We start from the raw sequence: 127,303 nt of genomic DNA, 5'->3' as shown, positions 1-127,303 counted from the left end.
AGATGCATGTATGGGTGCCAGGTGGTAGTGCAGCGGGTTAAGCGCACGTGGCACAAAGCACAAGGACCAGTGTAAGGATCCCAGCTCGAGCCCCCAACTCCTCACTAGGGGAGTCTCTTCACAAGTGGTGAAGCAGGTCTCTAAGTGTCTACCTTTTTCTTCCTCTCTGTCTTCCCTTCCTTCCCCTCCTCTCTCCATTTCTCTCTGTCCTATCCAACAATGACATCAACAACAATAATTACAACAACAATAAAAAGGGCAACAAAAAGGAAATCGTTTTTAAAATATAAAAAAAAATTAAATTAAAATAATATTAATAGGGAGTCGGGAGGTTGTGCAGTGGGTTAAGTGCATGTGGCAAAAAGCGCAAGGACCAGAATAAGGATCCGGTTCAAGTCCCTGGCTCCCCACCCATAGGGAAGTTACTTCACAGGTGGTAAAGCAGGTCTACAGGTGTCTCTCCCCATCTCTGTCTTCCCCTCCTCTCTCCATTTCTCTGTCCTATCTAACGACGACATCAATAACAACAATAATAAATACAACAATAAACAAGGGCAACAAGGAAAATATTTTAAAAAATTTTAAAAGAATGAGAAGATAGTTTGGAACAGCTCTAGCACATGGTGATTAAAGGAATTGGTAAGCGCATGTGGCACAAAGCACAAGGACCAGCAGAAGGATCCCGGTTCGAGCCCCTGGCTCCCCACCTATAGGAGAGTCGCTTCATAAGCAGTGGAGCAGGTCTGCAGGTGTTTTATCTTTCTCTCCTCTGTCTTCCCTCCTCTCCATTTCTGTCCTATCCAACAATGACATTAATAACTACAACAACAATGAAAAACAAAAGGGAAAATTAAAATATTTTAAAAATTACAAAAAAAATTTTAAAAAGGAATTGAAACCTAGGGCCTCAGGCAGACAAGTCCTGTGATTTAATGCTGAACTATTCCTTATTACAAAACTCCTTTGCTTTAAAGGGCTCTAGAATTAAAGGCAAAATCCCTCCTGGTGAGAAATGCTTTCCATTAAGTCCTTCCCTCCAGGGCTGGAGAGGAGGCTCTATTTAACAGTGTAGCAAACTCTCATGAGTGAGGCCTCAGTGATCACAAGTAAAACCCCTACTATCACTAGAAGCCAGTCAAGCAATGTTCTGGATATAAATGAATAAATAAATCTCACCCATCATCTCTCAGTGCTTATCTGACCACCTGTTTCCTCTCTTCCTCCTCTTTCTCCTCTTCCCCATTTCCCCTCCTCCCCCCTCCTCCTCCAAGTATGGAACACTTCACAAGTTTGCATGTTGTAGTTATTACTGTTGTTATTGATGTCGTTGTTGGATAGGACAGAAAGAAATCGAGAGAGATGGGGAAGACGGGGAGAGAAAGACACCTGCAGACCTGCTTCACCGCCTGTGAAGCGATTCCCTTGCAGGTGGGGAGCGGGGGTGGGGGGGGTGGGGGGGGCTCAAACTGGGATCCTTATTCTGGTCCTTGCACTTTGCGACACCTGCACTTAACCTGCTGTGCTACTGCCCAACTCCCAATAAATAAAAATTAAAAGAGAGAGAGAGAGAGAAAGAACCAGGGCATCACTATAGCACATGCAATGTTATCAAACTCAGGACCTCTTGTTAGAAAATTGAGGGTCCAGGGAGTCGGGCGGTGGCGCAGTGGGTTAAGCGCAAGTGGCGCAAAGCGCAGGGACCGGCGTAAGGATCCCGGTTCGAGCCCCCGGCTCGCCACCTGCAGGGGAGTCGCTTCACGGGCGGTGAAGCAGGTCTGCAGGTGTCTGTCTATCTTTCTCTCCCCTCTCTCTCTGTCTTCCCCTCCTCTCCCCATTTCTCTCTGTCCTATCCAACAACAAAGCAACGTCAACAATGGCAATAATAACCGCATCGAGGCTGCAACAACTAGGGCAACAAAAAGGGGGAAAAAATGGCCTCCAGGAGCGGTGGATTCATGGTGCAGGCACCGAGCCCAGCAATAACCCTGGAGGAAAAAAAAAAAAAAGAAAAAGAAAATTGAGGGTCCAACACTTTACCTATTGTGCCAAATCTTGGGCTGCATATTTTATTTACTGTTCCTTATGTCAGCATGTTCTCTCCATCTTCTCCAAGTTTGCTCGATTACCTGTTTTCAACTTTCAGATGGCCACTTCCTTTCAGAAGCCTTTAAAATGCCCAATTACCATGTCCATTCTTACTCAGCATCATATACACAATATCCTCTCTCTCTCTGAGCTTCACATCTCTTCATAGACTTTATTATTACCAGATAATACATTTATGGAGCAGGGCAGGGAAGGTAGCATAATGATTATGCAAAAAGACTCATGCCTGAGTCTCAGAGATCTCAGGTTCAATCCTCTGCATCATCATAAGCCAAAGTTGAATAGTGCTCTAGTTAAAACAAAAACCCAACAACAATAAAAACTATAGGGAAGAGGGCACAGTGGTGGCCCCACTTGCAGAGGGAACACTTCATGAGTGGCGAAGCAGGCAGGGCTGCAGGTGTCTATCTTTCTCTCCCCCACTCTATCTCCCCTTCCCTCTCAATTTCTCTCTGTCCTGCCAAGTAAAAAAAGAAAAAAGAAAAAAAAAAAGGCTGTGTGCCAGGCAGTAGTGCAGCAGGTTAAGCACACATGGTACAAAGCACTAGGACCCACATAAGGCTCCCGGTTGGAGCCCCTGGCTCCCCACCTGCAGAGGGGTCGCTTCACAAGTGGTGAAGCAGATCTGCAGGTGTCTATATTTCTATCTTTCCCCCTCTCCGTCTTCCCCTCCTCGTTTGATTTTTCTCTGTCCTATCCAACAGCAATAACAACAACAAGGGCAACAAAAGGGAAAAAAAAAAAAGCCTCCAGGAGCAGTGGATTCATAGTGCAGGCACTGAACCCCAGCGATAACCCTGGTGGCAATAAATTAATAAATAGACAAATAAGCTATTTTAATTTTTTTTTCTTTTAGGGGCTGGGTGATGGTGTACCTGGTTGAGCGCACATGTTAGAATGCACAGTGACTCAGGTATGAGCCCCAGGACCCCACCTGCAGGGGGAAAGCTTTGTGAGTGGTAAAGCAATGTTGCAGGTGTCTCTCTGTTTCTCTTCCTCTATTACCTCTTCCCTCTTGATTTCTGGCTGTCTGTGTCCAATATATAGTGATAATAAAGAAATTTTTAAAAATGTTTTCTTTTAACTGAAAGCCCCCACCTATCACGTGTCTTAAACTTACTAAACTGAAATATGGGTAGAACTTAAAACTAAGCCAAGGCTTTTAAATCTAAAGATGTAGGTCAGGGGGTCTGGCGGCAGCGCAGCAGGTTAAGCACACATGGCACAAAGCTCAAGGACCACGGAAGGATCCCGGTTTGAGCCCCCGGCTCCCCACCTGCAGGGGAGTCGCTTCACAGGTGGTGAAGCAGGTCTACAGGTGTCTCTCTTTCTCTCCCCCCCTCTCTGTTTGCCCTCCTCTCTCAATTTCTCTCTGTTCTATCCAACAACAACAACAGCAATGACAACAACAATAATAATGACAACAACAAGGGCAACAAAGCAGGAAAAAAATGGCCTCCAGGAGCAGTGGATTCGTACTGCAGGCACCGAGCCTCAGCAATAACCCTGGAGGCAAAAATAAATAAATAAATAAATAAATAAATAAATAAAGATGTGGGTCAGGTTGAAGGCAATAAGAAGATGATAGGTCAGGGCTGGGGCTGGGTACTGGTGCACCTAGTGAAGTGCACACATCATAGTGCACAAGGCACTGGGCTCAAGCCCTCAGTCCCTACCTGCAGGGGGAAAGTTTCACAAGTGCTGAAGCAGGGCTGTAGTTGACTCTGCCTTTCTCCTTTCCTATCCCCTTCCTTCTAAATTTCTCTCTGACCTATCAAATAAAATAAAGTAAAAAAACTAAATTATTAGAAGGGGCCAGGTGGCTGCACACCTGGTTAAGCACATTACAGAGCACAAGGACCCAAGTTCAAGCCCCTGGGCCCCACTTACAGGGGTAAAGCTTCATGAGTGGTTCAACTATCTCTCCCACTTTATCTCCTCCTCTCAATTTCTGTCTCTATCCAATAATTTTTTTTTTTTTTGCCTTTAGGGTTCTTGCTGGAGCTTAACCTGGGATGCTTGCATGGGTCCTTGCACTTTGTACTATGTGCACTTAACCCAATGTGCCCCCCACCCCGGCCCCCTATCCAATAACAATTTTTTAAAAGAAGATAATAGATATGTAAACTTTTCAAATATTTTAAAATTATAATGCTAGGGACAGACCTAGAGGTTACCAGACCAAATCTGAGATTGTCATAATGAGACTTGGGAGATAACAAGATGGTTATGCAAGTGAATTTCATTCCTGAGGCTTTGCAGTTCCAGGCTTAGTTCCAGCAATACCTTAGGTCACACCTGAGCAGTGCTCTAGTTTCCCTCTCTGTGTCTTTATCTCTACATGATTCTTTCATTAAGACCTAAGGCTGGGGCCAGTAGCGGCGCACCTGATTGAGTGAACACATTACAGTGCGCAAGGGCTTGTGTTCAAGTCCCTGGCCTCCACCTGCAGAGGGAAAGGTTTGCAAGTGGTGAAGCAGTGTTGCAGGTCTCTCTCTCTCTTTTTCTCCATTCCCTCTCAATTTCTGGCTGTCTCTATCTAATAAATAAATAAAAGGTTTTTTTAGGGAGTCGGGCAGTAGCGCAGCAGGGTAAGCGCATGTGGCACAAAGTGCAAGGGCCATCGTGAGGATCCTGGTTTGAGCCCCTGGCTCCCCACCTGCAGGGGAGTTACTTCACAGGCAATGAAGCAGGTCTGCAGGTGTCTTTCTCTCCCCCTCTCTGTCTTCCACTCCTCTCTCAATTTCTCTCTGTCCTATCCAGCAACGAGGACATCAATAACAACAATCATAATAACTACAACAATAAGACAACAATGGCTACAAAAAGGAAATAAATAAATTTTTAAAAAGTTTTTTTTTAAAAAAAAGACTTAAGGTTGTTTAAAAAATCAATTTGACTGAAATTTCTTATGTTATAAAATTGCTGTTAATATCCACATGTTGACATGTTCTATATAGGCTATCTGGTTTTCTTTGGTGTCTAACGCAAAGTGCTTTGTTTTCAAGACATGAGCAAAGGTTCTTGGTAAATTAGAACTGAGTTAGAATTTAGACATTAAACCTTAAATGTACATGTGTTTTTTTTGTTTGTTTGTTTTTGTACATGTGTTTTTGATGTGATAGAAGATTTAATATTTGTCACATTTTCATTAGGCAAATTAATTTTAAAGTGGTATAAAAGGAAGTCAGATGGTAGCACAGTGGGCTAAGCGGTGAAGTAGGTCTGCAGGTGTCTTTCTCCCTCTCTATCTTCCCCTCCTCTCTCCAATTCTCTCTGTCCTATCCAATGACAATAACATCAATAACAACAACAATAATAACTACAACAATAAAACAAGGACAACAAAAGGGAATAAATAAATATTAAAAAAAAAAGAATAAAGTAGTATAAAATTAAAGGGTTATTTTTATTATTATTATTTTTTTTACCTCCAGGGTTATTGCTGGGCTCGGTGCCTGCACCATGAATCCACTGCTCCAGGAGGCCATTTTTTTCCCCCTTTTGTTGCCCTTGTTGTTGTAGCCTTGTTGTGGTTATTATTGTTGTTGTTGGATAGGACAGAGAGAAATGGAGAGAGGAGGGGAAGACAGAGAGGAGGAGAGAAAGACAGACACCTGCAGACCTGCTTTCACCACCTGTGAAGCGACTCTCCTGCAGGTGGCGAGCCGGGGGCTCGAAAAGGGATCCTTACGCCTGTCCTTGCGCTTTGCGCCACGTGCTCTTAACCCGCTGCGCTACCCCCCGACCCCCAAATGGTTATTTTTTAACATTTAAACAATTATATAGATTTTTACTCTAAACCTTTTTGTGAGTTTAAACTATTATCTCTTAAGTTGCCAGATCAGAGATTTTAAAATGTATTTTTAAATACAATCTGACAGAGAATCTTCTCTGATTATAGAATGAAAAAGCTTTCACATAATTATTAACATGTCAAACCAACTTCTAGATTTCCTTTGGTAAAATAATGTGTTTTTCTAAATTGACTTGGTATAAAGTATAAATTATTTAGTCTAAATATTTGATGTATGCATAATAATTAAGTTTTAATATTGGGCTTAAACTGTTTAAGCATGTTAAAATTATAATACTTAAAAGCTTGTGTATATTGCACCAAAATGAAAGACTGTTGGGTGGGGAGGGCTCAGGTTCTGGAACATGATATAAAAGGAAGACCTAGTGAGGATTGAATTGTTATGTGGAAAACTGAGAAATATTACACATGTACAAACTACTGCATTTTACTGTCGATTGTAAACCACTAATCCCCCAATACAGAAATAAATAGATTGTAATCATTTTTCCTTTGTCTTAAATACTGACAAGCCAGTTTGTTAATAGGGATAGTCTAAAATAGTATAATTCTAGCCATTGGGTTATCAAATTCAAGTAAGCTCCTAACTTGGTTCAAGTTTTTTTTTTTTTTAAGATTTTATTTATTCATGAGAAAGATAGGAAGAGAAAGAGAAAGAACCAGACATCACTCTGGCACATGTGCTTCCAGGGATTGAACTCAGGACTTCTTGCTTGAGAGTCCGATGCTTTATCCACTGCGCCACCTCCCGGACCACTCAAGTTCTTATCTCTGAGAGTTGTAATTCTTGTTGGTCACGAGTGAATAGCTACTATCTCTGCTGTGATGCCAAGCCATACTGCTAAGGCCATCGCTGTTGACAATCTCCTGAAAAGCCAGTCTTCCACCCTACACCTGCTGAGATCTTTCTTAACATAAAGGGTTAAGGGATAGGACAGGGAAAAACTGATGGATGAGGGGGAGATAGAGATGGAGTGAAAAAGACCTGCTTTGCCTTTTGTGAAGCATCCCTCCCAGCAGGTGTGTGTGTGGGGGCTCAAATCTATATCCTTTCATGGGTCCTTGCAATTAGTACTATGTGTATGTACTTAACCAGGTGAACCAACACCGGACCAGCCCCTTCTCCCCCTACTATTAGAAAATTTGCATGTTGTATTGCAAAGTTTGGTCCTGGAACATGATTGCACAAGAGGACCTAGTAGGGGTTGAATTATGTGGAAAACTGGGAAATGTTACGCGTGTACGAACTATTGTATTTTACTGCCGACTGTAAACCATCAATCCTTCAATAAAGAAAAAAAAATTTTTTTGCACAAGAAGAGACCTTGCGCAAGGCAAAGTGTGTGCTCAATTAAGGAACGGCACTTCCATGCTCATGGGCTGGAAGAATTAACATCATCAAAATGAATATACTACCCAGAGTCATCTACAAATTTAATGCTATCCCCATCAAGATCCCAAGCACATTTTTTTAGGAGAATAGAACAAATGCTACAAATGTTTATCTGGAACCAGAAAAGACCTAGAATTGCCGAAACAATCTTGAGAAAAAAGAACAGAACCGGAGGCATCACACTCCCAGATCTCAAACTGTATTATAGGGCCATTGTCATCAAAACTGCTTGGTACTGGAACATGAATAGACACATGACCAGTGGAATAGAATTGAGAGCCCAGAAATGAGGCCCCACACGTATGGACATCTAGTCTTTGACAAAGGGGCCCAGACTATTACATGGGGAAAGCAGAGTCTCTTCAACAAATGGTGTTGGAAACAATGGGTTGAAACATGCAGAAGAATGAAACTGAATCACTGTATTTCACCAAATACAAAAGTAAATTCCAAGTGGATCAAGGACTTGGATGTTAGACCAGTAACTATCAGATACTTAGAGGAAAATATTGGCAGAACTTTTTTCCGCATAAATTTTAAAGACATTTTCAATGAAACGAATCCAATTACAAGGAAGACTAAGGCAAGTATAAACCTATGGGACTACATCAAATTAAAAAGCTTCTTCACAGCAAAAGAAACCACTACCCAAACCAAGAGACCCCTCACAGAATGGGAGAAGATCTTTACATGCCATACATCAGATAAGAGTCTAATAACCAACATATATAAAGAGCTTGCCAGACTCAACAACAAGACAACAAATAACCCCATCCAAAAATGGGGGGAGGACTTGGACAGAATATTCACCACAGAAGAGATCCAAAAGGCCGAGAAACACATGAAAAAATGCTCCAAGTCTCTGATTGTCAGAGAAATGCAAATCAAGACAACAATGAGATATCACTTCACTCCTGTGAGAATGTCATACATCAGAAAAGGTAATAGCAGCAAATGCTGGAGAGGGTGTGGGGTCAAAGGAACCCTCCTGCACTGCTGGTGGGAATGTCAGTTGGTCCAACCTCTGTGGAGAACAGTCTGGAGAACTCTCAGAAGGCTAGAAATGGACCTACCCTATGACCCTGCAATTCCTCTCCTGGGGATATATACTAAGGAACCCAACACATCCATCCAAAAAGATCTGTGTACACATATGTTCTTGGCAGCACAATTTGTGATAGCCAAAACCTGGAAGCAACCCAGGTGTCCAACAACAGATGAGTGGCTGAGCAAGTTGTGGTATATATACACAATGGAATACTACTCAGCTGTAAAAAATGGTGACTTCACCGTTTTCAGCCGATCTTGGATGGACCTTGAAAAAATCATGTTGAGTGAAATAAGTCAGAAACAGAAGGATGAATATGGGATGATCTCACTCTCAGGCCGAAGTTGAAAAACAAGATTAGAAAAGAAAACACAAGTCGAACCTGAAATGGAATTGGAGTATTACACCAAAGTAAAAGACTCTGGGGTGGGTGGGTGGGGAGAATACAGGTCCATGAAAGATGATGAATGACATAGTGGGGGTTATATTGTTAAATGGGAATCTGGGGAATGTTATGCATTGTTGGTATGCATGAGACCCCCTTCTGTTTCATTTGGTTTAAATCCCCCCTGCTTAACACTATTCTATTTACATAACCACTTCATTCTATTTACATAACCACTGTTAACAAGTTCCACCTTCCCTTCAGGGCATTTGTGGTTCAGTGATAGGATTCTCACCTAATCTGCCCCCTCTTTGTCACACTCTGATTTTCACCAGTCACTTTTCTCTCCACCCTCTCTATGTCACATCCTGTTTCCACCTTATTTGGCAAGTATATATAAAGACAGCATTGTGAGTTATACAGTACTGTACTTTGAGTTTAACTTAGCTCGTCTTAGATTGTGCTGCGTCCTGCATGAATAAAGAGATACTGCCTACAGCTCAACCATGAGTCCCTGGTCGTCTGTTACCCGCCCGTGAAGCCAGCCCGGCGAAAACAACCTAACCCGTCGAAAACAACAATGCATGTACAAACTATTGTATTTACTGTTGAATGTAAAGCATTAATTCCCCAATAAAGAAATAAATTATTTTTTTAAAAAAAGGAACGGCACTGCCCAGCTCCAAACCCTGAATTATATATATATATAAACCTTATTTATTTATTCCTTTTTGCTGCCCTTGTTTTATTGATGTAGTTATTGATGCCGTCGTCCTTTGATAGGATAGAGAGAAATGGAGAGAGGAGGGGAAGACAGAGGGGGAGAGAAAGATAGACACCTGCAGACCTGCTTCACTGCCTGTGAAGTGACACCTCTGCAGGTGGGGAGGCGGGGGCTCGAACCCGAACCCTTATGCAGGTCGTTGTGCTTTGCGCTTAACCCGCTGGGCTACTGCCGGACTCCCAGAACCTGAAATTTTTAAAGGACGGAGCCCAAGGATAACACATCCGGTAGAGCGCACACTTTGCTATGCACCATGAACCGGGTTCGTACCCGCCAGCACAGGTGTGCACCAAAGCACAAGAGAAGTTTCGCGAGGGGTAGAGCGCGGTTGTATTGTATCTGCCTCTCTCCGTTTCTCACTAACGGGGGTGGGGGTGGGGTGAAATATGTGTGTAGAAAAACAAACAAAAAAACCCAATATTGTCGGAGAGATATAGCCGCGCAGGTGCAAAAACACTTCCAGACCAAAAAGAAAAAGGAGAGGGGTTCAATTTTTCTTTACCATCATCTACTATCTTTTACTATATGGTAGAGTCCAAGGGGAAAGTGGAAAATTAGGCTGAGTCTGCGTAGTGACTGGTTCGCTGGCGCATGCGCGTCGCCGTAGGCGCCGCAAGATGGCTGCTAGCCACTGTGTTGCGCGTCGGTGCCCCGAAGACTTGGCAGCGGCGGCTGAATCCTGAGAGTAACGGTGGCTTCCGTGCGGCGGGAACTTCCAGGCCCTGTTGCGTGAGCTGCACAGCCCTAAGAAAGCGACCTGGTTAGGGAGCAGAAGGCGGGGCGGGGCAGAGCGGTAAAGCCCCTCCCCGGACCTAACATTAGTTAAACCAACTCCCTACCCCTCCCCTCCGTGTTTTCGCTCAGTCACTACCCGCTGACCCTGCTGCGCAGGCGCAGAAGTACTAGTAGCGTTTACTTGGTCCAGGTGGCTAGCGAGTTCCTGCGCGCGCTTCTTGTTCTCCTCTCTGATTGGCTCGGTTGCCGCGCCATCACGCCTCCCTCAGCTCTCTAGGTTGAGAAGGAAGCCGGGGGGCGGGGTCAGGAGGCGCGTGCGCGATACTGTTGCTGTCCCTTTACTATTGCGTTGCAAAAAAAAAAAAAAAAAAGAAAAAAAATTCTGACTAGATAGCCTTGGGCCTTTTCTGTGCTTAGAGGACCTAAGGGAGTGAAAGGTTGCTGCTACTGAGGGGCAGTCGGGTAGTATTCCACTGAAGATACTGACAGCCGTCCTCACAGGCGTTTGGGGCTTGGAAGTGGGTAAAGGCCTCGGCGTGTGGAGAGCCGACGAGTAAAAAAGCCATTTGTGTCGGGGCCTGGCGCTTTTCGAAAGGCTTCGCAGGACCTGTCTTTTCTGCGTAAATCCTCCCGTGGTTACTAACTGGTTTAAACACAACCACTTCGAGCAATTCTGATTAAACCTTGGAGCCCCGCGGCCCCTCCCCGCCGCGTGGAGGAGCCGCCGGCGTGGTCTCCTGAGGAGCCGAGCGCGTGCACCCTGCCCACCCCCGGCCGCCCTCCCCGCCTCCGGCTTCACGCACTCGCAGTGACCGCCTGCCCACGCCCGCGCCCGCTCCCGCCGCGCCGCCCCCGCCGCCGCCGCCGCCGGAGGAGCAGCAGCGCTTGTGCAAACCGGGAAGATGGCGGCCGGCGGCGGCGGAGGCAGCGGCAAGGCCTCCTCCTCGTCGGCCTCTTCGGCTGGGGCTCTCGAGTCCTCGTTGGATCGTAAATTCCAGTCGGTCACTAACACCATGGAATCTATTCAAGGCCTGTCGTCTTGGTGTATAGAGAACAAGAAGCACCACGGCACCATCGTCTACCACTGGATGAAGTGGCTCCGGAGATGTGAGTGTGTGGGGGTGGTGGTGTCGGGGGTCGGGGGGCGAGGGAAATGGAGGGGCGGCTGCCGGGAACGCCGGGGCCCCCACCGGCCGAGCCGCCGCGCTCGCTCGGCTTATCCCGTCCCGGCTCTGCCCCGAGCGTCCGCAGACCGGCTCCGCTCCCGGCCGGGGCTGAATGCCGCTGCCCGAGCCTCTGCGTTTCTCGTTTTTTTTTTTTTTTTTTTTTTTTGTTAAGCCCTGGTCGCGGTGTGACCTTGGGCCGTTGGGCCCTAGATCTGAGAGATTTACATAAGGTTTCTTTTTCGATGCTTTCCCTGGCCCGGGGGCGGGGTGGTAATTAATTTTGCTGAGACCTTCACGGGAATCATCGCGTCCGTTTTTTTTCTCCCCCTTGAGGGCCTCGCCGTGTTCCCGGTTTCTGGGTGTCCCGAGAGGGGGGCGAGCGCGGGTGGAAGCGGGACTAACCCCGCGGCCTGCTGGAGCGTGTGCGGCTGCTGTTCGCCGCCGAGCGCGAACTTGCGACGTGTGGCGAGGGGGCTTCTCTGCAGAGGTGCGCGGCGGGCGAGCAACTTGAGCTGCTCGGGGCGCCCGCGGGGACGGGGACGCCCCCTCACCTACCTGTGTGCGCCACAGGTAGTAAATACGGGCTGCTTGGTGCGCGCCAGAATGCCTTCGAATGCAAAACGTGCCGGGGCACTTTCTATCGCTTGCGATATCTTTTTTTTTTTTTTCCTTTAACAGCTATCAAACCAGGAAATTCCAAAATGGGTTTTCTGGGATAAATTGTAGTAACAACACCGCCCACGGACTCCACATCCCCACCCCCACGTATGCTCCTTTTCTGGTCTTTATTGGGAAGTTTCTTGAAATTTGCTACTTTGCTACGGGAAAGAAGAGGTCTGTGAAGTTGCAGGATACATGGATTGTTTGTGAAGGGTTTCAGATCCTCCATAAGGATGTGCAAAACTCACTGTTGGCTTTCTTGCTGAAGAGACAGGATGAATTTACACCCATATATACCTGTTTGCGTTTTGGGTCTTTTGTTGCTTCCTGTCCGTGGCTTGTCCCTAGTGAGACTCATCTAGTTTAATTCTTTTTTGGCTTCTGCCATGGCCACTTGTAGTGGCTTGGTTAATGTCTGCCCTTTAGGGGACAGATGAATAAATAAGACTGGGGATATCTTAGGCCTCAAATCTCCAAAAAAAAAAATAAAATAAAAAGTATATAAAGTTACTGTGGAGGAGAAATATTTTATGGTCTTGGAATAAAATATGCTGAAAAGGTTGCAGAACTAAGACAGGATCACCTGTGTTTATCACTAAATCATTACATTCTTTCCAAGGGGTAAAGTTAGAAAGTCAGCTGTGATGAGAATTATCTTTTAGTTTTATTTTTACAGCCCTGGTGGAAAAAAATAAAAACTTTGATTTACTTCATACTAGAGATATATTCACATTAAGAGAGAGAAGCCAAAGAACCATTCTGGTGCATTTAGTGTTGGATCTTGAATAAGGAGCCTCAACCGTTAAGAGTCCTAAATTCTACCAGTTGAGTTGTCTTCCTGGTCAGTACAGAAAGTGTGCTTAAATACCCAGCCCTCTATTGTTATTTACAGTACATTGCTTCTATATTCCTTAAGATAACCCATACAAGTAGCTTTTTAATGACTATTTCATTGATTTACAAATTGAGAAACCAAGGTTCAGAAATGCTAAGTTACTTAGGATTGTACAGTACGTAATGATTAGGATTTGACTCCGCTTTTTCTGACAATAAGGTTTTGCCTTTGTAAAATAATACTTTCAAGATTATTATTAGTATTATCATTATTTTTGTTACCAGAGCACTGCACAGCTCAGGCTTCTGGTGGTGTAGGGGATTGAATCTTGGATTTTGGAGCCTCAGGCATGAGTCTCTTTGCATAACCGTTAGGCTAATTACCCCCACTCAAGATTAGTATTTTTAAAAAATATTTTATTTAGGGAGTCGGGCTGTAGTGCAGCGGGCTAAGCGCAGGTGGTGCAAAGCACAAGGACTGGCATAAGGATCCCGGTTCGAACCCCGGCTCCCCACCTGCAGGGGAGTCGCTTCACAGGCAGTGAAGCAGGTCTGCAGGTGTCTATCTTTCTCTCCGCCTCTCTGTCTTCCCCTCCCTCTCTCCATTTCTCTCTGTCCTATCCAACAATGACAACAACAATAATAACTACAGCAATAAAACAAGGGCAACAAAAGGGAATAAATAAATAAAATAAATATAAAAAATATTTTATTTATTCTTAATGAAAGATACATAGATAACAGAGCATTGCTCAGCTCAGGGTTATGGTGGTGCTGGGGACTGAACCTGGGACCTTAGCCTCAGGTATGAAAGTCTTTTGCATTACCATTATGCTGTCTCCCCAGCCCCCAAGATTATTCTTTAATGCACTTGGTATGCTGGTGGAAGCAAATAGTTCTCATGTGAGCTAAGAGCATACTCTTCTTAAATGTATTATTCTTGGGAGCCAGGCGATAGCGCAGTGGGTTAAGTGCACGTGGTGCAAAGCACAAGGTCCGGCCTAAGGATCCTGGTTCGAGCCCCCAGCTCTCCACCTGCAGGAGAGTCGCTTTACAAGTTGTGAAGTAGGTCTGCAGGTGTCTTATCTTTCTCTCCCCCTCTTTGTCTTCCCCTCCTCTCTCCATTTCTCTCTGTCCTATCCAACAATGACGACGACATCAGTAACAACAACAAGGGCAACAAAAGGGAATACATAAATATTTCTTAAAAATCCTGAAAAAAAAAAGTATTATTCTTGGGACTGGGCAGTGGTGCACCTGGTTTGAGTACACACATTAACATGCACAAGGACCCAGGTTCAAGTCTCCTGACCCAGCCTGTAGGAGGGAAGGCTCACAATGCTGCAGGTGTCTTTCTGTATCTCTCTCTCCTTCTTTGTCTCAATTTCTTTCTGTCCTATCCAAAATAATAAACAAGCATTGTTTTAAAAACACTTGTACTACTATTACATACCAGTATGATATGTCCTCTGGTGCCTTAACTGTGTGGTCACATAATTTGCAAAAATAAGTTGATCCTTTTTTTTTTTTTTTTTTTTTTTTGCCTCCAAGGTTATCTTGGTGCCTGCATTATGAATCCACTGCTCCTGGAGGCCATTTTATTCCATTTTGTTGCCCTTGTCGTGTTATTGGATAGGACAGCGAGAAATCGACAGAGGAGGGGAAGACAGAGAGGGGGAGAGACAGATAGACACCTGCAGACCTGCTTCACCGCTTGTGAAGTGACCCCCCTCCTGCAGGTGGGGATCCAGGGGCTCTAACCTGAATCTTAACATGGGAACCTGCGCTTTGCGTTATGTGGGGTCAACCCTGTGTGCTACCGCCCTGCCCCCCTTAAGTTTATGCTTATCCCTGTCTTGTGCGATTGCAAATGACACCTTTTCCCCTACTGAAACAAGAACTTTTCTGTCTCTACTATTGATACTGGTGCCTTGTTGACATCTTAAGAGGAAAAAAAAAGTTATTCTAGGAAGATAATACATCATTTGAAGTGCATAATATTTAGCTTGTATAATTAAATACAACTGCCTTTCTGAAAACTCGATTTTTTTTGTTGTCCTTAGTATGATGGAATTTGAGTTTCTTAGATGCTTTAGGACTTTGTATTTATATTTGATGAACATTATCTCATTGAGGGGTCGGGAGGTAGCACAGTGGGTTAAGCACACACAGCGCGAAGCACGCAAGGACCTGCATAGGGATCCCTGTTCGAGCTCCTGGGTCCCCACTTGAGGTGGGTCGCTTCACAAGCGGTGAAGCAGGTCTGCAGGTGTCTGTCTTTCTCTCCCCTTTTTTGTCTTCCTCTCCTCTCTCGATTTTTCTCTGCCCTATCCAACAATAACGGCATTAATAACAACAACAATAATAAAAACAATAACCACAACGATAAAACAACCAGGGCAACAAAAAGGGGAAAAAAATGGTCTCCAGGAGCAGTGGATTAGACGCTGAGCCCCAGCAATAACCCTGAAGGCCAAAAAAAAAAAAGTTTGGGGGTTCCTGTGGTAGCAATGCAGGTTAAGCTCAGGTGTCGCGAAGCACAAGGACCAGCTTAAGTATCCTGGTTCAAGCCCCTGGCTCCCCACCTGCAGGGGGGTCATTTAACAAGCGGTGAAGCAGGTCTGCAAGTGTCTTTCTCTCCTCCATTTCTCTCTGACCTATTCAACAACCACAACATCAATAACAACAATAATAACTACAACAACAATAAAAAAGGGCAACAAAAGGGAATATATGTGTGTGTGTGTGTGTGTGTGTGTTTTGCCTCCAGGGTTATTGCTGGGGCTCAGTGCCTGCACCACGAATCCACATCTCCTGGAGGCCATTTTTTCCCCCTTTTGTTGCCATTGTTGTTGTAGCCTTGTTGTCGTTATTATTGTTGATGTCGTTCGTTGTTGCATAGGACAGAGAGAAATGGAGAGAGGAGGGGGAGACAGAGAGAGGGAGAGAAAGACAGACACCTGCAGACCTGCTTCACCGCCTGGGAAGCGACTCCCCTGCAGGTGAAGAGCTGGGACTCAAACCGGGATTCTTCCGCTGGTCCTTGAGCTTTGTGCCACGTAAAAAGCTTTGTGCTACCTCCATAAAAAAAGGTTTACTTACAATGAGGTAATATCTTTTAAAAGATTTTTTTATAATATTTATTACCTTTTGTTGCCCTTGTTTTTGTTGTAGCTATTATTGATGTCGTTGTTGTTGGATAGGACAGGAGAAATGGAGAAAGGAGGGGAAGAGGGGGGGGGGAAGACACCTACAGACCTGCTTCACTGCTGGTGAAGCGATGCTCCTGTAGGTAGGGAGCCGAGGGCTTGAGCCGGAATCCTTATACGCCCGTCCTTATGCCAGTGAGATAATGTTTTTAATCCACCGCTCCTGAAGGCTGTTGCTCCCCCCCCCTTTGTTGCCCTTGTTGTTTTATCGTTGTTGTGGTTACTATTCTTATTACTGATGTCATTGTTGTTGGATAGGACAGAGAGAAAGGAGAGAGGAGGGAAAGACGGGGAGAGAAAGACATCTGCACACCTGCTTCACCGCTTGTGAAACGACCCACCTGCAAGTAGGGGGCTGGAGTCTTGAACTAGGATTCTTAGGCTGGTCCTTGGGCTTTGCGCCATGTGCGCCTAACGCGCTGCGCTACCGCCCTACCCCCAGTAAAACCATATATATTTATTGTTGGATAGAAACAAATTGAGGGAGTTGGGCCGTAGCGCAGCGGGTTAAGCGCACGTGGTGCAAAGCACCAGGACCGGCATAAGGATACCAGTTCGAGTCCCCAGCTCCCCACCTGCAGGGGAGTAGCTTCACAATTGGTGAAGCAGGTCTGCAGGTGTCTCTCTTTCTCTCCCCCTCTCTGTCTTCCCCATCTCTCTCCATTTCTCTCTGTCCTATCCAACAGCGACGACATCAGTAACAACAACAATAACTACAACAATGAAACAACAAGGGCAACAAAAAGGAATAAATAAATATTTTTAAAAATTGGGGAGGGAGTTGGGCGTAGCTCAGCGGGTTAAAAGCAGGTGGCGCAAAGCACAACGATCGGCATAAGGATCCCGGTTCGAGCCCCCGGCTCCCCACCTGCAGGGGAGTCGCTTCACAGGCGGTGAAGCAGGTCCGCAGGTGTCTTTCTATCCCCCTCTCTGTCTTCCCCTCCTCTCTCAATAACAACAACAACGATAAACAACAAGGGCAAAAAAAGAAAAAAAATTGGGGAGTCTGGAGGTAGCCGGTTCAAGTCCCCAGCTCCCCACCTGCAGAGGAGTCGCTTCACAAGCTGTGACTCACGTCTGCAGGTATTTCCCCCCCCCCTTGCCTCCTCTGTTCATTTCTCTCTGTCCTATCCAACGACTACAACAATAAAACAAGGGCAACAAAAGGGAATAAGTAAATAAATATATATAAAAAACACTAATACAATGATTTGTGATTAAAAAAAAAAATTGAAAGGGGTTGGTGGATATAGAGAGGGAAAGAGACCGAGACACCTGGCGTGAAGCGCAAGGACCGGCATAAGAATCCCGGTTGGAGCCCCCGGCTCCCCACCTGCAGGGGTGTCGCTTCACAAGCGGTGAAGCAGGTCTGCAGGTGTCTCTCTTTCTCTTCCCCTCTCTGTCTTCCCCTCATCTCTCCATTTCTCTCTGTCCTAACAATGTCGACATCAATAACAACAATAAAACTACAACAATAAAAACGACAAGGGCAACAAAAGGGAAAATAAATAAATATTAAAAAAAGGGAGTTGGGCAGTAGCGCAGTGGGTTAAGTGCACGTGGTGCAAAGCACAGGGACTGGTATAAGGATCCCGGTTTGAGCCCTGGCTCCCCATCTGCAAGGGAGTCGTGTCACAGGTGGTGAAGCAGCTCTACAGGTGTCCATTTGTCTTCCCCTCCCCTCTCCATTTCTGTCTGTCCTATCTAACATTGACGACAACAGTAATAACTACAACAACAATAAAAACAAGGGCAATAAAAGGGAAAATAAAACTTAAAAATATTAATAAAGAGACAGGTTCAAGCCCCCACTTCCCACCTGTAGGGGGCTACTTCTCTCTTCTTTAATTTTAGTTTAATTTATTTATTATAGGATAGAGACAAAGAAATTGAGAGGGGAGGAGATAGAGAGCAAAAGAAATACCTGCAACACTGCTTCACTTACTCCTGAAGCTTCCTCCCTGCAGGTAGGACTTGAAATGTGCACTTGGGTGGAGGGTAGATAGCATAATGCTTATGCAAACAGACTCTCATGCCTGAGGCTCCAAAGTCCCAGGTTCAATCCCCCCGCACCGCACCGCCATAAGCCAAGCTGAACAGTGCTCTGGTTAAAAAAAAAAACAAATAGTGTTCCAGGAGGTGGCGCAGTGATAAGGCTTTGGACTCTGAAGCATGAGGTCCCGAGTTCGATCCCCGGCAGCACATGTGCCAGAGTGATGTCTGGTTCTTTCTCTCTCCTCCTATCTTTCTCATTAATAAATAAATAAAAATATTTTTAAAAAACCAAATAGATAAATAAAAGAAATGTGCACTCAACTACTGCCCAGCCCCTAAACCACTAATACCTTATAAACTAATGTTACAACAGTCACTTAGTTGGTATTCCAGTTCGTTCAGCAACCAGAAGAACCTTCTTTTAAAAATAATTTGGAGGGGGAGTCGGGCGGTGGTGCAGCAAGTTAAACGCAGGTGGCGCAAAGCACAAGGACCAGCATAAGGATCCCAATTTGAGCTCCCGGTTCCCCACCTGCAGGGGAGTCGCTTCACAGGCGGTGAAACAGGTCTGCAGGTGTCTAACTTTCTCTCTCCCTTTCTCTGTCTTCCTTTCCTCTCTGTCCTATCCAACAACAGCGAAATCAATAACCACAACAGTGTTAAACAACAAGGGCAACAAAAGGGAAAATAAATAAATAAATAAATATATAAAAATAATTTGGAGGGGCCAGGTGGTGGCACACCTGGTTAAGCACACATTACAGTGCGTAAGGACCTGGGTTCAAGCCCCTCCAAAAAAAAAGCTTCACAAGTGGTGAAGCAGGCCTGCAGATGTCTCTCTCCCTCTCTTATCACCCCCTTCCCTCTTGATTTCTGGCTGTTTCTATCCAATAAATAATAAAAAAAAATAATTCAGAGGGCTGGGAAGACAGAATAATGGTTACTCAAAATACCTTCATTCCTGAGGCTCTGAGATGCCAGGTCCAGTCAGCAGCACCACCACAGCTATGCAGTGCTCTGGTCTCGGACTCTCTCTCTCTCTCTGTATCTTTCCATATCTGTCTCATTAAAATAAATAAGATAATTTAAAAAATTAAGTGCAAGGAGTCGGGCAGTAGTGCACCAGGTTAAACACACATAGTTACAAGCGCAGGACTCATGCAAGGATCCCGGTTTCAGTCCCTAGCTCCCCACTTGCCAGGGGTGGGTTTTGGGGGGGGTCTTACTTCACAAGTGGTGAAGCAGGTCTGCAGGTGTCTCTCTCCCTCTCTGTCTCTTTCTTTCTCCCCCCTTCCCTCTGTTTCTCTGTCCTATATCTAGTGGGGGTGAAAAAGGCTACCAGGAGCTATGGGTTTGTAGTACTGGCACCAAGCTCCAGTGATAACCCTGGAAAAAGAGTGTACATGTTAATAGGTACTAGGACCCAGGTGTGAGCCCCCCACCTGCAAGGGGGAAACTTCATGAGCAGTGGAGTAGTGCTTACAATTCGCATTGTAATTCTGATCAGGGGACCCAGGTGTTGCTACACCTGGCTGAGGGTACATGTTACAATGCATAAGGACCTGAGTTCAAGCACCTCATCCCCCACTCAGGGAAGAGCTTTGTAAGTGATGAAGCAGTTCTGCAGGTCTCTTTCTTTTATTTTTTAAAATATTTTATTTGTTTATTCTCTTTTGTTGCCCTTGTTTTATTGTTGTAGTTATTATTGTTGTTGTTGATGATGTCCTTGTTGTTGATGATGTTGTTGGATAGGACAGAGAGAAATGGAGAGAGGGGAAGACAGAGGGGGAGAGAAAGATAGACACCTGCAGACCTGCTTCACCACCTGTGAAGGATTCCCCTGCAGGTGGGGGGCTGGGGGCTTGAACTGGGACCGTTATACTAGGCCTTGCACTTTGTGCCACCTGCGCTTAACCCACTGTGCTACCGCACGACTCCTGTTTTCTTTTATTTTTTTAGAATTTATTTACTCATGAAAAAGATAGGAGACAAAGAACCAACCAGCACTCTGGTACATGTGCTGCCAGAGATCAAACTCGGGGACCTCATGGTTGAGAATCCAATGCTTTATCCACTGTGCCACCCCTCGGACCATAAGGTGTCTCTTTTTCTCCTATCTTCCCCTTCCCTCTCGATTTCTTACAAATAAATAAAGATTAAAAAAAAAAAAGAAACAACTGATCAAATGGTTCGGTTCCTCATCTCATTTGGACTAAAACGCAACATACATTCAATACCTATAACTGTGATGTTCCCCTCTCCTACCACCACCCACAAGATCTAATCTTCATTTTAAAGATTGTTTTAGCTACAAAAAACTTTGTTATTGTTTCTTCACCATACACACTCACCTGAGGACCTTTGTATTTTTCTGCCTGTTCTGTCCTGGAATATTCACATTCTTATCTATATTGCTTAATACCTCATGTCCCTGATCAAATGTCAACTCACTGAGGCCTTTCTTCACACCTCACTCAAAACTGGCAATTCTAATAGCACTCTATTTAATGTACTACTAAACAATTTGAAATAATATTCTTCCCTACTTTGTATTTTCCTGTAACTATAATATTTTTACCTTCTAGACATCCAATATTTTATTTATACCACTTATTTGTCCCTCCTAACTAGAATGTAGGCTTTGTGAAGGCAAAAATGCTCCTTCTAAGAAAACAATCAAACAAAAAAAAAATGTCCCTCCTATTTGCTCATTTGTTGTATTCCATAGTACTTGAAGGTATTCAATAAATATTTGTTACAAGGACAGGATGCAGAGAAGTAGCTCACTGGGTAGCCAGGTAGGAGATGTGCTTTGCCATACACCATGTCTGGGTTTGAACCCCAATACCAAATGTGAGGTGCTATGGTACTGGAGGAAGTTCTGGTATTATGATATCTATCACTCTTTATCAGAATGAAAAAGGGGCCTGGCTTTTGTGCCTGAGGCTCCAAAGTCCCAGGTTCAATCTCACACCACCATAAACCAGAGCTGAGTAGTAGTTTGTAAAGGGGGTGGAGAAAATCAAGCCCATACAGTATGATTAGTTTTACTATAAGGGGGGGAAAAGAGGCATAGCATCTCAACATTCTATAATCTTCAATGCATAAGCAAATTATTTAAGACTTGCTGCACTGCAGAAGATATTTATTTTTTATTTATTTATTGGATAGAGACAGCCAGAAACGAGAGGGAAGGGGGTGGTAGAGAGACAGAGAGACACCGGCAGTACTGTTTCACCACTTATAAAGTTTTCCCCTTGCAAGTGGGGACCGGGTACTTGAACCTCGGTCCTTTAGCATTGTAACATGTGCGCTCAACCAGGTGCGCCACCACCCGGCCCCTGCAGAAAATACTTTATGCAGGGGCCAGGTGGAGGTGCACCTGCTTAAGTGCACACATTACAGTACACAAGGGCCCAGGTTCAAGCCCTTGGTCCCCACTTGTAGGGGGAAAGCTTCACAAGTGGTAAAGTAGGGCTGCAGGCATCTTTCTGTCTCTCTCCCTCTACCTCCCTCTCCCCTCTCAATTTCTGTCTCTGTCTGATAATAAATAAAATATTTAAAAAATATTTTTTCTGCATAGCAAAGGCTGTACAGTACTTGCTGAGATCAGTGGTGGGAAACACTGATACTCTAGATCAGTGGTGGGGAGCATCGAGCTCCAGGATCATGCATGGCCCCAGAAATAATTTGGTGTTGGGGGGGCAGATAGTATAATGGTTATGCAAACAAGATTCTCATGCTTGAGGCTCCGAAGTCCTAGGTTCAGTTCTCCACACCACCACCATAAGCCTGAGAGTGAGGAAGGGAGAAATCATTTGGTCTGGCTCTGCCAAGGTAACTTGAGTTTTTTTTTCACAGCAACATTAAGCACTAATTTATAAGTTGATTTCTCATTTATTTTGGATAGAGCCAGAGAGAAGAGGGGAGGATGATAGAGAGGGGGAGAAAAAGAGAGACACCTGTGGTTTGAGCCTGCGTCCTTGTGCATTGAAACATGTGCACTCTACCTGGTGCACCACCACCTCGTCCCTAAATTGGTACTTTTGTATGGTCTACAAATGGTATAATAAATTGACCTGGGAGTCGGGTGGTAGCTCAGCAGGTTAAGCGCACGTGGTGCAAAGAGCAATGACTGGTGTGAGGATCCTGGTTCGAGCCTCAGCTCCCCACCTGTAAGGGAGTCGCTTCACAGACGGTGAAGCAGGTCTGCAGGTGTCTGTCTTTCTCTCCCCCTCTCAGTCTTCCCCTCCTCTCTCCATTTCTCTCTGTCCTATCCAACAATGACGACATCAACAACAATAATAACTACAACAACAATAAAAACAAGGGAATATAAAAAAGGAAAAATAAATAAATATTAAAAAAATAAAATAAATTGACCCTTGGTAGATTATTACAAATGACCCTTGGCAGAATACACTCACTCTCCTACCCTTGCTCTAGATCAAAAATGTCTGGGTTGAATATGAGCTTTACTACTTACTAGTTCTATAACTATAGAAAATGTACTCAATCTGAACACTTCTATTTTCCCATCTGTAAAATGGAGACATACAACCAACTTTTCACAGCACAGGAGGTGGCAAATTGACTGGAATGTTAGGCTCTCAAGCAGTAGGTTCCAAATTCAATATCCAGTATCATATGTGCCAGAGTGTTCTAGTTCTCTTTCCCTCTCTCTTTTTCATGTTAATGAATAATAAAAACTTCAAATAATAACAATAATAGGGGCCGAGTGGTAGCGCAGTGGGTTAAATGCACATGGTGTGAAGTGCGAGGACCAGCGTAAGGATCATGCTTCTAGCCCCCCCCCCCCCAGGTCTCCACCTGCAAGGAGTTGCTTCACAAGTGGTGAAGCAGGTATGCAGGTGTCTCTCTCTCTCTGTCCTATCCAACAATGACAGCAATAATAACAACAATGACAACAAAATGGAAAAAATAGCCTCCAGGAGCGGTGCATTCGTAGTGCTGGCACTGAGCCCCAGCGATAACCCTGGAGGCAAAAAAACAAAAAAAACCCCACCAAAAACAATAATACTACCAGCACCACCTATCCCAGAAGGCAGCACAATAGCAGCAGAATACAAGATCTGTAAGTATGAGGTCTCACAGATCCCAGAGTGATGCTCTCCCTCTCTTAGACTCTAGGACCCAAGTTCAATTCCTAGCACCAACATAAGCCAGAACTAAGCAATGTTCTGGCCTTTCTCTGTGTCAGTCATTGAAAACTAAATTTTGGGGGCCAGGCATTGGCACACTGGGTTAAACACACATAGTACAAAGTGCAAGGACCCATGCAAGGATCCTAGTTAAAGCCCCTGCCTCCCACCTACCTGTAGGTAGGTCATTTCACAAGCAACAAAGCAGGACTGCAGGTGTCTCTCTGTCTCTCTCATCTCTATCTCTCCCTCCCCTCTCAACTTTTCTGCCCTATCCAATGAGAAAAAAAAAAAAAAATTTCAAAAATATCTTCAAATTAGTGGTCCAGGAGATGGCACAGTGAATTAAGCATTAGACTCTCAAGCAGGAGGTCCTGAGTAGCAGTCCCTGTCGGCACAGGTACCAGAATGATGTTGGAATTTTCATCTCTCTCCTATCTTTCTCATTAGTAAATAAAATCTTTAAAAAAATGAATTTTAAAATAATAAATAAGAGTGGGGGAATAGTATAATGGTATAGCAAAAAGACTTAAAAAATTTTTTTTTTTACATTTTTAAAAAAATATTTATTTCCGTGGTCCGGGAGGTGGCGCACAGTGGATAAAGCATTGACTTTCAAGTATGAGGTCCTGAGTTTGATCCCCAGCAGCACATGTACCAGAAAGATGTCTGTTTTTTTCTCTCTCTCCTCCTATCTTTCTCATTAAAAAAAATGTTAAAATATTTTTTTTTACATTTTTTAAAAAATACTTATTCCTGTGGTCCTGGAGGTGGCACAGTGGATAAAGCATTGGACTCTCAAGCATGAGGTCCTGAGTCCAATCCCTGGCAGCACATGTACCAGAGTGATATCTGGTTCTTTCTCTCTCTCTCCTCCTATCTTTCTCATTCATAAATAAAATATTTAAAAAATGTTCCCTTTTGTTGTCCTTGTTGTCATTATTGTTGTTATTGATGTCGTTGGATAGGATGGAGAGAAATGGAAAGAGGAGAGGGGGAAAGAAAGACACCTACAGGCCTGCTTCACCGCTTGTGAAGCGACTCCCCTGCGAGTGGGGAGCCAGGGGCTCGAATCGGGATTCTTATGCCTCCTTGCGCTTTGCACCACGGGCGCTTAACCCGCTGTGCTACAGCCCGACTCCCACAAAAAGGCTTTTTTTTTTTTTTTTTTTTTCCTCCAGGGTTATCACTGCGGCATGGTGCCTGCACTATGAATCCACTGCTCCTGGAGGCCATTTTTCCCATTTTGTTGGCCCTGTTGGACTTGTTGTAGTTGTTATTGTTGTCACAGCTGTTGTTGGATAGGACAGAGAGAAATAGAGTGAGGAGGGGAAGACAGAGAGGAGGAGAGAGAGAGAGAGAGACACCTGCAGACCTACTTCACTGCCCGTATAGGGACCCCCTGCAGCTGTGGAGCCCGGGCTTCACCCTGGATCCTTAAGCCTGTCCTTGTGCTTTGCACTAAGTCCGCTTAACCCGCTGCGCTACCACCCAGCCCCCGCAAAAAGACTTTTATGGTAATAGCCAAAACCTGGAAGCAACCTAGGTGTCCAACAGCAGATGAGTGTCTGAGTAAATTGTTGTATATATACACATGCTATCTCCCCTGCCCCAAGTAACAAAGATTTGAATTAAAGTAGTGGAGTGGACAGAAAAGAGTCACTAAGTGTTGAAAAGTAGATTTTTATTTAACTTATGAGAGAACCAGAGCACCACTCTGGGATGTGTGGTGCTAGGGATTGAACTAGAGACATTATGTTTGCAAATTCTGTGCTCTAGCCACCTTGTTACCTCCCCAGCCAGTAGAGAGCAGAATTTGATAGGGGGGCAGGTGGAGGTACACCTGGTTAAGCACACACACTACAGAGCATAAGGACCTGGGTTTAAGCCCCTGGTCTCCACCTGCAGGGGAAAGCTTTACAAGTGATGAAATAGAGCTGCAGGTGTCTGTCTCCCTGTTTCTCTCTCCCTTTCTATCTCTTTGCTCCTCAATTTCTCTGTATCCATTCAATAATAAATAAAATCTCTTACAGAAAAAATAAAGAAGACATGAGGTTAGAAGACAGTTTGGAAGAAATATGAGTCCTGTCTTGGGTGACTGAGAATCTGAGAGGAACGAGTAAGGAGATGATTACATCAGGTTGAATATAGGAAGTTGAAGTGTCTAGACATCTGAGAAGAGCTTTTTAATTAATAATTAGCCATTTAGATAATGTTTATAGTTCTAATATTGGCTAGTATTTTTCAGCAGCTATATACTTGATGCTGTCTTAGGAATTTATTGTTGTTTTTTTTTCTGTCATGCAATCATGACAACCTTTGAAAGGATAATGCATGGGGTTGTTGGTGAGACGAGTTAAAGCATTCATGCTACAATGTGCACGGGCCTAGACTCACGCCCCAGTCCCACGTGAAGGAGGAAAGCTTGACAAGCAGTGAAGTAGTGCTGCAAGTGTCTCATTTTTTATTACCCCTTTCCCTCTCAATTTCTCTGTCTCGTGTGTGTGAGAGAGAAAGGGAGGGGTGCACTTAAGGACAGGGGTAAATAGCGTAATGGTTGTGCAAAGAGGCTCTCATGTCTGAGGCTCCAAAGTCCCAGGTTCAACCCCCTGCACCACCATAGCCAGAACTGAGCAGTTCTGTGGTAAAATAAATAATTTTTTTTTTTTTAAGATGGTCAGTCGGTAGTGCAGTGGGTTAAGCGCACGTGGTGTGAATTGCAAGGACCAGCATAAGGATCCTGATTCAAGCACCTGGCTCAGGTAGTGAAGCAGATCTGCAGGTGTCTTATCTTTCTCTCCCCCTGTCTTCCCTCTTCTCTCCATTTCTGTCTGTCCTATCCAGCAACAACGACATCATTAACAACAATAATAACAACAATAAAACAAGGGCAACAAAAGGGGTAAAAAAGAAAATTAAAAAAAATTTTTAAAATGGGAGTCGGCCAGTAGTGCAGCGGGTTAAGCACAGGTGGCGCAAGGACTGGTGTAAGGATTCCGGTTCAAGTCCCGGGCTCCCCACCTGCAGGGGGGTGGCTTCACAGGCGGTGAAGCAGGTCTGCAGGTGTCTTTCTTTCTCCCTCTCTGTCTTCCCCTTCTCTCTCCATTCCTGTCTGTCCTATCCAGCAATGACGACATCAGTAACAACAATAAAACAACAAGGGCAACAGAAGGGAACATAAATAAATAATTTAAATTTTAACTTAAAAATAAATGATATACACTTAAAATAGGGGATGTGTTTTAAAACTAGGTCTGATTTACTTAAGAAATATGTTTATAACCACTCTTACTTTGGCAGGGAGATTTGAACTAAAGATATAGTTCTGAGAATTGTAAGGATATTGGTAGTAGTTAGATGAGGACTTTAGGAGTCAGTGTTTTAAGAAAGAAGAGAATAGAGTGAATGAAAGAACCCCAGGAAACATAAGTTTCCCAGAAAAATATATCTCCTAGAGAGACAGAGCAAAGTGGTTACTTGAAACCAAGAGAAGAGAAAGGTTGTCAGCATTTCAGTGGAACATGGTTCTGGTAGGAACATGATTATTGGTTTGAAGGATGACTGTGAGAACTTCTGTTTCGGAGGATGTGACAGACTGAATATTTTGCAGGATCCTTTCACTGAATCATAGCTAGGTACCACAGAGACTTAGAGGAAAATGTAATTAAAAACAACGTTTAATTAGAATACCTGTAGATTCACAGGAAATTTACAAAGATAATATGGAATTCTCTGACTTCTATTGTTGTTAAGATCCTAAAATAGTATGGTGCATTTGTGTTTGTTATAGCACACGAAACATTGTGATTCATAATTACTATTTTAAAAGAAATTATTTTAATGAGAGAGCTATGAAGTGGCAATAGACACTGACCAGAGCACTGCACAACTCTGGCTTATGGTGGCACTGGGGATTGAACCTGGGACTTTGGAGCCTCAGGTATGAAAGTCTTTTGCATAACCATTATCTTCTCTTCCTAACCCTTGATTCATCATTATTAAATAGAGTTATTAACTTTATTTGTGAATTACTTTGATTTTTGTTTATTGCCTTTTTCTGTATGAGAAGCCCACCAAAATTCATATTACATTTACTCCTTTAGTATCAACAGATTGTTTTGTTATCATTGAGATTCACTTTTCTGGGTCAAATAGAAAGAGAGGTGTACCCCCTCCCCATTTTACTCCAGATTTCTCTCTCCCCTCTATTTTCCCCATCTCCATTTCTCTCTGTCTTGTCTTATCAAACAACAATGACATCAATAATAACTACAACAATAAAGCAACAAGGGCAACAAAAGGGAATAAATAAATAAATGAACATTTTAAAAAATTAAAAAAGAAAAGGAAAAACAATATTGAGGGACATTATTCAAAATGCTGGTCCGAGCTAGTAAGACAGCTCACCTCAGAGGGTACCTATTTTATTATTCACATGACCCAGGTTAAAGTCTGGTCCCTATTATGCTAAGGAAACTTCAGTGCTGGGTGTCTTTAATATCAGTGTCTTTAGTTAATATGGAGGCTGGTTATTTTGGGAAAAAAAATTTAAACTATTATTTATTTATTATCTGATAGAGAAGTTGAGAGGAGAGGGGAAAATAGAGACAGAGAGAGACAGAGGGACATCTGAAGCCCTGCTTCATCACTCACAAAGCTCTCCCCCTGTAGGTGGGGGCCAGGGGTTTGAACCTGGGTCCTTGTGCACTGTAATGTGTGCACTTAACCAGGTGCGCCACCGCCTGGCTCTGGAAACAAATCTTTATGTATCAGTAACTTTTAAAACTGACTTAATTTATCCATTCAATGAGTTTTTTTTTTTAATCACCTGTAATCATCATAATGTTTAACGTATTTGAAACCTGTGAAGCGACACCTCTGCAGGTGGAGAGCCAGGTGCTCAAACCGGATACGTATGCCGGTCCTTGCACTTTGCACCTCGTACGTTTAACCTGCTGCACTGCTGCCCAACTCCCTCAATATTGTTTTTCTCATGATTTATTGGGATTTTAGGTTCGAGGGAAGAAGAACATAGAAGCAAAATGCCTTTCTCTTTACATCATTATAAAGGGTAACCTGTCCACATAATTTATCATTGATGATGCTAACCTTTATTAAATGAGGCCCAGTCGTCAAGTTTCTTCCCTGCAAAGTTTTTCTCCTCCTCCCTCTTAAGTGCATTTGTAAAGAATCATTGTAGGGGCCTGTTGATGGTGTACCTCTTTGAGCGCCCATTACCATGCTCAAGTGCCCCCAGTCCACATCTGCAGAAGGGAGGCTTCACAAGTAGTGAAGCAGTGCTGCAGGTCTGTGTCTCTGTCTCTCTCTTTCCAGAGCACGATGTAGCTCTAGTTGTGGTACAGGCGATTGAACCCGGGACTTTGTAGCATCAGGCATGAGAGTCTCTTTATAACCATTACGCTTTCTACCCCCCTCCTTCGTTATGTCCCGTTCCTTCTCAATTTTCAATTTCTCTTCTATCAAAAAAAAAAAAAAGGAAGACAGACAAGAAAAATAATCACTGTATCTAGTGCACACGTAAAGAGTGGAGAGTTATGCTCTACCTCCTTCAGGGAGCAGTGTCTGGATTATTTAAAATTCTTCTGTATTGAAGTTTAAGGCATAATTTTCTCACAGTTTCTCTGTCCTATCCAACAACAGCAGCAATAACAATAACAGCAGCAACAACAGCAACAGAAAAAGGATGACCTTCAGGAACAGTGGATTCCTTCCTACTGCAGGCACCCAGCCCCAGCAGTAACCCTGGAGGAAAAAAAGAGTATTCCCACTTACAAATTATTTATTAATGCAAATGAGATAAAACTAGAGCATCACTGGTTCATGCAATGCCAGGATTAAACTTAGGACCTCATTCTATTTATTTATTTGGATAGAACAGAGAGAAATTGAGAAGAAGAGGAGAAAGGGAGAATGAACTGCAGCACTGCTTCATGAAACCTCACCCCTGAAGGTGAGGACTGGGGCTTGAACCTCAGTCCTTGTGCATGATGTTGTGTGTACTTAACCAGGCACACCACCACCAGGCCCCCAGGACCTCATGTTTAAAAAAATTTTTTTTTAAAAAATATATTTATTAGAGGGATAGGAGGAGAAAGAACCAGATGTTACTCTGGAACATGTGCTGTTGGGGATCGAACTCAAGACCTCATGCTTGAGAGTCTAACACTTTATCCACTGTGCCACTTCCTTGACCGCTTTTTTAATTTTTAAGTTATATATTTATTGGATAGAGACAGAAATCAAGAGGGAAGGGGGAGATAGGAAGAGAGATAGAGACATCTACAGCCCTGCTTCACCACTCACAAAGCTTTCCCCTTGCAGCTTGAACCTGGGTCTTTGTGCCTTGTAACATGTGCGCTCAACCAGGTGTGACACAATCCAGCCCCAAAAAGAATTAATTTTTTAAATGTGGGGGTAGATAGCATAATGGTTATGCAAAGAGACTCCTGCCTGAGACTCCAAAGTCTCAGGTTCAATTCCCCCACACTACCATAAACCAGAGCTGAGCAGTGCTCTGGTAAAATAAATAAAATAAATAAATAAAAATCTGGGGGGGAAAAGTGTAAAAACAGCAATAAAAAATGGCCATAGTGGTCCGGGCGGTGGCGCAGTGGATAAGGCATTGGACCCTCAAGCATGAGTTCCTAAGTTCAATCCCCGGCAGTGCATGTAACAGAGTGATGTCGGGTTCTTTCTCTTCTATCATTTCTCATGAATAGATAAATAAAATCTTAAAAAAAAAAAAAAAAGAAAATCATAAAGAATCCAGTTGGTGGCTCACCTGGTTAAGCACACACATTAGAGTGTGCAAGGATGCAGGTTTAAGACCCTGGTTCCCAGGGGAAAAGCTCACAAGTGGTGAAGCAGGGCTTCAGGTGTCTCTGTTTCTCTCCCCTCTCAATTTCTCTGTCTCTATCCAATAATAAATAAATAAATAAATTTTTAAAAATAGCCGTAAATATTCTGAGGATAATTGGAAACATTAGAGGATGAACTTTTATGCTAGCAGATGATGTTGAATCAGTGTAAGTTTCCTTAGTTGTAGTAGAGGCCTCTCATTATATAAGAGAATGTCTCTGTACTTAGGAGATATGTGCTGGTATATTTAGTGAGGGTGTCTTGCTGTCTGTAACACACTTTCAGATAGTTTGGCAAAAAAGAGATCTGTACTGTGTCTTTTATATGGAGAGATATAGTGGGTGTGACAGAGTATTAATAGTAAACAGACGAGAAGTTGAATGATTCCAATTGTATGGCATCTGATTTTTTTTCTGGCAGAAAACATCAAAACAGCATTTATTATAGCATGTGCTTTGCACAAAATAAAAATTTGAATAATACCAGCATCTTACAAGCTTTGCAAAACATTGCTGGAATTGTTTTGATAAGTAGAGAAGATAAATTTACATTTTGAGGGTTTTTTGTTTTTTCCTCCAGAGCATTGCTGATCTCTGCCTTATTATGGTGCTGCTGGGGATTGAATTTGGAACCTTTGGGGCCTTGCTCATGAAAGTCTCTGCATAACCATTATGCTATCTCACTAACCTAGTGTTTTGAGTTTGTTATAGGCAACATTTTCTAGAAAATAGCCCTTTGTCCAGTCATAAAAGATGTTTAAGATAAACCTACTTGGGGGAGTCGGGCAGTAGCGCAGCAGGTTAAGCGCACGTGGAGCAAAGCACAGGGACCGGCTCAAGGATCCCGGTTGGAGCCCCCGGCTCCCCACCTGCAGGGGAGTCGCTTCACAAGTGGTGAAGCAGGTCTGCAGGTGTCTGTCTTTCTCTCCCCCCTCTCTGTCTTCCCCTCCTCTCTCCATTTCTCTTTGTCCTATCCAACAACGACGACATCAACAATAATAGCTACAACAACAATGGAAACAACAAGGGCAACAAAAAGGAAATAAATAAATAAATATTTAAAAAAAAGATAAACCTACTTGGGATAGCTGGTGTGGGATTTTATTTATTTTATATATTTTTTTTTCATGGCTATGGCTTTACTCCTTCAGGGTGACTCTTTTTTTTTTTTTTTTTTGCCTCCAGGGTTATTGCTGGGAATCAGTACATGATTCCCACTGCTCTTGGAGGCTATTTTCCCCTTTTGTTGCCCTTGTTTATCGTTATTCTGGTTATTATTATTGTTGTTATTACTGTCATTGTTGTTGGATAGGAAAGAGAAATCGAGAGAGAAGGGGAAGACAGAAAGGGGGAGAGAAAGATAGATACTTGCAGACCTGCCTCACTGCCTGTGCAGCGACCCCCCTACAGGTGGGGAGCCAGGAGCTTGAACCGGGATCCTTATGCGGGTCCTTGTGCTTTGCGCCATGTGCGCTTAACCCGCTGTGCTACCCCCCCCCCTTTTTATTGCTGGGTTGTTGCTGGGGCTCGGTGAATTCACTGCTCCTGGAGGCTACTTTTTTCCCTTTTTGCTGCCCTTGTTTATTGTTGTTGTGGTTATTACTGTTGTTATTAATGTTGTTGTTGGATAAGACAAATGGAAAGAGGAGAAGAGAAAGACACCTGCAGACCTGCTTCACCACTTGTGAAGCGACCCCCCTGTAGGTGAGGAGTCCGTGGCTCGAACCGGGATCCTTAAGCGGTCTTGGCGCTTCAGGCTATATGGCTTAACCAGCGGCGCTACTGCCGGACCCCCCATCGCCACTCTTTTTTAGGAAGATAGAATGAGAGAGATACCAAAGCCCTGAAGTTTCCCTCTTGGTAAAGCAAGAGCTGTCTTACTGGCCCTCGGAGGAAAAAAAAAATTTTTTTTTTCCCTTAAATACTGTGCTTAGGGCTTGAACTCAGGGCCTTGTATATATGTAATCACTGAGTGATCTCTCTTGCCTCAGAATGAGAAGGCACCACAGAACTGTTCCATCATTCCTCCAGTTCCTGGTACTAACCCTGATGCTTGCATTTGAACCCAGGGCCTTATGCATGATAAGAATACTGTGTGAGCTACCTCCTGGCCTTATGGGGGAAGGGATAAATGATTTTTTTCCAGATAAAACTCAGGACCTCATGCTTACAGGTCAGGTGCTTTACTTGCTGCACCACCGCCCTTGCCATGATTTGAGCATTTTCCCATATACTTGTTAAACATTTATATTTCTTTTTTTAAATTTTTTAAATTTATTTTCCCTTTTGTTGCCCTTTTTTTGTTGTTGTAGTTGTTGTTATTGATATCATAGTTGTTGGATACGACAGAGAAATGGAGAGAGGAGGGGAAGACAGAGAGGGAGAGAGAAAGATAGACACCTGCAGACCTGCTTCACCACCTGTGAAGCGACTCCCCTGCGGGTGGGGAGCCGTGGGCTCTGAGCTGTCCTTGCGATTTGCCGCCACGTGCGCTTAACCCGCTATGCTACTGCCCGACTCCCTACATTTATATTTCTTTGGAGGAATGTCTGTTCAGATCATTTGTCCATTTTAAAATCAGACTGCGTTTTTGCTGTAAGCTGTATGAGTTCCATATATTTTGGATATTAAATTCCTTTCCAGTAAGCTGCAAATATTTTCTCCCATTCAGTAGGTTTGTCTTATTTTGTTGACTTCTTTTCTTCTGTAGAAGCTTTTGCTTATTTTTGCTTTTGGTGCTTATAGTGTCAGTCCCCAAAAATCGTTTCCAAGACTGATGTCAGAAAGCTTAGCACATGTACTTTTCTCTGGGAGTTTTATGGTTTCAGCTCTTATACTTTAGACTCTAATCTATTTTTGAGTTAATTTTTTTGTACTTTTAATTTTTTAAGAATTATTTTTAAAATTTCTTTATTGGGGAATTAATGTTTTACATTCAACAGTAAATACAATAGTTTGTACATGCTTAACATTCCCCAGCTTCCCAGAATTATTTTTTAATATTTAATTATTTATTTATTCCCCTTTGTTGCCCTTGTTGTTTTATTGTTGTTATTGATGTCGTTGTTGGATAAGACAGAAAGAAATAGAGAGGGGGGAGAGAAAGATAGACACCTGCAGACTTGCTTCATTGCTGGTGAAGCGACTCCCCTGCAGGTGGGGACCCGGGGTCTTGAACTGGGATCTTTTTTTTTTTTAATTTATTTATTAATGAGAAAGATAGGAGAGAGAAAGAACCAGACATCACTCTGGTACATGTGCTGCCAGGGATTAAACTCAGGACCTCATGCTTGAGAGTCTAGTGGCTTGGCCACTGTGCCACCTCCTAGACCATTTGAACCGGGATCCTTAAGCCGGTCCTTGCGCCTTGCGCCACATGCACTTAACCTGCTGCGCTACTGCCTGACTCCCAGTTAAAAAAAAAAAAATTATTTATTCCCTTTTGTTGCCCTTGTTTTATTGTTGTAGTTATATACTTTTAGTTTTTTTAACTTGTAAAAAATTATCTTTATTTATTGGTTAGAGACAGCAGAAATTGAGAGGGAAGAGGATGATAGAGAGGGATAGAGACACACCTGCAGCTCTGCTTAATTTTTTTTTAATTATTTCTTTTCCCTTTTGTTGCACTTGTTATTTATCATTGTTGTTGCTATTATTGCTGTTATTGCTGTTGTTGTTCGATAGAACAGAGAGAAATTGAGAGAAGAGGGGAAGACAGAGTAGGGGAGAAAAAAACACCTGCAGACCTGCTTCACCGAAGCGACCACTCCTGCAGGTGGGGAGCCAGGGGCTCCAACTGGGATCCTTACTCTGCTCCTTGTGCTTTGTGCCACGTGCGCTTATCCCACCACGCTACTCCCAATTTATTTATTTATTTTTTACCAGGGCAGTGCTCAGCTCTGACTTATGATGATAAGGGGAACTGCACCTGAGACATTTGAGCCTCAGGCATGAAAGTCTCTTTGTATAGCCATTACGCTATCTACTTCACCCCTTTGTATATTTTTTTAAAGAGATTTCATTTATTTACTCATGAGAAATGATAGGAGAGAGAAAAAGAGCCACACATCACTCTGGTACATGTGCTGCTGGGGATTGAATTTGGGACCTCATGCATGAGGGTCTAATGCTTTGTTGACTGTACCACCTCCCGGACTACCCCTTGTATACTTTTAATAGTGGTCCAGTTTTATTGCTTCACATGTGGCTTTCTAGTTTTCTCAGCATCAGTTATTGAAGAAAGTGCCCTCCCCCCATTATATATAGTGAATTTTTTTGTAAATTAATTATTATATGTGTCTGGGTTTATTTCTCTTTTTTGCCTCTGGTTATTGCTGGGGCTCTGTGTCTGCAGTATGAATCCACTGCTCCTGGAGGCTATTTTTCCCCTTTTGTTGCCCTTGTTGTTTATCGTTGTTGTTGTTGTTGTTATTGCTGTTGTTGTTGTTGGATAGGACAGAGAAATCGAGAGAGGAGGGGAAGATGGGGAGAGAAAGATAGACACCAGCAGACCTGCTTCACCACTTGTAAAGCGACCTTCCTGCAGGTGGGGAGCTGGGTGCTCGAACTGGGTTCCTTATGCTGGCCCTTCCGCTTGGCACCATGTGTGCTTAACCCGCGGTGCTACCACCAGGCCCCATTTCTGAGCTTTTGTCTTGCTCTATTCCACTGATCTATGCATTGGATTTTAGACAGTATCATACTGTTTTGACTACTGTGCCTTTGTGATATAGTATGAAATCAGGAAGTATAATGCCTCCAGCTTTCTTCTCTTTTGTCAGGATTGTTTTGACTAGTCAGGGTCTTTAAGTGGTTTCACATACATTTCAAGAGTTTCTTTGAAAATATCACTGAAATTTGGGTCAGATTGTTATTGAATCAGTAGATTGGGTTATATGGACACTAATATTATTTCTTCCAATTCATGAGCCTGGAATATTGTTCCATTTATTTGTGTCATCTTCAGTTTTTTCCCCCATCAATGTCTTTTTAAAAAAAAATTTATTTATTACCTTTTGTTGTCCTTATTGTTTTATTGTTGTCATTGTTGGATAGGACAGAGAGAAATGGAGAGAGGAGGGGAAGACAGGGGGAGAGAAAAAGACACCTGCAGACCTGCTTCACCACCTGTGAAGCGACTCCCCTCTGCAGGTGAGGAGCGGGGGCTTGAACTGGGATCCTTATGCAGGTCCTTGCACTTTGCGCCATGTGCACTTAACCCGCTGTGCTACTGCCCGACTCCCTCATCAATGTCTTTTTTAAAAAATATTTTTATGTTTATCTATTTTCCCTTTAGTTGCCCTTGTTGTTTTTCATTGTTGTCGTTATTATTGTTGTTACTGATGTTGTCTTGGATAGGACAGAGAGAAATGGAGAGAGGAGGGGGAGAGAAAGATAGACACCTACAGACCTGCTTCACCGCCTGTGAAGTGACTCCCCTGCAGGTGGGGAGCTGGGGGCTCCAACCGGGATCCTTATGCAGGTCCCTGCACTTTGCACTACATGCGCTTAACCCACTGCACTACTGCCTGATTCCCCCTAAATAAAATATTTTAAAAGGAGATGTAGGCTTTGGCTGGGGGATAGCATAATAGTTATGCAAATAGACTTTCATGCTTGACAGACCAGGTTCAGTCCTCAGAACCAACATAAACCAGAGCTGAAGATCAGTTCTCTGGTAATAAGTAAGGGTGGGGTAGATAACATAATGGTTATACAAACAGACTCTCATGCCTGAAGTTTGAGAGTCCCAGGTTCAGTCTCCTGCACCTCCATAAGTCAAAGCTGAGCAGTGCTCTGGTTAAGGGGGGGGGGGGGGAACAAAAGAAATTCAGTATCATCTGGTATCATGTCAAATTTACGTGCCTGAGGACCCTGGCTTGATTGCTGGTGCTACATGTCCTAGAATACTGCCTGGATTTTTTTTTTTTTTTTATTGTTTTTTTTTTTTTTTAATTTTTTATTTAAGAAAGGATTAGTGAACAAAGGCATAAGATAGGAGGGGTACAACTCCACACAATTCCCACCACCCAATCCCCATAATCCACCCTCTCCCATGATAGCCTTCCCATTCTCTAGCCCTCTGGGAGCATGGACCCAGGGTCGTTGAGGGTTGCAGAAGGTAGAGGGTCTGGCTTCTGTAATTGCTTCCCCGCTGAACATGGGCGTTGACTGGTCGGTCCATACTCCCAGTCTGCCTCTCTCTTTCCCTAGTAAGGTGTGTCTCTGGGGAATCTGAGCTCCAGGACACATTGTTGGGGTCTTCAATCTACTGCCTGGATTTTTTCCTTCACCCTATGTGAAATACACACTCTCCTTTTCTCTTTCTCGTATATAATAAGTAGTTTTTAAAATCTGCAGATTAAACATTTAATGTTTTTTTGTGTGTTTTTTTTAAACCAGACCACTGCTCAGCTCTGGCTTATAGTGAGTGCTATGTTGGGGGGACTGAACATGGGACTTCAGAGCCTCAGGCATGAGAGTCTCTTTGCATAACCATTATGCTATTTACCTCCATCTACTGTTTTTTTAAATAATCTTTATTTATTGGGTAGAGACAGTCAGAAATCAAGAGGAAGGGGGTGATAGAGAGGGAGAGAGACCTGCAGCCCTGCTTCACCACTTGTAAAGCTTTCCCCTTGCAAGTGGGAGCCAGGGGCTCAAACCCAGGTCCTTGCGCACTGTAATATATGCGCTCAACCAGGTGCGCCACCACCCGGCCCCTAATAATTTTTTTGTTTATAGTGATAGTAAAATTAAGAGGGAAGGGGGATTGTGGTCCGGGAGATGGTACAAAGGATAAAGCACTGGACCCTTAAGCTTGAGGTCCCGAGTTCAATCCCCGGCATCACATGTACCAGAGTAATGTCTGGTTCTTTCTCTCCTGTTGTCTTTCAGCACTTGTACCCCGATCCTCGAGCATATGGTAGTATGTGCACTCAACCAGGTGTGCCACCACACTGCTCCAAAATTTGAATTTAATACATTGGAATAGTGGAGAACTTGATTTTGCTCCCCAGCATATGTGCTAGAGTGATGCTCTGATGTTCTCTTTCTCATTATTAAGTATATCTTTTTATGACTTATTATTATTATTATTTTGGTTTGCTTTTTTACCAGAGCATTGCTCAGCTCTAGTTTATGGTGGTGTGGGGGATGGAACCTGGGAGCCTCTGGCAAAAACCATTATGCTATCTGCCCCCACCCTAAGTATATCTTTTTAAAAAGGTGAAATTTATTGATAATCTTGTGGATTTCTGTTTAAGTGGAGTGGTGGTGATATAAATGAGATAACATAATGTATAGGTAACTTATTATTATGGGGGTCAGTAAATACTAAAGTGGACAGTGAGGGTCTGAAACTTCTTTAGATTCCTGCATCTGAAAGTCCCTAACTGATACATGTAGATTGATATAAATACATATTTTTGAGAGAACACGATTATCATCTATGATTTCTACTTTTATTTAAAAAATTATTATTTATTAACATGAGTGGGGGGAAGAGAGAGAACAAAAAAGGACCCCAGAAACTCTGGCACATTTAATGACAGGGATCCAACCCAACACATTTAATATGCTAGTCCAGGGTTCTAGCTGAACAACCTTCTAGACTACATGATTTCTGCCTTCTTTGTGAAGTAGCATAAAATTTATCTCCTGAGAGTGAGAAAAAAATATGATCAGATAAGGTGTCTACCTCTCTCTTTAAGATTTTATTTATTTATTAATGAGAAAGATAGGAGGAGAAAGAGGAAGAACTAGACATCACTCTGGTATATGTGCTGCTGGGGATTGAACTCTGGACCTCCTATTTGAGAGTTATCCATTATGCCATCACCCAGACTATCTGTGTCTATCTTTCTCCATCTCTATCTCCCCCTCCTCTTGCTGTCCTATCAAATAAATAGAAAGGAAGTTAGGGACTAAATACAAAGGAAGAAAAGATAATGAAGGTTTTAGTAAAAATGTGTGGTTTTTTTTTTAATTTTTTAATTCTTTTTTTTTTTTAATGATTATTTATTGGGTAGAGACAGCCAGAAATCAAGAGGGAAGGGGGAGATAGAGAGGGAGAGAGACAGAGAGACACCTGCAGCCTTGCTTCACCATTCGCAAAGCTTACCTGCGGCAGGTGGGGACTGGGGGTAACGTGCGCTTAACCAAGTGTCCCTGGTAAAAATAGATATTTTTTTTTCCTTTATTGCATAACACTTCTCAGTTTTCAACACAGCAATACAACTCCCATTAGGACCTCTGTAATCCTTTTTGGACCTGTACTCTTCCCCCCACCCCACTCCAGAGTCTTTTACTTTGGTGCAATACACCAACTATAGTGGTAAAAATGTTTTAATAATGGATTTAAGATAATGGATCAATGAGAATAAAATCAAAAGAACTTGTATGTGGAATCTTCACCCATGTAACTTTGTTTTATTGGTTTCTTCAGAGTGAAATTTTTTTAGTCTCAAACATTGACAAAATCTATTCAATAAATACCCTGAAAAGAAACATAACTTTAAGCATTTAAGGTGTTTAACCAGACTGATTAATTAATGGATCAGTTACTTCATTTCCTGTTCATCCATTTAAAAGAACTTGCATAATTTGAAAAAAATTGAAACAAATACAGGTGGACTCACTAGTTTTATTTCTTGTCTTTTTTGTCTCTAGCTGCTTATCCCCACCGTTTGAACCTCTTTTACCTTGCCAATGATGTCATACAGAACTGTAAAAGGAAAAATGCAATCATCTTCCGAGAATCATTTGCTGATGTACTTCCTGAAGCAGCCGCTCTAGTGAAGTAAGTAAATTCTTACTGCTCTTTGAGACACACACTTAAAAAATTCAGATTTTTAGTTTGCATTTTTACATATTAGTAAGAATTGTTGTTGCACTTGATTAAAGATAGAAAGGATCCTTTGGGGCTGGGTGGTGGCACACCTGGCTGAGCGCATATGTTACAGTGCACAAGGACCTGGATTTGAGCCCCCGGTCCCCACCTGCAGGGGGAAAGCTTTGTGAGTGGTGAAGCAGGGCTGCAGGTGTGTCTCTGTCTATCTCCCACTTCCTTCTCAATTTCTTTCTTTCTTCTTCTTCTTCTTTTTTTTAAAGAATTTATTTATTCACGAGACAGAAGAGAGAAAAAGAACCAGATACATGTGCTGCCTTGGATTGAACTTGGGACCTCATGGTAGAGAATCTAGTGCTTTATCCACTGTGCCACCTCCTGGATCACTCCTCGATTTCTGGCTGTTTCTAAAAAAAAAAAAAAAAAATAGGGGGTTGGTGGTAGCGCAGTGGGTTAAGCGCATATGGCGTGAAGCACAAGGACTAGTAAGGATCCCAGTTCGAGCCCCTGGCTCCCCACCTGCAGGGGAGTCACTTCACAGGTGGTGAAGCAGGTCTGCAGGTGTCTATCTTTCCCCCTCTCTGTCTTCCCCTCCTTTCTCCATTTCTCTCTGTTCTATCCAACAACAACGACACCACCACCACCAACAGTAATAACTACAACAATAAAAAACAAGGGCAACAAAAGGGAAAATAAATTTAAAAATGTTTTTTTTAAAAAAAAAATAAAGGGTGTTCTTTGGTCAAATTATTCATTGTAACTTTTCCTGCTAGTACAGGTCTTCCCCCGCCCCCCCACTTTCTTCCCCCAACTTCAGTATCACTTTATTGAGGGAATGTTTATTTACAGAATTGTCGTCACAAGGGTAAATTTCCATGAAATAGGGGGAGGGGAGGGGGTCGTTTCACCTTCCACCAAATATTTCATCCATATGCTGGTCCTTGCACTTTGCGCTACGTGTGCTTAACCCGCTGCACTACGCTCGACTCCCTAAATATTTCATCTATTCCACCTTCTGGACTTAGGTCTCCAGTTCCACTTAGTGTTCTTCCCTTCCTCCTCTGATTCCCAAATCTGTTGCAATAAACTACAGTCCATTGAGGATTTACCCAATATTGTTCTCTGCTTTGTTTATTAGACAAGAGACAGAAATATTGGGAGGGAGAGACAGAGACTGAGAGGGATAAGGGCTGGATGGTGGTGCACCTGGTTGAGTGCACATGTTATAATGCACAAGGACCCACGTTTTGTTTTTTTATTGTTATAGTTATTGTTGTTGTTATTGATGTTGTTATTGGATAGGACAGAGAGAAAATGGAGAGAGGAGGAGAAGACAGGGGGAGAGAAAGATAAACAAGACAGACACCTGCAGATCTACTTCATCGCCTGTGAAGCGACTCCCCTGTAGGTGGGGAGCCTGTGGCTCGAACCCGGCTCCTTACGCCAGTCCTCCTGGTTTGCGCCATGTGTGCTTAACCCGTTGCGCCATTGCCTGACTTCCAGGACCCAGGTTTAAGCCCCTGGTTCCTACCTGTAGGAGGAAAACTTTGCAAGTGGTGAAATAGGATTGCAGGTGTGTCTCTGCCTCTTTTCCTTATCACACACTTCCCTCTCAATTTCTGGCTGTCTATATCCAATAAATAGACAATTAAATTTAAAGAGAGAGAGAGAACTATAGCATCACTTCACTGCTTAAGAATCTGCCTTTCCCTTCAGGTAGGGACTGGGGACTTGAACGTGTATCCTTGAACATTCTAACATGTGCACTCAATCTGGTGTGCCACTGTCCAGAGCTCCATTGCTTTATTTCTTTTGTTTAATGTTTATTTATTTATTCCTTTTTGTTGCCCTTGTTGTTTTTTTATTGTTGTGGTTATTGTTGTTGTTATTGGGTCGTCGTTGTTAGGACAGAGAGAAATGGAGAGAGGAGGGGAAGACGGGGAGAGAAAGACACCTGCAGACCCACTTCACCTCCTGCAGGTGGGGAGCCCGGGGCTTGAACCGGGATCCTTAGCTGGTCCTTGTGCTTGGCGCCATGTGTGCTTAACCTGCTGTGCTACCACCCGACTCTGCTTTATTTCTTAAATAACATTTTTTGAGATTGTCCATATTCATATTTTTGCCTCATGTACCTCTTTTTAAATCATTGTAAGACGTGAGACATACAAATATTAACTATTGGGGGGAGAAGCAATTATAAAATAATAAGAATCGCTAAATATTTCCTCAGGTTACATATTCCTTACCATTATATGTTTGTATAAATAGATGAACATTATACATTTATTATTAACCTCTTGGTTCATACTAGCCAGTCAGAACTGAATCCTTACTCCTTCCTTTAAATTATTAACTTGAGATGTCTTATTTGATATTATAAAATATTAAAATATGTTCATACTTGGATGTACTAAGTAACAAAATGCATATATATATGTCAGAAGTATATATTATTGAACACTTGTGATCGATCAGATACACAAAGTGCTTTATTTGTTCTAAGGTACCTTATCCTGAAATATTTACAGTAAAGATGCTGATAAACTTTAAATTTGCCTAGTTTTTAGATTTGTGTTTTAGTATCTAGTTCATGGGTGAATATAGGGTTATCAACATTTAGTTATCTGTAAAGGTACTTGTATAAACAATAATTTTGCTTGCTTATTTAACCGAACTGGAGCCTTGATATTATGTCCCGGTAGTGAGCATAGACTATGGGAACTCTCTGTTTTTAATATTTTATTTATTTATTTATTTATTTATTTATTTATTATCAGATAGAGATAGAGAGAAATTGAGAGGGGAGAGAGAGATAGACAGAGACAGAACCTGCAGCCCCCCCTTCACCACTTGGGAAGCTTTCCCCCTGCATTGGCTTTAACCTGGGTCCTTGCGCACTGTAATTTGTGTGCTCAACCTGGTGCACCATCACTTGGTCCCTGGGAACTCTCTCTCTCTCTTTAAGTTTTTTAAAATTTATTTTCCTTTTTGTTGCCCTTTTAAAAAATATTTTTTCCCTTTTGTTGCCCTTGTTATTTTGTAGTAATTATTGTTGTTGTTATTAATATCGTCGTTGTTGGATAGGCTAGAGATAATTGGAGAGAGGAGGGGAAGACAGAGAGGGGAAGACAAAGATAGACACCTGCAGACTTGCTTCACCACCGGTGAAGTGACACCCCCTGTAGGTGGGGAGCCGGGGCCTCGAACCAGGATCCTTCCGCCCGTTCTTGCGCGTTGCGCCAAGTGTGCTTAACCCTCTGCGCTACCGGCCGACTCCGCTTATTGCCCTTTTATTGTTGTTGTAGTTGTTCTTATTGATGTTGTTGTTGTTAGGACAGAAAGAAATGGAGAGAGGAGGGAAGACAGAGAGGGAGAGAAAGATAAGACACCTGCAAACCTGCTTCACAGCCTGTGAGGCGATTCCCTTGCAGGTGGGGAGCCGGGCAGTCAAATCAGGATCTTTACGTGGGTCCTTGCTGGGTCCTTGCACTTTGGGCCAGGTGTGCTTAACCTGCTGTGCTACAGTCCGGCTCCCCTTGGGAACTCTCTTTAAGGCCTGTTGCTATCCCAGAATTTGATGAAAGGCACTCATTTTTGCTTTAAGATTCTCAGCTTTAATTAAATTGAAAAGTGAATTTGTGCTACTTGAATTGTCTTGATAAATAAAAGATTAAAATATTAGAAAAAAATAAAAAACTTTGGAAGGAGAGTGGTCTGGGAGATGGCTCAGTGGATAAAGCACTGAACTCTCAAGCATGAGTTCTGAGTTCAAGCCCCAGCAGCACATTTACCAGGATGATATCTGGTTCTTTCTCTCTCCTATTTTTCTCATTAATAAACTTTAAAAAAAAAAGAAAAAGAAAAACTTTGGAAGGAGGTAGTAGCTCAGTGGGAGAGCACAGGGTGAGGGTCTGAGTTTAATTGCTAATAATACACATGCCAGTGATGGTCTAGTACATATATATTCTCTATCTCTTTATCTCTCATTAAGTAGAAATTAAAATAAAAATAATACAGTACTTGTTAACATAGACCAAATAAGCAAAATGATATTCCAAGACCAGAACTGGGCACTAATATAGATATGTATATGTGTGCACGTTTGCGTACAGTTTATATTAAATTTAAATTACTGATGTATAGTTTTTCTCTCGTAATTGGAACTTGGAAATAATTTCTTCTATTGCGGGGAGTCAGGCAGTAGTGCAGCGGGTTAAGCGCAGGTAGTGCAAAGCACAAGGTTGGCATAAGAATCCCGGTTCGAGACCCCGGCTCCCCACCTACAGGGGAGTCACTTCACAAGCGGTGAAGCAGGTCTGCAGGTGTCTGTCTTTCTCTCCCCCTCTCTGTCTTCCCCTCCTCTCTCCATTTCTCTCTGTCCTATCCAACAACGACAACATCAATAACAATAATAACTACAACAACAACGAAAAACAAGGACAACAAAAGAGAAAATAAATCAAATATAAAAAAATAAAAAAAATAATTTCTTCTATTGCCTTCAAAATAGTCTGCAAGTTCTTTCATGCTAGGTTTTTTAAATTATTATTTGTTGGATAGAGACAAAAAAAATTGAATGGGAAAGGGGAGATGGGGGGAGAGATACCTGCAGCACTGCTTCACCACTTGTGAAGCTTCCCCTTGCAATTTTAAATGTGTCCTTGTACATTATAACATGCGCTCAACCAGGTATGCCATTGCCTGGCCCCCACATTAGGTATTTGACTAAATGGAATAAATCTATATATTGTATGAATAGAATCTAATTTCTTTTTATTTTTTTATTGTAAATATCCAGTTGTAACTACCTTGACTCACTGACCAATGTTAGTATCACTAAAGGTGGGGCGATCAGACATTATGTATATCCTGATGGGACCAGGTGAAACAAGTTAAATGACACCAAACATAGCAAATGAAGTTAGAAGAATTTGGTGAGGGGCCGGGGGGGGGGGGGGGTGTAGCGCAGCTGGTTAAGCGCACATGGTGAAAGCACAAGGACCTGCATAAGGATCCCAGTTTGAGCCCTTAGCTCCCCACCTGCAGAGGGGTTGTTTCACAGGCGGTGAAGCAGGTCTGTAGGTGTCTATCTTTCTCTCCCCCTCTGCTCTCCCTCCTCTCTCGATTTCTCTCTGTCTTATCCAGCAACAATGACAGCAGTGACAACAATAACAACAACAACAACAATGATATAAACAACAAGGGCAACAAAAAGGAAAAAATAGCCTCCAGGAGCAGTGGATTCATAGTGCAGGTGCTGAGTTCCAGTGATAATCCTGGAGAAAAAAAAAAAAAAGAAGACTTTGCTGGACCCCTAAGCCCCCTGATTGCAACAAACCAGTGTGTGGAGTGCAAAATTACATCAACTCCCCCCCCCAGATAAATTAAACTTTTATAGGGAGTCGGTTGGTAGTGCAGCGGGTTAAGCACACGTGGTGCAAAGTGCAAAAGTGCAAGGACTGGCGGAAGGATCCCTGTTTGAGCCCAGGCTCACCACCTGCAGGGGAGTCGCTTCACAAGCAGTGAAGCACGTCTGCAGGTTGCAGGTGTCTATCTTTCTCTCCCCCTGTCTATCTTCCCCTCCTCTCTTCATTTCTCTCTGTCCTATCCAACAACGACGACATCAAGAACAACTACAACAATAAAACAAGGGCAACAAAAGGGAATAAACAAATCTAAAAATTTATTTTAAATTAAACTTTTATTAAAAAACACCATGTTAGAGGAGTCGGGGAGTAGTGCAGCGGGTTAAGCGCAGGTGGCACAAAGCACAAGGACCTGCAGAAGGATCCCAGTTTGAGCCCCCGGCTCCCCACCTGCAAGTAGGTTGCTTCATAGGCGGTGAAGCAGGTCTGCAGGTGTCTGTCTTTCTCTCGCCCTCTCTGTCTTCCCCTCCTCTTTCCATTTCTCTATGTCCTAACAACAATCACATCAATAACTAAAGTAACAAAAACCCAACAAGGGCAACTAAAGGGAAAATAAATAAATACAAAAAAAGAAAACAACATGTCAGGACATGAAAGGGGGGGGAAGGACTCACAACATATAGATAAAATGGAAACACTGACAAGACCATAGGATAAGAGGGATACAATTCCCACCACCAGAGTTCTGTTATCTCATCCCCTCCCCTGATAGCATCCCTATTCTTTAACCCCCCACCTGCAGATCTGCTTCACCGCCTATGAAGCGACTCCTCTGCAGGTGGGGAGCCAGGGGCTCAAACCAGGATCCTTAAGTCAGTCCTTGAGCTTTGTGCCACATGTGCTTAACCTGCTGTGCTACCGCCCGACTACCGTGTCTTATCTTTCACTCTGTCTTCCCTGTCTCTCTTGATTTCTCTCTGTCCTTTCCAATAATAACAATAGTAATAAGGGCAACAATAATGGGGAAAATTGGCCTCCAGGAGCAGTGGATTCGTAGTGCAGGCACCAAGCCCAGCAATAACCCTGGAGGTTATTATCGCTGCCTTATGTCAGCAGGAAGCAGTTACAGAAGTGTGAAACTGTCCATCAACATTCCAAATATAATTTTGAGTCCACATTCCTAGAGGGGGAAATGCTTAGGAAGAAGTTATCGCCCAAAAATAGGAGTGATTACAGGTGTGGCTTAGAAGGTGTGGGCAGTGGGCCCTATTCGGGGAGTCCTGAGATTCCCAAATAGACATGATGGGCCTAGACCTCAAATAAATCCCTCTGTCCATTGTTATCGGTCATCTCTATCAGGAACAACACAACAGACCCCTTTGTGGGCCCCCATAGGACCTTGCCCTCAACTTGGATCAGCAATGGTAGAGAATGTTCTATCCTCTGAAAGGGAGGCTGGACAACATATACTCTATGCTACTACACCTGAGGAAGATGGGTCCTGATATTGGGGCAGCTTGGAACGTTCCTACTTATGACCACAGAATGTGAGCTCAGATCTACAGGGATGCAGAGGTCACATAGGCTCTTAATCTGAATATGGGCCCCAGATCACATCAAATCGATGGGGTTTACAGTCACCTTTCCCATATTTGGGAGCTACTTTCTTCCCTTATCCAGCTTTCTGGTCCTTCTGCCAGCCATGATGTCACCTCCTCAGACAGTAATTAGGAACCACCTGCATATCAGATTTAAGGCTCAGGCAAAAAAAAAAAAAAAAAAAAGCACTAGTATACCCACAGGCCCTTTGGAATATAACTAAAACATGCCTACTAGCTATCTACAAAATGGAGAACCCCCCAACTCTTCACCTGCAATATTCCAGAGTTTAGGTCCATGATTAGTCAACAATTTGTGTGACTTTGTTTGTTAATTCTCTTTTCAACCACCAGGTTCCAGATGCTAGCAGGATGCCGACCAGACTTCCATGGACAGACAACCCCACCAATGTGTCCTGGAGCTCTAGTTCTCTCTCTCTCTCACTTCCTCTCCCCACTCTTTTCCATAAATGTGTGTGTGTGTTTTAAATATTTAATCCTTTTTAATTTTATTTTTATTTTCCCTTTTGTTGCCTTTCTTTTTTATTGTTGTAGTTATTGTCGTTGTTATTGATGTCGTCGTTGTTAGATAGGACAGAGAGAAATGGAGAGAGAAGGGGGAGATAGAGAGCGGTAGAGAGATAGACACCTGCAGACCTGCTTTTCCACCTGTGAAGTGACTGTCCCCTTCTCTTTCCATTTCTCTCTGTCCTATCCAACAACAATGAAATCAGTAACAACAACAATAATATCTACAACAACAATGAAAAACAAGGGCAGTAAAAGGGAAAATAAGTAAATAAATATAAAAAAAAATAAGACACCTGCAAACCTGCTTCACTGCTTGTGAAGTGACACCCTACCCACCCCACCCCACCCCGTGTGGAGCCTGGAGCTCGAACAGGGAATCCTTATGCCAGTTCTTAAACTTTGTGTCATGTGTGCTTAACCCGCTGCACTACCACTTGGTTCCCTAATCAGGTTTTTTATTATGAGAGACATAACCACATGCAATGTATTGGCCTTCTTTGGATTTCAGTTTGAACAAACCAACTGAGGTCAGAATCCTAGCTCACTAGGTAGGGATTATACCTTCCATGTGCACAGTCTAAGATCAGGTTCTGGCACCACTGAGAGTGCCATGGCACCTGCGTAATTCCAGCTGTGGTATCTTTCTTTCTGTCTTGCAAACCCCCCCCCCCCACACACCTGTATGAATGAAAAAAATGTTAGTGTAGGAGTGGTAAAATCATGCATGGGTTTGATCCTGGACATTGCATGTGCCAGAACAGTTCTCTAGTTCTCTCTCTCTCTCACTCCCTCTCCCCACTCTTTTCCATAAATGTGTGTTTTAAATATTTAAACTTTTTAAATTTTATTTTTATTTTCCCTTTTGTTGCCTTTCTTTTTTATTGTTGTAGTTATTGTCGTTGTTATTGATGTTGTTGTTGTTAGATAGGACAGAGAAATGGAGAGAGAAGGGGGAGACAGAGAGTGGTAGAGAGAGATAGACACCTGCAGACCTACTTCTCCACCTGTGAAGCGAAGCCCTTGCAGGTGGGGAGCCAGTGGCTCGAACCGGGATCATTACACCTGTCCTCATGCTTTATGCCACCTGAGCTTAAGCTGCTGCACTACACCCAACTCCCTCATAAATATGTTTTTTTTTTTTTTTTTTTAAATTAGCTTTGGGGGTTAGGCAGTAGTGCAGCAGGTTAAGCGCACATGGAGCGAAGTGCAAATACCAGCGTAAGGATCCCAGTTTGAGCCCCTGGCTCCCCACCTGCAGGGCATTTGCTTCAGGGGCGTTTCTTCTTCTAGCGTTTGCCCTTCTTCAGGGGCGTGAAGCAGGTCTACAGGTGTCTCTTTCTCTCCCCCGTCTCTCTTAATTTCTCTCTGTCCTATTCAACAACAACAGCAATGACAACAATAAGGATAGCAACAAGGGCAGCAAAATGGGAAAAATGGCTCGTAGGAGCAGTGGATTCGTAGTGGAGTCACCGAGCCCCAGCAATAACCCTGGAGGCAAAAAAAAAAATGTTTCAAGTATAATACTTTCATTTGTAGGAGATAGTAATGCTTCAGTTAGTATTCAAAATTTTATTTAATTATTTTTATTAGAGCACTGCTCAGCTCTGTTTTATGGTGGTGTGAGGCTTTGAACCAGGGACTTAGAGTCTTGGGCATAAGTCACTGGATAACCATTATGTATGCTATCCTTGCCCTCAGTTGATGTTCTTTTGTTTTGTTTTGTTTATTTTTCCCTTTTTAAAATTTGTTGTCATTGTTAGATAGGACAGAGAGAAATGGATGGGGGGGGGAGAGAAAGACACCTGCAGACCTGCTTGTGAAGCAACTCTCCTGCAGATGGGGAGCCGGTGGCTTGAACCGGGATCCTGATGCCGGTCCTTACACTTTCCGCTACATGCGTTTAACCTGTTGCGCTACCTACCGCCCGACTCCCAGTTGATTTTCTTTTAAGTCTCCACTTGGCAAAAGTCAGTGGTTTTTCTTTTTCGTGTTTCTATAATTTTCTTTTCTTTTTTACTATCATTATTTATTACTGGATAGAGACAGCCAGAAATTGAGAGGGAAGTGGATGATGGAGAGAAACAGACTCCTGCAGACTTGCTTAATACTAGCAAAGCATTCCCCCTGCAGGTGGGGGCTGGGGGCTCCAACCCTGGTCCTTGTGTACTAAAGCATGTGCGCTCAACCAGGGCACCACCACCCAGCCCCCTTCATAATTTTCTTACTACACATAGATACATATTATAAATCCTATGTATACTATAATATGTACACTGTATCTAACATACATTTGTGTATGTGTGTTTCCTATATATGCTGGTATTCAGAAAACAGAAAAAATTCTTTGTGAACACATTATAGATTCATAGATCATTGTGTTTGAAAGGAATCATGATATGAGTGTTTAATGTCTTGTCTCATTTTTCTTTCTCTTCAGGGATCCATCTGTCTCTAAGTCTGTAGAGCGAATCTTTAAAATTTGGGAAGACAGAAATGTATATCCTGAAGAAATGATTATGGCATTAAGAGAAGCTTTGAGTAAGTGTCTGCTCTTTTAAATGAAAAAATTGAGCTAATGTCAGTCTTTTAAATTACATATACTTATAGTTCTAGTCCTAGTGAAAAATAAAGTTTTGGTTCTGGTTATTTAAAATTGAATATTCGGGCGGAGGGTAGATAGTATAATGGTTATGCAAAACACACTCTCATGCCTGAGGCTCCAAAGTCTTAGGTTCAATCCCCCATACCACCATAAGCCAGAACTGAACAGTGCTCTGGTTAAAAAAAAAAAAAAAGTAAATAATTGAATATTTATAAAAGTATAATTACAATTTAAGTAGAATTTGGCATGGAGAGACTTGGATTTTACTGTTATTGACTAGAGAATGTCAATAACATGCCTATTTAAGTGAAAAGATAGTCTTAGAATTATTTTCCTGCATTTGCTTTAGTTGAGTATCTTGAACTTTTTACTTATAGCCATGTTTTCATACTGTTGAAAAATTTTTTGGAATTGAGTTTCAGTTCTCACAAAGTTCTTTGTTATGAATCATATCATATATTGGTATTCTTAGGACTCTACTGGTTTAGGTTTATAGTAAATCATATACATATTTTTAATGGCTTTTAGTTCCTATTATGTAATGCATGTAATTACATCATTGAATAGGTAGTAGTAATCTCAAATAATCATTTGACTAGAAATTGCTTTTTAAGTGGCATCTTCTAAGAAGCTGTTAAGTTTGTCATTTGAATTTTGTTTGTTTTTTAAAGATGTTAATTATTAGGGGCTGGGCAGTAGCGCACCAGGTTAAGTGCATATAGTATGAAATGCAAGGATCCTGGTTTGAGCCCCTGGCTCCCCACCTGTAGGGGCGGGGGTCACCTCATAAGCAGTGAAGCAGGTCTGCAGGTGTCTCTCTTCCTCTTCCCCCTCCTTATCTCCTCCTCCTCAATCAATTTCTCTTTGTCTTATCCAATAAAGTGGGGAAAAATGGCCTCCAAGAGCAGTGGATTCATAGTGCAGGTACTGAGTCCCAGTGATAACCCTGGGGGGGAAATGAAAAAGGGATCTTACTTATTAATGAGAAAGAGGAGGGGGGAGAGAGATAACTAGACATCACTCTGGTACATGTGCTGCCGGGGATTGAACTCAGGACCTCTTGTTTGAGCATCCAATGCTTTATCCACTACTATCTCCCAAACCACCTTCATTTAAATTTGTTAAGTAATTTTTTTTGGCCTCCAGAGATATTGCTGGGGCTTCAGTGCCTGCATTACGAATCCACTCCTCCTGCAACCCCCCCTTTTTTTTTTCTTTCCATTTTATTGGATAGGACACAGAGAAATTGGGAGGGGAGGATAGAGAGAAACATAAACACCTGCTGACATGCTTCACCACTTGTGACAGCCTCCTACCACCCTCCACCACAGGTGGGGAGCAGGGGCTTGAACCGGGATCCTTGGGCTTAGTACTATGTGTACTTAACTTAACCTGGTGTGCCACTGCCTAGCCCCCGTTAAGTAATATTTTTGAGCCTCCTCTTAGTTCAAGATTATTAATTAAATTTTTTGTAGAAATCATATTTATTCGATAGCTTCTTAGATCTTGCTGTTTATTTTTATTTTTTAAATGTAAAGATGAAAGAAAAAGAAATTAAAAAAAGAAAATAGCACACAATCTCGGATTTCCTTTTTTCATGCTGCAACTTAAACACTGAAATGGACAGACAGAACAGCTTCCCATAATGCCAGGTTGCAAAAACTGAAATGTTTTCCAGGTACAACTTTCAAAACTCAGAAGCAGCTGAAAGAAAACCTGAACAAACAACCGAATAAGCAGTGGAAGAAATCACAAAGTAAGGAACAGTATCTCAACTCATATAAAATTATCTCCCTTTTTTTGGAACAGAAGAAAATGTAAACCATTTAACATCATACCTGGCATAAAATAGACGTGTTTTCTAGGCCTCTGAGACTCCCAGTGACTTACTTAAACAAGTCATCATGGAGTTATTTCTTAGAAAAAACAAAACCAATAAAACTACTTTTAAACAAAGGAGATGCATAGGAAGGATTTATGTGAATGAAGATTCAAGAGTAGCTGGGGAATTAAAGAAGAAAAAAACTTGATAGTGCCTAGGCTAACCCTCAGGTTCAAAGACTTAAAACATTAGTGACAGCTGGCATTAACAAAGCTGAAGAGGAGAGTAGGCGTTATGAAGCATTTCTATGGGAGCAATGAAATCCTTCAGATTTGGGGACACACTCTACCAGGTTAAACATGGGCCTCAAGTCCTGGCCAGAAGCTCATTCTCTAACTGGAGCTCCTGGTGTGTTTATCATGTTTATCCAGCATGAGATCAAGAGAGTGGACTATACTGCATGTGATAGGCTGTTGTGGGTGAAACTAAGAACTATTGAGAATGACTTGAAGTTGTGGAAGGGACAAGGTAAAGACAGTGAGAAACAGGACACTTGGGATGGTTTCACTCCAGCAAGTATATGATATTCATCATAATTAAGGGAGTCCTTGACATCATTTTGGTCTGACGTTGCATGCTTAGAAACACCAAGAGTCATCATGTCAGCCAAATTAACCACACTGATAATATGCTTAGACATTTCCCTACCTCTTTTTTTTTTCTCCTCCTCTTTCCTGTGAATTGAATTAGCAGAAAAAGAAATCCAAAGTTAAATTCATAGGAATAGAGTTGATATTAACAATTTTCTTCAACTGGTGCTCAGATTTAATTGGATGTCCTGCTCCAATACCCTTTTAGCCTGAAATAATGAGATTCTCTTCTGCACAGCCAGATTAGGGAAAATTTGGTAGCTCCAAACCACTAATCTAGGACTTTATGCCTTAGAGGTAAGTAGGCTAGATCTATTTAAATATTTTATTTTTATGTTGACATGCTTAGAAGTGCTTAAATTTCACATTCCACATTTTAGGAATTATGATTTAAATATGCATCTTTGTCACATGTTCAAAGTATTATGTACTGAGCTATAAAACCGAAAAATTGCCTGAGTATTAGTGAACTCTTGTCTATATTTTAATGACTTTTTCTTTTAATTCCAACAGCATCCACAAATCCAAAAGCTGCCCTTAAGTCCAAGATAGTTGCTGAATTTCGAGTAAGTTATATTTAACATATTAAGCACTATTGTTGTATGTTAAGTATTATTTACCCCCTTTCTGTTAGAACTTCCAGTATATTCTGGTAAGATGTACTTTTATTCATTTGTATGTCATTTATATTTTAATCCAGGTTGAACTGTTGTTCTAAAGCAATATAAATTTGGGATTGAATTATTTTGAATTTTATCTCTCACCCTAATGGAAGAAATAACCTTTCAGAATATTTGTTATCAGCTGAATTTTATTTTTTACTCAGTAAGAGACTCATCTTTCTGTGAAGCTTTACTAAGTTAGAATTAAAAACAATTTTTTATTATCTTTATTTATAAGATAGAGACAGCCAGAAATTGAGAGGGAAGGGTTGAGAGACAGAGAGACACCTGCAGCACTGTTTCACCAATCTGAAAACATTCGCCCTGCAGGTGGGAAGCAGGGGCTCGAACCCGGGTCCTTGTGCACTCAACCAGGTGTGCCACCACCCAGCCCAAGTTAGAATTAAAAAAAAAATTTTTTTTTTTAATTTTATTTATTTTGAATAGAGACAGAGAGAAATTGTGAGGGGAGGGAGAAATAGTGCAGGAGAGAGACAGAGACACACCTGCAGACCTGCTTCACCACTCATGAAGCTTTCCCCCTGCAGGTGGAGACCAGGAGCTTGAACCTGAGTCCTTGCGCACTGTGATGTGTGTGCTTAACCAGGTGTGCCACTGCCTGGCCCCTCAAGTTAGAATTTTCTTACAGTTAATTTAAAACTTTGACTATTTAAAGTTTAGAGAAAACACCCTGCTCCCTTTTAAAGAATATAATTGAATATATGATTTCTGTGTGAGTGTTGATAATTGACAACTCTGTGAGGAAATATAAAAAGTATTCTCAGGATTTTGTTAGGCTTTAGCATGTTGTAATAGGGAAAGATACAATAAGTGAATGACCATGTAAATGAAATGTGACTCTGTTCAGTCTCAGGCCCTCATTGAAGAGTTACTGCTCTACAAGCGCTCAGAAGATCAGATAGAATTGAAGGAAAAACAGCTGTCAACTATGAGGGTGGATGTGTGTAGCACAGAGACTCTCAAATGCTTAAAAGGTAATATTTATATCCTTTGAGATAGAATAATTTTCTTTTCTTTTTTTTTACTTTTTTATTTAAATATTCCCTTTTGTCGCCCTTGTTTTTTTTTATTGTTGTAGCTATTATTGTTGTTATTAATTTCATTGTTGTTGAATAGGATAGAGAGAAATTGAGAGAGGAGGGGAGACACAGAGGGAGAGAGAAAGACACCTGCAGACCTGCTTCACCACTTGTGAAGTGACTCCCCTTGCAGGTGGGGAGCCAGGGGTTCAAATCGGGATCCTTGCGCTGGTCCTTGCACTTTGCACCACCTGCGCTTAACCTGCTGCACTAACACCCGACTCCTGAGATAGAATAATTTTCATTGGGGCCAGGCAGGGGTGCACTTGGTTAAGCGCACACATTACAGTGCGCAAGGATCCAGGTTCAAGCCCCTGGTCCCCACCTGCAGGGGGAAAGCTTCATGAATGGTGAAGCAGGGCTGCAGGTGTCTCTCACTCTCTCTCCCTATCTTCCCCTTTCAATTTCTCTATACAATAGTAAATAATAAAATAAAATAAAATAAAATAATAATTTTCGTTTTGACCTGTAAATTTCAAGTGATTCAATGCACTTCTCTCACCCCAACACCACAACCCACCCCCCTTTTTATTTTGTATAGAGACAGATATTGAGAGGGAAGGAGTAGATAGGGAAAGAGAGAGAGACATCTGTAGTATTGCTTCATTACTTGTGAAGCTTCCCTTCTGCAAGTGGGGATGAGGGGCTTGAACTTGGGCTTTTTGCACACTGTAAAAGAAATTATATTGTGGGGGTCGAGTGGTAGCTCAGCGTTAGGTTAAGCACACGTGGCACGAAGTGCAGGGACCGGCATAAGGATCCCCACCTGCAGGGGAGTCGCTTCACAGGCGGTGAGGCAGGTCTGCAGGTGTCTTTCTGTCCTCCTCTCTGTCTTCCCCTCCTCAGAAAAAAGGCCTCCAGAAGCAGTGGATTCATGGTGCAGGCACTGAGCCCCAGCAATAATCCTGGAGGCAAAAAAAAAGGAATTATACTGTATAACTTAAACTTGTACAATACTATATTGAGTATATCTCAGTAAAGCCAAAAGGGGAAAAATTATTCAAATAAGCAAGTTTGTTCTCCATGCTTTACTTTTTTTGAAAGCGGTTTCAGAGAGCAAATTTAGAATTTTGTGCATTTATTATACTACTGAGCCCAATTAAATTTTTATTTATTTTGTGTGTGTGTGTGAGAGAGAGAGAGAGAGAGAGAGAGGGAGAGAGGAACAGACCAACACACTGTTTCCAACGTCTGTGGAATTTAACTTGTTTTGTTTTTATTCTTCTCTTGTTGTTGGGTTTGTGCCCAGAACCTCACACACACAAGGCAAGCATTCTACCACTGAGTCACTTCTCTGGCCCCCTAGTACTTTCTTGACATATTGGCTAATATATAGATGAATATATTTCATATGTATGGATAACTAGTTTGGGAATATATATTCTCTTTTAAAAAATTTTTAAAATTATCTTTATTTATTTATTTGGCTCCCAGGTCCCAAATTCAATCCCCTGTACCATCATAAGCCAGAGCTGAGCAGTGCTCTGGTAAGAGAGAAGGGGGGTTGGGGATGGGTGAGTGGGTAAAGAGAAACAGACCTGCAGCACTACTTGAAAACCTTTACCCTTGCAGGTGGGAACCCAGGTCTTTGAGTCTTATCACATATGTGATTGAATGCACCACTGCCCATAGAAACCTTTTAGTTCAACTTTTTAAAAAATTTTCTTTATTTTTTTCCAGAGCACTGCTCTACTCTGGTTTTGCTGGTGTGAGGGACTGAACTTGAGACCTTGGAGCCTTAGGCCTTAGAGTCTATCTGATTTTTCTTCTTCTTATTCCCCCCCACCTTCCTCCCAAACCTGCTTTGCAGCTTGTGAAATTTGCCCGCTGTAGGCAGGGAGGTGGGGAGGTGGGGAGCTGGGGGCTCAAACTGGGATCTTTTGCAGGTCCTTGCACTAAGTACTGTGTGTGTTTAACCAGGTGCACCACCGCTCAGCCCCTAGAATCTCTTTGCGTAACCATTATGCTCCTATCCAGACCCACCCTTTTTAATTGAACTTAAAAAAAAAATGTTGTTGGGGGAGCCAGGTAGTGGCACACCTGGTTGAGTGCACGTTACCATGAGCAAGGACTCAAGTTCGAGCCCCTGGTCCCCACCTGCAGGGGGAAAGCTTCACAAGTAATGAAGCAGGGCTGCAGGTCTTGGTCTCTCTCTCCCTTCCCTCTCAATTTTCTGGCTGTCTCTATCCAATAAGCAAATAAAGACAATAAAATTTTTTAAAAAATTGTTGTTGGTCACTCATACTTGTATGATTCTGTTTCTGCTACTCCCAGTGGACTTCCTCCCATATATATATATATATATATATATATATATATATATATATGGAGAGAGAGAAATTGATAATGGGACATACCATAGCATTACTTCATGGAGCTCTTTTTTTTTTTCTTTTATTCCTCTCTTTTTAATTTTTTTTAAATTATCTTTATTTGTTGAATAGAGACAGTTAGAAGTGGAGAAGGGGGAGTCTGGCGGTAGTGCAGTGGGTTAAGCGCAGGTGGCACAAAGCGCAAGGACCAGCATAAGGATCCCGATTCGAGCTCCTGGCTCCCCACCTGCAGGGGAGCCACTTCACAAGCGGTGAAGTAGGTCTGCAGGTGTCTATCTTTCTCTCCTCCTCTCTGTCTTCCCCATCTCTCTCCATTTCTCTCTGTCCTATCCAACAACAACAACATCAGTAACAACAACAATAATAACTACAACAATAAAACAAGGGCAACAAAAGGGAATAAATAAATATTAAAAAAGTGGAGAGGGGTGGGGAGATAGGGAGAGAGACACCTGCAGCCCTGCTTCACCACTTGCAAAGCTTTCCCTTTGCACGTGGGGACCAAGGATTCGAACCCAGGTCCTTGCGTATTTGTAACGTGTGATCAACCAGGTGCACCGCCATTCAGCCCCTCCTTGGAACTTTCTTTCGGTGTTATGCAGGCTACTTCTAGGTCATCAGCTTGGTAAAGTGTGAGTGAGCTGTCTCCCAGGTATGAGGTGAACTAGCTTTTTTCACCTTCTGAGAGACACTTGGAGCACCACTTCACCATTTGTGAAGCTTCACCCTGCAGTTGGAGACTAGGAATTTGAACCCCAGTTCTTGAGCGTTGTAATATGTGCACTCTACCAGATACACCACCATCCAGTTCCTAAATGAATCATTTAAATAATCTGTTGTGTTATTTTTATGATTTGGGGATTTTTTTTTAATCAGTTCCATTCTTTTTTTAAAAATATTTATTTATTTCCTTTTTGTCACCCTTGTCTTTATTGCTGTTGTAGTTACAGTTGTTGTTGATGTCGTCGTTGTTGGATAGGGCAGAGAGAAATGGAGCGAGGCGGGGAAGACAGAGTGGGGGAGAGAAAGATAGACACCTGCAGACCTGCTTCACTGCCTGTGAAGTGACTCCCCTGCAGGTGGGGTGCCGGGGACTCGAACCGGGATCCTCACACTGGTCCTTGTGCTTCGCGCCATGTGCGCTTAACTCGCTGTGCTACCACCCGACTCCCCAGGGGATGTTTCTTCAAGATGAAACTAAGTGTCTCAGAAGATTACTCACCAAGGCAACAGGCCCAGATTCATAAATCATTTACAGAGGAATTTTTGTCCAGATACTTAATTTTTTTTCTTTTTTGTCCTTAAATGAATACTCGTTGTGTCATTTTAGATAAGACAGGCGGGAAGAAGTTCTCCAAAGAATTTGAAGAAGCAAGTTCCAAACTGGAGGAGTTTGTGAATGGATTAGATAAGCAAGTGAAAAATGGGCCCTCACTAACAGAAGCACTAGAAAATGCTGGAATTTTTTATGAAGCACAATATAAAGAAGTAAAAGTGGTGGCAAATGTAAGTAATAGTTAAAGCTCCTACGCTGATACTTAGTATACGTCAGTAGGACTGTTCATATGTGTTATCTAACTTTATCCTGTCTCTGGTCTATACATAAATCTATCTTTGAAGAGAATTAACTGCACAGGTAATGTAAATAGGTAAGTGTAGGAAGAGTCCAAATTAAAACCTGAGGTTTTCTAATGTTAAAGGTCATGTATGCCCTTTTCACTTTACCTTTTCATGGTCATTTCACTTTACTAAAGCTTCAAACTAGGATATTTTTTTAAAATTTATTTATTCCCTTTTGTTGCCCTTGTTTTATTGTTGTAGTTATTGATGTCGTTGGATAGGACAGAGAGAAATGGAGAGAGGAGGAGAAGACAGGGAGGGAGAGAGAAAGATAGACACCTGCAGACCTGCTTCACCACTTATGAAGTGACTCACCTGCAGGTGGGGAGCCGGAGGCTGGAACCGGGATCCTTACTCTAGTCCTTGTGCTTGGTGCTACCTGTGCTTAACCCGCTGTGCTACAGCTCGACTCCACAAACTAGAATATTTCAGTGGGAGTGTGCCAAAGTACTAACACAAAATATAAAGTTGGGCAGAAATATATATATATATATATATATATATATATATATATATATATTTTCCGTCATCAGCAGGGCTTTACCACTGTGGACTGACTTTCAGGTAAGGTGAGAGGGAGAGGGAGAAAGGGGGAGATAGCATAACACTGCAGCTTCTGCCATTGTGATGGAGTGCATTATCTAGCTGTTGTGGCCTGGAGATGGCACAGTGGATAAAGTGTTGGATTCTCATGGATGAGGTTCTGAATTTGGTCTCCAGCTTCACATGTGCTAGAGCAATGCTCTGTTTTTCTCCTTTCCCCCTCTCCCACTAATAAGGAAGGAAAAGAGAAAGGGGGGAAGGGAAAGGAAAGATTCTCTTACCATATTTCTTGTATAACCACTATGGACTTTCTGACCACTTCCAAAGGGGCACTGATATTAGACATTTCTAGTGACCTCTATAAGAAACAGCTTTTTATACTTAACTGGGCCACCAGTTTTAGAATTTTATTTGGCTCCTTTTTTTGAGATGCTTTTGTAGATTGAGATTTCTCACCTGCTCATTCATTTTTCATCTTTTCCTAAAAATTCTTTTTTATTTATTAATTATTGGATAGAAATATTCAGAAATTGAGAGGGTAGGGGGAGATAGAAGCAGAGACACCTGCAGCACTGCTTCAGTAACTCGCAGTTTTCCCCCTGCAGGTAGAGACTGAGGGCTTGAACCCGGGTCATGTGTATTGTAACATGTGCACTCAACAAAGATGCTCTACTGGTTGTGCCCCTAGAAATTCTTTAGTAGGGGCCAGGCAGTAGTGTACCCGGTTGAGCACACATACACAAGGATCTGTATTCAAGTCCCATACCTCCCATTCATCTTTACTTATACTCCTATTGACAGTTTTTTTCCTCATGATTTTTTTTTTCTTGCCTCCAGGGTTATCATTGGGGCTCGGTGCCTGCACTGTGAATCTACTACCCTATGGCCATTTTTTCAATATTATTGGATAGGATAGAGAGAAATTGAGAGGGGTGGGGGAGATAGAGAGGGAAAGAGGGGCTGGGTGGTGGCACACCTGGTTGAGCGCACATGTTACAGTGCACAAGGATCCAGGTTTGAGTCCCTGGTCCCCACCTGCAGGGGGAAAGCTTCACAAGTGGTGAAGCAGTGCTGCAGGTATCTCTCTGTCTCTCTTTCTCTCTATCCCACCCTTCCCTCTTGATTTCTGGCTCTCTCTATCCAATACATAGATAGAGATAATTAAAAAAATTTTTAAAAAAAAGGGGGAAAGAGAAAGATAGACACCTGCAGATCTGCTTCACCGTTTGTGAAGCAACCCCCCTGCTGGTGGTGAGCCGGGGACTTAAACCCAGATCTTTGCATGGGTAGTTGTGCTTTGTACTATGTGTGCTTAATAACCCAGTGTACCATCACCTGGCCCCTGAATTTTTTTTGTATTTTTATTATTACTTTTTTTTAAAACAGAGCGCTACGCTGCTCAGCTCTGACTTAAGGTGGTTGTGGGGATTGTTAATAATATAATTTTTTTTAAGTCATACAATTTTTAAAGTTTTATTTTGTAATACTATATATCATTTGAGAATGGGCTTTCCTAATATATATTAGGAAATAAATAAATAAAATATAAAAATTATTTTTTAAAAAAAAAGGAAGGAAGAAAGGGGGCTGGGGAGATAGCATAATGTTTATGCAAATAGATTTTTATGGTTGAGGCACCAAGGACCTAGATTTGAGCCCCTGATCCCCACCTGTAGGTAGGTGGGGGGATGCTTCACAAGTCGTGAAGCAGGTCTGCAGGTATGTCTTTCTCTCACTCCCTCTCTAGCTCCCCTTATCAATTTCTCTGTATCCTATCCAGTTAAAAAAAAGAGAAAAAAAAAAAGAAAGAAAGAAAGGCCACTGGGAGACATTCTTAGTGCTAGCTTTGAGCCCCAGCAAAATAATCCTGGTGGCAATTGAAAAAGAAAGAAAGAGGGGCTGGCTGGTGGCACACCTGGTTGAGTGCAAATGTTACAGTGCACAAGGACCTAGGTTCAAGCCCCCAGTCCCCCACCTGCAGGGGGAATACTTTTGCAAGTGGTGAAGCAGTGTTGCAGGTGTCTCTCTGTCTCTCAGTCTTTATCATCCCCATCCCTCTCGATTTCTGGCTGTCTCTATCCAGTAAATCAAGTAAAGATAATAAAAAAAGAAAAGAAAGAGAAAAAAAAGAGGAAGGAAGGAAAAAGAAGAGATACATATAGCAGTACTTTCACTTGTGAAGCTTCTGCATTGCAGGTGGGTGCTGGGGGCTTGAACCTGGATCCTTGCCCATGGTAACTTGTACACTTAACAGGGCTGCCACCACCCAGCCCATAAGTGGTAATTATTAAAGTTGGTTCCTTAATAGTAAGAAATGTATCATACTAATGTTAAGTGTTAATGATTAAAAGTAGGAATATGTGGTCCAGGTGGTGGCACAGTAGATAAAGCATTGGATTCTCAACCATGCGGTCTTGAGTTCAATCCCTGGCAGCATATGTACTAGAGTGATATCTGGTTCTTTCTCTCTCTGCTTTCTCATGAGTAAATAAATACTTAAAAAAAAAAAAGTAGGAGTGGTCCGGGAGGTGGCTCAGTGGTTAAGGAACCAGACTCAAGCATGAGGTCCTTCCTGAGTTCAATCCCTGGCAGCACATGTGCCAGAATAATGTCTGGCTCTTTCTCTCTTTCCTCCTATCTTTCTTATTAATAAATAAATAACATCTTTAAAAAAATAAATAAGTAGGAATGTGTGTGTGTGTGTGTGTGTATTTATTTTGTTTTGTTTTTTTAAACCAGAGCACTGCTCTGCTTTGGCTTATGGTGGTGCAGGGGATTGAACCAGGAACTTTGGAGCCTCAGGCATGAGAATCTCTTTGCATAACCATTATATTATCTACTTGTGCCCAAAAGTGGGAATTTTGTATATTATTTTCATAGCAATTTTGTAGTTGTGCCCTCACCCCCAGCACTGCTTATTAACTCTGGATTAATGTGATGCTGGGAATTAAACCTGGAACCTTTGTATCAGTTTCCTTAATGTTTTTCCCTCCAGTTCCTGGGGCTTGGTGCCAGCACTATGAATCCAGTGCTCCTGATGGACATTTTTTCTTTCCATTTTTTACTCAATAGGACAGAGAGAAATTGAGAAGGGAGGTGGCAACAGAAAGGAGAGAGAAAAATAGACACCTGCAGACCTGTTTCACTGCTTGTGAAGTGTCCCTCCCTGCAGGTGGGAGGCAAGGGCTCAAACCTGGGTCCTTGTACAGTGCCTTGTGCTTAATACTAAATGCATTTAACAGGGTGTGTAACTACTCAAGCTCCCGTTTAATTTTTTTCCCCTTTCTTGTTGCCATAAAGGCTTCCTTCACTGCTCAAGCCTAACTTTTTCAGACTGAAAGAGAGAGAAACAGGATGGGTGGGCTTGGGGCATAAGAAGAGACACCAGAGCACTGAAGCTTCCATCCCCCAGTGCCACAAATACTCTCATCTGGTATACTGGGGCTCAAACCTGGGTCAAGAACATAAATTCATACAAATATATTTTTTCTTTTAGGCATATAAAACCTTTGCTAATCGAGTGAACAATTTAAAGAAAAAACTGGATCAATTGAAGGCAACCCTTCCTGATCCTGAAGAATCACCAGTTCCTTCCCCAAGCATGGATGCTCCCTCCCCAACTGGCTCTGAGTCTCCTTTTCAAGGAATGGGAGGTGAGGAATCCCGATCACCAGCCATGGAGAGTGAGAAGTCTGCCACACCTGAGCCTGCGACAGATAATCGTGATGTAGAAGACATGGAACTCTCAGATGTGGAAGATGATGGGTCAAAAATCATTGGTATGTCCTCATGTGATTAATAGATTAACTTGTTCCTTATGTGTTTCTCAGGCAGTTTATTAGAAAGATAGTTCACAGGGCCAGGCAGTGGCACACCTGGTTAAGTGCACACAGTACAGTGCACAAGGACCCAGGTTCAAGCCCTTGGTCCCCACCTGCAGGGCAGGAGGTGCTTCAAGAGTGTTGAAGCGGGCTGAAGGTGTCTCTCTGTCTCTCTCCCTCACTATCTCCCCATCTCTCTCAATTTCTGTCTCTATCCAATAATAAATAAATAAATACAATATTTAAAAATATATATAGTTCAGGGCCTTGGAGATAGCTCAGTGTTAGAGCAGATGATTTGCATGACAAGACACCCGCTTCAATACCTTGTTTCACCACATATCAGTGCTGAGCAGTGCTATGTTCTCTCTGTCTCTGGCATAAAAGTAGAGGAATCTTTAAAGAAAAGATAGTTCAGTCTACATAGAGAATTTAGGATCTGGTATGCCAGTGTGAATAGTGCTCAATATTTGTGTTGCTTCATCAGGTAGCCACTACATGTGTCTTTTAAGCATTTGAAATATGACTGTTCAACTTGATAATATACTCTATATAACAGTGCACACTGGGTTCTAGAAACTTAAGTATCTCCCTGCAAATAAGAGTGAAAATACTTTGTTAATAATTTTAATATTTGTAACTTGATGAAATGTAACTATTTGGAATACATTGAGAAATAAAATAAATTATTAGAATTAATTTTACTTGTTTTTCTCTCTTTTAAAAGAGCTGTTTGTATATTAATATGGGCTGGTACAATAGCTCACTTGAATAACTACTTTGCCTGGTGCGCAGTCCAGGTTCAAACCTGGCCTCCACTGCACTGAAGGAAGCTTCATTGCTGTGGTTTCTTTCCCTCTCTCTTTCTGCCTCTCTGTCTGTATCTGAAAAAGATACCACCAAACAGTGAAGCCCTGGAAATGACCAAAAAAATTATTTACTAATATAAAAGTAAGAAATAGCACCACCATTTAGGCACATGCAGTGCTGATGACTGAACCAGAAACTTCAGGCATGAGAGTTCAGTGCTCTACTGGTTGAACCCTTTCCATAGATGCTGTAATTATTCTTATTAGGCAGCTTGATTACTGCTGAATTGAATGCACTGTCCATAACAGTGTATAGCCTTTTAAGTACTGAAAGAATTTTTTTAGAAAATCGAGTTAGAACATTGTAGTTTCATATCAACACTCTAATTGTACTCATAAAATCACACATACATGTACCCATAGGTTAATTTCATGAATTTGAAAGAAAATAGGGTAAAATGTATGCAGAATTTTTACCTCTTAGAAATCTCTTGGCTTAATGAAAAAGACAGAATGATTGGGGGCTAGGCAGTAGTACTAAGCACAAGGATCCTGGTTTGAATCCCTGCTCCCCACCTGCAGGGAGAACTTCACGAGCAATGAAGAAGGTTTGGAGGTGTCTACCTTTCTCTATCCCTTTCTGTCTCCCCCTCCTCTCAATTTCTCTCTGTCCTGTCCACTAAAATGGAAAAAATGGCCACCAGGAGCAGTGGATTCGTAGTGCAGGCACCAAGCCCCAGTGATAACCCTGGAGATTAAAAAATAAGAGACAGATTTATGACAAATAATACTTAAAGGCAAACCATACATACACTGAATAGTATATTCTAGATATTTACACATTTAATAACAGAATAGAATGCAAATCATTAAAGAGTAAAATAAGAGATTATATATAGACAATGTTATTTTAAGCAGACTTAAAAATATTTCTTACTGGGAGTCGGGCTGTAGTGCAGTGGGTTAAGCGCAGGAAGCACAAAGCACAAGGACCGGCATAAGGATCCCGGTTCGAACCCCGGCTCCCCACCCGCAGGGGAGTCGCTTCACAGGCGGTGAAGCAGGTCTGCAGGTATCTATCTTTCTCTCCTCCTCTCTGTCTTCCCCTCCTCTCTCCATTTCTCTCTGTCTTATCCAACAATGACAACAACAATAATAACTACAACAGTAAAACAACAAGGGCAACAAAAGGGAATAAATAAATATAAATAAAATAAATATTAAAAAAATTTTTCTTACTGTGAGATTATAGTTTATATGGTTTATAGTAAATTCAGTTTTTGGTACATATTTTATTTTGATGAGAAACACAGAGAAAGAGAGATCATAGCACTGCTTAGCTCAGACTTATGGTGCTAGGGATTGACTTGGGACCTCAGAGGCTCAGGAATGGAAACCTTTTTGCATAATCATTATGCTATTTCCCCAGCCCCTTATCAGATATTGAAGGCAGGAAGGTTCATAAATTCTAAAGAGCATGGATCTTTTAAAAAAAAAAAAAATCATGGGAGAGGTAGTGACATAGAACTTTGGTGGTGGGTGTAGTATGGGACTATATATTGTAATATTAAAATACTGTAAACTATTATCACAAATAAAAAGGGGGGAATCATGGAAAGTTTTTTTTTAAAGCATAGTGCTTTCCCCTCACCCCCAAATAATAAAAAAAATACTAGGACATAGTGCTTCATACTATAAGCAGAATCTGGGAAGTAGTACAATGCAGTATCATCTTTTTTTCTTTATTTAATCAGTCGAGGACAGGAAGGAAAAGCCTGTGGAGAAGTCCGCTGTATCCACTTCTGTACCTACAAAGCCAACAGAAAGTGTCTCAAAGACTCCTTCAAGTACCCCAGTGCCTGTGACTGTGACAGCAACCCCACCTCCTCCAAAGTCTGTGAATACTACTCTTCTGTCCCCTTCTCCAGCACTGACTTTGCCAAACCTGGCTAATGTGGATCTGGCAAAGATCAGTTCCATCCTTAGCAGCCTAACGTCTGTCATGAAAAATACTGGTAAGTAAGCCCAGTAAGGATCACAAAAGCTGATTTCTGTCTTTTTAATTAAACCATTAATCTGTTTGATTTATTGATTTTCTTTTTAAAGGATTTATTCATGAGAAAGACAGGAGGAGAGAGAGACAGAAAGAACCAGACATCACTCTGGTACATGTGCTGCTGGGGATTGAATTTAGGACCTCATTGTTGAGAATTCACTGCTTTATTGATTTTTATTTTCCATTGGAAAATAACAATACATGGTCATTCTTCTTCCTCTTTTTTAAAAATTATTTTTATTTATTGGATAGAGACAGAAATTGAGAGGGAAGTGGGTGGTAGAGAAGGGAGCGGGACAGAGAGACACCTGCAGCCCTGCTTCACCACTCACAAAGCTTTCCCCCTGCAGGTGGGGACCAGGGGCTTGAACCCAGGTCCTTGCGCATTGTGACATGTGTGCTCAACCAGGTGCGCCACCACCTGGCCCCCGTGGCCATTCTTCTTAAAAAAATTGTTAAATGAGTCGGGTGGTAGTGCAGCGGGTTAAGCACAGGTGGCACAAAGCGCAAGGACCGGCATAAGGATCCCAGTTAGAACCCCCAGCTTCCCACCTGCAGGGGAGTCACTTCACAAGTGGTGAAGCAGGTCTGCAGGTGTCTATATCTTTCTCTCTCCCTCTCTGTCTTCCCCTCCTCTCTCCATTTCTCTCTGTCCTATCCAACAACAACATCAATAACTACAACAATAAAAAAAAGGGGGGCAACAAAAGGGAGTAAATAAATATAAAAATATTAAATAGAACTGGAGAGACAGTATAATGGTTATGCAAAAGACTCTTGTGCCTGAGGCTCTGAGGTCTCAGGTTCAATCCCCAGCACCACCATAATTCAGAGCTGAGCAATGCTCTGGTCGTTCTCTCTGTTTTTCTCTCCATGTCTGCCATTAATATAAAATAAATAAAATACTTTAAAAAGCATTTTTAACTGTTAAATACAATAAAATAACTGTTTATACCCTTAGTACCCCAAAGGAAACCACTTGTTTTAACCTTTGAACTATATATGTATTGAATTTTTTTTAGCATCTTGAATAATACTTTTTCAGTAATTGATGCATCAGTTACATAGTGTTTTGAAACCATCTATTTAAAATATCATGAATATTTTCATAATGTGTTATTCATTGATGTTATGGAAATTTTAATGAAAAAAACATAAATAGAACACCATGTACCCCTCACATATCTTCAACACTATAGATACTTGAACATTGTACATTTCTTCTATATGTTAGCCAATCCTGACTAGTTTGAAGAAAGTTCCAATTGCTTCATTTTTAAGTATGTAGGACTTCCAGAGGTATGGCTATGGAGTAAATATGTAAATACATTTTATTTATTTATTTTCCCCCTTTCATTGCCCTTGTTTTTATTGTTGTTGTAGTTATTATTGTTGTTGTTGATGTTGTTGTTAGACAAGACAGAGAGAAATAGAGAGAGGAGGGGAAGACGGGGAGAGAAAGATAGACACCTGCAGGCAGACCTGCTTCATCGCCTGTGAAGCAGGGGAGCTGGGGGCTCCAACTCAGATACTTCCGCTGGTCCTTGCCCTTCACTTCACGTGCACTCAACCCACTGCAGTACCACCCAACTCCCCTGTAAATACATTTCTAAGAGATAAAGAATCTTTAAGAAAGCCAGCATGTAGGTTTTTTCATGTCATAACTAAAATGACTTTAAAAGAGGTTTTATTGGGAGTTGGGCAGTAATGCAGCGGTTTAAGTGTACGTGGCGCAAAGCGCAAGAATCGGCGTACCCCCCCTCCCCTCCTCTCTCTGTTTCTCTCTGTCCTATCTAACAACGACAACATCAATAACAACAGTAATAATTACAACAATTTTTTTAAAAAGAGCAATAAAAGGGAAAATAATTAAATATAAAAAAAGAGGTTTTATTTTACTTATCAGGTATATAACAATTCCATAGTTTCTCAGCCTCCCAAAAGCTATTTTGTTATGTTTTAATCTTTGTCCAATTCAGTCTTTAAGAGATGTTTTGGGACTGGGTGGTGCTCACATCTTACAATGCATAAGGACCAGCTTGAGCCCCTGGTCCCCACCTGCAGGGGAAAAACTTTGCAAGTAGTGAAGCCATGCTACAGGTGGTATCTCTCTTTCTCCTCCTTTTTAATTTATTTTATTATTTTATATATTTTTAAGTGTATATTGCATAGAGAGAGCCAGAAGTCAAGAAGGAAGGGTTGATAGAGACACCTGCAACACTGCTTCACCACTCTCAAAGCTTTCCACCTATAGGTGGGGACTGGGGACTAGAACCTAGGTCCTTGCTCATTGTAACATGTGCTCAATCATGTGAGCCACCACCCGACCCCTGTCTCCCTCTCTACAACCCCCTTCCCTCTCAACTTCTGGCATTCTCTATCCAATAAATATAATGATGATGATAATGATAATAATAATAATATTGTTCTAGTGCTGGGGAGACAGTGTAATGGTTATACAGAGTTTCATGCCTGAGGCACCAAAATTCCCAAGTTCAATCCCCAGCACCACCATAAGCCAGAGATGAGCAGTGTGCGCTGTAAAAAAAAAAAAAAGTTCTAATTTACATTTCTTTTGATTATTAAAGATGTAATTAATATTTTCCTTCGTTTGCCTTTTCTTTCTGAAATACATGTTAATGTTTTTGATGGTCAAATCAACAATGATTTTTTTCTTAAATTTATGTACTTTCCCCCTTATTAGAAACCAACCCAGCATTTTAAAATGTGAATGTTACTTATATAATCTCATTAAAAATTTTTTTTCCCCAAAAAAGTTTACAACCACATAAAATTATGCAGTGACTCAGCAAACAATAGCAGAGTACCTTTGGGACTCTGAGATAAAGGTACTGTTTGGAAGACATTTATGTTAACTGCTGTACCAACACCAGAATGGGTTCTGTTTGGCAAAGAAGAAAAGTAAAGTTCTTGGTTTCGTTTTATTGGGGCTCTCAAAAACAAAGATGAGGAAAAATATTTGTTTATTTTAGGAGTGTTCCAAACAGATGGGAACGGATCCTAATCTCTTTAAGATTTTTTTTTTCTTTGTACAAGTCAGACTATCAACCATTTGTGTGTCAAAGAATTCCTGTTAAACTTAACAAACTCATTTAAGTATCAAATGATGGTTTTGAATTGCATTTTCTTGAGTTAATCTTTCTGCCACCAGGGGTCAGTCCTGCACCAAGACCTCCTGGAACTCCTACAAGTCCCAGCAACCTCACCACTGGCGCCAAAACACCAGCACCTGCTACAACAACATCTCACAACCCTCTGGCAAATATCCTTTCAAAGGTGGAGATCACCCCAGAGAGCATTCTTTCTGCTCTTTCGAAAACCCAGACACAGTCAGCCCCTACACTGCAAGGTAAACTGACGTTTGCCAGGGGGAACTGAATTGTGAATGTCTGTCTCTAGCTTTACCCCTAGAGTTCATTTCTGAGCATTCAAATCCATGAAATGTGTAATGCAGCTAACTTACTCTTATATTTATCATATAAACAGCTGGCATCTATGGGGTTATAAAATGAAAGCGCTGAAAGAGACTTTATCACCTGGTCTATTCTCTTCCTTTTTAGGTGAGGAAATTATAGCTTAGTGAGAGGTTATGTTGCTACTTAACATCACACATTGTCTGTTCATTGGTGAGCCAAGACTAAAATCTTTATTTCTTGACTGGCGTCCAATATTCATTCACCTACACACGAACCTTCTAGGGACTATTTTATCTCAGCTCTTAGTACACAGTATTGTACCTTAAGGTTTATATATTTGAATGTTACTGAAGCAAAAAACAGTAAGAAAGGTCAATAAACTATCAAAATTCTCATGAGAAATCACTACTTTTTAAAAAATGTTTTTGCATTATATTTATTTATTTATTGGATAGAGACAGCCAGAAATCAAGAGGGAATGATAAGGGTGAGAGACAGAGAGACACCTGCAGCACCGCTTCACCACTTGCAAAGCTTTCCCCCTACAGGTGGGAACTGGAGGCTCGAACCTGGGTTGCTGCGCACTGTAACGTTTGCTCAACCAGGTGCGCCATCACCCAGCCCCTGAGAAATGATTACTTTTTAATGTCATAGTATTGTAATTCTTAATTTTTTATTTATTTCCCTTTTGTTACCTTTGTTTTTTATTGTTGTATTGTTGTTAATTGATGTCATCGTTAGATAGGACAGAGAGAAATGGAGAGAGGAGGGGAAGACAGAGAGGGAAGAGAAAGATTGACACCTACAGACTTGCTTTACCACCTGTGAAGCAAATCCCCTGCAGGTGGGGAGCTGGGGGCTCGAACCAGGATCCTTATGCCAGTCCTTGTGCTTTGCACCACGTGCGCTTAACCTGCTGCACTACCGCTTGACTCCCAGTGCCATAGTATTTTATAGATAGATACCTCTATTCATAGATATAGTACATTTTTTTAAAGTTTTTTTTTTTAAAGATTTTATTTATTGATTGATGAGAAAGATAGGAGGAGAGAGAGAGAGAACCATATATCACTCTGGTACATGTGCTGCCAGGGCTTGAACTCAGTTCCTCACGCTTGAGAGTCAAGCACTTTATCCACTGCACCACCTCCTGGACCACTACATTTTTGTTTTTTTTCTTTGCCTTATTTGATCTTCTATATTCGTCTTTGCTAATTATCTGCTTTGTACCTAAAACTGCCTAAACCTAACTTTTTAAAAAAAACTAGAGTACTACTGTTCAGCTCTGGCTTATGGTGCGAGAGTTTGAACCTGAGACTTTGGAGCCAGCTTTAGTCATGAGAGTCTCTTTGCATAACCATTACACTATCTACCACCTGCCCTAACAAACTTTTTGTAAAGCTTACTGTCCTCAGACCCTCTGGATATCAATACCCTGTTTTAAAAAACCTAAGTCTATTTATAAGAGGAATTATAAATACTAGAGTATATCCTCAACATGCTGATTTACTCAGTTCTTAACCAGGACCTTCCAGGGAACATCTGCCAATGTCTGAAGACTGTCACGGGGGGGGGGGGGGGGGAGGGGGTTTCCAGCTACTGCAGAAACCAAATATCTTAGGATGCATAGGACAGTCATCTCTCCCAAAATGTTTTCTAGCCCAAGTTCAATAGTGCTGAGGCTGAGAAATTAAAAAAAGACAGTATATCAACTTTTCCCTTTTTAAAATTTTAGTATTTATTTAAAGATTTGATTGAGGGCAGGGGAGACAGCATAATGGTTACGCAAACAGACTCTCATGCCTGAGGGTCCTAAATTCCAAGTTCAATCCCCCGCACCACCATAAATCAGAGCTGAGCAGTGCTCTGGTGCTTTTCTCTCTGTGCCTCTCTCTCTGCATCTCTCTCAAAAATAAAATAAATAGAATTAAAAAAAATTGATTGAGAGAGAATCATAACTTCACTCTGCCATACACGATGTTGGAAATTGAATTAAGTACCTCATGCATAAAGTCTCATGTTTTACCCTTTTTTTTTTTTTTCCTTCCTCCAGGGTTATTGCTGGGCTGGGTGCCTGCACCATGAATCCACCGCTCCTGGAGGCCATTTTCCCCCTTTTTGTTGCCCTAGTTGTTGCAGCCTCGTTGTGGTTATTATTGCCATTGTTGAGTTGCTTTGTTGTTGGATAGGACAGAGAGAAATGGAGAGAGGAGGGGAAGACAGAGAGATGGGGGAGAGAAAGATAGACACCTGCAGACCTGCTTCACCGCCCATGAAGCGACTCCCCTGCAGGTGGGGAGCCGGGGGCTCGAACCAGGATCCTTAAGCCGGTCCCTGCACTTTGTGCCACGTGCGCTTAACCCACTGCGCCACCGCCCGACCCCCTCATGTTCTACCCTTTATAGAACCTCTGGGGCCTCAGTAAAATTCCTTCCTTTTTTTTTTTTTTTTTTTTTTTTAGTATTTTTAAATATTTTATTTATTCCCTTTTGTTGCCCTTGTTTTATTGTTGTAGTTATTATTGTTGTCGTTGTTGTTGGATAGGACAGAGAGAAATGGAGAGAGGAGGGGAAGACAGGGGGAGAGAAAGACACCTGCAGACCTGCTTCACTGCTTGTGAAGCGACTCCCTTGCAGGTGGGAAAGCCAGGGCTCGAACTGGTTTCCTTAAGCTGGTCCTTGTGCATTGTGCCACCTGCACTTAACCCACCATGCTACAGCCTGATTCCCTCCCTCCCCTTTTTTTTGCCTCCAGGTTTTCGCTGGGGCTTGGTTGCCTGTACTGGGAATCCACTGCTCCTGGGGGCCATTTATTATTGAATAATAAAATAAATATTACTAGGACTCTGTCTAAACAAAACAGACATTTAAAGAATTTATTCCACAATATCTGGATGATATGCTAGATCATCCTTTTAAAAACCATTTGGCGAGGGATGGAAAAATAGCATAGAGGCTATGCAAAAAGATGCTCATGACAGGGAGTCGGGCGGTAGCGCAGTGGGTTAAGCGCACGTGGAGCAAAGCGCAAGGACCGGCATAAGGATTCCGGTTCGAGCCCCCGGCTCCCCACCTGCAGGGGAGTCGCTTCATGGGCGGTGAAGCAGGTCTGCAGGTGTCTATCTTTCTCTCCCCCTCTCTGTCTTCCCCTCCTCTCTCCATTTCTCTCTGTCCTATCCAACAACAACATCAGTAACCACAACAAGGCTACAACAACAAGGGCAACAAAAGGGAAAATAAATAAATAAATAATAAAAATAAAATTTTAAAAAGTATTTAAAAAAAAAAAAAAGATGCTCATGACAGAGGTACCCAGACTGAACTCCAGGTTCAGAGCCCCTCTATCACTATAAGCCAGAACGGAACAGTGGTCTGGTTAAACAGAAAATTAGTGACTAGGGAGGTAACACAGTGAATAAAGTATACTCTCAAGCATGAAGTCCCAACTTCAGTCCGTAGCATTGAACATGCCATTGATCATTTGGTTCTCTCCCTCTCTCCTGTCTCTATCATTACTAAATGTGGTAGTGATGGTGGTATGTGAAAGTGAGTGAATGAATGATAGTGGACTGGATTTAAAAATCATAGCTCATAGCTCACCTGGTAGGGCACAAGGGGTTAGCTGTGGTGCCATGATGCCTCTCTGCTTCACCATATGTATGGAAAACTCCTGGAGCAGTAAGATTGTATGAGCAAGGCCCTAGATCTAATGTATATATCATTGTCATATAATGTTCTAGTGCTTGAGGACTTTTGGCCTTGGTAAAATGGTTACTACAACCAAACATGTAAGTCAACATTTCTTCAATAATGTAATTTTTTAAAAGGGGAATAATGACCATTCTTTTAGTTCACTATTCACTTTCAGGGGTTTTGTTTGTTTGTTTCTTGTTTTTTACCAGAGTACTGCTCAGCTCTGGCTTATAGTGGTGCAAGAGGATTGAACCTGGAACTTCAGAGTCTCAGGCATGAGTCTGTTTACATAACTATTATACTATTTACCACCCACCCCAGACATTCAGGTTTTTAAAAGAATCTGTTAGAAGTTAAACTATTAGAAGGGTGAAATTGTATAGCCAGGAAGCTTTAGAAGTGAAATAAGATTTTTGGCCTTGAATATTGGATAATAATAAAAACTATTGGGTTGGGAGTCAGGCGATAGCGCAGCAGGTTAAGTGCAGGTGGCGCAAAGCGCAAGGACCGGCGGAAGGATCTCGGCTCGAGTTCCCGGCTCCCCACCTACAGGGGAGTCACTTCACAGGCAGTGAAGCAGGTCTGCAGGTGTCTTTCTCTCCCCCTCTCTGTCTTCCCCTTCCCTCTCCATTTCTCTCTGTCCTATCCAACAGTGACAGTGTCAGTAATAAATACAAGAATAAAACAACAAGGGTAACAAAAGGGAATAAATATTTAAAGGAAAAAAATACTGGGTTGTCAGGAATGTCATGACATATTTATCTATGTTTTTATATGCAAAAATCTGTCATGACTTTTCTGACAACCCACTATATACTATTATTTTAGGGGTACATGATAGTTAAAAATTTAAGAATGGAGTTGCCTTGATTTCTTCAGACTTTAACTCTGAAATAGCACAGTGGCTTACATAACAGTCTTCTTCCTACCTGAGGGATCAGAGGTCCTAAGTTCAACACCACCACCATGAACTGGAGACAAAGGATTGCTCTGGATCAGGGGAAAAAATTATTTTTTAAAATCTTTATTTACTTATATTTTTATTATATTTATTTATTGGATAGAGATGGCCAGAAATCAAGAGAGAAAGGGGGGATAGAGAGTCAGAGAGACACTTATTGCACTGCTTCACCACTCGTGAAGCTTTTCCCTCTGGTGACCAGAGACTTGAACATGGGTCTTTCCGCATTGTAACATGCACTCAACCAGTTGTGCTACTACCCGGCCCTGGAAAAAACATACTTATAAATATGGATTAAAATTGAAATTTTGGAGAAATATGATTGAAGTATCTTTTTCTTTCTAGAGCACTGCTCAACTCTATAGTAGTGTGGGGAATTAAAACTGGGACTTCAGAGCTTCAGGCATGACATCTTTTACAAAACTTTTATGCTGTCTCCCATTGAAGGATCTCGAAATGTAATTTTCTTTCATCTGGTCATTATGGAGGAGCAGTTCCAGTGTATGACTATAATTTCAAATTCAGATAATGTGCGTGCATTTTCATTTGTGTCCTGAAGTTGGGTGATTTTTTTTCCATAATATTACGAAATTTATGGACTTTCTGTTACCCTTTTGTCAAATTTTTAAAGCTTTTTTTTTCCTGAATAATTTTATTGGGGGAAATAATAGTTTACAGGACAGTAGTTGGACACATGGGTACACATTCTCATCTGCGCATAAGAGATGTCTAATAAATCCTATGAGAACTATTCAAAAATAGTCCTTTTTCAGTGTTTCTGAGGGTTTTTGAGTAGGGATCAACCTGAGTAAATCACTAATTCTTGAATTTTCCCAGCTATAAAATGGGGGAGGGAGGCTGGGTGGTAGCGCATATGTTACAATGCGCAAGGACCCAGGTTTGAGTCCTGGTCCCCACCTGCAGGGGGAAAGCTTTGCAAGTGGTGAAGCAGTGCTACAGGTTCTCTCTCTCTCTCTCTCTCTCGCTCAATCTCTCCCTTCCCTCTCGATTTCTGGCTGTCTCTATCAAATAAAGATTGAAAAAAAAAACTTTTAAAACATGAGGGAGGGAGGGTAAAAGAGAGAGAGATTGTATGTGAGTATGTGTCTTTGTGTGGTGGGGGTTTCTTGTGAAACTCTAGTGCCCCTGACAGTCTGGCTTTGTGAGTCATTGTGGTGTGTGTGTTTTTATTATTGCTATATATTACAAACAAAAATGATACCTAAATGTGTTCTTTCCCCAAAGGTAATACCAGTTAGCAAAAGATGAAAAAAGGTCCTCTGTTCAAAAAATGATTTTGATTTATATGACCTTTATCATGAGAATAATCATAGATGATTGTGGAGATTGGAAAGGAAGACTAGGAATATTTATTTGAAGTTAGAGCAACAGTGCCACAGATCAAACAGGAGGAAATGCTGGCTTAAATTGTTATTTTAATAATAATTTTGCTTCCTTTCTTTTTCTTGCTTTGTCTTGTTTAAACTATGAGTGATTCTGACACTTAAAATCTCCCCTTTCCTGTTGCCTTTTATTGTATCACATTGGACTTGTTTCATGACTGTACTGCAAACATTTCAGTGATTTGCTGTCTTTATATTGATAAATGGACCTAGTGTTTTCTATGACATTTAACCATTGTTTGGTCTGGATTCCCTTTGGCCTCAAATTTTAATGTCTATCTGGTTCCCACTGGAATGAATGAGAATATCAGATTATCCTACCCTGTTTTTATTGTAAGTAGAGAGTTATTTTTTTAACTCCTCTAATCTTTGTTTCTACAGGCCTGTCATCTTTACTTCAGAGTGTTACTGGGAACCCAGTTCCCACTAGTGAAGCTGCACCCCAGAGCACTTCAGCCTCCCCAGCCAATACCACAGTCTCTAGCGTAAAAGGAAGAAGTCTGCCCTCCAATACCCAAACCTTTATGCCCAAGAGCTTCAACTATTCTCCTAATTCATCAACTTCTGAAGTCTCTTCAACTTCAGCCAGCAAGACCTCAGTTGGACAGAGTCCAGGGCTCCCAAGCACTACTTTCAAGCTACCATCCAACTCTCTGGGGTTTACAGGTACACATAATACTAGCTCTGCTGTCCCACCTGCTGAAGTTGCCATGTGCCAACCTTCAGACATCTCTAAGCCAAAGTTGGAGTCTGAGTCCACCTCCCCAAGCCTAGAAATGAAGATCCACAACTTCCTAAAAGGCAATCCTGGTTTCAGTGGCTTAAACTTAAATATCCCAATCCTGAGCAGTTTGGGGTCCAGCACCCCAGCAGAAAGCCACTCCTCAGACTTCCAGCGTGGCCCTACAAGCACCTCAGTCGATAACGTTGATGGCACCCCTGTGCGAGATGAACGGAGTGGGACACCCACCCAAGATGAGATGATGGACAAACCCACATCTAGCAGTGTGGATACCATGTCCCTGCTCTCTAAGATCATTAGCCCTGGCTCCTCAACACCCAGCAGTACAAGATCACCACCTCCTGGGAGAGAAGAAAATTACCCCCGGGAACTCTCTAATTCTGTGTCGACCTACCGGCCCTTTGGCCTGGGCAGTGACTCTCCCTATAAACAGCCTTCTGAAGGAGTGGAGAGACCATCTTCCCTGATGGAGTCTTCACAGGAAAAGTTCTTTCCAGATACTTCCTTCCAGGAGGATGAGGATTACCGAGATTTTGAGTATTCAGGACCTCCACCCTCTGCCATGATGAACCTAGAGAAGAAGCCTGCCAAGTCAATCCTGAAATCGAGCAAGCTTTCTGATGCTACCGAGTTCCAGCCAATTCTGTCCAGTTACAGCCACAGAGCCCAGGACTTTAGTGTGAAGTCTGCCTTTCCACCATCTGTAAGGTCCCTCCTAGATGCTACTGAGAACTGTGACCGCCTGTCATCTTCCCCTGGGCTTTTTGGTACCTTCAACATAAGAGGGACTGAACCTGGGCCTGACCGGTCACCATCACCGAGTAAGAATGATTCATTTTTCACCCCTGACTCCAACCACAATAGCTTGTCTCAGTCTACTACTGGGCACCTCAGTTTGCCACAGAAACAGTACCCAGACTCTCCTCACCAAGTCCCACATCGTTCCCTTTTCTCTCCGCAGAACACCCTTGCCACTCCCACGGGCCACCCACCCACATCGGGCGTGGAGAAAGTCCTGGCCTCCGCCATTTCTACTACATCAACAATTGAGTTTAAGAACATGCTTAAAAATGCATCACGAAAGCCCTCAGATGATAAGCATTTTGGCCAGGCCCCCAACAAAGCTTCTTCAAGTGATGGTGTCAGTCTGGCAAGCCTCACTCAGCCCAGCTTGACTGCCTCTGATCAGCAACAACAAGAAGAGCACTACCGCATAGAAACCCGGGTCTCCTCCTCCTGTTTAGACTTGCCTGATAGCACTGAAGAAAAGGGGGCCCCTATAGAAACCCTGGGTTATCATAATGCAGCTAATAGGAGGATGTCAGGGGAGCCCATTCAGACTGTAGAGTCCATCCGAATTCCTGGGAAGGGAAATAGAGGACATGGGCGTGAGGCCTCTAGGGTGGGCTGGTTTGATCTGAGCACCTCGGGCAGCTCTTTTGACAATGGCCCCTCAAGTGCCTCTGAGTTGGCATCCCTTGGGGGTGGGGGCAGCGGAGGCCTCCCTGGCTTTAAAGCAGCACCATTCAAGGAACGGGCACCCCAATTTCAGGAAAGCGTCGGCAGTTTTCGTTCCAAGAGTTTCAACTCAACATTTGAGCATCATCTCCCCCCGAGTCCCTTGGAACATGGGACACCCTTCCAGAGAGAGCCAGTGGGGCCATCGTCTGCCCCAGCTGCCCCTCCTAAGGATCACAGTGGGCTCTTCTCTCGGGATGCGCCCACCCACCTCCCCTCTGTGGATCTGTCAAATCCCTTCACAAAGGAAGCAGCCCTGGCCCATGCTGTCCCACCACCTCCTCCTGGAGAGCACAGCGGAGTACCTTTCCCCACCCCACCCCCTCCACCGCCCCCTGGGGATCATGGCAGCAGTGGGGGGAGTGGTGTCCCCTTTTCTACTCCTCCCCCTCCACCAGCCCCCATTGACCACTCAGGGGTTGTACCATTCCCAGCCCCACCACTGGCAGAGCACGGAGTGGCAGGGGCTGTGGCAATATTTCCCAAGGACCATAGCTCCCTCCTTCAAGGGACCCTGGCAGAGCATTTTGGGGTATTGCCAGGACCCAGGGACCATGTGGGCCCCACCCAGCGGGACCTCAACGGCCCTGGCCTTAGCCGAGTGCGTGAGAGCCTGAGCCTGCCCTCCCATTCTCTGGAGCACCTGGGCCCTGTCCGTGGAGGAGGTGGGGGAGTCGTCAGCAGCGCCACCGGCCCCCCCTTGGTTCCCTCACACAGAGACACCATCAGCCGGAGTGGTATGATTTTGCGGAATCCCCGGCCAGACTTTCGGCCTAGGGAGCCTTTTCTCAGCAGAGACCCGTTCCACAGTTTAAAGAGACCCAGGCCTCCTTTCGCTAGGGGCCCTCCGTTCTTTGCACCAAAACGCCCATTCTTCCCTCCCAGGTACTGATGGAAACCAAGGGAAAGACATTTTGAACAGTCTAGAGAGCGTTGGAAGTAGTTTGGTTTATTACTATTGTTTTTATTTGTTTTCCCTCCTTTAGTTTATTTTTTATGACAAAGGGCCTCCCTTCCAAATGAAGAAGTCATATATACTTACATTTAACTATTCCAGCTAGCCTCCCTCTCCCACTGCAGTCACCTACCTACTTTTACCCAAGCTGTCTGTATCTTAAGAGGGGGAGGGAGGGAGCAAAGAAACAAGCAAAGCCAGGACATTTGGCTGGGGAGGAAAACATCCTATTTTTCCCCATATGTTGAAGAGTATTACTACATTTGAAATAAAACTTCCATCAGTACAGATAATAATGTGCACTGTTGGGATATTATTTTGGACTTGGCTTATCAGATAGTCAGATGGAAGGGTTCCTGTCCCTTCTTTCCAGCTAAATAACTGACCAGCCCCTTCCCCCTACCCCATGCTCTGTGCTCTGCTGATAGTGAAGAGATATCATAAAGAAGAGTCATGGGTGGCCTTGGGCCTGTCAGGTTGTTTGTTCTGTTTTATTTTTAAAGGCATGTTAAAGCTGAGTACCTTACCTTTCTCCTAAAACCTTATATTTTCAATCAGCCCAACTCTAAAAGATGTAAACCTCACTCTACCCTAACAACTTTGTTTCTGCTATCTCCCTAGAATAAAAGAAGAGGGGAGCTGGATGTGCTCTCAAGGCTAAAATAGGAAATAACTAGTACAAAGATAGAGAAAGGAGTTATCAGTGCTGTTATCTACCCACCCTTCATAACAAAACAATGGGAAAATTTTGAAGTAGTTTCATACCTACCTCTTGATTCAGAGTCTAGCTCCCTATTTTTCTTTTTTGACTTTCTCATGGTTTTTCACTTAGACTTTGACCATAAGAAAATTTGTTGCTGTTGACCATATATAAGGTGCAACTCTGATACTCCCTGTACTTTTTAATATGAGAAGACTTATTTTTACCACGGTGCCTCCATGGTATAAGTGATGTTCATTGGTGACGTTCAGGAAAGGGAAATACTGATAAATCTAAATAAATCTTTGTTTTCTGTTATATCCACCTTGATTCTTGACTCTCAGAGGAGGTCTAATAGCATCTTTTTTTTTTTTTTTTTAATGTTTTCAGATGTGTCTTAGTTACAGGTGGGTATTATTAAATATATATTTCTTTACAAAGCAACAGGATAATTCAGTCCCAACTGAACTGATTGATTAGCATGTAGGAAAACTCTGGCATGTTTCAAGGCTTAAGTCCTCATCTTCATTCCCAATTCATCATAATGTTTCTGCCTGTGACCACTTTACTTAGAAAGAAGTGCTTTTCTTCTCCCTGAACTGAGATTTACATTTTAACAACTAGTACTGGAAAAATCAGACAATCACTGCACTTTTGAGTGTTTATAGCTAGCAAAATGTTGATTTCTTTCTATTTTTTTATTTTTCATTATTTAATATATTACCCAAAGTATGCACTGGTAATCTCCAGCTAGAAGAATAAAATATATTGGATTTTAAAGAGAATGTTGGCAAATTACATATTTTCCCCCAAGTTGGTATAGAACTAGCTATAGGAGATTGTTAATCCCCATAGTCCTGTACTAACTATGAAGAACTAATGTTGGAGATTGCTTTGAATTCTTCCAGTGAAATATTCAGAGGTGTGGGCAGTGTAATGACAGATGGTTCTTTGTTTCAGAATAAACTTGCTTTTCAGCTAAAGAGCAACTTAAACCAGGTATGCATCATAGTTTGGGAGCTTTGTGTAATTTATTCCATATTATTTATGTGCTCTGTGGTCAGGATGCTGCATCTTCCTAATGCATCTCTGGTCTTAAGGCAACTGTTCTTTCTTTGACCTTATAAAACCTCTCTGCCCTATAGCTCTCCCCATAAGTATGCATGATTCCATGGTCTGGTATGTGGGATGGGGCATATAGTGTAGCAAAGCAAAGAAATTATATAGTTTTGAGTCCAGATATGTTATGGGGAAATTATAAGGGGGTAGAATCCCATTTGATTAAAAAATGAAAGTTTTTTTTTAAGAAGAAGAAGAAAAAGTGGGAATTTTCATTTTAGAATAAAATAATGTGATTTTTCCCCCCTTGCTCTTGCTTAAGCTACATGTAGTGTTTACTTGAAAAGGCTCTCTGATAATTTGAGTTTATCAGAAAATGTAGGGGGCTCAGGAAAGTGGCTGCCCAGTTGTTGGGATGGTGATTTTCCTCAAAAGTGTGGTGACAAATACATGGAAGAAAGAACTTGTACAATTTAAATGAACTTTTAAGTTTATCTCCCTCTTTCTCTTTTTGTGGTATATTTTTGTTTTTTAAGCTGCAAAATCCTCAGTGGGTTTGTTTCAGGGTAGAAATGAGGGTTTCTATTTCTGCCAGCTATCGATTTTAAGGACATCTGTCCACAGCAGAAAATGACAACAGTGTATATATGTGATATATATAGTGAAACAGCAAACAAATTCTGGTGGTCATAACATAAAACAAAGGGGGCATATTCTTTCTGTGTCTGTGATTTAAAACTTCATGTCCATTCTCCTGACTTTTGTATTTCAACCTGAATTTAAAACAATAAACAAAATATTTTTTAAAGAAAGCATAACATAGTGTGTCTTGGCAAGGACATGATTCATATGAAAGCAGAATCTGTGAAGTTGTTAGTAAGGTTCTTGGTGCTCACTGTAAAATCACAGACAGAATTGGTGGATTGTGGATATACTGGTACCTCTTAAAATTAAGTGATATGGTATCAGAAATAGAGTCCTTCCATAGTTTGTAAGAGTTTCCTTTTCAGTCATCTGAGCCTTCAGAGCGCCCTCTCTCCCTCCCCCACCCCCCCTCACATGTCAGCTGCACCTTTAAAGTTTTCCCTCCCCCTCTTCCCCACCACTCCCCTCTCTCCTGGCTGCCCCTCTGCCCCAAAATTGAGTCTAAATAGAATATGGTTTGCTTCTAGTGAGGGTAACTTTGATTAGAGAGAGGAACTTTTATCCTTTACCATCACAGGAATATGTTTGTGATATATATGGTACAGCAAATCTATCTAGATAATGTGAATTTGCTAAATCTCCTAATTAAAGAATATTCACTATCAGTCCTGAAGTTACTGGTTCATGCAGAGTGAAGCTTCAGCTGTAAATGTTTTGAAGCCGCTGTAAATTACTGCTTCCTGTCCTCCTCTCCCCTCCCCTTTTCTTTAAATGGGTGGGATGACAGTTAAGACTAAAACTAGATTTATTGCATTGGTACTCTCACGTGTTTCAGTGTGGAAAACAAGTCTGTGCCTTAGAGGCAACAACAGTGAAATAAATCCTTTTGAAATGTACGTTAATATCATTTAATAAAATAACTAGTTCTAAAGGTTTGACATTTTTCTTTTGAGATCTGGGGCTCTGCCCAGGGATCCCTGGCTTCTCTGGTGAGTGCAAATAGGAGGGAACTTCTCCAGGAGCCGAAACTGCTGCTTTGTGGAGCAGGCCTGTGGTTGGAAAAACCTCCGTTCTCTCCAGCAGAGGCCCAACATGACTGTCCAGGGCTGAAGGTGAAACCAACTTCTGAATGCAGAAAGAACAGCCTGACTCTGTCTCTGAAGATGTAATTGTATTGGTTTTTGGTCTTAGAGTGGGTGGTGTTGCATGTGCCTGCACAGTCCTTAGGCACACAGATCACATAGACCACCCATCTTGTCCCTTATGTGTGACCACTTGCACTTTTCTTCCAGCCATTCCTTTATTATTTTTTAAAAATCTCTTTGTTTCTAGTATGTTTTTGTTTTCCAGTTTAATAAAGTATGGTTTCCTTTGTTGTGTGGTTGACTCTTCCCCTCCTGTTGAGCTTGTCCAGCTGTGCCCTTTAACTTAAAGCACTCAGTGTCACTGAAGGTAATCTGAGTCTCCTATAATCCTTATGGCCTTGTGCCTTGTGGGTTTTCTGTTTGATCCTTTTGTATCATTCAGATGTGGAAAAGTATGATGGGGTGAGATCAAGGTGTTCAGGGAGTGGTTACCAAGTAATAAGGTGGGTTATACTGTATGGGTATGTGTGCTGTGTGTATCTTCACAAAGTTGTATGGTTGTAATTGAAGAGGGTGGGGGTGGTAGAGATTTTTCTAGACAATTCTGTAGCTACATGTACCTTCTTGCTGCATATTGGCAATCCAGTGTCATACAGACATCACATATAACCCCCTCCCCTCTCTCTTGCCCCACCCCTTTTTCATAACTCAATGTTTAATGGCATGTTGACATTTAGGGGTAAAGAGAGATAGTTACCACATTCAGACCAGGGGTCACTGGCAGGGTAGCATGCTCTAAATAGCAGCCTCGATTACGTGAAGCTCTACGCATGTCACCAGTCACTTGAGAAATAGCACTGGCCTAGGAACACGCCCAGCAGGTCAGGTGGACCACCACACTAATCGCTTCTAGGATGTGGCTCACTTTTCCTTCATTGATTTGTCTTGAGAACTTGATTTACCCATCTGATTCTTCTGCCTACCCTGTTACACCTTCAGGAAGCAAGCGCTCTAGGCTCCTTACAGCTTCCCCTAAATTATTTTGTTTAAGCCACTTCTTGTACAAGAGGGAGGGATGAGTTATCCCCTCATGTATGTAGGTACAGTAATATAAACATCTGAATAGGTTTTGGGGTATTGGGGCGTTTCTCATACTTGTTTATGAGTAACTGTATAGACGAGTCCTGTCAGCAGCTATGCATGATTGCTGAGTAATAGCTCAGACTGTAGACAAAGCTGTGAGATAAATACTTGTAAATGAGATAACTACCAGCTCTTAACGTGCTGTTTTCTCCTTCATGCAGTAGAGAAAAGCATATATTCTTTTAAGAAATAGTTTAAGATAAATTATATCTAACATTAGTTCAGAGAAAAAGCAAAACCTTTCTGTTTAGCTACAAGTTTAAGCAGGAATAAGATCTATTGAAATTTAGGAAGTGATCCTGCAGTGACCTTGTAGTTCCATTATTTTATGTATTTTCTCTTTTCCCTTTGTTCCCACTGTGGGAATCAAGAGTGACGAGGAGGGTGGAGGGGCTGATGAGTTCCACACTGCCAAGAGAAAACAAAATAGAAGCAGTTTTTGTGTGTGTTTGACACAAAAGGGTGTTGGCTAAACCAGTCCATACTGGATCCATCTGGGTTCATTGCAAGTTAGATGTCTCTAACTTCCTTATCCCTTAGGGATCATTTATTTAGTAAAAGTTTTTTAAATTTGATTTCTGGGTAGTCTGCCTTACTGTGTTGAATATTGCCTTATACTGATGTATCTAGCATACCTAGGACATTCTTTTAAAGGACTTTTGTTGTCTTAATTTTTTTTTTTTTTTTTTTTTTTTTTTTTTTACTTTAATGAGAGAGACTGAGACCAGAGCAGTCTGCTCTGGTTCTAAAGTTCTGTTTTATGGTGCTGGGGATTAAACCTGGGGCCTCAGCCTCAAGCATAAAGTCCTCTGCATCACCATTTTGATAAGTCCCCAACCCTCCCCCCCTTTTTTTGGTAACTTTTATATGGTATCTGTGTTTCAGAAATGTTCTTCTACATTCTTGTTGACTTTGACCTGACAGAATCTTTTAAAAGACAGGTGTAGAGATTACTTTTTCCTTGTTTTTGACAAACTTGAGATGTCTTGGGGGAAGGAAATCAGTTTTCCCCAAAAATCTTGTAGGAAGTTTTTCCTCTTAGAAAATTTGACTGAACTTTCTATCCTTTGGTATTATCTTAGAGCAGAGTTACAGGAAGAGTTCAGTCCCATCCTAGAGTGTTTTTTCTTTTTTATCTTTATTATTGCATAGAGACAGAGAAATTGAGAAGGGGAGAGGGAAATAGAGGAGACACCTGCAGCCCTGCTTCACCACTTGTGAAGCTTTACCCCTGCCCCCCGGGACCAGAGGCTTGAACCTGGGTCCTTGCACACTGTAATGGGAGCATTTAACCAGGTGTGCCACCACCTGCCCCCTCCTTTTAAAAAAAAAAAAACAACTTTATTTCCTTTTGTTGCCATTGTTGTAGTTACTGATGTCGTTGGATAGGACAGAGAAATGGAGAGAGGAAGGGAAGACGGGGAGAGAGATAAGACACTTGCAGACCTGCTTCATCACCTGTGAAGTGACCCCTGCAGGTGGGGAGCCGGGGGCTTGAACCAGGATCCTTATGCTGGTCCTTGTCCTTTGTGCCACCTGTGCTTAACCTGTTGTGCTACTCCCCGACTCCCCCCTCTTTTTTTTTTTTTAACAGCACTGCTCTTCGCTGGCTTATGGTGGTGCTGAGGATTGAACCCCGGAGCCTGTGGCATGAAGATCTTTTGCATAATCACTGCACTTCAATAATACATTAATTTTTTAAAAATTGATTTTGGATAGAAACAGCCAGAAAATGAGAGGGGAGGGTTGATAGGGAAAGAGACACCTGCAACACTGCTTCACCACTAGCAACTTTCCCCCTACATGTGGTGACCGGAGGCTTGGACGCAGGTCCTTGCACATACATTAATGTGCTCTCAAGCACGTGTGCTACCACCCAGCCTCTTAATACTTTTTATTTTTTATTCCCTTTTATTGCCCTTGTTGTTTTATTGTTGTAGTTATTATTCATGTCACTGTTGTTGGATAGGACAGAGAGAAATGGAGAGAGGAGGGGAAGACAGAAGGAGATAAAGGAGAGACACCTGCAGACCTACATCACTGCCTGTGAAGGGACTCCCCTGCAGGTGGGGAGCTGGGGGCTCGAACCCGGACCCTTAGCCGGTCCTTGTGCTTTTGTGCCACCTGCGCTTAACCCGCTGCGCTACCGCCCGACTCCCCATCTAATACTTTTTTAAAAAAATAAACCTAAATTGGGGGGGATAGCATAATGGTTATGCAAAAAGACTCATGCATGAGGCTCCAAAGCCACAGATTCAATTCCCCATGCCACCATAATCCAGAGCTGATTAGTGCTCTGGTTAAAAAATAATAAACCTAAACTTCACACTTCAACTTTAGCCACTTGACTAGCTACCTCTGTGATTTAAAAAGCATTTGGTGATGGAGATTTGGGGAGAAAGTGAAGTAGTAATGCACCAGACTTTTAATTCCTGAGACCCTAGAGGTGCTAGATTTGTTCCCTAGAACCACCATATACCCAGTGCTCTGGTCTCCTCTTATGAAAATAAATTGAGAGATGAAGGTACTTGGTGGCAATGACCTAAACATACATACATATATATATATATATATATATATATATATATATTATGTATGTATGTATCAGAGTACTACTCAGCTCTGGCTTAGTGTGGGGAATTGAGCCTGGGACTTTGGAACCTAAGGCATGAGAGACCATTGTGTTTTCTACACACACACACACACCCCACTTCAATATTTTCTAAAGTGCAGAGAAGTTGTGGGGGGGAGGTGGCGCTTCTAATAGTTAAGACACGTATGGAGATAGGCTTGATCCTGATGATAGGGGAAATAAATTATACCTTCAATAGAAGGCATGTTTTTCTTTTAAGACTTAGAAGAATAAGAAGACCTGAGCACTACTCAGATCTGACATGAGGTAGTGCCAGGGTATTGAACCTGTGGCCTCTGGAGTCATACCAGCTGGTACTCTTAACAGCCTGAGCTAGCTCCCCAGCCCTGAAGGATAATTATATATATATATATAATTATTATATATATAATATATATATTTTCCTACCAGGGCACTATTCAGCTCTTATGGTGGTGGTGGTGATGAACTTGGGACTTTGGAACCTCAGGCATGAGGGTCTCTTTGCATAACCATTATGCTATCTACCCTCAGCCCCTGAAGGATATTCTTACATGCAGATCAGGGTGATAAAAGCAATACCTTCTCAGCTAAAGTTTTAGTTAAAATATCCTGAAAATGGAGTAAAGCAGAGGAATAACTAAATCTCTAGGATACCCTCTATTCATCCCTTCCCCTCTATTTCTGTGAAATCTAACAATTTCCTAAACACTTCCTTTATCTAACCTGTCTGATAAAGAAACCATGACATGACACTTTTCTTGACTATTGGACCCTCCTGTCCACCTTATATTAAAGACGTTTTTGGCCCCAAGCAATCTCCAAGTAGAGTACCTTGGAGAAAATCAGTGGTGCCACCAAATATGGTACATTGTGAGTAATCTGGTCCCTAAGAGTCCACATGACATAGCATGACACAGACTTTGGAGTCAGGTGGACTGAGGTTTGACTTCTGGGTCTATTTCATGTTTAGAGGAAATATAAGAACAGCAACTAATCAAATTAGATGTGATCATGAAGGCATGGCAGTTGACATGTGGTAGGTATTCAGTAATTTTTTGTCTAGAAGATTAAGAGTAGTTTTAGAAGTAGATACTTCCTAGGCAGACAAGGTGGGTTTCAGTCCCCAAGTTTGAGACATACTAGTCACAAATTTGAAGTTGTGGGAGATAGTGATTTGGCCTGAACTAGCCTGTTATTGTTAACTTGCTGCAAGAGAGAGTAATTCTTGCCATTCCTTCCTTCCCCCACTGCAGTACAAGTTACCTAGGTGTTGGTGTAGCTGTTGGTTGGTCAGCATCACCTCAGTACATTGCAGTCAGCAGCAGTAAATATTTGTGGGATAAGTGGGAAGCTGTCATAACTAACTTTTTAAAAAAAAAATAACCCAGCACCTACAGTGTTGTTACTTAAAGTATAAGACTCCCCAGTCCTTTCTGACTCAAGAGTCATGGGAAAAAACTGCAACTTGGAGACACATTTTGTGAATGCCATTTAAGTTTTTATTACTTTCCCCAACTACATGTATAAGAAAATTTTCACAGTCTTGCCCATTTCTTTTTTCTTTCTCCCCTTTAATTTCAGGGTGTCTGACAGCAGAAGATGGAGCCAGGATCCTCATGGTGCCGATGACTCAGATCAACTGCTGCCTTGCCCAGACAGAACTGCTGGCTTCGGGATACCTAGATTAAACAGCTTTCCCTCACAGTTCTTCCTCCATAATCTTTGATTCCATCACCACTGGAAGCTTGAGAACCAACTGTAACCATCCCCACCCCCAGGTGAGGGGACTAATGGGAATCACTGAGAGCCCCACAGCTGCTCCCAAGACTCTTCTTCCTTTATACAGATTTGACCATGTAAACCAAATACAATATGTCAGATATAGTAGGGAGAGGGAAGAGATGAGGGGGAAGTAAGCTGAATGCTAAAATGATTCTTGTGCAGAGAATCAGCAATTCCAGAACGAGACACCTACTCTGAAATGACGAGGCAGTGTACTGGGCATACAGGAATTGTATTCCGAATCCAGCTGAATCCAGCACCTGCACATAACTGTTGGACTTAAAATCACCTTTCACCTTCTCTGGCCTTACATTTCTCACCAAAAGCCGAAAAGATCTCTAAGGCTCCTGTTCTTCTTCTAGCGTTTGCCTAAGGCTCCTGTTAAGCACCGTAAGTTTGGAGGGACTCCAAGAAGTGCGTTCCAGCTCTCAAGTTGTCAGATTCGTGTGTGCCTTGTGCAATTCGATGCAGCAGTGTTTTCGATGATTCTCATCAAATTGCCCATAACCACTGGGAGTGATGCTACTGTTGTTGCCATTTTACAGGTGAGAAAAATTGAGCTTAGAAGAAATGAAATGACTTGCTCAGAATTACACAGTAAGCGGCAGATCCACGAGTTAAGACAGTCTGTCTTGGTTCCAAAGACTGCTTGCCTACGTGAAAGAAAATTTATGGTTTAAAGGGAATGGCTAGTCGGCCAGTTTTCTTCCTCTCACTCCTAGGAGTTCTGCTATTATCTTCTGTCACAGGATGCCTCACTGCAACTGAGAGTTATAACTGCCGGCTCGTGTCTCAGGTTAAGTCTTCCCGCCAATCGGAACTATCCGCACAGCGGCTTGTGTTGTGTGGGGACCGGCTCCTGGCTCCTTAGATTTCCTGGAGGTGGCGCCAGACCGGAGTGGCAGTTGTCGAAGCCAGTGGATGCGGATGTTGTTGGGAAGGAGCCAATGAGGAACCTGGCTAAGGGGAAGTGGCGGTCATTTGTTTGCGGATGTGTGATCATGTGCGACCGGGTCTGGAGGAACATGGGGTTGTGTCAGAGATGGCTCCGGCTCCGACTCTGGCTCCCGGGGTTACGAGCCTGCGGGCTACACACGGTGCGTCAGGTACCAGGAATGTGAGAGCCGCGTGGGAGGTGGAGGCTTCCCCCTGGGTGACGCTCTGCCCCGCCCTGAGTCCGCAGACCCTGCTACTTGGGCACAGACCCTCAAGCTATTAATAGCCTGGGTATGGGGGGGGGGGGCTGGTAGTGGTAGGACAGGACACCTGGTCCAGGGCCATGTTTTAACCCTTCCTCCTCAAGACCAGGGACCAGGACCAGGACCAGTCACTTAAACTCTACCACCAACCCCAAGAATGAATGAAAGGGCCTGTGCTACTTGCTGATGTCTTTACCTTCAGGCAGCTGTGCCCACCCCTCCACACTGGTTGGTGGAGCGTCTTGGCCTTTTTGAGGCACTATGGGATGCTCAGGCAAAGAAATTAGCAAGCAAGGCACAGAAAGAACACCGGACTCTTTGGGTATCACTTCCTGGAGGACAGAAAGTGGATGCTGTGGCGTGGAACACAACCCCTTACCATCTGGCCCAACAAATCAGGTACCAAACCCACTCTTAGACCAGCCAAGATTATCCTCCTGCCTCTAATTCCTGTATATTTGAGTAGAAAACTGTTTCAAGCCATACCCTCATGAAATAGCCTCTCCTGAGAATTTGGTTTTTATCTGTATTTTCAGAATCTCAGCCCTTGGCCAGTGAAGTAACTTACTCAGATAATGCACTGCTTGGCCCCCACCGCATTGAAGGAAGCAAGGGAGTTTCCATGCTGTGGCCTTTCACTCTGCCTTCCTGTCTGAGAAGCAAAATCTCAGCCCTTCTATTAATCAGGAAAAGATACTTCTTCCTCCATGATTTATAACCCTGTTTGTTTCTTTATCTCCACCTTCTGCTGCTGAAGTTCAACACTGGCAGAAACTGCAGTGGTGGCTCAAGTGAACGGAGAGCTTTATGATCTGGAGCGGCCTTTAGAGACAGACTGTGAACTCAAATTTCTGACATTTGATTGCGCAGAGGGAAAAGCGGTAAGTCTCTTCCTTATTAGGAATACTGTGGCTACTAAATTAAGAGATACCATTGCTAATGCTTCAGTTTCTCCATTTGCAATTGGGAGAAAGACCTACCACACAATTCTTGTTTTGGCTAGTTCTGGCTAAGCTGGAGATTTCTGATAGACATGAGAAGCAGCACATTATCCAAGTGAGCTGTTTTGCCTGTGCCTGGTGAATGCTTCTGCTTAGCCTAGGTCTGTCAAGCAGACATAATTTGTACTGATGAAAGGCAAAGATAACATGTTGAAAAAGATGGATAGGGCTGGGGAAATAGCATAATGGTGGTACAAAAGACTTTCATGCCTGAGGCTCTGAGGTCTCAGGTTCAGTCCTCAGCACTGCCATAAGCCAGAACTAAGCAGTGCTCTGGTCTCGGGGTCTCTCAGCCTCTCTCTGTACTTCTCTCATTAAATAAAATAAAAAATAGAAAAACGGATAAAATAGTAATTTTTTTTTTTTTGCCTCCAGGGTTATTGCTGTAGTTTGGTGCCTGTACTCCAGATACACTGTTCCTGGAGGCTATTTTTTTCCCTTTTGTGGCCCTTGTTATTTATTGTTGTTATTGTTATTGCTGTCAATGTTGTTGGACAGGACAGAGAGAAATCGAAAGGGGAAGACAGAGGGAGAAGAAAGATAGACACCTGCAGACCTGCTTCACCAGGGTTCTTGTGCCAGTCCTTGTGCTTTGTGCCATGTGCATTTCTGAAGGAGAAGGTTATGAACTCATGAACTTTGATTTTGTGAACCCAGGTCTTCTGGCACTCTAGCACCCATGTCCTGGGGGCAGCAGCTGAACAGCTCCTGGGTGCTATTCTCTGCAGGGGTCCAAGTACAGATTGTGGCTTCTACCATGACTTCTTCCTGGGAAAGGAACGGTGAGTAGTATAAGGAGGAGAGTGACTTAGTGGTAGTTTCTTAGAAAAGTTTCTTTTTTATTTAGTTTTTCACCTTTGTTGAGGTACATTTGACTAAGCTGTAATACATTTAAAATGTAAAACATGAATCAGGAAAAACAGTACTGCACTGGAATTACATGCTTGATGCCCTGGGAATGCTATGCTCAGCCCCTAGCACCACCATGTACCATAGCTGAGTAGTGTTCTGTCTCTCTCATTCTTGAAGATAAATAAACAGAGCAATAGTAAATAGTAAAACCCTTTGAGAAAATTAAGCTTATATGGGCCAGTGGAATAGTTCACTGGAATAGTGTGTTACTTTGCCATGTGCATGACCCAGGCTTGAGCCCAGGCCTACCTCACTGAAGGAAACTGCTGTGTCCCTTTCTCCCTACCTCCACATACCCCCCCCCCAGTGGTGGCTGCTCCTCCCCTCCTCTTTCTCTCTCTCGCTCTCTTTTTTACCAGAGCACTACTCAAGGTTTGGGGGGGGGCTTGAATCTGGGACTTTGGAGCCGCAGGCATAAAAGTCTCTTTGCACAACTATTATGCTATCTATCCCCCCCCCCCATCTTTAAAAAAGGAGAGAAAGTTGGGTGGTAGCGTAGTGGGTTAAGCGCAGGTGGCAAAGCTCAAGGACCGGCTTAAGGATCCCGGTTCGAGCCCCTGGCTCCCCACCTGCAGGGGGGTCACTTCACAGGCGGTGAAGCAGGTTTGCAGGTGTCTGTCTTTCTCTCCCCTCTCTGTCTTCCCCTCCCCTCTCCATTTCTCTCTGTCCTGTCTAACAGTGACGACACCAATAACAACAACAATTAACTACAACAAAACATTAGGGCAACAAAAGGGAATAAATAAATAAATATTTTTAAAAATTTAAAAAAGGAGAGAAAAGAAAAATGTAAATATAAGCGTATATGCACACATCATGAAAACATTCCCACAACTGAGTTAATTATAACATATCACCTCACTTTTGAGGAGGTGAAAATGCTCAAGATCTGCTATCTTAGCAAATTTCAGTTATGTCCTACAGAGTTATCAACTATAGTCACCATTCAACCATTAGCTCAGTAGACTTGGTTCATTGTATACCATGTCTGTAACCTTTTTACTGGAGTAGTTTCTGTGGCCCTTTTCTGGGACCTTGCACATGTTTGATTTGAAGGAAAAAGCTGAGGGGAGGGTTTCTGCAGTCTTCGGCTGTGACAGTGGTACCATCTTTCCTTCCTCTTCTAATTCTGCTTGAAATTTAACCTTTTCTAGTCTTGATGAGTTCTTCACTTTCTTCATTCCTCGTTACTATTGCTCTGATTTTGTATCCATCCAGATTGCCTACATTCAATTTTCAATTTCACATAGAGCTTTTGTTCCAGCTATAGAATTCATATCTGATCTCCTATTTATGTTTCTCTTTAGCTTGCCTACCTTTACCAATAACCCTAGATTATTATTATTATGGTTAGACTTTTACCCCTTATTCAGCAGGTATGTGTGTCATCCAGGTGATACAAGCTAACCAAATTTCATCTTTCCAGAACAGTCCACAGCTCAGAGATGCCTGTTTTGGAACAAATCTGCCAAGAACTTGTAGCTTCTACTCAACCTTTCAGGAGACTAGAAGCTTCCCGGGATCAGCTTCGCCAACTCTTTAAGGTGGTAGAGACACACAGGTTTATGAGAAAGATCCAGAGGCATGGAGGCTCTCTCTTAGGACATCTCTATGGAAATAAAGACTTAACTTCAGTCTTCCTTTCTTTCAGGATAACCCTTTTAAGCTTCACCTGATTGAAGAGAAAGTGACAGGTCCAACAGCCATAGTGTATGGGTGAGTGTTGTTGAAACTGAGGGAAAGAGAGAGGCAAGGATGCACCAAAGTGGGGCAGAGAGGAGATGAAGGAAGATATTGTATGTTGCTCAAGAGAAGAGAAACGTGGGCAGTAAATGATTTTTATCTCTCATGCCTGTGTATAGAATGGTTATTTACTTTGTCAGTTAAAGGCCATGAGAGAGAAAACTAGACTCTCATAAATTTGGAAGCCACTGATTCACCCCTTCTTTCTTCCAGGTGTGGCATGTTGGTTGATCTTTGCCGAGGCCCCCACCTTCGGCACACTGGGCAAATTGGAGGACTGAAACTGCTGGCGGTCAGTGGTGTGGGCAGGGTTAGGTTGAAACCCCTGGCTTCACTGCAGTGGTAGGGGAGGGGGAGTGGGGGTAGACAGAAGGTTCTCTCTTAGTCTCTTCTCTATTGTCATAGCTAAGGGACTGTGGAGAGAACCCAGGAGAAAGATGACTAGTATCTGCCTTCTAGAAATTCCTAGTCTGACGGTAGATTCTGGACATCATGCCAAGGGCCAGAAGCCAATTCAGATTCTGCAATCCAATATCAAGAGATGGAGAGGGTGGGTTTGAACAGGCCAGACAGTTCTGTAGGGAAGGCTGCTGACTACAGGGGGGTGCGGAACACCATTTAGGGGCTCAGGAATACATAAGTCAAGGGCGATTTTCTCCACCTATTAAGTGAGCCCTTATTAGTTATATAGTTTGCCTTTCATAAATTTTGCTACCTCATGTTATACATTTGTAGGGATTTGATTAATATGCACATCTTGGATATTTTTTATAAAGCTTATGTTATTTTATTTTATTATTTTCTATACACAGGCATGGGTAGTGCTTTACCAGAGCACTACTCAGCTCTTGCTTATGGTGGTGTGGGGGATTGAACCTGGGACTTTAGAGTCTCAGGCTGAGAGTCTCATTGCATAACCATTATGCTATCTACACCTGTCCGTATATTTCTTAAAACATGGCCATTCATGCCTTGGTAATATAAATATATTTATCTCCAAGATATATTAGAGATAAAACCAGCTAGCACAGAAGACAAGTTCCAGAAAAGTTAAAAGAAATAGGAGCTGGGGGCCAAGCAGTGGTGCCCCTCGTTAAGTGCAAACATTACAGTGTGTGTGGTCCGGGAGGTGGCGCAGTGGATAAAGCATTGGATTCTCAACTATGAAGTCCTGAGTTCAATCCCCAGCAGCACATGTACTTTTTTTTTTTTAAAGAATTTATTCATGAGAAAGATAGGTGGAGAGAGAAAGAACCAGACATCACTCTGGCACGTGTGCTGCCGGGGATCGAACTCAGGACCTCATGCTTGAGAGTCCAAAGCCTTTTCACTGCGCCACCTCTCAGACCACAAATAAATAAATTCTTAAGAAAAGAAAAGCAACATTACAGTGTGTTAGAACCCAGGTTCAAGCCCCTGATCCCTACCCACAGGGGGAAAGCTCCATGACTGGTGAAGTAAGACTGCAGGTATCTGTCTTCCCCCACACACACACCTTTTTTTTGCCTCCAGGGTTATTGCTGGGGCTCGGTGCTGGCATGATGAATCCACTGCTCCTGGTGGCCATTTTATTCTTCTCATTTTATTGGATAGGATAGAGAGAAATTGAGAGGGGAGGGGAAGGAATATAGGGAGGGAGAGAGAAAGATAGACACCTGCAGACCTGCTTCACTGCTTGTGAAGTCACACACACACTTGTGGGGAACTAGGGTCTCAAACTGGGATGTTTGCACAGGTCATTGTGCTTTGTACTGTATGCACTTAACCAGGTGCGCCACTGCCCCACCCCTTTTTCTCCCTCTTTCTCCTTTCAATTCCTCTCCGTATATCCAAATACATATTAAAAAAGAAAAAGAAAGAGGGACCAGGAGGTGGCACACCTGGTTGAGTGCACATGTTGCAATGCACAAGGACCCAGGTTCAAGCGCCTGATCCCCACCTGCAGGGGGAAAGCTTTGCAAGTGGTGAAGCAGGGCTACAGATGTCTCTCTTTCTTTCTCCTTCTCTACCTCTCCCTACCCTCTCAATTTCTGACTGTTTTATCCAATAAATAAAGATAATTTTTAAAAAAAGAAGAAAGAAAAAGAAGAACATGGGACTAGGAGGTAGCTTACCCCATAGAGTAGCCATACTTAAGGGCCTGAGTGTGAGTCCCTAGCCACCACTGGGGAGCATCATCCAAAAGTGAAGCTTCACAAGCAGTGGAGCCATGCTGTGGTATCTTTCCTCTGTCTGTCTCTTGCCCTCTCTCTGGGTTGGGGGGAAGTAAGTTGCAAGTGGTGGAATCACCTCATGTCAATGGTGGTGGTAGGAAGTGATGAGTGGGATGGAGTGGGATTGCTGTCAAGCAGCATCCTGTGCTGCTTCCGGTAAGAGCCTCACATCAAGTCAAAAGAGGGGCTGGATGTCTTGACTCTTCCCTTTGACTTCCTGTGCCCTTGACAGAACTCGTCATCGGTCCTGCAGTCTTCAGGTACTAAGGAGTCACTGCAGAGAGTGTCAGGTATTTCCTTCCCCACAGCAGAGGGCCTGAGGGCCTGGGAAAAACAGAGAGAGGAAGCAGTACTACGTGACCACCGCCGCATTGGGAAGGTACAGAGATTGGGGCAAGAGAGCAAGGGGTGTCATGGTGGGTGGAGAGAGAGGAAGGTCCCTTAATCATGAAATTGGGAGCAAATTCAAAACTCAGTAGACTTGAATAGCTCTGTCAGTTCTTTCTTCTGTATTCCAAAGTCCCTACCACCCCCCTGAGATGACTGTTGCCATCCTGACCCCAGGAACAGGAGCTCTTTTTCTTCCATGAACTGAGTCCTGGGAGCTGTTTCTTCCTGCCTCGAGGGACAAGGGTGTATAATGCACTGGTGTCTTTTATTAGGGTAAGGGGGACCCATCACCTGGGGAAGGAATATCTGGGAGGGATTGAGGGTCTAGAAGAAACCAAGCATTAAGACAGGGATTAGGGTCTGGGAGATAGCTCAGCCTATAAAATGCATACTATACCATGCACATGAACCTGGGTTGAGCCTCTGGCCATCGTGTGGGAGAACCTTGCAAAGGGGAAGTTTGGAAAGTGTTGAAGCAGTACTGTGGTGTCCCTCCCCATCTCACCCTCTTAAGAAGACACCACACCACACACATGCACACACACCCAGGAGGTGACACAGTAAATAAAATGTTGGACTCTCAAACACATTCTTAAACATTATCACATGTGCCAGAATGGTGCCTCTGGTTCTCTCCTCTCTAATAAATAAAGATAAATCTCTTAAAATAAGAGAGTTTGCCAGACCAGTAGAATTCTGCAGGTGCAAAACCCCAGAGAAACTTTGGTGGGAAAAAAAAGGGGGTGGGGTGGGGAGACTATAAACAACATAAACTTTCTTTTAGCTAGAAGGAGAGAGTGGTCCGGGAGGTGGCGCAGTGGATAAAATATTGGTCTCTCAAGCATGAGGTCCTGAATTCAGTCCCTGGCAGCACATGTACTGGAGTGATGTCTGGTTCTTTCTCTCTCTCCTCTCCCTCTCATTAATAAATAAATATAAAAAAAAAATTTAGGGAGTTGAGCTGTAGCACATCGGTTAAGCGCAGGTGGCGCAAATCCCAAGGACCGGTGTAAGGATCCCGGTTCGAGCCCCCGGCTCCCCACCTGCAGGGGAGTTACTTCACAGGTGGTGAAACAGGTCTGCAGGTATCTGTCTTTTTCTCCCTGTCTCTCTTCCCGTCCTTTCTCCATTTCTCTCTGTCCTATCCAACAACGACGACATCAATAACTACAACAATAAAAAAACAAGGGCAACAAAAAAAGGGAATAAATAAATAAATATTTTTAAAAAGGAGAGTCATACACACTTCACAGTACTGAAGCACATTATGCAAGAGAACTATTTCACCAGCCCACATCATAAATTTGTAAAATGCCAGCGACATAAGGAATTGGATGTGTGCGGTCCATAGCAGAGGAGCACAGGGAAGGTGGTGAGTACATAATAGGTGGTGCCTGTGATCCCCCACAACCTGTGGGGCCCAGGAGAATCACACGCTGTCCCCTGCCTCCTCTCCCCCCAGCCACTGTGATCTCCCAAGTCTGTGTCCTCCTTTCCAGGCTGAGTACACCCGCCGTGGCTTCTCAGAAGTGAAGACCCCCACTTTGTTCTCTACAAAACTCTGGGAACAGTCAGGGCACTGGGCACACTATCAGGAAGACATGTTTGCCCTGCATCCCTCAGGCCATGGTAGGCCCACCTGTTCCCAGCATGACCACTCAGCCACCAGGCCTGCAGACATGCTCGCCCTCAAACCCATGAACTGCCCTGCGCACTGGTGAGCCACGATTCAGGAGACTGGGACTTCTGTGGGCTGGGGTGGGCAGCTGGGTTGCTAAGTAGGAAACAATACAAAGTACTGGGACACCTGGTTTGAGTCTCAAAATCAGTCCTCTAGCCAACCAGGTGAATGGGAAAACAAACTTACCTAAGCCTCAGTTTCCTCGTGTGAGGCGAACGTGATAACTGCTACACTATGGAAACTTCAGTTTTCTCACGTGTAACCTGGATTTGAAGTTGATGTGTCTAAGACTCCCCTCCCTCCCTCCCTTTTTTCTTTTTTTTAATATTTATTTATTTATTCCCTTTTATTGCCCTCGTTTTTTTCTTTTAAATATTTATTCCCTTTTGTTTCCCTAGTTTTATTGTTGTAGTTATTACTGTTGTCAACGTTGTTGGATAGGCCAGAGAGAAATGGAGAGAGGAGGGGAAGAAAGAGAAGGGGAGAGAAAGATAGACATCTACAGACCTCCTTCACCACTTGTGAAGTGACTCACCTGCAGGTGGAGAGCAGGGGGCTGGAACTGAGATCCTTATGTTAGTCCTTGCACTTTGCGCCACCTGCACTTAACCTGCTGCGCTACCGCCCGACTCCCCCCTCCCTTCCTTTTAATGTACTTTAGTTAGTGGTTTATAGTACAGTTGTTCATACATGTACACCCTCTAAGATTCCTGTTTCAACTCAGTGTCAGAGAACAGTGGCATGGAAAGTGACACAGTATTGTTGTTCTTGAGAAATCTGCATTTGAACCTGGCAGTGGGAGGGCATGTCAGGGCTGGCAAAGGCGTGTGTGATAGCACCAAGGAAGGAAGCCAGCAGACTGGGCAGAGGAACAGGAGCAAGGGACTTGCTGTCCCTGTGGTCCTGACCCCTCCCACCCCAACCTTAGCCTGATGTTCGCCCACCGGCCCAGATCCTGGCGAGAGTTGCCCCTGCGACTGGCTGACTTTGGGGCCCTACACCGGGCAGAGGCCTCTGGCAGTCTTGGGGGACTAACCCGGTTACGGTGCTTCCAGCAAGATGACGCTCACATCTTCTGCACATCAGACCAGGTGACGCCCCCCAGAGCATTTCCCAGCTATCTTCATGTTTCCTGTGAACTGCCAACAGCCCTAGCCTTCACAAGCCCTCTTTATCTATTTTGACTTGGGTACATTCTAGCCCTCACTTGCCTCTGTTTTGCCTTTTCTCTACAAACCCCCCCCCCCCCCCATGATCTGCATCCCAGAGTCCCAGCTAGCACAGGTCTCACTCCCCTTTATTTCTTTACTCCAGTTGGAAGTAGAGATCCGCGGCTGTCTTGATTTCCTCCGCTCTGTCTACAGTGTTCTTGGCTTCTCCTTCCACTTGGCATTATCCACTCGGCCACCTGGCTTCCTGGGAGAGCCCCACCTTTGGGACCAGGCTGAGCAGGTGAGCAGGTAGTCAAACAGCAGAGGCAGGTAAATCACTCTCTTACTGAGAGAGGTCTGGTAGGAATCAAGCCCTTAGCAGAGGCATGTGCTTAGAAGGTTGTTGGTGGCTAGAAGGACATTTTTGTCATAAAATATAAGGTAAATAAGAGAATGGGAAAGCTACTGGGGAGGGGGTGGGATATGGAGATTGGGCGGTGGGAATTGTGTGGAGTTGTACCCCTCCTACCCTATGGTTTTGTTAATTAATCCTTTCTTAAATTAAAAAAAAAATTAAAAAAAAACAAAACTAACAGGTGGAGGAGCTAGTATCCTGGATTATCCAAGCAGGTTCAGTGTAAGTCCTCACAAGCAGGAAAAAAAAAAAAATAATAAGGTAACATATTCTTCTCATCCCATTCCTTGAAAGGTCCTTCAACAGGCCCTGGAAGAATTTGGAGAACCCTGGAAACTCAGCCCTGGAGATGGTGCCTTCTATGGGCCTAAGGTAAGTTGAGGACTCTGATAAGAGTTTAGTTTATAGGGTAGGGGTAGATAGCACAATGGTTATGCACACAGACTCTTGTTATGCAAACAGACTCTTATGCCTGAGGCTCCAAAGTCCCAGGTTTAATCCCCGCACCACCATAAACCAAAGCTGAGCTGTGCTCTGGTTAAAAAAAAAAAAAGGTTTTAATTTTTTTTATTATTTATTTTCCCTTTTGTTGCCCTTGTTTTATTGTTACTGTAGTTATTGTTGTTGATGTCGTCGTTGTTGGATAGGACTGAGAGAAATAGAAAGAAGAGGGGAAGACAGAGAGGGGAGAGAAAGATAGACACCTGCAGACCTGCTTCACCGCTTGTGAAATGACTTCCTTGCAGGTGGGGAGCCAGGTGCTCGAACCAGGATCCTTATGCCAGTCCTTGTGCTTCACGCCACGTGTGCTTAACCCACTGTGCTACCACCCAACCCCTATATTATATTTTAATACATACTTAAAAGATTCCACTTAATTATTAACATAAGATAGGGAGAGAGGAAGGGACGGAACACCAGAACATCACTCTGGTTGTGGGGTGCTAGGAATTGAACTTGGAACATCAAGCTTTTAAGTCCAGTGCCGACCTCTCAGGCCTTTGTTTCCCTTGTTTTATTAAATAATTAATATATACGAAGTTATGTTGTATGAGGGGCCAGGCAGTGGTGCACCCTGTAAAGAGCATATAGTAGTAAGCACAAGGACCTACGCAGGGATCTGGGTTTGAGCTCCTGGCTCCCTACTTGCAGGGGGGCCACTTCACAAGCAATGAAGCAAGTCTGCAGGTGTCTATCTTTCTCTTTCCCTCTTTATCTCCCCATCTCTCTCAATTTCTGTCCTATCCGATAAGATGGAAATGGCTGCCAGGAGCAGTGGATTCATGGTGCCAGCTCCAAGCCCCAGCTATAACCCTGGAGGCAAAACAAATGAAGACAAACAAACAAACAAACAAACAAACAAAAAACACTGTATGTGACTCTTTGGGAGAAGAGGAAGTCAGGAAAATGAATTGAAAAGTGCATGGTTTAATAAAACCATTTGGGGCACCTAAGGGTAGAGTCAGAAGTGAATGAATGGGCATAACTCAAGAAGTGGTCCAGGAGGTGGCACAGTGGATAAAGCATTGGACTCTCAAGCCTGAAGTCCTGAGTTCAATCCCCAGCAGCATATGTACCAGAGTGATGTCTGGTTCTTTCTCTTCTCTTTTCTCATTAATAAAGAAATAAAATCTTTTTAAAAAAAAATCACTCAAGAAGATTAATTCTTATAAAGACAAGGAAGAATAGCTGAAGGGACCCAGGCAGAGCAAATTGGTTCTGGCTGGGACTGTAGTGCATGTAAAAGGTCCTGAGTGATTCCCCAGCAACACACACATACACACAACACATGCATGCACATGCTCTGATGAAAAGACATATTCAGGCAGCCTGGGAGGTGTCGTAGCAGTACAACTCTGGATTCACAAGCCTGAGGTCCCGAGTCTGATCCCCAGTACCACATATGCTGCTCTGTCCTCTCTCTTTTTTTCTTTTCTTTTCTTTTCTTTTTTTTCTTAATATACTTTTTTTTTTTAGAAACTTTTATCATTTTTATTTTTTTCCTTTTTGTTGCCCTTGTTTATCATCGTTGTTGTTATTGCTGTCGTTGTTGTTGTTGGAGAGGACAGAGAGAAATGGAAAGAGGAGGGGAAGGCAGAGGGGGAGAGAAAGACACCTGCAGACCTGCTTCACCGCCTGTGAAGCGACTCCTCTGCAGGTGGGGAGCCGGGGGCTCGAACCGGAATTCTGATGCCAGTCCGTGCGCTTTCCTCCATATGTGCTTAATCCACTGCGCCACAGCCCAGTTTCCCCCTCTCTTTTTCAGTCGCTCTATCTTTTTTGAAATAAAAAAACAAAACTTTTTTAACCTAGTGTGCAATTTTTTTTTCTTTTTTACCAGAGCTCTGCTCAGCTCCTGTTTATGGTGGTGCAGGGGATGAACCTGGGACTCTAGAGCCTCAGGCATGAGAATCTCTTTGCATAACCATTATACTATTTACCCCTGCCCCACAAAACTTTTTTAAAAGACAGAAAAAAAATATATATTAAGAAATGACATACTCAGGGGCCAGGTGGTGTATCTGGTTAAGTACTCACATTACAGGGGGTCGGGCGGTAGCACAGTGGGTTAAGTGCACGTGGTGCAAAGTGCAAGAACCAGCATAAGAATCAAGGTTCAGGAGTCACATAGTAGTGTGGCAAAGTGCAAGGACCAGCATAAGGATCTCGGTTCAAGACCCCAGGCGCCCCCACCTGCAGGGGAGTTGCTTCACAGGTGGTGAAGCAGGTCTGCAGGTGTCTTATCTTTCTCTCCCCCTCTGTCTTTTCTCCTCTCTCCATTTCTCTCTGTCCTGTCCAACAATAATGACATAAATAACAGGAACAATAATAACTTCAACAAGGGCAACAAAAGGGAATAAAAAAAAAAAAAAAGAATCCAGGTTCGAGCCCCCGGCTCCCCACCTGGAGGGGTGTCACTTCACAGGCGGTAAAGCAGGTCTGCAGGTGTCTTTCTTTCCCTGTCTCTGTCTTCCCCTTCTCTCTTGATTTCTCTCTGTTCTAGCTAACAACAATGACATCATCTACAACAACAATAGAATAACAAGGGCAACAAAAGGGAAAATAAGTAAAAATAAATAATATTTAAAAAAAAGATTTATTTTAAAAATATTAAAAAAAAAATAAATAAAATACATTACAGTGCACAAGCCCCTGGTTCCAAACCTACAGGGGAAAGCTTCATGAGTGGTGAAGTAGGGCTGCAGGTGTCTCTTTGTCTTTCTCCCTCTCTATCTCCTCTACCCTGTCTCAATTTCTCTATCTCTATCTAATAATAAATTTTTAAAAATATTTAAAAGGGGTGGGGGCCAGGAGGTGGCACACTAGGTTGAGTGCACATGTTAACAGTGCATAAGCACCCAAGTTCAAGCCCCTGGTCCACACCTGCAGGAGGAAAGCTTTATAAGCAGTGTTGCAGGTGTCTCTTTGTCTCTCTCCTTCTCTACCACCCCCTTCCCTCTTGGTTTCTGGCTGTCTCTATCCAATAAATAAATAAAGATAATAAAAATTTAAAGAAAGAAAGGAAAGAAATAACACACTCAGGGATATTTACATGCTTTGATGAGAAGGAGCTGTTTGGGTAAGGGGATATTGAAGTTGTAGATAGTTTTCTTTCTCTCTCTCATAGACTTATTTTTAATGAGAGAAAGAGAGAGAGAGAGAGAGAGAGAGAGAGAGAGAGAACAAACCAGAGAGAGCGAACAAGCCAGAGAGAGCATCACTCCAGAATATGCAACAGCAGTGATTAGACTCAGGACCTCATGCTTAAGAGTTCATTGCTTCATCCTCTGCACCACTCCCAGGCCGCTAGAAGGGATTCTGATATAGGGAAGTTCCCTGGGTGTGGGAAGCGCAGGAGTGTGATTGCAAACTCTCCATGGACATGGATGGAGCAGCCTCCGCCATTGTCTAGAGGCAGGCAGTAGATGTATGCAAATACACAGGCACAGTGGCAGATTGAGACATGTTCCCTTCTCATAGCATCAGTGATCTAAATTCCCTGCGAGACAGGAGTCAGGATCGCTTGCTGAAGTGAGCATGACATAGAGGAGTGCTGACGGAGATGTGAAGACAGAGAAGAAAACTTGAAAATCTTTTTTTTTTTTTTTTGCCTCCAGGGTTATTGCTGGGGCTCAGTGCCTGCACCATGAATCCACTGCTCCTGGAGGCCATTTTTTCCCCCTTTTGTTGCCCTTGTTGTAGCCTTATTGTGGTTATTACTGTTGTTGATGTCGTTCATTGTTGGATAGGACAGAGAGAAATGGAGAGAGGAGGGAAGACAGAGAGGAGGAGAGAAAGAGACACCTGCAGACCTGCTTCACCGCCTGTGAAGCGATTCCCCTGCAGGTGGGGAGCCAGGGGCTCGAACCGGGATCCTTATTCCAATCCTTGGGCTTTGTGCCACGTGCGCTTAACCTGCTGCGCTACTGCCTGACCCCTGAAAATCTTTTTAAATGGGACCCAGAGCCAATCAGGGCAATGCAGGATTGCTGGCCGAGCAGGGTCCTGCTGAGGTTCAGGACACCTTTGATTTTGCATCTGTTTAATATGAGGCACATTAAACAGCCCTGAGCAGTTCTGCAGGACCAAGGAGGTAGAAGCCTAGAGTGGCATATGGGTGCCACCCACATGGATGTGACAGAAAAAAAAAAAAAAACAGGGAGAGTGGATATAGACTTGTGAAGAAAGAGGCAGAGATGTGAGAGCCTGTGAGTGAGGCACATAAAGGAGTGGGTAAAGGGTCCAGAGATCGAAAAGCCATTTATGGGAGTAATTGTCAGGTCTGGAGAACCAAGAGGAGCAGGCTGCCTGGTGGACTGTGTCAGAAGCACGGCTATTCTATTCTTTCTTTCTTTCTTTCTTTTTTAAGACTTTTAAAAAAATATTTATTTATTCATTTTTCACTTTTTGTTGCCCTTTTTTATTGTTGTAGTTATTATTATTGTTGTTATTGATGTCTTCATTATTGGATAGGACAGAGAGAAATGGAGAGAGGAGGGGAAGACAGAGAAGGGGAGAGAAAGACAAGAGACATCTGCAGACCTGCTTCACCACTTGTGAAGTGACGCCCCTGCAGGTGGGGAGCCGGTCCTTGAACTTTGCGCCACCTGCGCTTAACTGCTGCACTACAGCCCAACTCCCAGAAGCACAGCTATTCTAAGAGATATATGCTGAGGTGGAACTACAGTGTGGGTGTGGGAGAGGTCTCTGGGTGATGAGCTTGAGGAATTGAGAGACCAGGGTGCGGTTGGGTCACTCACATGAATGCTGACATCTGTAATATCGTAGCGCCGTGATTCAGTGAACAGGAGCTCCTGAGCACCACTGCCAGAGTTTCCCTGTGAGTGCAGCAGAAGACGTTACCATGGCTGTCTCAGAACAGCTTCAGACACAGGCTGGGGTGTAAGGACACAGATGATAGAGGACACTGGTTCTGACTCTCATGTCTCCCACCTTGCCCTGCCTATCCCCTGCAGATTGATGTGCACCTCCACGATGCCCTGGGCCGACCCCACCAGTGTGGGACAATCCAGCTTGACTTCCAACTGCCTCTGAGATTTGACCTGCAGTACAAGGGGTATAGACCTTACCCTTTTTCCTTTTAATCCTTGGGTGGAGGGGGATGGGAAATAGCATAAAGGTTATACAAAAGATTTTCATGCCTGAGGATCTGAAGTCCCAGGTTCAATCTCATAACCACTATAAATCAGAGCTGAGAAGTTCTCTGGTGGAAAAAAAAAAATCACCCTACCCTTTCTACTCAGGTTATTTGAAGATAGGGTGTGTAGTTTGTGACTTTCCCTCCATTCCATCTGCCTCCTCTCCCCTCCTCCCTCCTAAGGCAGGCGGGGGCCATGGATCGTCCAGTCCTCATTCATCGAGCAGTACTGGGTTCCGTGGAAAGGATGCTGGGTGTGCTGGCAGAAAGCTGTGGAGGAAAATGGTGAGACCTCCGGCCCTTGTGTTCTGTGCTGCCCTCCAGCCACAGAGCGCACACACCAGACCCTGCCCCTCAGGTTCCAGCTTTTGTCTCCCTTTCATACCTGCCTCTGTGGCACCAGGATAGATAATGTGTTCTCTGTTCCCTCCCACTCAGGCCTCTGTGGCTGTCCCCATTCCAGGTAGTAGTCATTCCTGTGGGGCCGAGGCAAGAGGAGTATGCCAAGGAGGTGAGGAACCTAGGGGTAAGGACGGGTGGATGCAGGATTCCAAGGGCATCCAGGGCTGAGCAGTGGGTCTGAAGAGGCCACAGGAACATAGCACTGGAGAAATCAGGTGTGGACAGCTTCTGGCGTGTGTTCTGGAAATTCCACATCTAAGAAATGACACATGTGGAATCTAAGCCACTACATACATGCTAACAATAGAACACTTGCACAAATGGGGGCTCAAGAATGTTGGCTTTATTTTTTCCATCTTGAGAGAAGTAAGGATATAGATAATTCCAGAGCTGAGCAGCTGGTCAGGTAGATTTGCAGGGGGATGGGCAAGGGGGCAGTAAAGGATGAACGGGGACCTCGTTCATCAAAGGATGAGGAAGACTCGGATGTCCTAGCTCCTCAGCCTGTCATTACATGAAGTTCTTGTCACTAACCCTTGGGCCAGGTACAACAAAACCTGAAGGCCGCAGGACTGGTAGGTGATCTGGATGCCGACACAGGACTGACCCTCAGCCGCAGAGTCCGCCAGGCCCAGCTCGCCCACTACAATTTTCAGTTTGGTAAGTGATAGTGTCCACAGATGCCCTCAGACCCCTACACTCAATAGTCCAGGAGGTGATGTAGTAGATAAAGTGTTGGACTGTCAAGCATAAGGTCCTGTTTGACCCCTGACAGCCATGTGCCGGAATGACGCTCTGGTTCTCTTTCTCTCTTATTAAATAAATAAATAAAATCTAAAAGGGAGGGGAACCCTATATTCTTTTCCCCAACCTGCTCTCCATATTCTTTTCTTGCACATGATGTGCTAGGTCATCAGCATATTTGGAATAATTGAGGCTCATACCTGAGCTGGGCAGGAGTTAGAGTTTAAGATACCTAAGCCATCTAAGCCCCAAGTTTCTTCATCCCCCAGACAGTCATCTCTGATCCTCAGAACAGTTGTCTTCTGACCCCATCCCTAACCTCCACCCTAGCTCTTAATTATGTTAGGGTAATTGGCCAAGGTAGCATTAGAGAGAAAGGGACAGGAAGGGTTAACAAGGGCATTAATTAGTTTACTTTGTTTACTCTAGACCTGGATGGAGTCAACCCTATGGGATGGGGAGAAAGGCTCTGGGAGAAAAGCCTAGCTCGACCTTGCTGCTTTTTTCCATTTTCTAAGGTCCAGTGCTCTGTTGAAAGTCCCAGATTCAATCTCACAACCACTATAAAGCCAGAGCTGAGTTCTTTGGTGGACTTGGGTTCAAACTCCCAGACCACTCTCTCTCTCTTTCTATGTCCCCCTCCCCTCTCACTTTCTCTCTGTCCTAGCAAATAAAATGGGGGGGGGGGGATGGAGCAGTGGATTTGTAATGCTGGCATGGAGTCTCTGCAATGACCCTGAAAACGAGAAAAGAAAGTTGGAGGGAGTCGGGCGGTAGCGCAGTGGGTTAAGCGCAGGTGGCGCAAAGCGCAAGGACCAGCATAAGGATCCCGGTTTGAGCCCCCGGCTCCCCACCTGCAGGGGAGTCGCTTCACAGGTGGTGAAGCAGGTCTGCAGGTGTCTATCTTTCTCTCCCCCTCTCTGTCTTCCCCTCCTTTCTCCATTTCTCTCTGTCCTATCCAACAACAATGACAGCAATGACAACAACAACAATAACTACAGCAATAAAACAAGGGCAACAAAAGGAAATAAATAAATATTTAAAAAAAAATAAAGAAAGTTGGAACAGGAACCCCTCAACCACATCTTCTCCTGTGTCTCCTCTGTTCTCATAGTCCACACATGCAGCTCCTCTCTGCCCGTAGTCTGTCTTTCTCATGCCAACCCTAACTCTCCTTACCCTGGGCTCCTGGCTGGATGTGATAAAGCTGGGAGAGGAATGGCTGGAACATTCTGTTATCTCCTCAGGATGAGTAAAGACTGGGGAAGCAAGAGAGGGCTATAAATATACCCCTGCCGTGAACCATATCTCAACCCTGGTCTCAGCCTTCCTAATGATTGAGGTCTCACTTGAATTTCTGCACAGCAAAAGGTTAAATAAATGGGCCTGAGATTCTCTTACCTCTCCTTTTCCTGCAGTGGTTGGCCAGAAAGAGCAAAAAAAGAGAACAGTGAACGTTCGCACCCGAGATAATTGTCGGCTTGGGGAGCGGGATCTGGCAGAGGCTGTGCAGCGTCTGCTGGAACTCCAGGCCTCTCGGATCCCAAATGCTGAAGAACTTTTCTGAACCTTTATGTATGAATATACTAGAGACCTGCAGGAGCCAGTAGACCACCCTGAATGTAGGAGACCCATATTCTTTACTGACAGATAATGGAATCCTATAAAACCCTCAGAACTCTTGTGAAAGTGTGGATTTGCACTCCTGTGGAGGGATCTCGTCTGGGGGAGGCTGCAGCTATTTGGATGTGAGGAGAGAGAAACTGAAAATAATAAACTTTTAAGTTCCTGAGTTTGTGTCTTCATTTTCGACTCCCAAGGGGGTGGCAGGTGATGGAAATCTGTCTCCCTCTTTTTTTTCCCCAGGGGTTTGGGAGAATTGAAAAGCGATGGCTGAGGCCTCTTGCGGGTGAGAAACTCCCCGGGATAGCTGTCCTCCTTCCCACTGTCAACTCCTGTGGAACTCAGTGCCCTTCACTCCCCTGCCCCAATTCAGCAGGTTGCCACATTCTGCCTCTATAGAAGGCAGCAAACAAATGGAAAAACGGAGGCACAAGCAAGGTTTCAAACAAGTCTCACGCTGTGATTCTCAATCAGTTTGTCCTGGGGTCATGAGACTGCTCTCCTCCCTTCAACCCCATTCTTCTCAATCCTGTCAGGAGGACTCAGGGTGAGTTGAGGAGGAGTGGCTGCCAGAGGAGGAGCTGCTGGGACTGAGTCATGGCAGGAAGCAGAGGAGGGCGGGAGATAGGGCCTCACAGCCTATAAAAAGGCGAAGGCACCAGCCTGAAGTCCACAACAGCAGTAGCAGCAACCTGAGAAGCAGGATCCCAGCAACCCAGCCCTTCAAATCCAGATCTACCAGAAAGGACCCACCTCTAGGGTGGCCGCTGACCAGTCCTTGCCCCAGGATGGGGACCATGTCCAGAGCAGCCTTGGTCTTCGCTTGTTTGGCTGTTGCTTCTGTGGCCTCTGAGGGAGGTGAGTTGGGGTTGAGAGGCGGAGGAGTCCCGGCCAACGGACTAGGGTCAGGGGCTAGTCACCCCAACCAACTCATTGCTCTGGGTGATTCTCCATTTGGCCTGTTTCTGGGGCACTAGAGCTTTTTGCCAGAGGAGTGGAGGGTGGGGAGCAGGAGCAAAGGGGATGGATTCCTAGGCTATCAAGGAACAGTAGAAGTGAACACTGAGGAGGGTGGACAGAGTCACAGTGGGGGGCTCTGCCTGAGTAGGACATGGGCCGGGAAGAGTGGAGAGGCCCTCAGGCTGTCCTGAATGATTGCTGACCCAGGGAAGGGTTTTGAGACTAGCCATCTACTGAGGACCTGACACCTTCTAGCACATACAGCTCCTTTAAAATAATTAATTTGGGGATGGGGAAATAGCATAATGGCTATAAAAAAAGATTTTAATGCCTGAGACACTGAAGGTCTGATTTAGTCTTCAGCACCACCGTAAGCCAGAGCTGATTAGTGTGTTGATGAAAAAAAAAGGGAAAAAAATCAACTGAAAGCATGGTTTAAAAAAAAATATGAGAGAAACCAGATCACAAATGCTTAGCTCCGGTACCTGCAGTCTTAAGACTCAAACCCAGGGCCGTAGGCATGTATACCATGCTCTTCATTTTTTCAGTTTTGCAAAGAATTTACTCATGAGAAAGATAGGAGAGAGAGAAAGAACCAGACATCTTTGGTACATGTGCTGCCAGGGATTGAATTCAGGACCTATGGTTGAGGATCCAATGCTTTATCCACTTCACCACCTCCTAGACCACCACCCTGCACTTTATTGCTGAGCTACCTCCCTGGCCATGAGCACACATTCTTCAACTGCTGCAACGCCTAAACCAGTCCCCCCAGGGTGAAATGTTGAGAGCACCACTGTCCAGCTTGTCTCAGGTGCCTGCCCTGTATGCCCTGCTGCCACCTCCCAGCCCTGGGCGATTACAGATCAGCCACAGGCAACGCCTCCCCGAAGGCTGGGTGGCTGGGAGCCATACACATCAGGAGCCCTGAATCATCTTCATCCCCTGGGAGACGTAAAGAGGACCCAAGACCAGCTGCAGGGAGCACTCCTAGACTGGGTGGGGTCCATCTCAGAAAGTCCAAGGTGCTGGAACCAAGTGGAGATGCACCTAGTTGAGCACACACATTACAGTGCTCAAGGACCAGGGTTCGAGCCCCAAGTCCACCTGGAGGGGGAAAGCTGGTGGTGAAGCAGGGCTGCAGGTGTCTCTCTGTCTTTCTCCCTCTCTACTAGCCCTTCCCTTTTGACTTCTGTCTATCCAATAAATAAATAAAGATAATGCAAAGACATTAAAAAAAAAGAGAAAGTCCAAGGTGTTTAAAGACCCTGGGTTAGAATAAAGGGTGGCCTAGGAGGTAAGACCCCCCTGTTCAGGGTCTAGATTTCCTCTGAAACTTGAGAAGCACCAGAACCTAGAGAGGCAGATCACAGATCTCAGATCTCCTGTCAGCTCTTGATGTCACATTCTTCTTAGCAGAGTCTCAGAGTCATAGAGGTCTAAGCATATGGGGACGTAGGTAGAAGCAATCCAGAGGCTGCTGCTATCTTTGCTGCATTGGTGATCTCGAGCCTGTGCCAAATAAGCCCTGGGCTGCAGAGTGCCTACCTTACAATGGACATAGACCAAGTTTCAGCCATGACATCTGAGAAAGCTTCAGTTCTTTGGCTGTCTGTTTGACTGTCTGTTGAAGTCTGGAGTGAAGCTCAAAACCCACCCCTGAATCAGCCTGCCCACCACCCCCTCAACCCCTATCTCTCACTCCAGGGCAAAAGAAGCTAGGACCACATTCCCTCACCCAGCCACTGCAAGAAGGTAAACCTTTGGGAGAGTTGTGGGACGTTTGTAGGGGGGGAGGGAATCTGGACAGAACCTCAGGATCTCACTATCTCCCCTCTTGCCTGTAGTGGGATATGCAGCACCCCCTGCACCTCCCCTAACCCGAACCCTGCCCATGGGCCACGCTGAGGCCTTTCACTTTGAGGAACAGAGTGAAGGTAAGTCTGTTAGCTCCTTTCTTGGGAGATTCTGCTGTCCCTCATCAAGGGAGCAAGGAGGCTCACACTCCCTTCCCTGCAGTGCAGCCCCAGCCTCAGGAGGCAGTCCCTTTGCAAGAGGAGATGCTACCTCCTCCACAGCTCCCAGAGGGAAAGGAAGGTAAGTGCTTCCAGCAACCCCCTCCCTAGCCAACCAGGGACCTGCTGACACCTGCCTGATCTCTGCTTTTCTGTGCCCACACCCTTCTCTTGCAGTGGATGTCCCTCTCCTGAGCGACACCATCCCCCAGCAAGAAGAGCTGCCCCCTCACCAGGTGCCTCTGGAACAGAAGGAAAGTAAGTGATCCCCACCTCCTCTTTCCCTGACCCCATAACCCTTGGCTTCGCCAGCAGGGGCTTGGGAGGATGCTTCCATTGGCCAGCTGCATCACTCTAGCTAAGTCACTTTTTTCCAAACTGTTGTCTCTTTATCTGTGAAATTAGAGGAAGAAGGCCTATTTGATAAAATCCGAAGATTAAATGGCATAAAAATCACATCTATTAGGGAGGGGTTTGGGCGGTAGTGCAGTGGGTTAAGTGCACATGGCACGAAGCACAAAGACCTGGGTAAGGATCCCAGTGTGAGCTCCTGGCTCCCCACCTGCAAGGGGGTTGCTTCATGAGCAGTGAAAGGGGGCAACTTCATGAGCAGTGAAGCAGGTCTGCGGGTGTCTATCTTTCCTTCCCATTCTCTGTCTTCCCCCCTCTCCATTTCTCTCTGTTCTATTCAACAACAACAACAACAACAACAGTAATAATAACCACAACAACGATAAAACAACAAGGGCAACAAAAGAAAAAAAATAGCTTCCAGGGAATTGGGCGGTATCGCAGCGGGTTAAGCACACGGGGCTCAAAGTGCAAGGACCGATGTAAGGATCCCAGTTCGAGCCCCCGGCTCCCTACCTGCAGGGGAATCACTTCACAAATGGTGAAGCAGGTCTGCAAGTGTCTGTCTTTCTCCCCCCTTTCTGTATTCCTCTCCTCTCTCCATTCTCTCTGTCCTATCCAACAATGACAATAACAACAATAATAACTACAAGAATTAAAAAAAAAACAAGGGCAACAAAAAAGAGAATAAATAAATTTTTAAAAAAATCTTTAAAAAGGGAGTTGGGCGGTAGTGCAGCGGGTTAAGTGCATGTGGCGCAAAGCACAAGGACCAGCATAAGGATCCCAGTTCAAGCCCCCGGCTCCCCACCTGCAGGGGAGTCGCTTCACAAGCGGTGAAGCAGGTCTGCAGGTGTCTTTCTCTCCCCCTCTCTGTCTTCCCCTCCTCTCTCCATTTCTCTATGTCCTATCCAACAACAATGACATCAACAACAATAACTCCAACAATAAAACAACAAGGGCAACAAAAGGGAATAAATAAATAAATAAATAAATACAAAAAAACCCCCTTCTGTATCTTAAAAAAAAAAAGAAAAAAAATCTTAAAAAAAAATAAAAGCCTCCAGAAGCAGTGGATTCGTGGTGCCTGCACCCAGCCCCAGTCATAACCCTGCAGGCCAAAAAAAAAAAAAAGAAAGAAAGAAAGAAAGAAAGAAAGAAAGAAAGATCCTATCTCCTTTCCCTTCTCTTTCGAGCTGTTCTTTATCAATGGGATCTGATCAGCTCCTCTTCTAGAGATGCCCAGCCCAGCTAAACTCGGTGTCTCCTTTTACCCTAGTAGGTCCATCTTTCCCACACCAGAAGGAGATGACCTTCCCAAATAAGCAGAGACAGGGTAAGTGACACTGCTTTCATGCTCAGGGATGAGGGCAACGTGCCTGAGCTCTGGCAGCAGCACAGGGATGTGGGGTGATTTTTTTCATGCCTCAGTTCTTTGTTTCTTTCAGTCACTCACCCTGAAGGTAAGAGCCATGAGTTCATATCTTCCTCCTCACCCCACTGTTCTCAGTCCTCCCAACTCAGCTAACCTTTGTTTCTAACCTTTGTTTCTTCTTCCACATGCACCTGCTGGGATCCCACATTGTTCTCTGCATTCTAGAAATGCCAAGTCGCCTCATGGATTCAGGTCTCCCTGAGTCACAGTCTGGGCATCCGTCCCATCACTGCCCAAATGACCGACACCGAGGGGGTTGGGGCCACTGGCTGGATGGCTTCCCCCCGGGGCGACCTTCTCGAGACAACCTGGACCAGATCTGCCTTCCTAACCGGCAGCACATTGTGTATGGCCCTTGGAACCTGCCACAGACTGGTTTCTCCCACCTCAGTCGCCAGGGGAAAACCCTTAATTTACTAGAAATTGGATATTCTCGCTGTTGTCGCTGTCAAAATCAACTAAGCCGCTTGGACTGTGCAAATCTGGTGGTAAGGGCTGGGCTCTTGATCCTGGGTTTTTGTTTGTTTGTTTTTTTTAATATGTATTCCCTTTTGTTGCCCTTGTTGTTGTTTTTTATTGTTGTAGTTATTACTGTTGTTATTGATGTCATTGTTCTTGGGTAGGACAGAGAGAAATGGAGAGAGGAGGGGAAGACAGAGAGGTGGGGAGTTAGGGGCTTAAACTGGGATCCTTACGCCAGAGGGGTGTCTTTTTACCACCAGACAGTATGAGAGTATATGTTAAGTACTAGAGGCCTAGACCTGGGAAGTAGGGCAGAGTATATTGGGTTCCTTTTGTAGGTGCTAGGAGAATAGAGAACAAGATTTGCTTCTTTCTTCCTCTCTTTTTTAAAAGACTTATTTTCCAATTCCAGTATTACTTTATTAAGGAAATGTTGATTTACAGGATTTTTGTTGTCATGAGGGTATATTTCCCTAAGTTATTTATTTATTAATGAAAGAAAGAATAGAACCAGAGCATCACTATGGTACGTATGATCGTCAGGGACTGAACTCAGGACCTCATGCGTGAGAGTCCATCTACTACACTATCTCTTGGGCTGCCTCTGCTTTTTTCTTATCTGTCAGTCCAGGATCGTTTCTGGACAGGTATGTCAACCACAGGCTGCCGGGCTGACCCACTCCTCTTGCTCTAGTGGGAGGACACAATTACCTGGTACTGTGAGGCTGAGCTTTCGGTCAAGACCCGAGCCCACTGGTGCTGCAGAAGGCAGGGGGAGGCCCGATTCTCCTGCTTCCAAGCAGAAGCTCCCCAGCCACACTACCCACAACGGGTCTGCCCCAGCCACCAGCCTGGCATGTCCTCGGGCCCCGACCTGCCTTTCCCACCGGGGCTTCCCACACTGGACAATGTCAAGAACATCTGCCACCTCAGACGCTTCCGTTCTGTGCCCCGCAACCTCCCAGCCACTGATGACCCTGTCCAGAAGCAGCTACAGACTCTGACCCACCTGGAGGAGGAATTCCAGCACTGCTGCCGGCAGGGGGAGAACCACACCTGTGCCTGGAAGGCTGTAAGTGGGCGTCCCAGCGGCCCCCTAGAGCCTGTTTGTCTGCCCACCCACCTCCAACCTCTGATCCTGTTGTTGCCTCCCGCTGTGAACATCTACCCATTGGTCTGCTTGTGATTGTCCGTCCATCCCTCCGTCCGTCAGTCCACTGTGTTCATCGTCCAAGTTTGTTCATCCTGAGCCTGCATCCTCCACTCCAGGCCTCTTCCACCCATGAACCTGCACGTACCTGCCTGCCACCCAGCCAAGCTAGCTCTAGCTGCACAGGACCCTCTCGGCTCCCATTCATCTTCTGCAACCAGCCCTAAGCCTCACCTGTGCTTCTACCCTCCCATCTTCCCAACTGAACATGGCTGCCTCCTGCCGCGGCTGGGGCTGCAAGGCCTTTACCTTACCTCATAGTGTGGCAGTCACAGGAGCAGAGGGTGGGAAGAATTGGTGCCAGGTATACAGATACCTGACCCCCCCTTCCTCTGTCCACAGTGGGAGAATGCCCTTGATGGGTACTGTGACCAGGAGCAGGCTACCAAGACTCACCACCACTCATGCTGCCATTACCCTCCCAGCCCCGCCCGAGATGAGTGCTTTGCCCGTCGGGCACCCTACCCCAACTATGACCGGGACATCTTGACCCTTGACCTCAGCCAAATCACCCCTAACCTTATGGGCCATCTCTGTGGAAATGGAAAATTTCTCGCCAAGCAGTGAGTCATGGCTAGTTCTTCCTCAACCCACTTGTTTCCTTTCCCTTAAACCTCCCTCAGGGGTGCTTTGGGAGGAGCAAAACCCCCCTAACCCCAGCCTCTTCCCCATCAACACAGTAAACAGATTCCGGGGCTGATCCATAACATGACTGCCCGCTGCTGTCATCTGTCATTTCCAGAGCAGGCCTGCTGTGCAGAGGATGAGGTGAGTGCAAAGGCCCTAGGTCCCTGAAGGAAGGAATGGAGGAAGGGCAAGGGATATGCTGGCACTAGAAGCTCAGGACATCTTCTCTTTAGTACCAGGAGCCAGGCCACAGAAGCTATGAGAATAGCTGGGGAGAGCTTCCTCCCTGCCCTGCCCTGCCCTGCCCCCCACCTCTGAGTTCTTTCCTGAGTCCTCTGGTTATGAGCAATTCCAGATGTGCACATCTAACACAAAAAGTCTAGCTGTGCACAACCTTGCTTCCTTCTGGGTGTCTGAAGGAATCCAGGGAGAAAACCCAGAAGCAGGAGAAAGGGGGTGTTTGGGGCACCCTCATTTCCAAACCTGACTCTGATAACCTCCCAGACTCTAACAAGCACCTCTGTCACTTCCCTCCCCTCTTCTCCTTTATCAGAAATCAGCCTTCATTGATGACCTGTGTGGTCCCCGGCAAAACATCTGGAAGGACTCTGCTGCCTGCTGTGAACTGAACCCCGGAAATGAACAGATCAACTGCTTCAACATAAACTATCTGAGGAATGTGGCTGTCGTGAAAGGAGACATGGGGGATATAGAGGGCCATGAGGATCAGGGCCCTGCTCTGGTAGCAACTCTCAGCTCCACCTTTGAGCCTGAGGATGAGTGAGTCACCCCAGAGCCTTGGAGGATTGGATTGGGGTAACTCCACCCCACCTCACCCTTCTTGAACACTCATCATAGTGAACACCTCTGGGATTTGGCGACCTCATTGTCTGTAACATCTCACACACAAACACACCCCTCTAAGCCTACTAGAATATTCTTCAGTGACTGGACCCTGAGACCCACTGCTCTGGTCCTACTGACTGAGCAGAATGTATAAGCTGTCTTGAGACTATAAACAGCTTCACTCACTGTTTGTCGTCCTGAGTTTATTCACATAAATTTCGTGTGGCCTCACAAGTGCAAGATTTCACCTCTGAAGGGCTTTTCATTCAGGTAGAGAGGCAGACACTCCACAATCACAGCACCTTCCATGTTCTGTCAGGGTTCAAACTTGGCAGTATGCATGGTTGCCAGGGCTTAGTGCCTAGATGATTTCACCATTCCCTGCAGATTTTTTTTTTCCAGAGGGTAAAAGGTAGGAAAAGAGGAGACGCCACAGTACTGCTCCCAAAGCTGCCCCTTTGCCTGGCACTCCATTTTGGTGGACCTGAACTCAAACTTGTGCCCTAGTACATAGTAAAATGTGAACTCTACCATGTGAGCTGTCTCCCAGACTGTCCCTACTCACATTTAAAAAATACATATATATGTTTTACTATTTTAATGAGAGGTATACAGAGAGGAAGATGCACAGAGACAGACACCAGAGCACTGCTCAGCTCTGGCTTAAGATGGTGCTGGGGGTTGAACCTGGGACCTCAAGAGCCTCAGACATTTTTTTTTTGCATAGTTATTATGTTATCTCCTCAGTTCTCTCCTCTCTCTCTCTCTCTCTCTCTCTCTCTATATATATATATATATAAAGTGGTGATTCAGCAGTATAGCTCACTTGGGTAGTATACCACCCAGGTTCCAGTCTGGCCCCCTCTACAATGAAAGACGCTTGGGTGCCTGACTTCTTTTTTTCTTTTTCTTTCTCTGCTTCTCTCTCTCCACATGACACAAAAACAGGAATGGTGAATGAAACACCACGCATGACCAAGGCGGGGGGTGGGGGGGGGAAGAGGGGACTACCTTGGTAGCTAGCTACCAGGGTATGGTCCATGTCCTTGGTAACCCTCCCAAAGGGAACGACACAACTAGACATTTGAAAGCTTCCCATCTGTCTCTTCAAGGAGTCCCTGCCTAGTGAATATCTTATTTCCTGAACACATCAGTGTCTTCTGTGCTAAACTAGAAGCTACCCTTCTGGGAGTTCCAGATCTTCTCCCTTTTTCATGTCGCTCACATTCTAGCCACCCTGCAAGTGTCGTAAGTGGTTTAGGGCTGCAGGAGTGCCAGCCATGCCTGATCTGGGGTGGACAGGTGGACAGGACATTCCGAAAACACTGGAGGGGTCACATCTTCTCTGGGTGTGCGGGCAGGAGGAGCCTGGACTTTATATTCAAGCAGCAGCATGAAGTCTTAAAGTCCTGAGACGTGGCTCACCTCCCAGTGCCTCCTGTGCATGGTTTAAGAGGATTTTGCAGGCAGAGGCTGTGTTCAGATTTGCCTTCTGCAAAGCCTAGTTCGCAGATAGGTGGGGAGCTGGAGGGAAGATAAGGAGGGTGAGACCAAAGCCCAAAGGAAGCCTAGGCTACACCCCCAGCTCAACAGGGTCTTGCCTCCAGCCTTCCAAGTCACCTTAACCCCCCCACCCCACTCCCACCGTTGTCCCTGCCCCCAGTATCCTCCCTAGCAGAAGCCCGGGCTCTGAGCTGGAAGAAAGATGCCGGCTGGAAGATTCAGGTCCTGGGAGGATGAGCCCTCCGGAATTTGGCAGGAAGGCAGCACTCAAACCCCAGTTATAACACTAATGTGAAGTCGGGACCTCCCGCCTCACCAGGGTCCAAAACCTCCCGCCCACGCCCACACTGCCCGGGTTTGTTTACACAGTTACGTGTGGTTGTGCCAGCTTTGACCTGTCCGTCATCACGGGGACCAATGAAACGGCGAGAGTCCTGGACTTGCCCCACCCCTGCATTCTGGGCCCCGCCCCTAGTCTGACAAGCCCCTCCACGCGCGGGTGGTGGGGGGAGGCGTCACCGCGCTTGCGCAGATGTGCAGCTGCACTCACAACCCCTACAGCCCCTGGAACTGAGAGGTGGACCTCCTCTGGGCCTATGCCTATGCCAGTGTTGCTAGAACCTGCTGATTGGGAGTAGGGGCCCTATGGTCGGGAAGGCGGGTGGTTGTCCTAGCTGAGATGTTGCTGGGCTGCGGAAGCATCAAGGAGATGCTTTAGGAATCCATTTGTATAAAAATAAGAAGTGGCCCAAACAAAGAGACCCCTCACAGAATGGGAGAAGATCTTTACATGCCGTATATCAGACAAGAGGCTAATAACCAAAATATATAAAGAGCTCAGCAACAACAACAGAAAAAAAAATGACCACTCCAAAAATGGGGGGAGGGGAAGGAAGGAGGATGTGAACAGAATATTCACCAAAGAAGAGGTCCAAAAGTCCAACAAACATGAAAAAGGGCTCCAAGTCATTGCTTTTATTTATGTAAATAAAGACAACAATGAGATGTCACTGCACTCCTATGAGAATGGCATACATCAGAAAAGGTAACAGCAACAAATGTTGGAGAGGTTGTGGGTTCAAAGGAACCCTCCTGTACTGCTGGTGGGAATGTCAATTGGTCCAACCTCTGTGGAGAACAGTCTGGAGAACTCTCAGAAGGCTAGAAATGGACCTACCCTATGACCCTGCAATTCCTCTCCTCGGGATATATCCTAAGGAACCCAACACACCCATCCAAAAAGATTTGTGTACACATATGTTCTTGGCAGCACAATTTGTAATAGCCAAAACCTGGAAGCAACCCAGGTGTCCAACAACAGATGAGTGGCTGAGCAAGTTGTGGTCTATATACACAATGGAATACTACTCAGCTGTGAAAAATGGTTAATTCTTTTTCACCTCACCTTGGATGGAGCTTGAAGGAATCTTGTTAAGTGAGATCAGCAAGAAAGAGAAGGAAGAATATGGGATGATCCCACTCATACACAGAAGTTGAAAAACAAGAATAGACAGGAAAGCACAAAGCAGAACCTGTATTGCACCAAAGTGAGAGATTCTGGGGTGAGAGGGAGGGATTATATCCCAGAACATAATGGTGAAGGAGGACCTGGGGGTGGGATTGAATTGCTGTGTGGAAAACTGAGAAATATTACACATGTATAAATTATTGCATTTTACTATTGACTGCAAACCATTAATTCCTCAATAAAGAAATTTAAAAAAGGAAAAAAAAAAAAAGGAGGTGGCCTTCAAGTAGTAGCACCCTGTGATGGTGCCTGAGGACCTAGTATCTGGGAGGAGATGAAGGGCTGGTTAGCACTAGCTGATCATTAGCAGATGCATTCAGTCTAGAAGCCAGCCAGTTATTAAACAGAGCAAGCAGGTAGTTCAGGGCAAGATTACTGTGAGCAAGCAAAAGCGAAGTGTTAATTTTTGTGGCAGATAGACAATCAAAATTAGTAGATTTTCATAAAAAGCATTTAGTGAGACTCCAAAGGTGGAGCAGTGGAGGAAATTTCAGATTCAGGCATGAGATCCAAAGTTGCAAGGTTTGGATTTCCAAGGTCCAAGGCCTGAGTTCAATCCCCAGCATTGAGTGTATCAGGGTGATGGTCTGGTTCCCTTCTCTCTCATATATATATTTTAAATGAATATAAATAAATTTAAAATATATGAGGCTCAGGAGATGGCACAATGGATAAGGAGTTAGACTCAAGCACTAAGTCTTGAGTTATGTCCCCAGCATCACATGTTCCAGTGCTCTTTTTCTTATTAATAAATATTTAAAATGTAAATAAAAATAAAATATATGTGGTTATGGGGCTGGGCAGTGGGGCACCAGGTTAAACACACATATAACGGTGCTCAAAGAGGGTTGAAGCCCATGGTCCCCACCTGCAGGAAAGAAAGCTTCTATCTCTAGCTCCCCCTTCCTTCTCAGCTTCTATCTGTCTCTATTCAAAATAAGTAAATTTCCTCACCTACTTCCTATTACAGTTCTCTCACTCACTCCAAAGCTAACCTTAGCAAAGCAAGGACTGCAAAAGCTGAATAAGGGCAAGAGACTGGCATACTTTAACGATGACTCTTTAGTCACTATCAGGCCATTCCACCAGCTGGGGCCCTAATTGGGGAGTCCTGAGTCTCCCAAACAAGACTTGATGGGCCTAGACCTCAAATAAATCCCTCTCTCCATTGTTTCTGGTCATCTCCATCAGGAACAACACAACAGACCCCTTTGTGGGCCCCCATAGGACCTTGCCCTCAACCTGGATCAACAATGGTAGAGAATGTTCCATCCTCTAAAGAGAGGCTGGACAACATACTCTGTGATACACCTGAGGAAGATGGGTCGATACTGGGGCAGCATGGAATGTTCCTACTCATGACCACAGGCTCCTAAGCTAATTATGGGCCATGGATCACATCAAATTGATGGGGTTTACAGTAATATTTATATCCCTTTCCCATATTAGGGAGTTACTCTCTTCCCTGATCCAGCTTTCTGGTCCTTTTCCTAGCCATGATATCATCTCCCCAGACAATAATTAGGATTCACCTGCATATCAGATTTCAGGCTCAGGCAAAAAAAAAAAAAAGTTAATTAATTAATTAATTAATTAATTACCAGAGCACTGCTCAGCTCTCGCTGATGGTAATGTGGAGACTTTGGTCCCAGGCCTCAAGCATGAGAAAGTCTCTTTGCATAACCATTACTATTATCTATCCCCTGCTCTATCCAAAATAAAATTTAAAATAAAAAATGCATATGTAATTTAGTAAGTTCATAGGAGGTAGTTAAAGGAGTCAGAGACCCTAACTACTTGGAGGGACCCTGGAAAGTTTCACAGTGGAATTTAAACTGGATTAGGACTTTGCTGGCAAGGAAGGGCGGGGGGGACTCACAGAAAGCACTGCATGTTTGCAAAGTGCAGCCAAAGTAAACAAAGTGAGCATTTTGTGTTTGAGTGCTAAGTATTCTGGCTATAATAGAGAAGATGAAAACAGCAGCCTCACGGTTTCTAGCTTAGGGGTGGTGGTGGCAAAAATATCAAATGACAGATGTATTCTTGGAATCTTGTAGGAGCCATCTAGGCTAATTTTCAGGGAGGTCTTCTTGAAGGAGGCAATGAAACTGAAAACTAAGTTGGTATATTTGAGGACTGGTGAAGAGATTTTAAAAATGTGTGTGGGTGGAACAAGCATCAGTTTGGAAATTTATAATTAGTCATGCTTTTTGTAAGTCTTGAAGGATTCTAGAAGTCATGCCAAGATAGGGATTATAAAGGACTATAAAAGGAAGCTGATGTAAACACACCCCCCCAAAAAACACAATAAAGTAACGTTAAAAAACAAAAAAGGATAAATGAGCTGAAGAAAATGTAGACAGTTTAAGCCATTTCAGTGGTTTAAATTGGATTTGTTTTTGTTTTCTTTTTTGCCACCAGGATTATCACCCGGGATTAGTGTTTGCTTGACTATACTGCTCCTGGTGGCCATTTTTTTCTTTTGATAGAGGATGAGAGACAGAAAGATAAGTGAGATACACCTGCAGCTCTATTCCACCATTCGTGAAACTTCCCCTCTGCAGGTGGAGACTGGGAACTTGAACCTGTGTCCTCACGTATGGTAATGTGTGCACTCAACTGTGTCTTACAGTTTCAGGTCCATCATCTGTACCTGAAATTGGAAATTTTCAATATCAATAAAAGTAGGAAATTGAAAGATCTGGACTTTTGTCAGTGGTAGAAGTGATAGGGGGAGGGGAGAGCATTTTTTAATTAAATTTTTATTTATAAAGTGGAAATATTGATAAGAGGGGTACATTTCCACACAATGCCCACCCCTAGAACTCAGAATCCAATCCCCTCCCTTGGTTGCTTCCTTATTCTTTTTCCTTCTGGGAGTATGGACCCAAGATCATTATGGGGTGCAGAAGGTAGAAGGTCTGGCTTCTGTAATTGTTTCTCTGCTGAACATGGGCACTGGCAGGTTGATCCATACTCCCAGCCTGTCTCTCTCTTTCCCTTGTGGGGCAGAGATCTGGGGAGACGGGGCTCCAGGACATGTGGTGGGGTCATCTGCCCAGTGAAGTCAGGCTGGCATCATGGTATCATCTGGAACCTGGTGGCCTCACCCAAGATTCCAAGGTTGAAAGCAGCTTCCTTGTAGAGCTCACATCAGGTGTTGTCTCTAAGCCACCATCTTGGCTCCACCGGGGAGAGTATTTTTTTTTTTTAAAGAGCAGAACAACTTCTACTCTTTTTTTTAAAATAATATTTATTTTATTTATTTATTCCCTTTTGTTGCCCTTGTTGTTTTATTGTTGTAGTTATTATTGTTGTTGTCATTGTTGGATAGGACAGAGAGAAATGGAGAGAGGAGGGGAAGACAGAGAGGAGGAGAGAAAGATAGACACCTGCAGACCTGCTTCACCGCCTGTGAAGCGACTCCCCTGCAGGTGGGGAGCCGGGGTTTGAACCGGTATCCTTATGCCGGTCCTTGTGCTTTGCGCCACCTGCGCTTAACCCGCTGCGCTACAGCCCGACTCCCCGGGGAGAGTATTTTTAAGTGATTTATTTATTTATGAGAGAGGTGAGAAGAGAGAAATTAAAAAAAAACCAAAACAGAGCATCACTCTGGCATATATGATGCTATGGTTCAAACTCTGGACCTCATGCTTGAGAGTCCAACACTTTGTCCACTGCATCACTTCCTGGACCACAAAGAAGACAATGTTTTTTTTTTAAATAATTTATTTCTTTATTGGGGAATTAATGTTTTACATTCAACAGTAAATACAATAGTTTGTACATGCATAACATTCCCCAGATTCCCATTTAACAATACAACCCCCACTATGTCATTCATCATCTTTCATGGACCTGTATTCTCCCCATCCACCCACCCACCCCAGAGTCTTTTACTTTGGTGTAATACTCCAATTCCATTTCAGGTTCGACTTGTGTTTTCTTTTCTAATCTTGTTTTTCAGCTTCGGCCTGAGAGTGAGATCATCCCATATTCATCCTTCAGTTTCTGACTTATTTCACTCAACATGATTTTTTCAAGGTCCATCCAAGATTGGCTGAAAACGGTGAAGTCACCATTTTTACAGCTGAGTAGTATTCCATTGTGTATATATACCACGACTTGCTCAGCCACTCATCTGTTGTTGGACACCTGGGTTGCTTCCAGGTTTTGGCTATTACAAATTGTGCTGCCAAGAACATATGTGTACACAGATCTTTTTGGATGGATGTGTTGGGTTCCTTAGGATATATCCCCAGGAGGGGAATTGCAGGGTCATAGGGTAGGTCCATTTCTAGCCTTCTGAGAGTTCTCCAGACTGTTCTCCACAGAGGTTGGACCAATTGACATTCCCACCAGCAGTGCAGGAGGGTTCCTTTGACCCCACACCCTCTCCAGCATTTGTTGCTGTTACATTTTCTGATGTATGACATTCTCACAGGAGTGAAGTGATATCTCATTGTTGTCTTGATTTGCATTTCTCTGACAATCAGAGACTTGGAGCATTTTTTCATGTGTTTCTCGGCCTTTTGGATCTCTTCTGTGGTGAATATTCTGTCCAAGTCCTCCCCCCATTTTTGGATGGGGTTATTTGTAGAAGACAATGTTTTAAAGGTATTTAGGAGACTGTACCCTGAGAGGTGGCACAGTGGATTAAGCACTGGACTCTCAAGCATGAGTTCCTGAGTTCAGTCCCTGGCACTGCATGTGCCAGAGTGATGCTCTGGTGCCATATCTCTATCTCTCTCTTCCTCTTTCTCATTAATTAGTAAATCAATAATTTAAACAAGACGTTTAGGAGGTTGACAAAACCTGGGGGAGATGTGTAGGAGGCATTCTAAGCTTCAGGCTTAGATAGCTGTAAGGCAGGCTATGCAGAAGGAGGATAAACAGGACGATGATAATGAGTTGGGCTTGGAATCCTAATTAGTAGGTGACCAGAGTAAAAGTTCCTTCAGATGGAAGATGTCCAAAGTTAAATTCCAACAACTTGAGTGTAAACGGGAAGTATAAACAGGAAGTGGTGAGGAACACATGCAGTCTGCTCTTCAAAAGCTATTATAGATTGGCAGCCATTCCGCTCGTCATGGCATAACACTTGGGAAACTTACTCTCTTCCCAGTCCTGCCCTCTCAATTTCTTTTTTTTTATCCCCCCCCCCCCCCCCAGGGTTATTGCTGGGCTCGGTGCCTGCACCATGAATCCACCGCTCCTGGAGGCCATTTTTTCCCCTCTTTTTGTTGCCCTTGTTGTTGTAGCCTCATTGTTATTATTATTGCCATTGTTGATGTCGTTTGTTGTTAGATAGAACAGAGAGAAATGGAGAGAGGAGGGGAAGACAGAGAGGGGGAGAGAAAGACAGACACCTGCAGACCTGCTTCACCGCCTGTGAAGCGACTCCCCTGCAGGTGGGGAGCTGGGGGCTCGAGCCCTCAATTTCTATCCATCATACTGAAAGAAAGAAAAGGAAAGGAAAGGAAAGGGAAGGAAAGGAAAGGAAAGGAAAAGAAAGAAAAGGAGAGGGGGTTGGGGGTTAGATAGCATAGTGGTTATAAAAAAGACTCTCATGCCTGAGACACCAAAGTCCCAGATTCAATCCCCCTCACTACCATAAAACCAGAGTTGAGTACTGCTCTGGTAAAAAAAGAAAACAAACAACAAAAGGAAAAGTGGCCACCAGGAGTGATGAATTTATCCTGCAGGCATCCATGCACTTAACCCGCTGCACTACAGCCTGACTCCCCAAATTTTAATTTTAAAAAAATCGTGAAAAGTGTAGTCCGGGAGGTGGCACAGTGGATAAAGCATTGCATTTTCAAGCATGAGGTCTTGAGTTCGATCCCTGGCAGTACATGTACCAGAGTGATGTCAAACCTCCTATCTTTCTCATAAATAAATATATTTTCAAAAAATGTGGAAAATAATGCATTATTTTATTATTATTATTATTATTATCTCTATCTATTGGGTAGAGACAGCTAGAAATCAAGAGGGAAGGGGGAGATAGGAAGGGAGAGAGAAAGAGAAACACCTGTAGCACGGCTTCATCACTCACAAAGCTTTCCCCCTGCAGGTGGAAACTGGAGACTCGAGCCCCAGTCCTTGTACATTACAACATGTGCCCTCAACCAGGTGTGCCACCACACGGCCCCTAATGCATTGTTATATATTTTTTTATTTTTAAGATTTTTTAAAATTTATGAATTGATAAGAAAGATAGGAGGATGTTGTTTTCGCCGGGCTGGCTTCACGGGCGGTTAACAGACGACCAGGGACTCATGGTTGAGCTGTAGGCAGTATCTCTTTATTCATGTGGGACGCAGCGCAATCTATACCAAGCTAAGGTAAGCTAGCTACTACAGTCTTGTCCTTATAAATATACTAGCCCAGTAGGGTGGGAACAGGATGCGACGCAGAGAGGGTGGAGAGAAAAGTGACTGGTGAAAATCAGAGTGTGACAAGGAGAGGGGGCGGAGCAAAAACATATGAACCAGTGGGGATTGAACCAATGCCCTGCAGTGGTTATGTAAATAGAATACAGTGGTTATGTAAATAGAATACAGTGTTAAGCAGGGGGTATTAAACCAATGAAACAGAAGGGGTCTCCTGCATACCAACAGGAGGAGAGAGAATTAGACATCACTCTGGTACATGTGCTACCGGGAATTGAACTTGGGGCCTCATACTTGAGAGTGCAATGCTTTATCAATTGTGCCACCTCCCAACCCACTTTTTTTTTCTTTATTGTGTATTAGTGATGTACAGTACAGTTGTTGACACTTAATACATTCTCTGGTCTCCCCCCTTTCAATAGTATGTATGAGGACTCCAAACCTACCTCTCAAGTCCCCTCCCTACCTCTCCTTCACCAGAGTCCTTTGCTTTGGTGCAATACACCAAACCCAGTCCTAGTTTCACTTTGTAGTTTCCTTTTTTGTCCTTGTCTTTGAGTTCCAAAGAAATAACACATTTTGTGTGTGTGTATGTGTGTCCCTCTACCATAGTTCTCACAAGTCTTTGAAACAGTAGTTTCCTTTTTTTTTTATTTTGCAAGTTCATGTGTATCAGTTTTCTACATTCCACATATGACTGAAACCATCTGGTAGTTGTCTTTCATGTCTTTATTTATTTCACTAAGCATAATCACCTCCATTTCCATCCATTTAGCTCCAAAGGATACAGTATTGATGGGCATCTGGGCTACTTCCACTCTTTTTTGGCTATTGTAAATAATGCAGCTATGATCATAGGAGTGCATATATCTCTTTGAATTAGTAAAAGCACATTTTTTAAAATTTTCTTTATTGGGGGATTAATGTTTTACAGTCAACAGTGAATACAATAGTTTGTACATGTATAGCATTTCTCACTTTTCTACATAACAATACAACCCCCATTAGGTCCTCTGTCATCCTTTTCCAGCGCCTGCACTCTTCCCCTCCACCCACCCCAGAGTCTTTTACTTTGGTGCAATACACCAACTCCAGTTCAGGTTCTACTTGTGTTTTCTCTCCTGATCTTGTTTTTCAACTTCTGCCTGAGAGTGAGATCATCCCAATATATTCAGCCTTTGAAAACAGCACATTATCTAAATTTTTTATTATCTTTATTTATTTATTGGATAGAGACAGAGAGAAATTAAGAGGGGAGAGGAAGATAGAGAGGGAGAGAGAGGGGCCAGGCAGTGGCACACCTGGTTAAGCGCACACATTACAGTGCACAAGGACCCAGGTTCAAGCTCCTGGTCCCCATCTGCAGGGGGAAAGCTTCAGAAGTGGTGAAGCATGGCTGCAGGTGTCTCTCTCCTTCTCTATCTTCCCCACCCTCTCAATTTCTGTCTATCTCTATCCAATAACAAATAAATAAAAATATTTTTAAAAGGAGAGGAGAGATGGATGAAGCTTTTCCCCTGCCGGTGGGATCCAGGGTCTTGAACCCAGATCCTTGTGCACTGTAATATGTGTGCTCAACCAGGTGCACCACCACCTGGCCCCAAAACAACACATTTTTAATTCAGGTTTTTATTTAGTGTTGTTTTCACTGGTGCATGCTCAACACTGGTTTATGATAGTGCCAGGGATTGAACTTGGGGCCTTGAATATGAGGAACCTCAAGCATAAAAATCTTTTAACATAACCATTATGCTTCTTCTTCTTCTAGCATTTGCCCTTCTTCCGTAGCCAGTCAACAGCATCAGGTTGAGTCTGATGTAAAGTTTCAAGACCTCCTTTGAATCTGGAGAGGTGGCAGTCGTTGACTATGTGGGTCATAGTCTGTCTGTAGCCGCAGGGGCAGTTCGGGTCATCTCTGGCTCCCCAGCGATGGAACATAGCGGCGCACCGGCCATGGCCTGTTCGATAGCGATTGAGGAGGGCCCAATCATAACGTGCTAGGTCAAAGCCGGGTTGACGCTTGCAGGGGTCTGTGATGAGGTGTTCTTTACCTCAGCTGACTACCAGCTCTGTTTCCAAGAGACTGGAACAGAGAAGTTCAGTGTAGGCGTAGGGGACCAGATTGGGTGACGAGACGTCAAGCGTTGGACAGGGTGGGCGAAGATATCCGCGTATATTGGCAGGTCCGGTCGAGTGTAGACGTGGGAAATGAACTTAGATGATGCCGCATCCCGACGAATATCTGGCGGGGCGATGTTGCTAAGAACTGGCAGCCATGGAACCGGGGTGGAACGGATGGTTCCAGAAATTATCCTCATGGAGGAATATAATTTGGAATTGACCAAGTGGACATGGGGGCTACAGAACCATACTGGGGCACAGTATTCTGCAGTGGAATAGCATAATGCCAGAGAGGATGATCGTAGTGTGGAAGCGCTTGCACCCCATGAGGAGCTGGCCAGTCTTGCAATGATGTTATTCCTCACGCCCACCTTTGCTGCAGTTTTTATGAGATGTTTGTGAAATGACAGAGTGCGATTGAGAGTAACGCCAAGATAGACTGGCTGGGCTTCATGCCGGATTCTCGTATCGCCAAGCTGCACATTAAGCTCACGCGAGGCCGAGGCATGGTGTAGATGGAAAACAGATGATACCGTTTTTGCAGTGCTAGGGATTAGTCGCCATTTTTTACAGTAATCAGATATCAGAGACATGTCTTTCGTGAGTGTTTCCTCGAGGATGTCGAACTTGGATGCCTGAGTTGCACAGCAGATGTCATCGGCGTAGATGAACTTCCTTGAAGAAGTTTCTGGGAGGTCATTGATGTAAATATTAAATAGCGTAGGAGCCAGAACAGAGCCCTGGGGGAGGCCACTTGAGACAAGTCTCCATCTGCTAGACTTTTCACCCAGATGCACCCGGAATCTTCTGTTTTGGAGAAGAAACGAAATAGTGTTGGCCACCCATGGAGGCAGGCATCTTGAGATCTTGACTAGGAGACAACAATGCCAGACCGTGTCATAGGCTGCTGTGAGATCAACAAAGACAGCACCCGTCTTTAAATTCTTCTGGAATCCATTTTCAATGTAAGTTGAGAGGGCCAGGGCTTGTTCGCAGGTAGATCTTCCTGGGCAGAAACCAGCCTGGGCGGGTGATAGGAATTTCTCTGTAAGATGAGAAATACGTGACAGAAGCAGCCTCTCAAGGAGTTTGTAACACACGGAGAGGAGAGAAATTGGTCTATAGCTGGCGGCCAGTGTTGGGTCTTTCTTTGGTTTCAAAACCGCTATAATCTTCGCACGACGCCAAATTTTGGGCATAGACTCAGATTCCAAGATGTGGGACAGGAATGAAGCGAGCCACTTCTTTGCCGCAGGACCCAGGTTAAGAATGAGTTCTGGGGTGATGTTATCATAGCCAGCAGCTGTTCCCGGTTTAACCCTCTTCAAAGCGTCTTCCAGTTCAGACAGTGTAAAGGGAGAGATTTTTGGAGATGAACAAGATAACCGGAAGTGGGATGACCATTCATGGGAAATTTCTCTTTTCCAGACTGGGTCGATCTTAGCACATCCAACTTGAGTTAGGTGACTGGCCACTGAGTTTGGAGATACGGGAGGATGGGAGATGGGAGGGGGTTGGCTACCGGCACCCAGTCTGTGAAGAAGCTTCCAGGCCTTCCTACTTGAGTGGGTGAAGTTCAGACTTTCCGTGAGTTGTTGCCAGCGGGCTTGGCGTGCTGCATCCAGGGAGGCAATGAGATGGTCAGCCACATCTGGGTCGCCCGACACATCATACTGCTTTAGTAGTTGCTCGCATTCAGCATCAAGACAAGGCGTATAGTTAGTACGTCTCCCACGAGGGATGGCTTGGGAAGCTGCTTTGAAGATGGCTTGGCGGAAGTGCCTGTAGGAATCTTCAGAGGGGATAGAGTTAATTGGAATTGCAGGAATAGATTTGTTGGTAAGATCACTGAACAGACGCCAGTTTGCTTTCCGAAAATTCCATCTTAGTTTCTCCGAGCACAGAATCAGTGGGAGCTGGAGACCAATGTGGATGATAGCTAGGCAGTGATGACTGTGCGGGAAGATCTTGAGAACTTGTCTCGTAGCGGGAAAGGCTTGGCCGTTGACTGTGCTAATCCAGCACAGGTCGGGCTACGAGTCTTTATTCCATCTAGCACTGTGAAAAGAGCCTGGCTGTTTGGGATCGTATAATAGGGAGAGGTCATTCGCTGAAGCCCAGTCGGCTAAGATAGAGCCGTCAGCACAAGTGGAGGAATATCCCCAGTCTTGGTGGTGACTATTAAAGTCTCCAACGTAAATGGCTGGGTGATTCGGGCTAGGCAGGACCTCATTATCCCATGAGGCACTGGGAGGCTTATATACGTTGACGAGCTGAATAGTTCCAATAGTAATGGAGTCGTAGAAGGTCGAAGAGGCCATATGGTAAACGTCCGCAAGACACGATTTGGCGTAGATGGCTCGGCCATGTTTAGGATGGAGACTATAGCATATTAAATTGAATCCACTGATGGTGAATTGAGCAGCTTCATCGACTGCTATATGTGTT

The 127,303-nt window shown here is 43.7% G+C and overlaps 3 protein-coding genes across 11 annotated transcripts; all 3 read left to right on the top strand.

Annotated features, from left to right (window-relative positions):
• Positions 1 to 11,170: 11,170 nt before the first annotated feature.
• On the top strand, positions 11,171 to 86,614 carry RPRD2 (regulation of nuclear pre-mRNA domain containing 2). 4 transcript variants are annotated; one of them, XM_060201757.1, is made up of 12 exons: positions 11,171 to 11,375; positions 38,843 to 38,972; positions 48,953 to 49,053; positions 50,796 to 50,873; positions 52,103 to 52,155; positions 53,120 to 53,246; positions 57,015 to 57,190; positions 61,344 to 61,626; positions 64,232 to 64,492; positions 67,706 to 67,903; positions 74,408 to 77,171; positions 86,069 to 86,614. In XM_060201757.1, the coding sequence occupies exons 1-12, from the start codon at positions 11,171 to 11,173 to the stop codon at positions 86,211 to 86,213; spliced, it is 4,521 nt and encodes a 1,506-aa protein (XP_060057740.1). In that variant the 3' UTR covers positions 86,214 to 86,614. The 4 variants fall into 4 exon arrangements, with proteins under 4 accessions (XP_060057740.1, XP_060057741.1, XP_060057742.1 ...); XM_060201758.1 differs by lacking the exon at positions 86,069 to 86,614 and adding an exon at positions 80,599 to 81,018; XM_060201759.1 differs by lacking the exon at positions 86,069 to 86,614 and having other exon boundaries at positions 74,408 to 75,589; positions 75,730 to 75,953.
• A 438-nt stretch (positions 86,615 to 87,052) lies between these two features.
• On the top strand, positions 87,053 to 105,571 carry TARS2 (threonyl-tRNA synthetase 2, mitochondrial). Of its 4 annotated transcripts, none has more exons than XM_016191879.2 (18): positions 87,054 to 87,375; positions 87,671 to 87,867; positions 88,226 to 88,349; positions 89,127 to 89,251; positions 90,808 to 90,925; positions 91,033 to 91,097; positions 91,338 to 91,416; positions 93,570 to 93,716; positions 93,902 to 94,000; positions 95,227 to 95,444; positions 96,337 to 96,499; positions 96,723 to 96,860; positions 97,269 to 97,346; positions 102,452 to 102,552; positions 102,817 to 102,918; positions 103,072 to 103,144; positions 103,581 to 103,695; positions 105,198 to 105,571. In XM_016191879.2, the coding sequence occupies exons 1-18, from the start codon at positions 87,217 to 87,219 to the stop codon at positions 105,344 to 105,346; spliced, it is 2,250 nt and encodes a 749-aa protein (XP_016047365.1). In that variant the 5' UTR covers positions 87,054 to 87,216; the 3' UTR covers positions 105,347 to 105,571. The 4 variants fall into 4 exon arrangements, with proteins under 4 accessions (XP_060057733.1, XP_016047365.1, XP_007531615.2 ...); XM_007531553.3 differs by having other exon boundaries at positions 87,055 to 87,366; XM_060201750.1 differs by lacking the exon at positions 93,570 to 93,716 and having other exon boundaries at positions 87,053 to 87,375.
• A 493-nt stretch (positions 105,572 to 106,064) lies between these two features.
• Positions 106,065 to 113,494, top strand: ECM1 (extracellular matrix protein 1). Of its 3 annotated transcripts, none has more exons than XM_060201752.1 (11): positions 106,067 to 106,260; positions 108,070 to 108,117; positions 108,210 to 108,299; positions 108,382 to 108,459; positions 108,555 to 108,635; positions 110,011 to 110,064; positions 110,329 to 110,651; positions 111,320 to 111,697; positions 112,178 to 112,398; positions 112,516 to 112,603; positions 113,016 to 113,494. In XM_060201752.1, exons 1-11 carry the CDS (start codon positions 106,191 to 106,193, stop codon positions 113,244 to 113,246), a joined length of 1,662 nt encoding a protein of 553 aa, XP_060057735.1. In that variant the 5' UTR covers positions 106,067 to 106,190; the 3' UTR covers positions 113,247 to 113,494. The 3 variants fall into 3 exon arrangements, with proteins under 3 accessions (XP_060057736.1, XP_060057735.1, XP_016047386.1); XM_016191900.2 differs by having other exon boundaries at positions 110,008 to 110,064; XM_060201753.1 differs by lacking the exon at positions 111,320 to 111,697 and having other exon boundaries at positions 106,065 to 106,260; positions 110,008 to 110,064.
• Positions 113,495 to 127,303: the final 13,809 nt, after the last annotated feature.

The sequence above is a fragment of the Erinaceus europaeus genome, chromosome 11 (assembly GCF_950295315.1).
Source record: "Erinaceus europaeus chromosome 11, mEriEur2.1, whole genome shotgun sequence".
In the NCBI taxonomy this organism is placed as follows: Eukaryota; Metazoa; Chordata; class Mammalia; order Eulipotyphla; family Erinaceidae; genus Erinaceus; species Erinaceus europaeus.
Note: the sequence above shows the minus strand (reverse complement) of the source record. Positions and strands in the feature narration are given on the sequence as shown.

Coding starts and splice junctions, on each gene's coding strand:
- RPRD2 (XM_060201757.1), top strand. CDS start 11,171: ATGGCGGCCGGCGGCGGCGGAGGCAGCGGCAAGGCCTCCTCCTCGTCG. Junction 53,247..57,014: donor GACTCTCAAATGCTTAAAAG/GTAATATTTATA, acceptor GTGTCATTTTAG/ATAAGACAGGCGGGAAGAAG. Junction 64,493..67,705: donor GTCTGTCATGAAAAATACTG/GTAAGTAAGCCC, acceptor TTCTGCCACCAG/GGGTCAGTCCTGCACCAAGA.
- TARS2 (XM_016191879.2), top strand. CDS start 87,217: ATGAGGAACCTGGCTAAGGGGAAGTGGCGGTCATTTGTTTGCGGATGT. Junction 91,417..93,569: donor GAGGACTGAAACTGCTGGCG/GTCAGTGGTGTG, acceptor TGCCCTTGACAG/AACTCGTCATCGGTCCTGCA. Junction 93,717..93,901: donor ACCACCGCCGCATTGGGAAG/GTACAGAGATTG, acceptor TCCTGACCCCAG/GAACAGGAGCTCTTTTTCTT.
- ECM1 (XM_016191900.2), top strand. CDS start 106,191: ATGGGGACCATGTCCAGAGCAGCCTTGGTCTTCGCTTGTTTGGCTGTT. Junction 110,652..111,319: donor TGGACTGTGCAAATCTGGTG/GTAAGGGCTGGG, acceptor CTCTTGCTCTAG/TGGGAGGACACAATTACCTG. Junction 112,399..112,515: donor GGAAAATTTCTCGCCAAGCA/GTGAGTCATGGC, acceptor CCATCAACACAG/TAAACAGATTCCGGGGCTGA.